The following is a 143,363-nucleotide window of genomic DNA, read 5'->3' on the forward strand; positions in this document are numbered from 1 at the left end:
TGATGGTGTCAGTGCTTCACCCACGTAGGGGTGGAGCCAGGATGTGATGTAATGGCAGGAAGAAGGTGTGTTTTTCTCTTTGCTGGTTCGAGTTTGCTGCTGGCGGCTGCCATGAACTGCAGCCCAGCCATGCCTGCCTGTCTTGGAGCTAACTGAGTGTGGACTGAAACCTCCCAAAACTGTAAGAAATAAACCTTTCCTTTCCCAACTTTGGGCTTCAGGTATTTTGTCTCAGCAACGAGCATAAAGTAACTAAGACAGACTGCTTCTCAGAGATGTCTTCTAGCCATAGCTAGCTTTTGTGCTTTGAGTCTGTTGCAAGATCCCACCTCTTCAATTTACTGGGCATGAGGAGTTGTTGCCTATTTGGCCTAGCACCTGGTTCTTTGGCACTGGCCTGAAGTATTGTTTCTATTCTTAGGTAGTCTCAGTCTTGGCACACTGATTAGAGCAATTATGTTGCCTTGGCTAAAGTATTACAAATCAGCAATAACAGTAACATCAAACACAGCCTAGAAAATGTAAATTTAGGTAACTAGTAATTTGCTACCATTAACCATATGAACTAGGTTGGTGGTTATATAACACAATCTAAAATGAACCAGAAAATTGTCCCAGTAAATGTGCCCTCCACATGGCCATTTTACTCTCAGGGGAGAAAACTTAAAAAGGATTGGGGGAAAATACTGAAATAGGAGAAGAGGAAGAGATTAGAAGCAAGACAAAGGATGGAGGACAAAGGATGATCACACAAACTGGGAAACTGGTGAAGAAGACAGCCCGGAAAGAGAGGAGGAAGAGGAAATAAGAACAAGAACAGAACAAACAACAACAACAAAAAACTAGATACCTTGTTTAACTTACATAAAAACAAGAACAATTAAGAAAAAGCAAAGCAAAACAAAATAAAACCAAGAAAAGAGAGAACAATAAAAGACAAAAATAAGAAAAAAATGCCCACTTTAAGATACATCTCTGCTGTCACTGGTAGACAGTGTGGGCAGAGAGAATCCAGATTGATTAATTCCAGCAAGCCAGCCATAACTTTATGGTGGGGTAGTGGAATATCCCAGTAAGTCTGCACCTTGGATTCCACTGAAGTTGGGGCTGGTTTCTGGCTGTGACATGTAACCAGGTTTGTTCAGCCTGCAACAGTCCCTGTGCCTCCTGTTGACTTAAACTCTGCTCCCTGCAGGATTAAACTTGGCTCCCTGACTATATTACTGGGAGCCACTAGATGGAGTTGGCCCACGGTTGTTGTGAGCTCTGAGCTCAGTTGGCCTCTCTCCAAAATGGCTGTCAATTGCCCTCTGTTAGCGGAGGTCTGAACCTGAGTGACTCACCAGCCTTTGCAGCCTGCTGTGCCCCTGCTCCATTCTCTGCTGTGTCTCTCCATGGAGGCCTCCGGGGTTACAGCAGTCACAGTGCACCTGCAGATTTGGGCTGCCCCTCCCATGCAGTGAGTCTGTGGTTAGGGAGAAAGTGCTGCCTGCCACCTGCTTCTTCTTCACTGAAATTTCTCCCTTCACCCTCCCCATGGGCTTTGATTCTCTCTGGAGATCCTTCTTGGGTCCCGAGGATCCACTTCCCTCCTTCTTTTCTTCCTCTCGTTCCTCTGTTCCATTGTCTTGACACCAAATCTTTGAGAGGCTCTTTCTCTGCTGCTCATCACTCTACCATCTTCCCAGAAAACCTCCCTCACTGTGTGCATGATTCTGGTCTACCTCAAAGAGTAGTTTGGCCCCTAAAGCAACCAGATCACTGCCATCAGTTGGATTTTTAGTGTCTTGCGTGCAAACAGCATGTGGGAATGAAGCATCTCTCCATGCCCAGGATTTAGTAAAAGCTGTCTTCTTTTTTTTTTGTCTTTTTCTTTTTATCAGTACCAGGGATCAAACTCACGACTGCCTGCTTGCAAGGCAGTTGCTTATGCCACTGAGCTAAATCCCCAGCCCCTAAAAGCTGTCTTCTAATGAGGCTAAATGGTACAATATCATCTAAATCTAAGAACCAGTCTATGCTGGCTTGAGATCATTAATCAGGGTTATTATGATAGTTCATATTACTGTGGTTATTCAGTACTATGATACTATTATGAAAATAACTCATAGCTTATGACTTATTAATAACAACCCCAGACATCTGCATCCCTCTTCTCATTTCTCAAAGCGCCATCACATCTGACCCTCCTTGCTCCACCTGCAGATGGGGACAGTTTCACTGCCTTTTGACCTCGAGGGTGAGCCAGTCGATGAGGGCTGGGGAGCAGGTAAGAGTCACAAGGAAACTTCAGAATAAAGTGTCCCTAGGCCAGAGATTGATATCAAGGATGATAAGATTATATCCCAAAGATGAGAAGTATAAAACAAAAGAGGCCTTTATTCTGAGAACATGGAGAGAGAAAACCAAAACCCCCGACCGCTGGAGTCCGCCTTTCTCTCTGGCGGACACGTGGCATGGGGTTATGTAAGTAGCCTCGGTTTGGGGTGGAACCTAAAGGGGCATCAAGGGTGCACGGGTAGCCTATTGGTCTTGGTTTGGCGCCATAGGTAAGGTCTTAGAGGGTGGGGAAGATGACGTCACAGGTAAATTCCTAGGGGTGTGGGAGATAGGAGTTCCTTGGTTCTGCCTTTAAGGCTTCACCGGCTTCAGTGTCCTGTCTGGGCCAAAACTCCTTCAAAGGACACTTTCCAAATGTTGATAATACCTTAAAAATAAGCTGGGTGGAGCTGAGGATTTAGCTCAGCATAAGGGCCTGCCTGGCAAACTCAAGGTCATGAGTTCAATCCCCAGTACCAAACAAAACAAAACAGAACAAAAAAAAAAAAAAATCAAAGGTGGGTGTGGTGGCACACAGCACTCAGGAGATATATATGTGTGTGTATATACACACTATTGAAAGAGTTTTGCCCCAGAATAAGTTACAGGATTGGCAGTGGGAGGCTGAATCAGGGAATGTTTACCCTAAGGTCACTTCCTCCTTTCCCTATTACAATTTCCTTCTTCCTTTCCCAATGCATGGGAAGGAAGTTCTAATCAGCTCCTCGTACATCATCAATGCCCGCCCTAAGCACCACCCTGGTCAGAGGTTGTATGTATGTCCCATACCCCTAGTTCTGGTCAGAGGAAGCCAGACGGCCTATGGCTGTGGGCTCCTCTCCATGTCCTTGGAATAAAGGCTCCTTTTTACTTTTATACTTTGCTCATTTATCGCGCTGAAAATGCTAACAACTATTTTAGTTGAAATTTATATTCTTGTGAAAATTTATATCAACTTGTCAAATCTAATTTTCCATTTTTCTATCAAGACTCTGACCCACAACGCAGTCATAGCTGCAGTAATCGATCAATCATCTAGAAAGCACAATTATGAGGACTAAGCTTGTCAGTCCTCTTGAATTTTCTTTTCCAGTGGGTTGACTGTCATGATTGCTAGAGTGAAGGAAAAAAATATAATATTTTGATTTTAATTAAGTATTTAAGTTTCATATTTTGAATAACAGCCACAATTATTAATTTTAAAGTTATTTTTAAAATACTATATTAAATGCCTTGGGGACATTGCTAGATACTATAATAAAGTACACAGTCCCTTGATGGTTATACATCTTGTTCTTGAGACTTCTCAGCCAATGTTTTCCCCCAGTGAGGTGACGTTTTAGAATCATACAGAATTCTGGGTATGGGGGCACATGTCTATAATCCCAGCACTTAGGAGGACCCCACAGGAGGGTCACTGTGAGTTGAGAGCAGCTTGAGCTTGATAGTGAAATCCTGTCTCAAAGAAACAAATACACAAAAAAGAGTTTTGTTTCTTATTAGTGCGTGTTTGTAGTATAGAATTGTGATGTTAGTTTTGGGGAATTCGTATGTGGATATAACGTCTTGAACCTTTTGAATTGTTTAGCTTTTTACCCCAACTCCTTCTTTTTTTTTTTTAATTTTTTTTTTTTGTCTTTTTCCTTTTTTTATCGGTACTGGGGATCGAACTCATGACTGCCTGCTTGCAAGGCAGGCGCTTATACCACTGAGCTAAATCCCCAGCCCCCAACTCCTTCTTCATCTCCAAGAGTCTACATTCTAGATAAACACTTTTTGGTAGTAATATATGATGAAATATTTGAGACTAACATGTCTGTTCAGTACCCTTCGCTGGAACCCCTGGTTCAGACCTCCTCTTGTCTTGCTCAGATTCTGAATCCCTATAGCTGGATAGAGCACTTTGGTTTTTATTTTAAAAACTTTTTTTAGAGACAGGTCTTGCTGTTTTGCCCAGGTTGGCTTTGAATCCTTGGCTTTCTGCAATCCTCCTGCCTCCTGAGTATCTGGAATTATAGACCCATCCTACTGCACTGGCTTCAGATATTTTGGTTATTGATGCCAAAATGAAATCTAGAGAACAATATAAAAATATCCTGGCTGGGGATTTAGCTCAGCGTATAAGTGCCTGCTTTGCAAGTGCGCAGCCGTGAGTTCAATTCCTGGTACCAAAATTAAAAAATAAATAAATAAAAATATCCCTTGAGAAGTTAATAGCTGAATTGATTTGTGCTTGCTAGATGCATTAGCATTATGGAGCTTCGGGTGAGAGGAACCTATTCAAATTCCTGTTCTGAGATCTTAGGCAATTCCCTAATCTCTCTGGAACTTATGTAAAATATAGATTTCCTCATATAAAATACTGATGACACCAACTTCAGCAGGGTGTTTTTCTTAGGTTCAGGCAAGGGAAACTTTAAGAACTGTGAACCAAATATCTTTTTTTTTTTTTTGGTGCCGGGGATCGAACTCACAACCTTGAATTTGCTAAGCAGGCACCTACACCACTGAGCTAAACCCTTGGCCCCTAGATATCTTTTTGAGACAGCGCCTTGGCATTGTAGTTCTTTGCCCAGCTGAACTAAACTCCTACTGCAATCTTACTATACCTTGCCACCATCCCACTTGTGGGCAGGATCCCTACAACCACTTCCTCTACACATATCCAAGGCTCCCCCTGCACAACAAAAGCAACTTTATGCCATGAATATTGGCTACTTTGACTCACTGTGGCCTCACTGGAATGCGGGCTATGTGGGAAAACAGATGAGAGGATTGGTAAGAGCTTTTGCTGATCATTTAACTTCCCCAATTCAGTGATGAGGGTATTTTTATATCCCAATGTTGTTGGTGACTAAAGGGACACTTAGGTCATGCAACTGGTCCAAGGTGACAGACCCAGCCCACGGAATGGTGCGTGTAACAGGAGACAAGGTCCTGATGAAATCTGTGCACAAGGTCAGAACTGTGCATCCTTGTAAAATGGATGTCTGCTTTCTTGAATTTCTCATGGTCTTGTGCGTTGCTCCTTAGACATCCCAGTGCCTGGTACCCTAAAAATGACATTGCAAAGCCAACAAAGAGTTAGTTGTGGGTTGTGTAGGTGGGTGTTAGTGATTGATTCTACCAGGCCATCCAATTTAGCTCGAGAACTTCCATCATTTTTCTCTTTTGTCAGCTGCAGGGAATTTCAGGGAGGACCATAAATAGAACTGCATTCCTGAGAGAAGGTGCTGCTACAGGCGGGGGGAAAATATTTTTGATGGCCGAGCTGCCTGGACATTACCTTGGGACATGCTTTTAAATATCTCCCAGTAGAGTTCTGGAGACTGAAGAGAGGAGGATGGAGCATTGCCTGAGTCTACCGTTTTGGTGAAACCAGCCCCATTCTTGCTGGATACTGCACATTTCTCAGTGCCCAGGCCATCACCAAGGCAGGGGACAAAGTGGGGGCACCACTCATGGAAGCCTGAAAAGTGCCAGACATACACACACGGTGCCTACATTGTTTAATTGTTGTACCATTGCGTTAAGCCAGACTTCTGTCCTCTGGCTTTACCGATGAGTGCGTGGGGTTTTGCAGCAATGGGCTTCCCCAGGGAAATAGCAGAAAGGTGGCATCATCAGAATTTGAACTCACTTCCCTTTGGTTTTAGGCCCTACTGCTTCTTGCTACTCACACTGCATCCCATGAGGACCCCAGTGTCATTATCATCTTGCTGCGTGTGACACATTTGGTTTCTTTCTGGAGTGTGTGATTTCAAAGTCTAGATGTTGCATTTGAATTCTGAATCCAACATTAATTTCTAAACCTGCTTCCTCTATTTATAAAGTGACAGTAATAGCCAGGCGTGGTGGTACACACCTGTAGTCCCAGCACTTGGGAGGCTGAGGCAGGAGAATCACTAAGAGTTGAGAGATCAGCCTGGGTTACATAGTGAGTTCAAGGCCAGCCTGAACTACATCGAGAGACCCTGTCTCAAAGAACCAACTAACCTGCCTGGCAAGCATGAGGTTGTGAGTTCAATCCCTGGTACCAAAAATAAATAAATAAATAAATAAAAGAACCAACCAACAAAAAAACAAACATGACACCAGTAATAGTACCACTCAGTTCTGAAAATTACATCAAATCACCCCTAAAGACACATTGAGTACAAAGATGAGTATTGTTTTCTTGTTTAGTTTTATTTATTTTTTATTTTATTTTTGTTTTTTGTCTTTTTTATTTTTATCAGTACCAGGGATCGAACTCACGACCGCCTGCTTGCAAGGCAGGTGCTTATGCCGCTGAGCTAAATACCCAGCCCCTAGTTTTATTTTTGAGACAGAGTCTCGCTATGCAGTTCAGACTAGGCTTGAACTCACTAGCTTAGACTAGCCTCCAACTCAGAGTGATCCTTCTGCCTCAGCCTCCTGAGTGCTGGGACTACTAAATGAGCTCATTTTAAATTTGATTCTTTGGGGTGGGAAGGCAGGAAGAGGCAGGGGATGGAAAAAGAATTAAGATGTGTTATCCAAATCCATACAATGGACACAATCCTTAGGTACTGCAAACATACTAAGAAAAATAAAGTACTAATACTAAAACAACAAGTAAATTTGCTTTTTTGGGCTCTGAACTTATTTATCCCATACACAGAATGTTAGACATTCTGCTTACTGCGCCCCAACTCTATTCCTGCAGTGGGGGTGCTGGGGTGACCTCATGCCACAGCTTCCTTTATAATGTGACTGACTGGATCACACATGGCCTGCCTGCCATCCTGGAAGCCAGGACTTACTTGGTGGAAAGCAGGGGGCAGTCTACCTCAGGATACTCTCCTTGGGAATTTCTGTTCTATAGGTTTTGTGCCTCAAAAATATAATGACTGTTGGGAGTGGTGGTGCACACCTGTAATCCAGGCATTCAGGAGGCTGAGGCAGGAGCAACTTGGAGGCCAGCCTGGGCTGCATAGTGAGTTCAAGGACAGCCTGTGCTACATAGTGACATCACTATCTCAAAAAAATAAAAAAAAAATTCTTGCAGTAGTCATCATTAGTCATCACTCAGTGCCTCTGGCAGTTGTCCAGACTTTCAAAAAGTAAACAACTGGGGGCTGGGGATTTAGCTCAGCGGCATAAGCACCTGCCTTGGCAGTGTGTGGTTGTGAGTTCGATCCCCGGTACCGATAAAAAAGAAAAACACACAAAAAAAATAAAATAAAATAAACAACCAAAGGGGGGGGGGGATAAAAGCAAACCATGCCTTCTCCCCCACCCTGTGTATTCTGGGTCCTGCACACCGAAAACAGCCCTTCATCTGTAACACTGTGGGCAGCCCGGGGGGACCCCTGGCCATGCCTGGAGTTGTTTATGTTTTTAAAGGTTGGGTGACACAGAAGGGACTCCGGAGTCTGTGGCGCCCGGCAGGCTAATCCCATCTCTCCTGCGGTGGTGCTGGAGGAGATGAAGCCTCCTGGCATCATAGCATCCTGCTGTGGAAGGGACTCAGGTGGACCAGTTCCACCAGACCTGTGGACGACATCTCTTGTCTGCTGGGTTCTTTTTCTCCACCACTTCTTCCCTTCTTTCACTCGCTGGCAAGTTTTGCTAAGACCCCGGATTTGGGGAGCTGTAAGAGAGGAGAGTCCCATGATACTGGGGGCTTAGGAGGTCAGAGGACAGTGCTGTGATTTTTCAGAGCCTGAAGGCTGCCTGTGCCCATGTGACATGACAAATGTATCCGGGCCGATGACGGAATGCATGGCTTAATGGATGACTAAGAGACTCAGTTGTCCAAGCCAAAACTGGGGAACGGATTCTGACAAGCACGAATACATTTATGGGGATGATGGGGCCAGATAATTGAAACTAGGTGGTGAGCCAAAGCCCCCACAGCTAACAGCCAGGCAGCGGACTGGGAAAATCCTCGCTGTGCAGTGATGAGTGGTGACACTTTGCATCTCTTGTCAGAGGAGGCAGAGGGGTGTGGCTAGACGCAGTTGGCCAGATCCCTCCAGTTGTCCCGGAGATGAGGCTGGTCCTCTTTGCGGCCGGAGCCCCAGCTCCCTGAACATTCTTCTGGGACATCCTAGAAGTCCCCTGCTGGTCATTGGCACCTTAAGTCATAGCTAAAATTAAATCAGGCCTGGGTCCTCAAGGCCTGGATTTCACCCTATGGACCATTCAGCTCCTGAGCCAGAGCTCTGTCATAACCACTGGGTATCCTTGAGCATGAGGGAGAGCTGGTAAGAGGACATGAATAATTCAACGGAGCTCATCTCCATTATGGGAGAGATGTCTCATAATTCTGAGGATGATCCATCTCAACACTTTTCACACCCTGTTCTAATCTAAGTAGCCAAAATAGAGTCCTGCAACGTGGGCCATAGAAATCTAAAATGAAGAGGATTACTAAGCATAGGAGGAGGGCCTAATCTGGGTAGCACTGATTTTGATGCTTCCCAGTTTGTGGGGCCTGATATTTTTATCAACTCAAAAACTTAGAATATCTTGCTGTCAGATAAAGAAGCTAAGCTCTGGGATGCTGAATATGATTTTGGTAAAAAAAAAAAATACTTAAGTTTCTAACGTCAGATTTGAAGAAACTTCAAAATGTGAGCTCTTCCCACATATACAATTATTTTCATACATTTTCCTTGGTGTAAATTGATATAATTAAAAATAATTGGATTCAGGATGCTGCATGAATTTTCCTTTAATGCACAGCTAGCTGGAATCCTATATATTATGAGGGATACAGCAACTGTATGGTTTTCTGCATGCCTTATTTTTTGGTGTTTTGAAACAGGATCTCACTATGTAGGTTAGGCTGTCCTTGAACTCACTGTGTAGTCTAGGCTGGCCTCAGAATCACTGTGATCCTCCTGCCTCAGCCCCTTGGATGCTGGTGTTATAGGGGAATGAAACTCTCAACAACTAGATGTCCAGTATGAGTTTGTGTTCTCTAAAATCAAAGAATAAATTTTAGGAACAATGGAGGTTAAGGGTAGAATATATTTATTGAGAGAAAGAAAGCTTCTGTCTGGGAGAAAGACAAAAGGGGTCCTGAGTGGGTTGTCAAAGACTCTGTCTTTTCTAGGGACTTTTACAGAGAAAACCACAAGGTAAGATGGGTCCAAAATGGGAAACCATGAGAACTGGCAGACAGGTGGGCATGAGGTGGGACGGAACTACGGTCAGCCAATAAGATCAATTGTTCAGGTAGAATTGATTAAATGGGGGACAAATGGGAAGTGAGTCATGTAGCAAGTATGCATGCTTAAAAATCAGTGGCTCTGTAGGGTATTGGGATGGTGACTCCTGAAGTCTTCTGGGTGACCCATACCTATATAGAGTATCAGTCCCTGATGTTTATACTTAGAGTATGACTCCATTTGTTTTGCCTTTTGTCTTGAGATCTGGCCTGAAGCAGAAATGTCAGTCTCTTTCAATGTTGCAAGGTCCTCTGCACTGGCTCCTTTCAGGCCCAGCCCCGTCTCACTGCCTGTGACACTGGGGCTACATGCGTGTGGCACCACATGTGCCTGAGTGTGCGCTGCTCCTGCTGAGCATCGACGCAGCTTGCTGAGTCAGGCAAGGCTGAGGAATGATACGATAAAACGTGGAAACCTCTTGTGATTTTCTGTGTACTCTTTATGTACACGTGGCTGCAAGTGAAGTTCAGGCTGTGTGAAAACTCAGACACAGTGACAGCAGGCTCCTTTTTCTCTCTTCCTGCCTGTTGCTGCTCAGTCATTCCTGCCAATCCTTTCATGAGAGCCTCTTTGAGTTTCCCAGCATAGTTTACGACTCCCAGGCCAACGCTCTCAGCAAAAGAGATTTTGGAAGTGATAGCACCTTTCCTCATCTATTCTACTATAATTGCATGAGTATCCCTGCCACGCTGCCTCCAGCACTGCTGCAGAGTGAGCATTGGTGCGGACAGGAGAGACCCTTGGAAGGACAGCTTGTCCCAACTGTTGACTGCTGTGGGGCCATGCAGAGAAAGCATGGCTGGGTCCAGCATTGGCAGCACACGCTGTCCCCTTGGCTCAGAGTCCAAGTACCCTGCTCAGCAGTTTCAGTTCACACTAGCAGAAAAATGGACATTTTATTGGAGGCTGCTCAGTGGCTAGAACTTACAGTGCTTGCCTGATGGGAGCTCACGGCATCTGTTACTGGAAATAGAAAACACTAATGACAAAGGGTTCCCACGTACAGAGTGTGTTTGAAATGCTAAAAGAATAGACCATGGAGACCCCTTCTGGCCTTGTCTGCTGCAAACCACAGGCTGGTTTTGCAACCCTTTAGCATTTTCCTGTTTTCTGCAGAAAGCCTATAGTAGTGTTCAGAACAAAATTCAATTTTAATCTATGCTAATTTTAAGAGCCTTGGTTTTCTTATGTGATGAAAACAGCTATTTATAATATTTATCTGGTGAGAATGTTTGAAAAATTAAATGTGCTAATGTACTGAAAATGCTTTGTAAATGCAGATACTGTAATTCGGTTCTCCATAGGAACTGGATGGGAAATTGTTACTGAGAAAGCTGCAGGGCTGCTTGGCAGAACAGAGGAACTTATTCAAACACAGATTCCAGGTTCCATTTTCTGGATTCTGACCACAGGCACAGAATCAGTGATTGATTCCGGAAGGAGGAAGAAAGGAAGACGTGGCTTACTTGTTGGCTGAATAAGTGGAGTGGATGTGAATTGGTCCCCAGAGGTCGGCTGTACTTTGAACTGTCTGGAGGACAAAGAGGTTGAGGAAGGGAAAGAAAAAGGTTCCAGTCTGAGGGCCTGCATAGCAATATAGAGGACAGTGTGTGGCTGGTATGTCTGGGCACAATGCGAGGTGGTACCAGAAAGACTCTGTGAATGCCACAATAAGCGTTTGGGCCAAATACATAGTAAAAAAGAGGCATTCAAGGTTTTGGAGAAAGCTGTAGAAACTTTCTGCAGTTTTTCCTTTGTTTGTTTTGAGACAAGTCTCCCTTTGTAGTTCAGGTTACCCTTGAATTCACTACGTGTCCTAGGCTGATTTTGGATTTGTGGCAAATCTCTTGCCTCAGCCTCTCGAGTTCTGGGATTACAGGTGTGTGCCAATGTGCCTGGCAACTTTCTGCCTTTTGTAATGAGGCCCATCATGGTGAAATAATCTACCAGAAAGATGCACTGCAGTTGCAAAAGCCTGGAAGCAGTGTGGCCAGTGAGAGGCCATCGAGGAGTTGAGCTAGCACTCAACTAGGAATTCAAAGTAGTGGTAGAGATATAAGGGAGTGCTGAATGAACAGCTCTTGGCAGCTGGGTGGTGCAGAAGCAGACCAAGTAGAAATAAAGCAGGAGTTCAATCCCTGGTACCAAAAAAAAAAAAAAAAAAAAAAAAAAAAAAAAAAAAAAAAAAAAAAAAGAAAAAGAAAAAGAAAGAGAAAAAGAGGGCCAGGACTTAGCTCAGCGGCATAAGCATCTAAGCATCTGCATTGCAAGTGTGAGGTTGTGAGTTTGATCCCCAATACAAAAAAAAAAAAAAAAAAAAAAAAAAGAAGAAGCATAGAGGATCAGGTCCCCAGATGGAGGAATTGCCATAAACAGAGACAGAAACACAGCAGAGTAAACTGGGCATGGTGGTGCATGCCTGTAATCCCAGCATTTGGGAAGCTGAGGCAGGAGGATTGCTGCGAGTCGAGGTTAGCCTGGGCTATGTGGTGACATTGTCAGGGAGACCCTGTCTCAAAACAAACAAACAAACAAACAAACAAACAAAAAAGAAACACAGCAGAGTTCATCTGAGCATGACTGGGTTTTAATCTATGCTCAACTTTAGTTACCTGTTAGAGTTTTCTGGGGCAATAGACATCCTCCTCTTTTTGGTACTAGGGATCAAACTCATGACCTCACACTTGCCGGGCAGGTGCTTATGCCACTGAACTAAACCCCCAGTCTTCTGGGGCAATAGAGAAACAACAAGAAAAAATTAAAAAAAGGACGCATTCATTGAGGACATGGAAAGGTACACACAACCCTTGGTGGCTGGGCTATCTCCTTCAACCGGACACAGAAAGCCAGAGTTATATCACCTCTGACTGGAAGTGGTACATGGGGCAGGCACTGATGATGGGTGAGGAACTGATTGGAGGTTTCTTCACATGCAAAGAGAAAGGAAGGGGGCTGGGGATTTAGCTCAGCAGCATAAGTGCCTGCCTTGCAAGTGCGAGGTTGTGAGTTCGATCCCCAGTACCACAAAAAAAAAAAAAAAAAAAAAGAAAAAAAAAAAAAAAAAAGAGAGAAAGGGAGTTACAATTAGGGCTACCCCACCCCCCCCCCCAAACGTAGTGTGCATTCCTGCTTTGGTTTCTATCATGTTAGACCACCACCATAACTGTATGGTAATTTATATGAGGGCAAGGACCTTTCATTACACTGCACACTCTGGCTTGGCCCTGGACCCTCCACTCCCGCCAAACCCTGGGAAGGTCTGCTGACAGCAGTGACAGGCCCTTCCTCTTAGTGGAGCCTGCCAGCTGCTTTCAAAGGGACGGGCTCTCAGCTTGGGGCACTCCTTTCTGCCTGCATACTCCTAGCAACAGGGAACACACAGATCGCCAACGGGGCTGAGATTTAAGATTCTTAGTGCTGCTGGGTGGGCAGTTTGTGAAGGGAGCCTTTGGTTTCAGTGTTCTTTTGCTTTCATGATCCAGCACCATGAGTTAAAGACAGGAAATGAAGATCACTTTATTCTAGGAGTCCCGGACTCTCTAGGCCCTGACTACTTTTTTTCTTTAACTCTAACCCTAACTCATGACCTCATGCTTACTAGGAAGGCGCTTTGCCATTGGGCTCTATCACTGGCCTGACTATTTTGCTTTTATACTGTCTTCATAGGCAGGAGAATCCACGATCACCAGCAATGAAAGATGCCCTGCAAAAGTCCCTTGGAGAGCAGTGGTGGCTGAGGCAGGCTCAGGAAGCAGTTTAGGAAACAATCTTGGAGCCACACAGGAGATGCTGGGTCCCACATACCCCTGGCTTCTGCCTTGCTGCTGGAGAATCGTGATGTGAGAGGCCTTTTCTCCTAGTGAAAGCTGACAAGGACTTCTCTACTATGATAAGTGAAATGTAGCATGCAAGTCAGGGAGGCAGGCAAGGTGACCCATGAAGGAAAGTGACACCTTCCTTCCTTTGTTTTTTGAGTTAGGGTCTAGGCTGGGCTTGAACTCATAGTGATCCTCCTGTCTCAGCCCTCCGTCACTGAGATCACAGGCACGTACCACCATGCCCAACTGCCTCTGGCTTTTAACTGATGAGACTTTACAATCTAAGTGGGATAACACAGAAGAATACACTGAGAATTGTCTTGGTTTGTGCAGGCTGTCATGACAAAATACCATAAACCGTGTGGCTTGTAAACAGGCCTTTTTTTCCTCAAAGTTCTGGAGGATGGAAGTCTGGGTACCAGCATGGTTGGGGTCCTATAAGGCTTCTCTTCTTATCCTGAAGACAGCTCCCTCCTCCCCTGTGTATCCTTTTTCTGGGTACCCCCAAGTGTTGGTACCTCTTCTTGCAGATCAAATCAAATTCCAGGTGGGCCCTGGCAGTCTTGTATGGCTGTGGGATCCCTCTGCAACCCGGTGGGCTTGTCTGCAATGGTCTAGGACCAAGTCCAAATGGCACTGGAGAGTGTTTTTGGCATATGTACAACAAAGTCATGTTTGGTCTTTGTAAATGTGATCAGGTTTGGAAACAAGTTATTTGCAGATGTGATGAGGTCAGGAGAAGAAGGTCAGGGGAGTGGCCCTGATCTGATTCAGCTATGTCTCAACGAGAAGAAAACATTTGGGGAAAACGCAGACAGATAGACAGATAGGCAGCGGGGAGAGGCCATGTGACTGCAGCGAGGTGGCCACCCCAGAGAGCCTGAGGCTGCCAGCAACACTAGAAGGGAGGAGAAGACTCGAAACAGATCCTCTTTCCTCTGCAGAGAGAACACAGCCCTGTCAGCAGCTTGACTTTGGCTTTCTGTCTTCCAGCACGGCAAGGGCATCATCCTGAAGCCACCGTGCTGGAAGTGCCATATGACAGTCGCCCAGGAAAGGGGCTGGTTCATGGACAAAGAAGGCTTGCAGCTAGGGTTTCTGGGAATGAGTTTCCTGCCTCTCCAGAAAGGGTCTCAGGGTGGGTCAACCTCCCACCTCCTTTGTCCATCGCAGTGCAGGGCATGGGCAGGCTTGGCCAGCTGCAGAGTCTGTTGGAACCCAGTGTGTTGTGATGGTGAGATCACTGCATTGTTGAATTTTCCTGGAGTTATTGGACTTCCTGTTATATAAGAAAACTTGGTCATGCTTTGTCACCTTTTTTAAAACTTGCCTACAGAAACACCTCTGATACCTCAAAGGTTAATGATAGGTAGAGGAAATCATCAAAGTCAGGAAAATATTATCTGTTTTTCCTTGAGACAGGGTCTCACTTTGTAGTTCAGGCTGGCCTTGAACTCACTATGGAGCCCAAGCTGGCCTCAGACTCACAGTGATCCTCCTGCCTCAGCCTCCTGAGTGCTGGGATTACAGGCATGTGCCACCACACCTAGCTATGAAGTCAGGAAGTCTTTTATCTTCCGCCAGCTCTTGTTGACCACAGGAAGTCCTATGCAGAAGGGACACTGTGAGAAGGTATATCCTTTAGTGTATGTCAGTCTCAAATTTCCCTAATGGCTTCTTTGCTGGTGATGTGAATTGGATTATAGTGAACCTGAGTTCCTCCTATTTATGTCCCTGTTTCCCACCCTAGAAGTTCTCTCCCTCCCTGCATTCTTGTTTGCCTAGCTGCTTTCTACCTATCCTTTGAGTTTTAGCTTAGACCCTGTGGCTTAGGGAAGCCTCTACTGACTCCTAAGTCGGGGTTAGGTCCCTCCAATGGCCTCCTGGGCACCTTGGTCTTGTCCTATCTTAGCATTTACTGCGTTGGATTGCCACGACCCATGTGGCTCTTGAGGTTCTTGGGGTGAAGGACCAAGACAGGATGACAAAATAAAGAGGAGACAAAGCTGGGGTCAGTTGGAGCCCTTACTCTCCTGATGGGAGCAAAAGACTTGCTCAACCACTGTGGCACCTTTACTTATACATTGCCAAGAACAATGTCAATCTCAACCCTGCTCCCAGCAACCCATTTCTTGGATTGTCTAGGGGCTTGGTGTTTTTCTGGGCTGAAGCAGCTTCTCCATGTGGTTGGCCCTGGGTGCTCTTCCTTCATGGGGCAGCCACGGCCCAGCCATGTTGCAGCCATGCACATGTGGTCAGTTTCCAGTTTCAGTGGCTCGCAGCACTGTATTACAATGAGTTGTTTATTATGGGGACCAAGAAATGGGAGGGTGGGGGATGGGAATGAAAGAGAAGAGAAGTAAATAGAATGAAGATGTGTTATGTGGAGGTACCAACTCCCCTGAGATCAAATACTCATAAAATAAAAATTAAAAAAGATGCTATCTTTAAAAAAGTTACCTCTTCCTCCTGCTACATCTCACTAGACCCTTAAATGTCGACACAGTAAGCATCCTTTTTCCTGCTGCTGCACAACTAGTCTAATGTAAAAGCAGGCTCACAGTGGGCACTTGAGAAATAAGCATTAAATACAGGAAAATGAAAGACATGACAATGCAGCCAGTCTGTAATCTGGAATTTATCTAGGATGTTTTGACCAAAGTCACCAAAAAGTGGGAACGGACCAGGGGCTCAAAGCAACACACACAAAATAGGTTTGCCTTGCATCTTGGGTTCTAACCTGGGATCCTCCATTCTCCTGCCCCTTTCCATTTTTCTCCTCTCATCTTCTATTTCTCTTTCCAGTTACCCTGAATATTTTTTCCAGATCTAGGCCTTATTTGAGCCTTATAGGCAAGTAAAAAAAATGGTGCCATGTGTAGTAAGTAGTGTATGCCTGTAATTCTAGCACTTGGGAGGCTGAGGCAGGAGGATCCCCGTGAGTTTGAGGACAGCTTGGGGTACATATTGAGTTCAAGTCCAACATGCATCACCTAAGGGAGACCCTGTCTCAATCCTTACCCCTCTGCAATGAAACAATGCATCTCTAGAAAGCTCCTAAAATACCAGTCAATAATATATTACAGGGCAAACGGTAGCAAGCACACCACACACAGTTGGTGTGCGTTAGTTCCCAGTTTCTCTATGGATTTCTGGATGATCAGCCACCTTTGGCATTAAAGATATTTTCTGGTAAGATCTTGGAGTGTGGTTGATTTAATCTAAGTTCATTCACTCCTTGGAGCTAACTAGGCATGTATTTTGTAGATTTTTTTCTCATAGGATAAATTATGTGCTCTACTGGATATGAGAATTTTCCTTAAAATGTTTTTATTATTATGTGTAGATACCATCATTCTAACAGCATTTTTCTTTATATGGTGAAATTATTCATTCAATTTATGAGTGTTTGTCATAGGTGCACCAAAAAACCAAAAAACCTGTGTTATAGTGTGGGTCAATAGTAAAACAGATTCAACAGCTGGGCGTGGTGGTGCACTCCTGTAGTCCCAGTATGCGGGAGGCTGAGGCAGAAGGGTCCTAGTGAGTCAGAAGACAGCCTGGACTACATACTACATAGACTACAAGACCACGTATCATAGGACTAACAACAAAGAAACAACAACAACAAAAAAGAGAAATTAAAGAAGAGCTCTGTTGTAGCAAAACCTACAGTCCAGTAGGAGAGACAGATTACAAATAAATATAAAATCTTTAAGTGTTAGGCATGAAACAGATTTAGAGAAAAGAGTAAGGGGAGGGGGACCTAGTTATGGTGATCAGGCACTACTTCCCTGAGAAAGTGACATTCCAGTCGACACTTAACGAACGAGAAAGAGCTAGCTCTCAAAAATGGGATTACTTTTACCCTAAGTCAGTTAAAAATAAAACCCAATCTTCCCAGCCATCAGGTTGTAAGTGCGGGGCAAGAAGCTTCGCTGCCAGCACTAAAAATGGCGGATGAGGGTGGGGAGAGCGCATGTCTTCATTGGCTGGTTTGGGCTGACGTCATGCGACGGCAGCGGAGCATCCGGGCTCCTGTCGGCGGCGCTGCGGAGGCTCGTGGGAGACTCGGCACGCGGAGCGAGAGGGTTGCAGTACGGACAGCCGCGGGACAGTTTCGGCGGTGCGCGTGCCGAGCGCCACGCGTCCGGAGCATGGCGTGCTCCTTGCCTCCCTGTGTGGTGGACTGTGGTACCGGGTAAGAGCCCAGCGGCACCCGCCCCCGCTCTCTGCGCCCCCGCGTTCCCCTCACTTGCAGGGTCCCTGCGCGTGCCGCCTCCGGGGTCCCCCGGGCAGTTGGGGCGCGGAGTCCGCGCTCCCGCACGGCGTCGGCCGCTTCTCTCCAGGTGTCACCTTGACGTCGGGAAGTCCCCCTGCTGCCGAGAGAGGAAAGAATCGAGGAGGAGGCGGCGAGGTGCCCTTCTGAGTGCGCCCTCGTGGTCACCTGTTCTCTCCCGTGGCCGCCTGTCCTCTCCCATGGCCGGGCGCGAGGGGTGGGGTGACCCGGGACCGCAGCCCCGCGTTGCTCTGCCACGAGGACGATGCCCCACTGGTGTCCAGGGTCTCGGGGGGCCGCCTCTGATGGGTGCTGCTTCTGTGGCATGGCTCATTGCAGGTCCTTCCAGGGCCATGTACCTGCTAGTTAACGTCTCCCTCCCGGCGACGTCCTCGTCACTGGCCCTCATTCTGTGCCCTCACGTGGCATTTCTCCCGACTGCTGATTTCTTTACCACCTACTCGTGGAGATATTTACACTCTTCTGCCAACTTGACACCATTTTTACTGCCCACTCTGCGCTTTTCCAGCCTGAAATGGCACACTCAGACCAAGCTCTGGGTTTTAACAGGCATAGATTCTTGACTTTTTCTCTTCAAAATGATATTTTTAAAAGACTTCATTTTGAAAAATAGCCTAAATTTGGGAAAGCGTTTTCTTTTTGGGTGTGATCACTTTCGATGTTAACGTATTCAAAGAGACCTTAGGAAATGTCCTGTACTTTTCAGTGGTCCAGCTTAGCTGGTTTTAGAAAAATAATTGCTTTATGCAGCTAGCTGGGAGTTTGGGAATGCAAGCATGCTTCTTGGTGTGAATGTAGTGCATAATAAAATAGCCAGGGAATAAATTTAAGTCCTTTAAAGATTTTTCAAGAAGGGCTTTTCATCATTTTGCCATAGAATATTCCATGGCCTGTTTGCCTTAACCTGGTGAACCTTTCTATAGAAAAGTGCAATTGGTTTGGTTTCCTTGGCAACCTTGTGGGGGTGTCTTCCAGTTTGCTACAGCCCATCTCCTACTGAGGATTCTTTGCTTTCTCCTGATGGACCAGTGCTAGTTGCAGGCTGGGAAAAATCCGCCTCTTTGCTCTTGCTGATTTTTCTTCCTGAGATGCACATGGTACCGGAAGTTTTGTGGCTTTTTCTCTTAGAAGTTACTTTGTACCCCAGTCACAAGCCCAGGTTAGTACTGAGATGCAACACTCCTCCCCCAGTTGTTGCCTCCCTTCTACATCCCCTCCCCTGAAATCCCAAAGTCACCCTACTCGCAGGTCTGGTTGTGTCAAGAGTGAAGGCAACTGGTGAGGTTATTTTTCATGTGTGTGTGTGCTTTTTGCTTTTATAATTTTGCTGTTGGCAAAATTATCGAAGTACAAAGCATCTCTTAATGCTGGCAGTAGAATCATGCTTATGGAGTTTGCCAAAGCTTTAATATTAGTCAGCTGGGGATGTTACTCATCATTCTGCCTATAAATATCTGAAATGTGCTTAGTTTGGCCTTTTTAGGTTCGTGATTAATGCAGTTGTTCACTGGGAAATTCACCTCAGTAGATCACTGCCTGTGGCCCCCTGTTGGACTTCAGGCTGGAGTAACTCTGGCGTCCAGGCTTGGAAACTGGCAGGGAATCTTCTCAGGGTTTCCTGTGGACAGGTTCTGCTGTGGAAGACATTGGTTGTCTCGAATTCCTGGCGTCCTGAGTGTGGCCAGAAGGAGCAGCCTGGAAGAGCTGACTGCCTACCTTCACACATTAGTAGTTCTTTTATTTCTCAAGGAGCTGAAGTGGTTTTTGATTGAGTTTTACATCACAGTAAAACAAAAAGTGGTAAAATGCAGATAACAGTCACCAGGAATAAGGCAGAGAACAGACACAGTCATCCTAAACTTGAGACACGCAGTTCCTGGAGTTGGTCCCTGCTTTTGGCTTTAGTCTGCCTGTCTGATGAGTATCTGAGAGCATCACTGTTTTCTAATTCCTGTCATAAGGAAGAGAAATTCCTGTTTCACAGGTGAAGAAGCATTTTGTAGTACTAAATTCTGAAATTTAGTACTGAGGAAAACTTGGTGGATACTAATGGTGTAGTAGAGATGTTCTAAACAGATTTTTTTTGGTGGTGTGGAACTTGAATGCTAGACAAGGACTCTACCACTGACCTATACCCTGACATCAGTGTTGTTGATTTGTTTTTGATTTTTTAAAAATTTAAAGTGGCACAGCGCCTGCCTTGCAAGTAGGAGGTTGTGAGTTCGAGTCCCAGTATCAAAAATAAAATAAAAAATATTTAATTAAACAAAAAATTTTTTTGAGACAGGGTTTCTCTGTGCAACGCAGAATGGCCTTGAACTCATTTTGTAGCCCAGGCTGGCGTTAAACTTGCAGTGATCCTCCTGCCTCAGCGTCCCAAGTGCTGGGATTGCTGGCATGTGCCACCATGCACTTATTTTAATTATTGTATTTTTTGGGGGGAGTACTGGGAATAAACTCAGACCTCATGCTTGCCAAGCAAGCACTGTGGCACTGAGTGGAAGAGTCCTTGGCCCCTGTTTTTATTTGTTAATAGCAAATAAATTTCATCCTGGTAGCCCTGGATTCTCTGATAAGTCCTGAGGCCAACTAAAGGAGCACAGCTGTGTGCCATGGGGCAGGGCGGGATGGACAAGCGGATCTGTTAGACCCAAAAATAAAGCCTTAGCTATTTAAAGAATGACTGCTGTGTAGCTTTCAGAAGATATGCCACAAATCCAGTCTCCCCTGTCATGACCAAACTTTGTCTACATACAAATTATTTTAAATATGTCTTACAAGGTACCTTGTAAGGATCAAGGATTTTTTATTTTTATTTTACTTTTTAAATTTTTACTTATTTGTTTATTTATGTATTTTTGGTACTGGAGATTGAACTCATGACCTTGCGCTTGCCAGGCAGGCACTTAGGAAGGTGAGCTAAACCCCTGGATCTGGTATTTTTTTTTTAAAATTACTTTTTATTGACACATTTTTATATGTGTGTGTGTGTGTGTGTGTGTGTGTGTGTGTGTGTATATATATATATATATATATATATATATATCATTCTTACTTTTTTTGGTACCGGGGATTGAACTCAGGACCTTGGCACTTGCCAGTCAGGCGCTTATACCACTGAGCTAAATCCCCAGCCCTATATAACATTCATTATAGGAGGTTTGACCAAACTTGTTTAATGATTTTTAAAAATATTTTTATGCTTATTTGGAAATATTTTAAAATGTACTGAAGACCTGAGCACTGTGTGCTCTTCTTCCAGGCTGTCAGCTGGTACCGTCTTTTGTACTGTTCTTCTGCACACACATACACACACCCCTCTTGGTGACACTAGGGAACAAACCCAGGTGTGCTGTACCGCTGGGCTGCGTCTTCATCCCTTATGTGTCTTATTTTGAGGCAGAGTCTCACTAAGTTTTCCAGACTGAGTTTGGGTTTGGGTTTCTCCTGCCTCAGTCTCCCCAAGTGGCTGGGTTTAGAGGTGTGCACTGTCACATCTGGTCGTGTCTGTGCTTACTACTATTACTTTTCTGAACTGTTTGAGAGAAGGTTGCATATATCATACACTCTTAAGCCAAATATCCACCTCTGTTTCCTAATAACAAGGACTTTCTCTTACATAGTCACAAGCCCTCCAGTTAAAATCAGAAAACTTTGCTTTTTGTGTTTTTGAGACAAGGTTTCCCTCTGTAGTTTTGGTTGGCTTTGAACTCACTTTGTAGTCCATGTTGGCCTTGAACTTTATTAATTCTCCTGCCTCAGCTTCCTGAGTGCTGGGATTAGTGGGATGCACCACCATTCCTGGCCCAGAAAACTTACTAATGCAATAGTATTCTCCATGCAGTCTGGAGTTCTGTGAGCAGATCTCTTGAGGGTCTTCTGTGGAACTTGGGCCCCTCCCACCAGAGCTATGCTTTGTGACATTAGCCGTTCTGTCTTCTAAGTTGCGTGGAAATCTGGAACACCTCCTTCACTTGCTTATTTATGTTTTTTTGAGACAGAATCTCGCTATGTAATTCAGATTGGCTTTGAAGTTGCTATGTAACCCAGGCTGGCCTCAGACTTGCAATGATTTCCTGCCTCAGCCTCCCAAGTGCTGGCATTCCAGGTGTGCACCACCATACCTGGTGTTAGCCTTGTTTTCAAGATGTTGACATTTTTTTTTTTTTTTTTTTTGTCTTTTTCGTTTTTATTGGTACCAGGGATCGAACTCACGACCGCCTTCTTGAAAGGCAGGCACTTATGCCACTGAGCTAAATCCCCAGCCCCGATGTTGACATTTTTAAATACCTCTTAGATACGTGGAATGTCCCCCGACTTAGGCCTGTCTGTGTTCTCTGGGAGGGGTGCAGGTATGCATTTTGTTGAGAATTTGAGCTTTCAGTGACCCTTATCAGAAGGCTTGGGATAATAGTTTGCCTCCTGCCTCGCATTCTCCTGGGGGAGTTCAACTTTTCTGTTTCCTCTGTGTGTGGGGAGACTTTCTGACTCTAGTGAGAACATTTTGTATGTTGTCTTTGTCTAACAAAGATCCATTTTTAGATTTTTCAAATGTATGTATTAGTAGCTTCTTGAATTTAAAAACTTTTTATATTTTCACTCAAATATGTGTATTGTATTTTTATCCTTTTTTTTTTTTTTAGTGATTTAACTAGTTTTTTTTATTTTTTATTTTTATTTTTTTTTTTTTTGGTTCTGGGGATCGAACTCACAACCACATGCTTGCAAGGTAGGCGCTTAAGTCTGCAGCCCCAACTAGTGTGTTTTTTATTTTGTGGATCTTTTCTCAAAGAACAAGCTTTGGGGTTTATTAGTTTTTTTTTTTTTTTTTTTAACTTTTTTTCCTCTTTTTGTTAGGGGGGTGTTTTTGAGACAGGGTTCAGGCTGTCCTTGAACTCCCAGTGATCCTCCTGCCTCAGCTTCCCAAGTGCTGGGATTATAGCTGTGCACTACCATGCTCAGTTTAACTCATTTCTTTGCTTGTCATCATTTCTTATTTTGTATTTATTTTTTCTTAAAATTTCTTCACCAAGATCTTTTATTTTTTAACTAAAAAAAAAAAAAATGTGGAATGCTTCACGAATCTGCGTGTCACCCTTGTGCAGGGGCCATGCTAATCTTTGTATTGGTTCAGTTTTAGTGCATGTGCTGCCAAAGCGAGCACTATTTTGCATTTCTTTTGTTTTCCAGCTTTCGTTTCTGAGTAGGATGTTAAGTTTTTACTTTTTCTTTATATTGAAAAGGTATTTTGTACTATAAAAATGAGCAGATACATTCCGTATATTAGATTTGAATTTTTTTGTTATTACTTCCAATACGTTTCTTTTCATTTTGACTTTCCTCTTTGGCTCAATTTTTTTTTGTACCAGCGATCTAAGTCATCTAAGACCCTGCACTTACCAGGCAAGTGCTTGAGCCCCTGAGCTAAATCCTTGGCCTGGCCCAATGTTCTACAAGTACTAATGTTTTAAAAATATTCAGGCAGAGCTGGACCTGGTGGCACATGCCTGTTGTCCCAGCTGGAAAGGCAGGATCACCGTGAGTTTGCGGTCAGTCTAGAGTATGTGGTGAGACCTGTCTAAACACACACACACACACACACACACATACACACACACACACACACACACACACACACAAAACAGAACTGCATCTGTCAGTAAGTATAAAAGAGTTTAAATCATCCACAGAAGGGCCTTTTCAGATTGACTAACAAAGGAAAAAATCCAACAATATATTGACTCTGGAGAGAAAGCCAAACTGTGCAGAGGGGATAACAAAAGGCCAATCAAAGACGTATTCCAGGCCCATGGTGAGAGGTGGTCTGCAGCCGGCAGCTGACAAAGTCCAGCTCAGAAGGGAACACCCAGAGATGGCCACTCCTAATGGTGAAGCCGTGACCCAAGCAAAACGCAGGCTACTTACATGTAACTTTTTAAATTTCTACTCTTAGTCCAGCCTGGATAGAAGGGTACTGTTTGTGATTTTTACTTTGAACTTCATTTCCTTGTGGTCCAAGATTGGTTTGTGGACGTGCTGTATGTTTAGGGAAAGAAAACATTACGTCTTGCATTTGGTCAGACACTGTATGAACTACCTTAGCTTTAAATTTTCCCGTTTTGTTCTTTTGGTCTGCTCACGCTATCTTCAACTGTTGTGTTGTGCTCTTTTATTACTACTGTGTTTATTTCTCCTTAGATCTGCAGTTTCTTTCTTTCTGGTACTGGAAATTGAACTCTGGACCTTGTGCTTCCCAGGCAGGTGCTTATGCTGTTGAGCTGTATCCCTGGCCCTTGCAGTTTCTGCTTTCTGGGAGTTGTTGCTGCCCTTTTTTGGGGGGGTCTTACATGTAAGTAACTTGTATCTTTGCTGAGCTGTCGCTTCAGTGTGATAGCATGTGCCCTGTGGAAGTGAACGCGGTTTCAGTGTTGTAGAGTGGCTGTCTCTCTTGTGTTTCTGAGCTGGTTTCTGTGTGCTTGCTGCTTCTCATTTGCAAGTTTGCCTGGTGCGTATCTTTGCTCATCTCTGTTACCCTCTCTGCATTGTTTGCTTTGTCAGTAAGAGCCAATAAATTGTTGAGTTTTTCTTTGTTAGCCAATAGGAAAAGGCCATTTAATGGGTGACTTAAGTGCTTTTACACTATTGACAGATGAGTTAAACATACGTGCATTCATTGATATGGCCAATATATTTGGTCTCAGTTTTGCCTTATTGGTTTATATTTATATCATGTAAGAATAGAATCTTTTGTTATAGTCATTTTTTAAATTTGAATATTTTTTGGACACTTCAGGACAGGCTATTTTTTTTAATGTAATGGTTACCGTGCTCTACAAGGGATGATTTAAAAATGTGATGAATGTTTAAATAAAAAATAACTATTATGGTAAAAGAGGCATTGTCATTAATTCCCTGTATAACTCTCCTCCCTGTTTCAAGTGCAGTTAAGCCATCATTCTTGCCACTTTCTGAAGTTGTTCTGGAAATCGGATTTTGTGAGTGTCTCTCTGTAGAGTGTCTGTCTGTACATGTGATCGAAACACTTGGTGACTGTGCTGCTGTGTGCCGTCCAGGGGGAAGAGAGCGCAGAAGAAGGGCCTTGCAGCATGCCGTCATCCAACGTATTTACGGGGTTTTGCACTGAGTGAATTAGGGCTTTTCCCCAAAGTAAAAATGACAAGAGGGAAAATCAGGACAACGAATTAGCCAAAATAGTGCAGCAAAGGCACTCATGATCGAGGACCTCCAGAACTGCTTCAGAAAGGGGCAAGAATGATGGGATAAGTGTGTTTGAAGTGAGGGGAATTTTTTTTTTTTTTTTTTTTGGTAGCAGGGATCAAACTCACAGCCTTATGCTTGCCAAGCAGGCACTGTGCTGTGAGCTATATTGCGAGCCTGAAGGGGATGATTTTGAAGGAGATTAATGGCAGTTTGTCTTTTAATGTAATTATTTTTTCTTTTAAACAGTGAATTTCAGGGCTGGGGATTTAGCTCAGCGGCATAAGCACTTGCCTTGCAAGCAGGTGGTTGTGAGTTTGATCCCTGGTACCAATAAAAAGATTTAAAAAAAAAAAAAAAAGGAAAAAAACAGTGAATTTTCAGATTATACCTTGTGTGCTCCTTTGTGTTTTCTTCTTTCCTGACTCAACTGCACAGTCATAAAACCAGCTTGTACTCTTCCTTTCCTTTTTCCTGTCCTCTGATTTGGAGGAAAAAAATTTTCCTTTTACTTTCTCTTTTTTTTTTTTGCCTTTTTCCTTTTTATCGGTACCAGGGATCGAATTCATGACTGCTTGCTTACAAGGCAGGCGCTTATGCCGCTGAGCTAAATCCCCAACCCCTTTTTTTACTTTCTTTGTTTCTTTTTTTTTTTTTCTTCTTGTGCTGGGGATTGAGCTCATGACCTTGTGCTTGCCAGGCAGGCACTTATGCCACTGAGCTAAACCCCGGCCTCCTTTTACCTTCTAATTAATAACTACAGGCAGTCAACAAGCTTGTTTTTTGTGTGCATTGTTTTTGAGTTGTGTTGAATCTATGAGATTGAAGCTGTTTATTACTACATACTTCCTGCCATGCTCCCACCTGAAAAGCTTCATTCATGAGAAGTTCTCTAAATCATTAGTAACATTGATTTTAACTTGTAATGCATGTCCTTTTCATACTGAAAGGTTTTTAATACTTTGTTGGACATATGGTAGTATGAATATATATAGTCACATAACATTTCTTTTTTGGAACTTCTCAAAATGAACAAACTAAGTCAAAAATAGAGTAGAAGCAGTGAAAATTCATATACGCTTATGGAATTTACAGTAAGATGTGAACCTATGTGTGGGTGCGCACTGAGATGTGACGTATTTGCCCCTGGCTGAGTGCATGTGTCTTAGCGTTAGTGATAGACCTTCTGGAGAGGTGGTGGTGAGGGGTGTGTGGACCGTTGGCAAGGGGGCAGATTCTGCCAGTAGAAGCTACTCATCCCTGCACCTGGCAGCGTAGCATGCAGTGCCAGAAGAGGGATCTGCCTGGATGCTGTGTGGAGGCCTTCGCTGTGGCCTCCTGAAGGAGCAGCTTATAACCTAGGCAGGAATTGTTAGTATCTCAGGTGAACCAGTTCCTCTTAAGCCCCGTCTGCATGCATTTCGATTTGGCTGTGTAGCCAGAACAGAGGAGTTAATGGGGTTCCTGGGAAAGTGTAGACCCTCAAGTCCAGGCCCTGGCTGCCTGCTCTCCCATGAATTCTGCTGCCTTTCTGCTGTAAACACTCAAAAGAGCTGAACAGAGATCACAAGCCATAGATCTTCACAAGTGGGGAGCAGGTCCAGAGAGAGCCATGTCCGTTTACCATGGAGAGTTGAGCAGAAAGGTCCTGACCTGGGACCTGTACATAGACAATAAGAAAAGGAACATGGCAAGCCAAGTAGATGAAAAATGTACTTTGCAAAAAGGAGCACTTGGGAATCAGAGTACCATTGTAGACAAAACCATCTTGCTTTCAGAAAATATAGGCAAGCCAGGCACTGTGGCACACACCTGTCAGCCCAGCACTGGGCAGGCTGAGGCAGCAGGATTGCTGTGAGTTCCAGACCAGCCAGGGTTACAAAGTGAGCTCAAGGTCAGCCTGAACTGCATGGTGTGACCCTGTCTTAAAAAGACAAAAAAATAATATGTGTGTGTGTGTGTGTGTGTGTGTGTGTATAGGCAACATGAGCTAAGTAAAGTGAGAGAGCAAAGAAATAATGCAGAAGATTAAAGGGAAAATAAAAGGAGTGTTTGCTAGTGAGCTGGCATCCTTAAGGAAGAGTGAAAAACTTTCACAAATGAAACTCGTGTCAGGCGGCAAGTTGTCACAGAGCTTCAGAAATCGGGATTCCATGGAGGCTTAGCTTTGGGACATTACATAGACCACAGTGGGAGGGAACAGAGATGCAGTGGTGATTGGAGAGATGACACTGTGCGAGGCAGCCCTAAGCATACACCTTAGGCAAGGCTGATGTTCCTAAGGATGAGAGCAGAGCAAGTGGAAAGAAAACATGGTGAATGAGTTTGCTTGGAGTAGAGTCATTAATTATAGCTGTGTAGACACAAAGGCACACTGTGACCTGGAAGAAATGCAGTCAACAGTCACTACTGTGGACACCTGTCCTGATGAATATACTGAACTTGAAAGATAAAGGTCTTGTACATGTATACGCAGGGGAATGGTGAAATCTGTTCAGTCTGGAACTTTTCAGCCTTCCTGAAGATGAGGGAGCAGTCTTAAGCATATAGGGGAAGTGGTGTGGGGAGGCAGGCATTAGATTGAAATGTCTATAAAGTGCAGCATGGTGACATTTTCAAATATGCAAAAGCATTTGTAAACCTCATTGCAAAGACTCCTTGCAGATAGAACCCAGCTAACTGAAACATGAATTGGTGAGGATTCCACAAATGGAGAGGTTGAAATAGGGAAATAACAATCTGGTAATTGAGTAAATATTGATTTAACCTTAAAACTACCAACATAGGTGATTGGAGCTGGGCATGATGGTATATACCTGTAGTTCTTCCACTCCAGAGGCTGAGGCAAGAGGATTACTGTGAGATTGAGGCCAGCTTGGGCTACATAGTTAGATTTTGTCTCCAAATGAACAATCAGCAGTCAACACAATGATAACCCGCCATAGAGAAAATTCCCAAAGTGGTTAACAAGGGGAGTTAAGAGTATGACTGGGCCTGGTGGTGGAGGCAGTGAGAGGGCAGTGCCAGTTGCTTTACCTTTCACAGTTTGCAGCGGAGGCTTTGAGAAGGCTGTTACACTTGACAGTGACTTTGTATACCTCTGGACTTCACATGTGGGGAGGAAGAAGACCATTCCACTAAGAAGAGCTCATTTAAGGTGCTGGGATGTAGCTTGGAGTAGAGGAGGTTGGTTAGCATGCGTGAAGCCTTGGGTTTGGTCCCCAGTGCTTGCTGGGGGTGGGTGAGTAACAGTCATTTAAACAGTGTTGACTGTTCAAATGTGGGATCAGGGTTCATCTTAAAATGCTCAGACTCCACCAAGAGGCAGAACTTCATGCCCTTACATTTGCTAATGGAGGTGGTGGCATTTATTTATCTTTTTGGTTTTTGAGGCAGAGCCCCGCTGTCTTGGCCTTGAACTCAGGGTGACCCTTCTGCCTCAGCCTCTTGAGTACTGAGATTATAGGCATGTGATACCATGCATAGTGGGGTAGAAGCATTTTGAAGACATAGACAAGTGTATTAGATAGTGTAAAATTTAAATAGACTGGAATATAGATTACATTTAGAAAATACATTTGAATATATCAAACTCATCTATAAGAAAACAAACTACAGTTTTCTGTGTAACAGGAACATTTAAGAAAGTGACTGTATGTTAATTTACAATGTGGGGATCAAGTGTTATTTTAACTATATTATTTAGGTGTGCGAAGAAGTTTCTGTGACAGTCTGAGGTGGGCGTTGCGCTGTTGCCATTGAAGTTTAGAGTTTGAGATGGGACCTCAAAAGTGTCTCAGTTGGGACTGGGTATTTAGCTCAGTGGCATAAGCGCCTGCCTTGCAAGCGCACAGTTGTGAGTTTGATCCCTGGTACAAAAAAAAAAAGTGTCTCAGTCAAGAGAATCCTTCCTGCAGGATATAATTTGAGAACACTATATAAAGTCATGCAATGCAAAACTGCTTAAGATGAAACTTTTCTACTTTTAAACATAAATTAATCAAGCTTACATTGTCACCTTCTGCTCAAGACACATGGTTGTGGGAGGAATTTCAGATATATATATATAAATATGTTGAACTGAGGGTAGATGAATTCTTCTGACTCTGCAGAATGAAAGAGTCTCCATGTTGTTGGGAAAGGCAGTTAGTGAGAGTGAGTCTTTGTACTAGGATGGTTTGCAGTGCTGGGCGAGTGAGGCTGTATGAACTGCAGTGGGAAGATGTGCTGGAGGGGAGGGAGGTGGTGCAGGGGTGGTGGGTGGGCACAGCAGCAGGAATGAGACTGCTATGGATGCCTTTTTCCTTGGTGGTGGTACTGGAGATTAAAGAGGTACTCTACCACCGAACCAAAACCCCAAGCCTTTTTAACAAACTTGCATTTTGAAAAAGAAAAACTTTTACTTTGAGACTTTGTCTCAAAGTAAATTGCTCAAGCTGAGTTAGGATGTGTGAGCCTCCTGCCTCAGCCTCTGGAGTAACTGGGATTAGAAGTGCATCACTATGCTTATCTGGGTGCTTTCTTGTATTGCTTCGACTCTTGAGTGGTGAGAATGTGTTGTGTAAAGGGCAGAGCAGTAACTAGTGCTGCGGTCTCAGGCAGCAGCCCGTTTTGTTTCCTGGGTTCTTCTGTCCATCTGGGTGTGCATACAAGTGAGAGTCTCAGGGCCCTGGTGCATGGGAGAGATAGTGTTGGATGATGGTGTGCCTGGCAATCTGACGCAGGTCGGTGACTGCGGATGGTGCCTCCTTCTTGCTGTCTTAGAAGACTTTTATTACATGCGTGGGTTTGTGAAAATTTGATTAGCTTTTTGGGTGAAAGATAATACATAAAACCAGCAGAAAAATAGTATGAAATTGTAGTAGATAGAAGGACTTTCTTTTTAAAGCATTTCTTTTTGTGTTTTTGAGACAGAATCTTACCCTGTAGTGCAGGCTAGCCTTGAACTTGCATATGTAGCTGAGGCTGTCGTGGAACTCTCGGCCATCTTCCTGCCACAGTTGCCAGGTGCTGGGATTACAGGCGCTGCCTTGCTTGGCATAAAAGGACTTTCAAAGGAGACACAAACAAAAAGCCCAGAAAAACAAAGTAGAAACTTAATAAAATTGCTTAGGAAAATACTTGATCGGTTTGATCACTTAGATTGTAACATTTCGCTAAATGTGCAGTCATGCATGTACAAGGCCCTTCAGTGAACTGCATGTGTGACAGTTGCACATATAAGTACATCTGGGAGGTCACAGCTGTCATAGTTAGAGTTTGTATAAGTAGTGGCAAAATCAAACGTTGCATTTCTTAAAATATATCCCCATCGTTAGGTGACAGGTGGTGTATGAGTTAAAGTCAATGACATACTGAGAAAAATTAGTGATATACTGCACAGGAGCAAGCGGTATTATCTTTAGTGTGTGAATTGTTCACACAGATTGGCAAGAAGACACTAAAACTTGAGGCATTATCCAGGGATAGTTCCTGGAAGAAATGGAGATCACTAGTGTACATCACATTATGTTCACTAGTAAGTAAGTTAGTAAGTCAAGAGGACCTGCTTTGAGTTTTGATTTAGGAAATAATTTCCCAAAAATACTAAGATTTTCACAGCAGGCAGAAGTTGCTGTGCACACTGTGCAAGTGAAGAGTATGTGCCACGGAGAGACTGGTTTACTTGTCTTCAGTCACGGAGCTGGTGCTGGGTTATGGATCCAGAGCTTCAGCCCCACAAAGCAGCTTCCTCATGCTTTTTTTTTTTTTTTTAATCTTTTTCCATTTTATCGGTACCGGGGATTGAACTCACAACTGCCTACTTACAAGGCAGGTGCTTATGCTGCTGAGCTAAATCTCCAGCCCCAGCTTCCTCATGCTTATCTACTGCTATTAAACCACAGCCATGCAGCCATTTATGCCAGTAATTGAGCTTTCTTTCCAACAGTTATGTAGCACTTCATTGAGTAGACATATTCCTTATTTTGAATGTTTCTTGGTTTTCATTTTGTTGTTTCAGCAGTTCAGTGAATGTTTTTTGTGCATGTCTCTACATACATGTAAAATGCTTCTGTGGGGTTGAATTTCTGGAAATGTGCTGTTTGGATGACAGGATATGTGCATTTGCAGTATGAATAGGTGTTTTAGTTGCTTTTCTTGTTGCAGAGATAAAACACCGCACATGCAAAAGATGAAGCAGGAAAGGTTTATTTGGTTCATAGTTTGTAGGGTTTTAGTCCGTAGTTGACTCAAAGGCAGAGCAACGTGCAGACAGAGGGGAACCAGTTCATGGGCATCCAGGATATAAGAAAGCAAATGAGGGACTCTTAACAGTGTCTTTCTGTCCCTCATATCTTACCCAGGCTACTCAGGGTAGGTAGCAGTACACCCTTCATTCTAGTGCCCAGTAAACCCCACTCTGCACCAGGAGTCAATCCCAGTGTCACACACTCTGGATCAGTCACCTCTGAAAAAGCCCCACCTGTGATGGCTTGAGGGGCCAGGCTTGAGGGGAGTCTAGCACAGCCATAGCAATAAGTAGCGTGAAATTTCCTGCCGAGTGAATCTGGAGCCGTTTACCGCCACCCTCACAGACTTCGCGAACCACAGACCTAGTGATGATATTCAGTCTTCTCTTAAAGAAATTGACTCTTTTTTTTTTTTTTTTTTGGCCTTTTCATTTTTACCGGTACCAGGGATCGAACTAATGACTGCCTGCTTGCAAGGCAGGCGCTTATGCCACTGAGCTAAATCCCCAGCCCCTAAGAAATTGACTCTTAACCAAGCCTAAGGTATGTCTCAGTTTCTTTGTCTGTCTGTATGTGGAGAGTTCTTTACACACATCATACCATTTATTTATTTATTTTTTGGTTGTTTGGAGCCAGGCTCTTGCTGTGTAGTTCAGGCTGGCCTTGGACTCACTGTGTAGCCCAGGCTGGCTTCAAACTCATGAACACCCTCCTGTCTAACCCTTCTGAGTGGTGGGATTACAGGTGTGTGCCACCATGTCCAGCCTATATAGTTTATTCCTTTTTTTGTTTTTTTTGATACTGGGAATTGAACTCAAAACCTTGTTCAGTGCCACTGTGCTGTATCTCTGGCCCTGTAGTTCATGTGCAAAGGCAGTGTTGTTCCATAGTTATTGCCATCCTATATGGGATCTTTTCACCCAGTATATATTCTTACTTGTGGATTTTTTAAAATTCCCTGGTACTGGAGAGTGAACCCAAGATCTTTTTTCTCTTTTGGTACCGGGGATAGAACTCACGACCTCATGCTTGCCAGGCAGTTGCTTATGCCTCTGAGTTAAACCCCTGGCCCGAATCCAAGATCTTTTCATCGATCTACAATCCTAGACATTTTTAAGTTTTTTATTTGAGTCAGGATCTCCTAAGTTGCCCAGGCAGGACTTGAATTTGTGATTTTCCTGCCTTAGTCTCCAAAAGTGCTGGGATTAGAAGCATGCATCACCATGTAGGCCTCCTAGTTGCTGATTTTTGTCTGTTCATGTAGTAGTTAGTCATCTTACTGAATTCCATGTTGTTTTTAGTTTTTAACGTAATTTTCTATTGTATTTTAGGTGTACAGTGATCATTTATAAATATATTTTGACTCATGTTCCACAATATTCCTTTTAATTTTTTTGTGATTTGTAATACACAGACAATGTTAAATTCCAGAACAGTGTTAAACGACGGTCGTGCTAGAAGGTTTCCTTGGGTTACTTCTGGCTTTAGTAAGGCTGCTGCTGCGTTTCATTATCGTTTGGTTTGAGAGACCCCTACACCCATCATTGTAAGGATTAGAGGTTTCTGTTTAGAACTTGGGTTCTTTTCATTAATAGTTTTCCTTAGACCTTTTTCTGGCTATACCTACTGAACTACACACATTGAATGGGAAAGTATCTTTCATGGAATACCTAAATTCACATTAGTCTAGGAGTAAGATAGAATTGATACATTTGAGTCTTTTTTTTCCTAAGCTTCTGATCAGTTTTAAGCTTCACCATTGGATGCGTTTTTTTGGTAAATGTAGTGAATGGTGGTGATTTTGTTAGGGTGTGGACATGAGGTTGGGGAGCTCCTACTCTATAGAGATGCCATGGTGGTGGCCTGGGATGTAAGTCAGGACTGTGGTACCCATTTGACCATTGGAACCATGGGGAAGGGGAGGGCTCACTAAGCCAGGTGCTTCTCCAAGCACTCCCTCTCAGGAGCCTTGCACTGGGCTGGCTGGTTCTTTCTGATCACCTACCCAAATGATCTTAATGGAGACCAGACAACTGAAAAACTCAATTGGAAGTCGTGTTCATAATAGGTGGATTTATTTTTCTTTTTTCTTCATTACTGGAGATCATACCCAGGAGCACTCCATTGAGCTATACTCCCAGTTTTTTCTTTCTTTTTTTTTATTACGGTGGACTGAACTCACCACCTTGTACTTGCCTGGCAGCCACTTGTGCCACTGAGCTAAATAACTGGCCCCAACCCTAGTTATTTCTATTTATTCATGTCTTTGTTTTCTATTATTACAGTAACCTCAGAATGAGGACAAGAAGAAGGGTTGACGGTAGGAGAGGGGGTGAGGTGAAAAGAATTAAGATATATTATGTACCGGCACAAATTCTCTGTGCTGAATATGACCAATATGTATGATAAGTGTGTATTATTGAAAAAAATTAAACAAAAAACCCCAAACTGAACAAATTAAAAATGAGTGGTGATGCTAGCTCATTGTGAAGGGCCTGGGGTTCGTTCCCAGCTCTGCACAATGAACAAAGTCTCACTTACATAGTTTACAGTTGGGGAATGGATTTGATGATTCTGGTGGCTTTTTGGCCTGCTTCTTGGAATCTATGCTTCTGCAGTCCTGAGTCAGTAATTTGGTTTTGTTGTATTTACTGTCTGGAGCATACTTCCATATTGTAAGCTCTGAAGTCCAGTCTCTGTAGAAGTCCATGCTGTGCTGTCTCCCTTCTGGAGACCAGTGTCCTCCCTCTGTTAGGAGCTTCTTCCCTGTGGCATTGAGCCCTCAGGTGGGTGACTTGTGGGTGTACTGGTCATGGGTTCTGTCCCCAGCAGTGCCCTTCATGGACTGGAGAAACTCAGATGGGGTTGGTCCAGTAAGTCTGCAGTCTCAGCCTGGGCCTGCCCTGGACCCTGAGTGCAGAGGCTGGAGGTTAGGGAGGGTGTGCGCCTAGGTGCCCACTTGAGCTTTTTGTCCCTGTTTATTTACTATGTATATAAAAATACACGGCAGATGACAAAGTACATTCACAGATCATAAAGTAACTTATTAGGATTAGAAATATCACCATGTCAAAAAATTTAGTATCACTGGGCGGGCATGCCTGTTATCCCAGCACTCGAGAGGCCAAGGCAGGATTGCGTGAGTCCAAGATCGGCGTGGGTTATGTAGTGAGTTCAGGGTTACCCTGAACTACATAGCAGTACCCTGTCTCAAAAACTAAAAAACAAAAGACAAAAAACAAACAAAAAGAAAAAAAATCAGTGTCAAACATCTTGAAAGACTGTGATGGAGGATCAGTTGTTAAAGTTACCTTGACACTGCTGGAAAATTTCTTTTCGTTGTAAGCATTATTCCAGTGTAATGGGGTAGTTGTACAAACTTACTATTCATTAGAGCAGCCCCAATGTGAACGGAAGAGCTTGAGAGTCTTTTCAGTTTGCTTACTGCCTCTCTACTTCTCATTTCAGCAGATGGTTGGAATAGTGCCGCACACACCCCTCCCCTCAATTTAAGAGATTAGCAAATGCTTCTGGAACAGATAGTAGCATGTTGGCATTTATTTTAGTAAAGACTTTTGGAATCTATCATGCAGAATATCTTGACAGAAAGTGGGCTTCTTCTGAAATGAGATGATAAAGAGATGCTTCTGTCAGATGAGTCTGAGGAGATGGCAGGAGCCATTTCTAGACATATGCCATGACATTTAAAGAAAATTATATAACCATTCCCCCAAAGTTCAGGAAGTTTGGGAAATTAGTGTACTTCCCACAGAGCCAGTGCTGGAGTTAGTCTGTATATTTAGCTGTGTCTTCTTTTTCTGTAGTTCAGTAGCAGGTTGGGCAGCTTAATTAACTTTTCAGTGACTTAGTTTTGTCATTTTCAACATAGAAATAGTATCTGCTTTCTTAGGGTTTTGTAAAGATTAAAAGAATACAAAAACAGGAACAGAATTTTCATTGTCCTTTACCAGAGTTAAGCAAGCTATTGCTTCCCATTGTTTCCATGGGGAAGCATGGGGTCTCTCAGGTCAGGCCTGACATTGGTTGAGAGAAAGAGAGCTTCTAAGAGGAACAGAAGGGGTCCCATGTGGGTGGTCTCCAAAACCACTTTTAAAATGGTTAGAGATACACAAATATAATTGATGTGTTACTATATATGTATTGCTATTGTTCTAGTTTAAATTTCATAAACTACTTTGAAATTAGTGTTTGATTTTCAGTGATCACAAGTTTACTTTTGAATTTCGAGAGAGTATGTTTTAGGACTTGGAGAGATGATTGATAAAGACATGAACGGAACCTCACGGCAGCACTGTGATCTAAACATGTGTTGATGACTTTGTGCTTTTAGGTATACCAAGCTTGGCTACGCAGGCAACACTGAGCCACAGTTCATTATCCCTTCATGTAAGTAAAGCTCTACTCTCTGATTTTTAAAGGCTTCTGTTTTTCAGCATTCTCATTTCCAAGGATTTCAATTCCATTTCTCAAGGTACACTAATTGACTCACTATCTTCTTTCAAAAGATTGTCCAAGTACTTGGGAAGGGTTATGTGTTTTGACACCCAGTTCCTGACTATCAGAAAGTGGTTCTGTAGTCATAACCTGGAAGCCCCTGATACGCTCATCCTTAGATTCCTTCTGATCGGTTCTTTGTCACTGTTATTGGAGTCTCATGCTAGCATTGGCTGGCAGGGGTTTTCATTGGATCAGAAATGCCTGAACTGCCCAAAAAATGGTATTGGTTTCTTTAAGGCCCCATTTGTAATTCTAAGTGAGTATAGTTCTGATGGCTTAACAGGTTCCTGGACTGAGTATCTACTGTACTGCTCTATTTGCTATATTGAAAGAGTTCTTAAAAACTTTGGTAGCAGTGAGAGATTTGTTGACTGCTTTTGTTTTGTTGAGAAGTTTAGAAAGTGATAAAGAAGGACCTCACATTTTGGCATGCGTTCACCCTAGGCCCACACTGTTTTCCGTAGGAGTCTTCAGGGTCAGGGAAGGTGTGTGTGTGTGTGTGATTCTCTGCAAGCATCTGATCCTGGGTTATCGTTTGGGAATACTTTGCCTGAAAGTAAGTAGGATATCTCCATTGACAGTAGAGCTGAGAGCTGGGGATACTGCTCAATGGTACAGTGCCTGCCTGGCAAGCACAAGGCCCTCAGTTTGATTCCTGGTACCAAAAAACAGAGTAAAGCTGGCAGTGGCTAGAACAGCAAGTGGTGCTGTGACACAGGCTCTGTGACCACGACAGAAGTGGTGTGGTTAGCTCCTGCTCACGAGAATGTGAGTGTTGCAGTCATGGTGAGGGGATCCAGGTTCCTGGGGGAACGCTTGCATTGCCTTGTTCCAGTTCCTTGCTTGCTGGATAACTGACTGATTTTAATTTTTCTGTCAAATACTTGAATGCCACTGAGGGGTTATTCTGGATGATAGGCTTTGATAGTCTGTTTGTCCTCGTTTTAAATTTATACATTGGAGTGTTTGTCTGCTTGTGCTGCCATAACAAAACAGCACAGGGTGAGTGACTTAAACATCATAATTTGTTGTATCCAGAACTGTTTGTGGAGATCAGGAGTTCCAGCCCAGGGGCTGTCCTGATTGGTTTCTAGGCTTGCTCGGAGGATCTCCTTTGGTCTTCTCCTTGTGTGAGAATGTAGCAGGGAGAGGTGCTCTGTAGCACATCTTCTAAGGCCACCACGTCTAGGGTTAGGGCCCCGTACCCTTATGACCGCATTTCACCTTGGTCACCTGTCTGAAAGTCCTGTCTCCAGATAGTCATGCTGGGACTTTGGGTGTCAGCAGGTGAGCCTTCCAGGGAATATGGTTCTGTCCACAATTGAGGTTTTGTAGGATGAATTGGTCTTTTGTGAATTTATTAACGTGAATGTTCAGAACTTGATCATTCCATGCTGAGTTGACAAATTGGACTTTCTAACTTTTCAGAGCAGAAAAAGAGATTTTAACCTTGTTAAGTGCATCAGCTGAGAAAGACTGACCTTATGCCTTTTTCTTTAATGTGCTGCCATTTAAACTGTCAGTAGCATTCAGTCGGCTGCACCGTTTAACCTGTCATCATATAACAGGAAAATTGAAGACAGTTAGTAGCAGGGTTTCATTCACTGTCAGAAGACAGGTAAGCTCATAGACAGGGCTGTCAGAACCTTAGTGGCAGAAGCTGGAAGACAATAAAAATGTCAGAGGTGGGAGTAAGAGAATAGTCACAGTTGCTGCAGTGCTTAAAAGACATAGAGGGATTCCAGGAGTGCAAGGTTAGAAGCTATTTTGGTAGAAGTGAGGGCTTTGATTACCTTGGATGATTGACTTGCTGCTGCTCTTGGTTCCGGGGAGTGGAACCATTTTTCTCTTTGCAGAGGTGTTACAAGATGAATTCCGGAACTTAGAACTAATGTGGTATCAAAAAAGAAAAGCTGGACTGGGGGTGTAACTCAGGGGTAGAGCATTTGTCTGGAGCATTTGTTCAGTCCCAGCAGGGACGTGGCAGGTGGAAGTGGAGGAAAAAGCCTTTGTGCATGAGTGTGGGTTGTGCTGGGCCTGACTGTGACAGGGGTGGGACAGTAGAAAGTACAGCAGGAGCCTGGTGGTAGATGTTGGAGGTCACAGCTGCCCGTGGACGGGCAGCATGGTTGGCGGGGTGGAGAAAGGCTGTGTGATGGACTTGGGGTATTTTTCCTAAAGAGTTGTGCTTTTGGTTTTCACAGTAGGATTTCAGGCTGTTTTTGAGGGCCTCCCTCTGGGGCCTGAGCCCTAGACCTGGACTGCTCCTGACCCTAGTGTGTCTAATTGGTTTGAGCAGTGTGGCATTTGCTAGTTGTTTGAAGAAGAAGGCTTTTCCTATTTTGTTTTTTTTTCTTTTTAAGTTGTTGGAGACCATTAGAAATCATTGACTGTCTGAAGGCAGAGGAGGAAGAGGATGGAGGAGTAACAGGAAGGGGCCAGGAGAGAAAGCACTGTAGACAGTGGGTACTGTAGAGTGTAGGTTTTGAAGGCCCAGTGGGCAGTGGAGTGGATGGCCTGATGCCCAGGGCAGAGGGCTAGGCTGTAGAGAAAGCATCAACCCTGATGTGTACTTGATTTTTATTAAACAGACCCTTAAAATTTCAGTGTTGGCCAAAAAAAAAAAAGCAAAGACTACAAGGTTCTGTGGCCCCACTCCTGGGATGAAATGTTGGTAGTGTGTTATCTTCAGATGAGAGTCTGTAAACACGGTTGTGTGCTGTGTGGACTGTTTGTGTCAGCAGCCCTGTGTGGTCATGTCACCTGAGGCTGGCGCAGCTGCTTTAGTCTCTGTGAGCCCCTTAGTGTTCATGCTACTGTGACATGTAGTGGTGCGTTTCCTCAGAACCGTCCTTGTCACTAGGTGACCCAACTATGCGTTGTGCCCTACAGGTGGAGCCCCAGCACTCCCTTCCTTATCCCCTCCCCCAGCTCACTTCTCCGAAGGATACTTTGTAGTAGGTTTTTGGTCCATTTTTAATCTTTAAATTATATGTACAAAGGTACAGTACAGTGTTTCATGGGCTTAAGCATTTCTCAAATGACTGTGTACTAACTTCTGCCTTAAGATTTATCAGTGCGGGAGCTGGGGATTTAGCTCAGCAGCATAAGCACCTGCCTTACAAGTGCGAAGTCGAGAGTTTGATCCCCGGTACTGATAAAAGTTAAAAAAAAAAGGGGGGGGGAAAGATTTATCAGTGTGGATATATGCAGCTCTAGGGGAAAATTCTAGGATGAATGTAAAGGGCATTTTCTAGTTTTTCTGTTGTACAAAATGTTGGTGATGAATTTCTTTTTGTGTGCATGTGCCATTTCTCTTTAACAGGGAATCATCAAGTATGAAATTGATCCATCAGAGGATATGTACCCCTCTTTCATCCTTAGGTATTGTCAGGTTGTTCTTAAATGCTTGTTCTTATCTACACTCATCAGCTGCATGTGAGAGTCCTGCTTCTACCTCCCCCTTGAAAGCAGCTGATATTGTTGCACTTCATCTTTTTTTTTGTTTGGTCTTTTTCGTTTTTATCGGTACCAGGGATCGAACTCACGACTGCCTGCTTGCAAGGCAGGCGCTTATGCCGCTGAGCTAAATCCCCAGCCCCTGAAAGATGATTTTTAGTATTTTTATTTGTCTGATTAGTGGTAAGGTTGAGTACCCTTCTTGGCCTGTTCATATCTTTGCTCATTTTTCTGTTACATTTTTATATCTTTTTGTGGTGCTTTATGAACTCTCTTTTTTTTTTTTCTTTCTATTTTTTTTCCCCTTGGCACCAGGAATCAAACCCAGGACCTTGCTTTCACCAGGCAGGTGCTGTATCTCAGAGCTGTATCCCTGATACCCTCCTCGTTTTCATAACTGCCAGTGCAGGTCTTTCCCTTGGCATTTGGGGATGTGGAGCTGAGACAGACAGACTGGTGTTAATATGGGGTGTGGTGGGAGTCAGCGTTCTGTGGCCTGCTAGCAGTAGAGTGACATAGGTCCTTCTCTGAGAGATACTGATATGTTTCCTGGACACGGTTTCCATTGTGTTCCTAAGGACCGTGTGGGCCTCATCCTGGTTTCTGTAGCCTTACACTTTGAGTGCTTTGAGTACGTCTTATCTTTTTTTTTCCGCCTCCCATGACTGAGGATGAAAACTCAGAGCCTTGCGGCTGGGGATTTAGCTCAGCGGCATAAGCGCCTGCCTTGCAAGTAGGCAGTCGTGAGTTGGTTCGATCACTGGTACCGATAAAAAGGAAAAAGACAAAACAAACAAACAAACAAACAAAAAAAAACCAACCTCAAAGTCTTCTGCAGATTCTTAACCACTGAATTCCCTCCCCAGACCAAGCTATATATCTTTACTGTCTTGCTTGGAATATATATGTATCTATGTGTATATATATATATATATATATATATATATATATATGTGTGTGTGTGTGTGTATTTTTTTGTATTTCTATATACTAATTAAAAGAAGTATCTTTTTTTAATTGTTGAGGGCTATTTAAACAGATATTAAAATTTAAGGTCATGGTAGTTCGATTAGCTTTTTGTGCAGAGAGGTAGATTTATTTTAGTATTTAAATTTTTAGTGGCGTAGTTTTCTTGCTGAGTTTATTATTTTTTTAAGGTAGTGATTTTATTTTGACTAAGTACATTACCCTCAAGTTCGTAGCATACTTGAACATTGTCATACTGTAGAATCTTTTTTTCTTTTGTCCCTTGGAAATGGTTTTGTTTTGTTTTGGAGCCAGGCTCTCACGGTCACTGTATAGTGCAGGCTGGCCTTGAACTTGCTTATGTAGCCCAGGCTGGCCTCGGCTGATGGTGATCTTCCTTACTGCCTCAGCCTCTCTGGTGCTAGGATTACAGCACCATGTGTCACCATGCCTGGCTGCTGGTAGTCTTTTCTGAGTTGTCAGTTTAACTCTAAACTTACATATAATTAAATCTGGTTTGCCCAGAGGATGAAATCTGTCCCTCACACCGGCATGTTGTATTTGAGGTCTACTGTAGGTGATCTTGTTCAGTGGTCCTTTGGGACACTTAACTCATGCATCAGATGTCTCTGTGCTAGACAGGATCCCAGGAGTTTCCAGAATGGAAACAAGGTATCTAAAGCCACTCCCCCTACAGAATAAGTTGCAAGTTGTCTAAGTCCCATCACCATGAAAAAAGGATTTCCAGACACTTCTCAGTAAAGGGCATGAAATGTGGGGCAGGTGGGATATGGGGAAGAGAAAGAGAAGAAAAGAGAGAGAGATTGATTGGCTTTGACTGAGAGAGACCCAGACCTATGGAAAAGGTGACCCCACTCCCCAGAAGGGTACCGGACCATTTTACAGTTATGAGCCCTGTCCGTCTCTCTCCTTTCTTTCTAAGAGGAATAATTTAAACATTCCTTACATTCTCTCAGGCTGTTCCTTTACCTTAAGATTAGGTCCCTGTTCTTTACTTTCTAAGCTAAGCCCCTTTCTGGACCTCGAATATCCCGAGGAAGTTTGGGTGTGATGGATCTGGAAGGAAGGAGCCTGAGTTAATCAGGGGAATACAGAATCACCTCACGTGACTTGATTGGTTGCAGAAGTTGCAGTCTATTTTTTCCTGTGGTTTTTTTCCCCCCTGAGTTTGTTTATTTATTTATTATTATTATTCTTTTGTTTCAATTTTTGAGGCAGGATCTACAGTAGACCTCAATACAGTTCTCATGTAGCTCAGGCTGGCCTTGAACGTACACTGACCTTCTGAAAGTACAGTTTTTTAGTCATGATTTTCTTGTCTCCTCTTTCTTGTGAGCCCTTTGTGGTGTCTGTGTGTCCTTAGAATTGCAGGGCCAGTTTCCTGAGTTGGGTATTGTTTCTCCAGAGTGCCCTACGTGGGCGCACCGGACTTGCCGCCACGCACCCTCATACTCCTGCCTTTAGACTCTGGGCTCCCACTTCCCCCATTCGGTAAGCTTTCTGCACCTCTGGTAACTGAAGGGCTTCAGGACTTGAATGGCAGTGTGTGAGAGAGGAAGGAGCTCACAGAGCCATTTCCACCCTAGAGCCTTTTCTTTTCATCTTGTTGCTTCCACCTGCCTTTCTGAGGAGAAGACAGTCAGTGCCAGCTTCATTGTTCGTTTGTAAAATTGGAGATTTGAGATAATTTAGTTTTAGAAATATTTGTTTGTGTTTACTTACGTTGGAGTAAACCAACAGTGGGATCAGTTGTTGGCTTTGAGAGGATTCTATAGCTGATGCACTTGGAGAGCATTTCTTTTGGAGGGGATGCTCCTGGAGGGCAGGTGATTGGAGTGGTGTAAGGTGGATTTCTTTTCCGTAGTTGACTCAAGGGTGCTGGGATTGCAGAGTGTGCTGCCACACCCAGCTGCAGCTGATTGATTACTCGAGTTTTCTTCTTGTAGCAGGTTATTAGTTAACAGTTTTAGGTTTTCCTTTCAGTGGAGAGTCACAGCTGTTTGGTATTTTCTCCTTGTAACAGAGTTATGTGTTTTGAAGTTACCTGGTACAGAATTTTATTAAAATGACTTAAGAATGTACATGCACTTTTCAGTTTCTGACCTCTTTTGTATTGTACAGAATTTTGACCCCACCTGCATTCTCTTGAAAAAATTTTGAACTAGTGTATAATCCAGAGGTGTTTCACTTACTGTCTTGAGACTTTTTTTTGAGACTTTTTTTTTTTGGTCTTCTTCCTTTTTATCGGTACCGGGGATCGAACTCATGACTGCCTGCTTGCAAGGCAGGCGCTTATGCCGCTGAGCTAAATCTCCAGCTCTGAGACATTTTTCAGATGAAACAAATTTAGTAATATAGTTCTCTCAACATTAGTAACAGACTAGTTGCCAGATGTGGTGCGTGCCTGTAATCTCAAAACACTAAAAGGCTGACAAGAGGATTGCAAATTCAAACTTAACCTGGGCAATTTAGTGATTTAACAAGACATGGCCACAAAATAAAAAAAGGCCAGTTTGTGGCCCAGTGCAAAGGCTCTCAAACTGCAACAAACAAGAGAACCAAAAAAACTGGTTAGATCAGTTTTTTTTTTGTGTTCTTTGAAAATAATACTGGAAATAGTGTTGTGATTCATACATTGTGTTAACTTGAGAAGGAAGTTTAACTGAGAGACTCAGCAGGGAGCCAGGATCCTTACTTTGTAAACATCCTCAGCCTGTACAGGAGGAGGGCAGGGAGATTTTGGGAGTGTTTCACGGACCCTGGGGTGTGGGGGTGGCCAGTGTATATAAGGGACAAAAAGAGGCTTGTTTTCCCCCTTTGCTCTGACTGCTGCCCTGAAATGCTGCCGCAGTGCTATGTGACTCTGCTTTGGAGCCAGCTGATTATGGATTGAAATCTCCACAGAATGAGCAAACAAACCTTTCCTCTCATTTTTGGGTGTTGGGTGTTTTGTCCCAGCAACAAGAGTAAAGTAAAAGAACCAAGACAAGTAGTAACTAGTTTCTGAATTATTTGCTTTTTGATACCTGGGATGGAACTCACCACCTTGTGCTTTCTGGCAGGCACTTATGCCATTAAACTAAACCTTTGATGTTTCTGAATTATTTCATGTGTTTCTCAGCAGTGTCTTTTCTGTGAGAAGTTGGGATTCCAGATAAAATTCTTAACATTGGAAACTTCCTTGTGCATATGTGGTGATTATATGAACCCTTCTTGATGATTCAGATAGTGATAGAAATCTTTGTGCCTTTTAAAAATTGTTCGATGTTTTATTTTTAAGGTATTGCCATCAGAGAGTCAGCAAAGGTAGTTGACCAAGCCCAAAGGAGAGTGTTGAGGGGAGTTGATGATCTTGACTTTTTCATAGGAGATGAAGCCATCGACAAACCTACCTATGCTACAAAGGTAAATTCTTCCAGTGGCGTGCTTGTTTACATGTAGAGGCAAGGACAGAGCAGCAGGCTGGGCTTGGTGGCGCACACCTGTAATCGCAGTGCTTAGGAGGCTGAGGCCACAGGATTACTGTGAGTTTGAGGCCAGCCTGAACTACATACCGAGACTGTCTCAAAAAGACCAAAAAATAAAACAAAAACAAAAACAAAAAAACAAAAAAAAACCCCAAGTTGTCTAGAAATTTTGTCTAAATTATGAGCTGTGGAATGTGGTTTTACCTTCTTGGATGAACAGGGGTGGCTGAATGGGTGCATTTGTGAGTGGAGACCCAAGTGAATTAACAAAGCCCTGGATTGCAGAACTGAATCAGGGAATACTACTGTCACATGTGGATGCAAGATCTCCTCTGGAAATTGAAAGTTGACTCATGATCCTGTCAGAGCTGGAAAACTGCAGGTTGACTGAGAAGCAGCACCTTCACTGTTAATTGGGGAGTTCTTACACAGAAGAGACCAACGCCTGCACCAGATAACTGGAGTGGCAGATGAGCGGCCTCCGTGCCCCCCGACAGGTGGTTCCTGTCCAGTGTAGAGGGTGTAGAGGTTGCACAGTGGGCTGTGCTCTGGGGTGCAGCCTCACTGGCTAACGCACCTGCTGGCGCTTCTTGGCAGTCATGCACGTAACGTCTGATAGGGCGCCTGTATTCCTGAGGAGCATGGGTTCCTCTGCGTCTGTGCTGTTAAGCTGTTATTCTCGCTGTTGTAAACCAGAGCCGGACATGTTTGTGTTTTTTCCCTCAGTGGCCGATACGACATGGAATTATTGAAGACTGGGATCTTATGGAAAGGTTCATGGAACAAGTAGTTTTTAAATACCTTCGAGCTGAGCCTGAGGACCATTATTTTTTAATGGTGAGTGACTGGAACTAAGAATATAACTCTGTAAATTCCAAATTGCTTAGATTTTAAGCTTACAGTAAGTACTCTTTCCTGGGGAGTTTCTTAGTTTCTTCTAAAGGGGTTTGCATGAATCACCTGCTTTTTTTGCAAGCAACAGAAAGCTCAGTAAAAATGTACTGAACTAAAAGAACAGGGAGGCCAGGTTAGGCATTCTGGGGCTCCTGGTGTCAGCTCTGGAAGGTAGAACCCCTTTTAATTGACAGCTTGTCTAGGTTCCCTTTGGGCCCCAGGATAGTTGCCTGATTTTCTCTATCACTGTTTCTGCTCACATGTAGCAGAGGTTTCCCGTGTACACTGGCTTGTGAGAGGCTTGAAACCCTTTCCTAGCAGCTTTACCCCACCTGCTTAGCCCACCCTGGTCCCTTGAGGGAGGAATAGCTTGCTTGGCCTGGTGTGGGCTAAGCAGGATTTTTTCCCCTGGCCTGAGGAGAGAAGGGGGACATGGCTGATCCCTTGTACCTGTGAGGAGGGTGCGTCCCTAACCAGGCCTCCAGCTGCAAGTAGCATAGAAGGAGCTGTAGTTTGGGACAGGAAGCCGACTTTGTAGTTTAGTGTCCTTGAGAAATATGTGAATACTGTGATTGTTACCACCTTTCATAGCAGAAGAAACTGATTAAGGTGCCCTCCTTTTAATCTAGGGTTTGACATATTATTGAAAAATAAAACTCAGTTGAGTTATGGGTTCTACTTACTCTTAATTGGTCTTACTCATTATATAAAACATTACAGAGAATGAGCAGAAATATTGTTCTGAGATCTGTTCTAATTGTTTTACTCTGCATTGTGTGTTTCCTTCCATTGAAATGTTCTTCTTAAGTAAAAATTAATTGTATGTGTAAATGCTTCCTTTGTGAAGCAATTTCATGTGATACAAGCTGTATATTAACCTTTGTAATTTAATTTTGGATTTTTTTTTTATGCAAGTACATTGTTAAATGGTCCCACAGCCAATGATAGTTTTTTTTTCTTTTCTTTTTTTTTTTTTTGTCTTTTTCCTTTTTATCGGTACCGGGGATCGAACTCACGACTGCCTGCTTGCAAGGCAGGCGCTTATGCCGCTGAGCTAAATCTCCAGACCCTATAGTTTTTTTTTTTTCTAATATTAGAATATGTAGTGTTCTTTAGCATTACTAGGTTTAAACATATGTTCGCTGTAAGGCTAATTGTTAATGGAATCTGTATTTAACGTTATTAAGGTAAGTCTTGACAGTGCCCTGGTCTTTTCCCTCCTGGGTGCTAGTGAGTGAGTGCACAGCTCACGCATGGTTGAGGCCGTTCTGTCATCTAGCTGTGCGTCCACACCTGGGATTGTCATGCATGCTGCTGTGTTTCAGGGACTGCTGTGTATGTTTCCTCTCCTGTGTATGTGTAGGGGTGTAGATAAAATAAATCTAAGAGTCAGCAGTGTGGAGGTAGCCTTGTCAGTAGGACCAAATCAAATTGCAGACACCCACCTGTCAGATTTGGGGCCTGCCTTCTCTGGCACAGTCCTAGCTACCTGTTGGATAGAATGTTAGGTTCACCCGCTTCTTTTTAGCTGCTTCCAGCTCACTGTGTCACGAGTTCTTCCCCGTCTACTTATTCTCATTTTAGGCCTGTAGAGCAGATGCAGCCCATCAAGGACACAACCATAGGACATTGTTGCTAGAGAAAATGAAGAACATTTTCTCATTTAGTTGGTGAATATAAGCTGGTAAAATGTAGTCACTTGCCAGGCACGAGTTGGAGGTCTCTGGTGTGAACATAGAAAAGTCCATTTGCTAAAAATAGGTAGCTTCATTGAATGTTCGAGAACAACCAAATTTATTATTAAAGTATAAGAAAACGGTGTATCATGTATATTGTTGCTCTGAATTCTGTGGGTGATGCGGTTGAGGAAGTGATGTAGATGGCCGTTTCCCCAGGTTCTAGTTCTTGCTCCTCAGTTGTTGGAATCAGGGAAGGGGAGGAAACAAGAGGTGTGGAGGTTGTGGCCAAGCTCTAGAAGTAGACTGAAGATACTCATTGTTGGGGTCTTCGGTTGGGCAGTACGTGGGCCGCGGTGGGATGGAAAGCGTTAGGAGAAATACCCTTGAGGGAGGCTGTAGTTTCATGTCACTCAGGTGTGAGGGGAACTGCTACACGGGTAAATGCTCAGCTGCAGGTGTTGATGAGGAAGCCGGCAGCTTTTACATGTTGGTTATTGATTAGACGTTGTTGTCTCCTAGGGGTACTGTGCCTGTATTAGTTGTAGAAGAAAGAGAAAACCGAGGAAGAAATGGGTTTATAACTGTGACTCTCAGGCACGTGAAGATACGCTGAACTTGAGCCAGGGACCAGATTGTATGGTACTTCCCTTAAATAGAAGCACCTAGATTTTAATTTGTGGAAGATAGTGAATTGTGTTGGCAAAAAGTAAAAGAGGTGCTGTTAAATAGCTGGACTGTCAAGTTGGGCACACTTGTGCTATAATAAAGAAACTATTTATAAAAGGGGATTTTGTTACTTACATAATTTTATTTGTGGCCCAAGACAGTTCCTCATCTTCTGGGCCTGGTGGCACACACGAGTAATCCTGAGCACTTGGAAGGCTGAGGCAGAAAGATCACTGAATTTGTGGTCAGCGGGGGCTACGAAGTGAGTTCAAGGCCAGCCTGAACTACATAATGAGACTCCGTCTCAAAAAGACTGATAAATAAAACACGAAAAAACCTTAGGGAGAGGCCCCTGAGCTTTTGAAAATCCAGTATCACATTAATGTAGGTATTACTCACATTTCATTTCATCTCTTCATCTGTGACCTGTATGATTTCACTGAAATACTCTGTTTTCCTAGCTTTTGTAACCATCCTTTGAACAGCTTTATAATACTCTATCCAGAAGATACTTCCTCTCTGTATGGCAGTTCCTCTGTTTTTAGACATTGACTTCTGCTTCCCATTTTTTGGTCTTAAGAGTGTAACATAATCTCTGTGTATACAGTGTTTTTTGTATTTAAAACATTTTTTGTTTAAAAAGAGCTACCAGTGTTGAATTACTGGTTCAGATGCACTAATACTCATGTCAGTCTCTGTTCCAGGGAGCATTTCACTGCCACCAGTAATGTACAGTAAGCCCACTGTATTTGTGCTTTTGGTAGTATTGTCATTTTCAGTATTTGATGGATTGAAATTTCACCTTAAGTTTCTAATTTGATTTTTTTGACTATCAGCATTTTCATATTATTATGTTCATTATGCTTTTACCCTTTTGTGAGTTGCCTGTTCATGTTCTATGCTCTTTTAATTTATTAATGTTTTATTGTGTGTGTTTTACTATGATTTCTGTGAAATTTTTTTGTTTGTTTGTTTTTAGGGTCTCACTGTGTAGTTCAAGATGGCCTTGAACTCACTGTATAGCCTAGGCTGGCCTCGCTTGTAGCAATCGTCCTGCCTCAGCCTCCCAAGTGATGGGATTACAGGTGCGTGCCACCACACCCAGTGAACATTTGCTTTTGAGACAAGGTCTTGGAATGTAGCACAGATTGGCCATGTAGTCCAGGCTGGTGTTAAACTTGATTCTCCTGCTGCATCTTCCTGAGTACTCACATGTACCACATGTGAGTACTCGCATGTACCACAATACCAGTTCTCAATATTTTTTACTAAAAAGTTTTTAGGGGCTGGGGATGTAGCTTGGGGTAGAATACTTGCCTCGTATGCATGAAGCCCTGCATCTGATAGCTAGTACAGCACCAAGAACTGAAAAGGGTTATTGTAAAATACATACCGTAAGCTTTTACCCCTCTTGAATCTGTAGTGTGATGGCCTCCAGTGTCATCATCACCGTCGTAACTATGCCAGCACCAGGACCTTTATATTCCCCACATGGAAGCTCCTCGAGCAGCAGCCTCTTGTGCTCCCCTCCAGAGTTCTAGCAGCCACACCTACGTTTTCTGCCCAGAGAGTTTGAGAGCCTAGGACCTCCTGTGAGCATTTGTCCTTTGTGGCTGATTCTCCTTCACCGGATGTCCTCAAGGTTCTTCTGTGTTGTAGTATGTCAGTATGTTAGACTTCCCTTCCTTTTTTTTTTAATTGCTTTTTTCTGGTCTCACTGCCTTTATATGCATTTTATTTTATTTTTTTTGAGGCAGGGTTTTGCTGTGTAGTTCAGCAAGGTCTTGTCCTTGAACTGACTTGGTAGCCCAGGCTGGCCTTCAAGTCATGACAATCCTCCTGCTTAAGCCTCCCAAGTGCTAGGATAATGGGCCTGTGCCACCACGCTTGGCATACTTTTAATTTTTTACTTTTTTGCATTTAAAATTTTTGGTATACAAAATGCTAACATTCATCTTAGGGGAATTGTACCTGTAGATGGTATCTCTTGCTGCTACTTTTTCCCGTTCTTCTCCCTTTCTTTCAGCTCCTCTTCCCCTCTCGTGTGACAGCTTTGTTTCCATTATTTCCCTTCTGTTCTTTTTTATCTCGTGCCTTCTTGGCTTTCCCCCTACTACTTCCCTTGTTTCCTTTCTCATGTGAAAATTTTCTTCCCATTTCACAGTATCTATTACACATTTTGGTCCTTATTTATAGTTTACGTATTTCACACCAGAGAAACAGTGCTGTATCTGATTTATTTCACTTAAGAATATGGTCTCCAGGTGTATCGATTTAGCTAAAAATGTCTCAGGTGCTTCTCTTTATGGCAGAGTAGTGCTCCATTGTATAATAAAGCCACTTCTTCTTTATACATTCATCAGTAGGTGGGCATTTGGGCTGTTTCCAAGATTTAGCTGTTACAAATTTTGCTACTATCAACATGGGCACGTGTATAATGCTGTGGTATGAGGCTTTTAATTTTTTTGAAACGTTATCAGGAAGAGAAGTAATAGCTTGGTTGACTGGAACTGCTACTTGTAGTTTTTTGAGGACTCTCCACACTGGTTTCCACCGTGGTTGCAGTATCTATACTCCCACAAAGAGGGGGAGAAGGCTCCTCAGCTATCCCAGCATTTGTTACTCATTGATTTCTTGATAGTAGCCATGCTTTCTGGGGTGAGATGGAATCTCAGTGTTGTTTTAATGTGCACCTCTCAAATGACCAGTGATGTTGAACATTTTTTCACATATACATTTGCCATTTCTGCTTCTTCATCTGTGAGTGCTCATTTCGGATGCCCACTTTGGATTGAGTATTTAATTATGGGGAGAGGGAGAGCTGATTTTTTTCTTTTTTTGAGTTCTTTATATTGTCTAGGTAGTAGCCCTTTGTCTGAGAAACAGCTGACAAAATTTTTTCCCACTCTGGGTCATCATTTCATTTTATTGGTGGTTTCTTTTGTTGAACTAAAGCTTTTTAATAAAATGAGATCCTAGTTGTTGGCTCTTTGTGATAGTTTAAATGAGGTCCCAGATGATTCTTTGTGATGAGTCTTTTGTTCTTAAAGTCTTTGCATACCCTAATGTCTTCAAGAGTTCTACCTATTTTATCTGGCAACAGATTTAATGTTTTCTGTTTTTAATATTTAGAGCTTTGATCTATTTTTATTTTAGTTTGGTGCACTGTGAAAGGTACCGGTCTAATTTTAGTCTTCTGTATGTGGAGAGCCAGTTTTTCCAGTAAAGAGGCTATTTTAGCTGAGCATGGTGTTATCCCACTCCTGTTATCCCAGCACCAGGCAGGCTGAGGCAGGAGGATCATTGCAAGTTTGAGACCAGCCTGGACTATAGTGTGAGCCCAAGGCCAGCCTGAACCACACAGCAAGACCCTGTCTTTAAAAAAAAAAAAAAAAAAAAAAATCAAACAGGCTATTTCTCTTCCAGTGAAGTGTTTGGCTCCCTTGTCAAAGATCAAGTGGCTGGGGTTGTTTCTGCATCTTCTGATCTGTTCTATTAATACTTGGATATATATATATATATATATATATATATATATTGCTAGTACCATGCTGTTTTAATCACAGTAGCTTTGTAGTATAATTTCAAGTCAGGTATTGTGATGCCCTTGCCTTGCCTTTGTTATCTAGAATTGCCTTTGCTATTCTGGGTCTTTTCTGGTTCCAAGTGAATTTAAGGATTGTTTTCTAAAATGTTGTAAGATACACCATTGGGTTTTCTATCAGGATTGCATTAAATCTGTATATCAGTTACTTAAGTATGGTCCTTTTCACTGTATTGGTTCTTTCCATTTCCGGTATCTTCTTTGATCATCTTCAAAGTACTGTAGCTTTCAGTGTAAAAGTCTCTTTCTTCATTAGATTGATTCCTAGATATTCCTTTTTTTGGGATGCTGTTGTGAAAAGTATTGTTTCTCTCAGTGAATTTGCTATTTGTTGAACTAAAGGGAAGAGAAGGGAATTCTATTGAATGCTATTCCATTGTTGACTTTGTATCTAGCTATGCTATTGAGTTTGGTGTTAACTATAGAAGTCTAGATGATGTTTTGGGGGGTCTTCTATGTAGAGCATCATGTCATTTGCAAATAATTCAACAGTAAATCTTTTAGGGCCTGGGCTTTTCTTTGTTAGTAGGTTTTATAATTATATCTTCAATTTCATTGAGTGATAGTGTTTTATTTAGAATTTTTATATGTTCTTAATTCAGCTTTGGTTATTCATATGAATCTAGAAAGCTGTCCTTTTTTTCTGTATTTTCTGTATTAGAATATAGGTTCTTGAAGTAAATGATGATGATCTTCAGGATTTCTGCAGCATCTGTTGTGATTACCTCTTTTTTCTTTCTAATTGCATGGATTTGAGTCTTTCCTTTTTTTTTGATCAGGTTGGCTAAGGGTTTGTCAATTCTGTTTAAGATTTCAAAGAACTCACTCTTCGATACATTGATTCTTTGTATTGTTTTCTTAGTTACTATTGCATTAATTTCAGCTCTGCTATTTATAATTTCCTCCTGTGTATGAGCTATGGACTTAACTTACTCTTATTTTTTTAGAAGTTTGAGGTCTATATTTATGTGGTTTATTTGATCTTGTTCTGTTTTAATTTTACTTTTCAAATTTTTTTTTTTTTTTTTTTTTTGTGGTTTTTTTGAGACAGGGTCTTGCTGTATATTTCAGACTGGCCTTGAAGTCACATGTAGCACAGGCAGGTCTAGAACTCATGTATCCTTCTGCCTCAACCCCACAAGTGCTGGGATGGCAAGCGTGCGCCACTATATCCAACATCACTCTTCTTTTCTTTCTTTCTTTGTTTCTTTTTTTTTTTTTTTGTACTGAGGATTGAACTCACGACCTCATACTTGCCAGACAGGCGCTTATGCCACTGAGCTAAATCCCCAGCCCTTGTTTTCTTTATAAGGGTTTTTACTGCTGTAAATGTTCCTAAAATTTAGGACTGCTTTCATTATGTCCCAAGAGTTCCAGTATATTGTATCTGCATTATTGTTTTAATTGTAGAAACTGTCTAGTTTCTTCTTTAATTGCATCTATGACCCATTGTTCAGGTGGGTGCTGTTTAATTTCCATCTGTTTATGAAATTTTTTTTTCTTTGGTACTGGGGATTGAACTCGTGACTTCATGCTTGCTAGGCAGGCACTTATGCTACTGAGCTATATTCCAGTCCTCAACATTGATTTGGAAAGATAGTTTTGTGTGGTATATCAGTTTGGGTTAGAAGGTGTTTTCTTTGGGTTTGCGATACTTTACACCAAGCTCTTCTTGACTGGTGGGTTTGTGTTAAGTCTGCTGTGATTCTGATGGGCTTTCCTTGGTAGGTGATTTCTTTCTTTTCTCTCAGAGCTTTTAATCCGTTCTTGTGTTGAATTTTTGGAATCTTGACTCATATACGTTGGTGTAGATTTTTTTTTTTAATCATGGCTAATTGGAGTTTTATGTGCCTCACTTACATATATGTCAAATTATTTTTCCCTGTCTATTGGGAAACTCTTGACTTTCCTTGTCTGGGGCACAGATGTTATGGCAGAGAAGTTTCCTGCCATGATATTTGTGAATAGATCTATGATGTCATTTGTGATACTCCTGTTTTTTCACTGACTCAGATCAATCTGTGTTATTGTTCTTAGTGTCATCTGGTAGGTGGCAGATTGGTTTTTCCTGGTCCCTTGTTATTTCAAAGAAATATTTTCATCATTACTAATTGCAATTCTATATCAAATTCTGTCTTCGCATTGGGCATTCTGCAACATATATTTTCAATGGAATTTTTAATTTCCTGGCTATCTGTGTGAATCTTTTCAATGGATTCCATTTCTTTCCTCTATTGGGTATTTATAGTTTCCATGATTTTCCTAAGCTCCTCTTTTTTTTCCTTCTGTATCTGCTGTAGAATCCTTAGCCATGGTCACTGTCTCTGTAGTTATTGGAGAAATTATTTCTGATTTTGTTTTTTCTTAGAGCCTCATTGATCTGTTTTGTTACTTCATTGTTGCCACTTCAGAGAGTCCAGGTTGGGTGGGTTTTGAGTTGTTCTGCCTCATTGCCCCTGGGTTGTCTTTGGTGAGCTGGAAGTATGGGGTTACATCTCTGTTGTGGTTTATTTAAATGTCCCTCCAAAGCCTTATTCAGGCATAGAGGTGACTAAATTTAGCATTTGTGATTGGTTCCTTGTCTAGTGCTCGGATTGGTGGTGTGAGTGTTTCACCCGCCCAGGGGTGGAGCCAGCGTAAGGTGGGAAGAATGGGACTCTTTCACTTGTGCTTTCGAATATGCTGTTTGCAGCAGCCATAAAGGGCTGCCCCAGCGTGTCATGCCATGCCATGCCAGGGTGCTTTGGAGACTAACACCTCCAAAACCTTCCCTAACTTTGGGCGTCAGGTATTTTGTCTCAACAAGTAAAAAGTAAGACAATCTTGTTTAAGTGGCTTCTCATTTTTTTTTTTTTTGTCTTTTTCATTTTCGTTTTTATCGGTACCAGGGATCAAACTCACAACTGCCTGCTTGCAAGGCAGGCACTTATGCCGCTGAGCTAAATCCCCAGCCCCTCTCATCTTTTTTTTATCGGTACCAGAGATCGAACTCACAACTGCATGCTTGCAAGGCAGGTGCTTATACCACTGAGCTAAATCCCCAGCTGTCATCTTTCTTTTTTTTTTTTTAAGTTGAATTCTGGTGTTGATGCTTATAAATTGCTTATGGCAGTAGGCTTTATTGCTAGTATCAGGAACCCTTAGGGGAGATGCTGCTCAGAGATGTCTTCCAGCTGTAGCTGGCTTTTGAGTGTTGAGTCTGTTGTAAGGTCCTCTGCTTTGAGTCATTGGGGTGAGAAGTTGCTGCCTATTTGGCCTACACCTGAGTCTTTGGCTCTGGCCTGTAGTATTGGTTATGACCCTCCCAGTCCTGGCATGTGTGGGGTACCACTCAGACTGCGTCCAAGCTTAGGGTATCTAAGGACACCTAAGCACATGACCCTGCTTGTCTGGTGCAGGTGCACAGTGGGATGCGGTTCTGTAACTGTGACTTAGCACAGTAAACACACATGCGCTGGTGATGGTACTGTGTGAGAGTGTGAACATGAGATAATGGCCTGTATAAGAGTTCTACAGTTCAGATGCCTGCAGCTCTGTTCTCTGCTCTGTCCATGCTGCCTGCTTTTGTTGCTGTCTGCACAAGTGGTCTTTAACTTTTGCACCTCATCCTTGGAAATCCCTGCTGGGCTCCTAAGTGGGCCGACAGCTGGTGTAGTTGGTAGGACACTGAGGTGAGTGGTCCCATCGAGGCTGTGGAAGCAACATCACAAGGCAAGGGAGAATGGCGATAAGCGACCCTGACCTTGCTGTGGCTACCGGTCTTGGCAGTTTGAAATGTCTCAGAGAACTATGTTTTGCAGTCCTTGGAAACAGTAGACAGATGGATTCTTCCTCCTCACTGTGAAACAGCAGTGCAGACTGCTTGGCTGTTTTTCACTCTTTTCTGCTGCGGAAAGGAAGAGGCAGATGGCCTTGTCCGGCAGGTTGACCTACTGCAGCAGATAGGAGGACCTTGAGCAGTGACCTGCTGCTGTGGAGCTCAGATTAGTCCCTATACAAAGGGAAAGGGGGACCCCTGGCTGACGCCTGGTGAACTCATGGGTCTGCTGTAACTCAGCTCTACAGGGGACAGTGGTCACTGTCCAGTCCAGTACATCAGGAACAGGCAGGTCAAGCCAGTGGGCAGGGTTGCAGGTAGTGTGATTGCTTGTGATGCATGAAGAGGCTGCATTTGTGTGCAGACAGCTGGGCAGTTCTGAGGGGGCTGACGCTCTGGCTGCAGGCCTGAGTAATTTGGGAGTCACAGGTGGGCGCTATCTCTTGTAGGGTGCTGACATATGGGGAGATGTATGGGAGCATGGCCAAAAGCTGACCATGTAGGCTATCATGGCTCAGGATATTAGCCCCTCTTCTCTTTGGGAAATGTTGCTAGCAATAGCATCTGATCGGGGGCAGGACCATAAACTTAGGTCTCTCAGCTGAAGCCCTTGCTTAACATATGGCCCAGACCTTGAATATTGTGTGCCAGGCTTTGATGTTGTTTATGGATGAAACAGTTCAAGTGAATAAAGTGGTTTTGCAAAAGCATGCGGTTCTTTCTTTTTTGCTACAGGGTATAACCACTTGGTTTTTGTTAACTAGGGGTCCTTGAGCCTTGTTACATATAAAATGCTACATTTGTAAACTTTTGAGGGGGTGGGATATGGGAACCACTCAGATTGCTTTGGCGCTTGGGGTATCTAAGGAAACCAGAGGCTCCTCTCATGATGGGTACTGGCCATTTGCCCCTTCTGAGTTTGGGTTGGAATAACTCGCCAGCTCCTGCAGTCTGCTGTGTGCCCTGCTGTGGTCTTCTGGTGCATTTCTCTGTGGAGGCCTCTGAGATCCCCGGTGGTTACTGAGCACCTATGAGTTTGGGCAGTAAGTCAGGGCTCGGAAAGAAAGCCTCGCTTGCTAGCTCCTCTTTCTTTGTTGAACTCTGTCTTTGCTCTCCCGTGGGCTTCAGCTCTTGCTTTAGATCCTTGGTGGGATTTGGTGGCTCACTGTCCCTCCTCTTGTGCTTCATATTGCTGCGGTCTAGTGTCTAGGACGTTGTTTCTCTGCTGTTCGCCGTTCTGCCGTTGTCCAGAAGCCTCAGCTTCCTTTTAAAGGCCGAGCAGTACTTGTTGTGTGTAGATGCTACTTGTGAATTCCTTCTGGCGATTAGGACTTTCGTTTGTTGTGTTTGTACTGGACTTCTTACCTGAACTAATGTTTGGCCTTTCTTTTTCTTTTCTTTGTTTGGATATTACAGATTTCTGTGTAGTGAAATATCTTACCTTCTAACAGTTGTGTTTAGTCTTCATCCATCTGGGATTTGGTTTGGTCATCATCATTTGACACTGAATTAAACTCAGGAGTACAGGAGCCAGGTGACCCTAATTCTGCTGATGTGTCTTCCTTTTTAAGTTTTGTTTTTTTGCTTCAGATCAGATAGGCAGTGTTTGGCTGGTGGAAAGAAATATTTCCAGATCACACTTAGCACTTTTTATTCCTTTGTAAATCTTAGGTGGTTTTTTTGGTACTAGGAATTGAACTCATGACCTCACTATTGCTAGGCAGGTGCTCAGGCCGCTGAGCTAAATCCCCAGCCCACTTTTGTAAGTCTTCTTGCTACTCAGTTTAAATGCTTTGTGTAAGAAGTCAGTGTTTTGGCTGGGGATGTGTCTCAGTGGCACAAGCACCTGCCTGGCAAGTGAAAGATTTCGAGTTTGATTCTCTCTGTCTTTGTTTTTGTCTTTTTTGAGATGGTCTTGCCAACTCAGGATGGCCTTGAGTTCACTTTGTAGCCCAGGCTGGTCTCGAACTCACAATGATCCTCTCACCTCAGCCTCCCGAGTGTTGGAATTACAGGCGTGAGCCACCATGCCTGGCTTCGAGTTTGATTCTTAGTACCAAAAAAAAAAAAAAAAAGGAGATCAGTGTATCATTGGTGCTTTGATTTCTATTTAAGGTGAAGACAAGTTTATGAATCTTTGCTTACTGTATGAATGTCTGGTATGAGGTGCATTACTGACAGGCAGAGCTGATGTTGCTTGAATACTTCCTGTGTGCTCAGTGTTCCTATCCCCTTCTGTGTATTTACAAGTACCGAGTCACACATTTCTTCCCACCAACAGCCTTCTAGGATAGGTCATGTTCTTAGATCTGTTCCTCAGGTTGATAGGCAGTACCTCAGAGGTACACAGTGCTGAGTACTCTTGTTGTCAGAGTCTGTCTTCTATAACTTGCTTCTATCTGGGTAGGCCCTGAGAACTGAATGAAGCATTCAAAGAGGTCTTCATTTTGCCACCTTGAAGCCTTTAAGACCCATAGCCAGTTTTTTTAGTCCATACTGTCAGTGTAATGTGCCTGTAAAACTAGGGAGTTGGATCACATGCTAGCTAACATATGTTTTGGTTAACCTTTTTGTAATTCTGATACAATTACATGAAATTGGGTGAACACTAACCGTAATAAATGTTTCTTACAGACAGAGCCTCCCCTGAATACACCAGAAAACAGAGAATATCTTGCAGAAATTATGTTTGAATCATTCAATGTGCCAGGACTCTACATTGCAGTTCAGGTAAAAACAAAGTTGCTTTTGTGATTTGCAAATCACAGTTTCTGACAGTAGAAGAAGTGGTAATTCCACAGGTCCTAGCTTGTAAGCCTGAAGGCTGTGGCTGTGTATTCTTCCTTTTCACTCCTGTGGCACACGTGTACATCCTCACCATTGAGGTTTGGACTGAAATACGATAGAGAACATGTCCTAGGACCTGATGCACCTGTGTTGGCCTTCAGAGTGCTGAGACTATAGGCATCTATCACCGTGCCTGGCTGTCCATGGCTTTTACAATTATATCATTTCCACAGACTCTGGCTCTGCCTTTTTCTATGCAAAGGCCAGTGTGTTTTCTGGAGGGTGCCAAGATAGAGATGTAGGTGTAGTTCTCTCTCTCTCTCTCTCTCTCTCTCTGTCTCTCTTTTAGAGGAGGGGTGTGGGATGTTGGTATGTTGCCCATGCAGGTCTGGAACTTATCTTCCTGCTTCTGCTTCAGTAACTAGGATTACAAGTATATGTCATCAAGCTCAGATCTTTCACTTTTGATCAGAAAAAGATAAACACAGCCTGTTGGAAAAGAGTGAAGGGAGGCCTCTGTGTTTATTTGGGCTCCTGTCAGTCTCAGAGTACTGTCTGACTTGTAAGAGATGCTACATTTCCAGGAGCTCATAGAAGTCCTTTGACACTTTTGTTCTTGGAATGATGTTGCTTTTGGTGGTTGTATATCTGCCACCTTATACAAAGGAATTGACCACAGTTTCGGGGAATAAATGAGATAGTGTGCCCCAATATTTTCTGCCTAATATTAAATCTGTTCCGCCATGTGTGATGATACATGTGTGTAATCCTAACTGTTCACGAGGCTGAGGCAAGAAGATTGCAAGTTTGAGGCCAGCCTGGCCGGTTTGGGGAGATCCCTTCTCAGTAAAACAAGTTAGAGATGCAGCTCAGTGCTAGACCCTTACGTTGAAGAAATCTGTTCTGGTGCTTCCAAATTTACTTAACCATGTATCTGCCTCCCCTAAGTTACTCATGTTGTATGGAATAAGGAAATACTTTATGGCCTACTGAGGTGATGGCTCTTGAAGTATTCTACGCATCACATGCTTTCTTGGAGGGTTTTGTTTTTTTTTTTTTGAGACAGTGTCTTTGTGTAGTGCAGGCTGCTCTCAAACTCACCATGTAGTCCAGGTTGGCCTTGAACTCAGCAGTTTTCCTGCCTCAGCCTCTTGAGTGCTGAGATTATAGGTATGCACCATCCATACCCAACTTGCTTTTTTTAAAGTATAAATTCTTAGCTCCGTATTTTCCTGCCTCTGGCTTTGAATGGGACACTTCCAGTTGTGGGGAGTCCTTGTCATTGTAGGGTGCTTAGTAGCAAGTCTGGCCTCTCTGCTTGCTGAACCACACCAGCCTCTTCTCTGTGCACAGGTATGACAGTGAAAAGTAACACTAGGTATTGCCAGATGTTACCTGGCCAGCAAAACTGCTCCAGGTAGGGGCCCAGAGTTGAGAGCCAGTGTCCTAAAACTGCCATTTAGAATGGCTGATGGGAGACCACGTTGTGTGTAAAACTCCATGAGGGTTTTCACCTCCAGCCATGGCTCCACACAGAATCAGAGGAAAAGAGATCAAAACTTTACTTCTACAAAGAGGATTTTTCACTGGCCTTTCTTTGTAAAACTTCAGTCTTTCTTTACTTTGTAACTTTTTGTTTTATTGCAAAGCTAGCTTCTAGAGTATAAGTTCATGAACTTTGCATGCTTGATGCCCACGTCAGAATTGAAGTTTTGAAGTGAGGTGGAGGGTCAGGCGGGCAGCGGCTCAGAGAGCCCTACCTATACCTCGGAGTCCCTGTCTCCCCAGGCAGTGCTGGCGCTTGCAGCCTCCTGGACCTCCCGGCAAGTTGGCGAGCGCACGCTCACAGGGATAGTCATCGACAGCGGAGACGGAGTCACCCATGTGATCCCGGTGGTAAGTGTGCTGGCTCATGATGACTGAGATTTTCTGCCTGCTTTGAGGTAAGAAGAAAGAAAAAAACCCACCACCTTCTGTAATTAAAAATGCCATTTAAAAAGTGATGTTTAATAAAGGTAATGGGAGTTTTAAAGACCAGCTGTTTTAGGTATTTTCTCATTGCAGAGACAAAATACCCAACACCCAAAGTTAAAGGGGGAAACATGTATTTTGGCTCACACTTGGCAGAGGTTTCAGTCCAGAGCAGTTCTGAAGCAGGGCAGCACTGCAGAGGCTTCACAGAGAGAAACAGTCTGTGGTATGGCAAGCATTAGGCATGGAGCAGGCGCAGCTGCAGCAGCAAGCCTGCCTTCTTTCTGTCCCTTTATGTTCCATCCACGCTCTTAAGTCTGTGGAGTGGTGTCATCCACTGCAGGGTGGGGCTCTGCTCCTCATCTCATTAGTGCCCGTATCACACACCCTAGATCGACTTTGAAAAGCCCCACCTATGAGTGCATGAGGTTTTGGGGGGACGTCTAGGTACAAGCCATAACACCAGGTATGTGAGAAAGTGCTAAAGATGGCCAATATTTGTGGCTTCAAAAGTTTTAAAATTACAGCAGCAAATTCTGCAGTCACTGGTGAGTGGTTGGCTAAGATTCTGGGGCCTCTGCTGGGTTCCTGATGGGTGTATCCTCACCCCCACGTGTGTTTCCTGGTTTAGAGTTCTGAGCTGTGGGGGACCCGAGAGTGTGCTGCATGCTTGTTTGATGTCTCTGTGGAAAGGGGCTGGCTTAGTCCGCTCATGCTGCAGAAAATCCTGCATTTTGATTTTCAGTTTATTTTAGAGCCAAGAAGGAGAGAGTTTATTTTGACTGTAGTATCACTTTCTGGTTTTATTTTTATTTTTATTATTGTTTGGTACCAGGGATTGAACTCACAACGTCACACTTGCCAGGCAGGCGCTTATGCCAGTGAGCTAAATCCCCGGCTATGGTTTTATTTTTTAAAATAATAGAGAAGACATTCCCAATTCAGATTTTAGGAGACGTTTGTAGTATTTGGTCCAGTGGATTGTAGGTGAATTATTTAAAATTGATTCTTTTGAGACTTGGTTATCCTTGGGCTCTTGATTTCTGATCTGATCGTTCCTGGGTCACCTCTCAGTAAGGATGATCACTTGGTTAGCTATAGGTTTTACAGATGTGCTTTGTGCGTGTTCTGTGTATTATCTCCTTTTAAAAGTGCAAATTAGGGTTAAAAACTTCATTTACTTTAATTGAAAAGGCAGTCACTATTTCCTTTCAGGAATCAGAAGGAAAGCTTTCCAAACTTCTTTCTGCTTTGATGAATGCCTTCAACATCAAAATTCCTGTAATGGAAAGGCTTGCAGGCACGTCCAGTCGGCCTATGGTCTGGACATACCTATTTTACAATAAAAACTTAAAAAAGAGAAATTGTGTAACCGTATTGTGTATTTTCTACGTGGCCAGAGAGCACTCTTCTCCGTGCAGTGCAGCCTAGGTGGGCCAGGTGTGGGCATAGGGTGGACGTGCTTCGTGGTGCTTTGCAGCAGGCGGGGGGAGCTCTTCTGGTGGGGTGACTGGTGACTGTGTGTGTGTGTGCACGCGGAGTCCGTGTCACTGCCATATCTCTCTTCTGGTGGGGTGACTGGTGACTGTGTGTGTGTGTGCACGCGGAGTCCGTGTCACTGTCATATCTGTTTCTCTCAGTGTCCTGGTTCAGAGGCTGTGAGGTGCTGCAGTGGGACACACAGGGCCTCTGTCTGATGATGGGGAACAGCCTTGGCCCTGGCCGTCAGTGCCCCTGACCCTCACAGCCCTGCAGAGTCTCAGCCCAGCGCCGAACTGCAGCTCCTATGGTACACTGTTTCTCGCTGGAAGCCGACTCTTCCTCATGAGAGTGTTTGTGGCATAGCTCGTGCTATGAAGTAGTGCCATGTGCTTGGCACAGAAGAGTTTATTTAACCTTTACTGCAAGTACCATTGGACGTTACTTGCTCTGTTATTCTGGATCAAGGTGCTGAGGTTGAAGCTGTTCACCTGGCATGGGAGTTTGCAGCCAACAAACCTGCAGCAGGATTTGAATCCAGGCTGTTAGAAGCTTAGGCTGTGGTCACCACATGGCTGGCTTCTACATATGAGTAGTTTTTAATAGTTGGGTTAGCAATTTATAAGCCTTTCCTATTGGTTAGAGAAAAGAAAGGTTGTATTTACTGTTCTAATAGATGGTGTTACCTTTTGGAAGTGAACCGCCCTGTACTTGGAGGTCTCCCTGTGCATTTCTCATGAGAACACTGTTTTGGTTGTTGATGGAGATTCTCAATCTTTGGGACAATCTTGAGTTTTAAGTATTAGGGAACTCCATGTGCAGTCACTTCAGTAGACCCCGTTCTGAGTTTGCACAGGTTGGGTCTCAGTTCTTGCAGGATCAGGCAGGGGTTGAAGTGAGACAGTGGGCCTGGACCATGGGATCACTCACCAGCTGTTTTGCTTCCTTTCTTCCCCAGGCAGAGGGTTATGTAATCGGAAGCTGCATCAAACACATCCCGATTGCAGGTAGAGATATTACGTATTTCATTCAACAGCTGCTAAGGGAGAGGGAGGTGGGAATCCCTCCTGAGCAGTCACTGGAGACCGCAAAAGCCATTAAGGTAAAAACAGCTGGGAAACCGGCCGGTTTGGGGTGAGAGAGAAGTACTGTCTGAGGCCTTCCTGAGTGCACCTTCCCCCTCCTGCCTGCCGTCCCCTCCCCTCCCGAGAGTGTGAGCCCTGACCTGTTCCCAGTGAGCTCAGTGGGCTGAGGATGAGGCTCAGCCTACCTTAAGCGCTCTGTTGAGGCTCTGGCTATGAACCAGAGCAGCTTGCTGTGTTGTGGAGCCACCGCCGGTGCAGTATAGTGTGGGTTAACTGGCGCCTAATATATAGAACTTTCATTGACTGATGTCACTTCCTTGTCTCCTCCCTGGCTGTTAGACTGAGGAGGCACAGGTCATAGCAGCTGGGGGACCACGGGCTCTGCTGGAGTCTGTGTGAGTCTGTGCCCCAGAGTTCACATCTCAACAAGGTCTTTCCAGGATCCAGAGTTACCATCCAAAGTCCATTTGTGTCAGGGAGGCTCAGGAAGCTTTATAATTCAGCCAGGAGGATTAGAAGGAAAGCAACTTGATGTGTTAGTTTGTATTTCTCTGTACATGACTTATCATGTACCCTCTGGAAGGAATTTTTCAAACTTTAGAGAAAGATCAGATTGGAAGGAGTGGCTAGCAGCCCAAAGCTAATGATTCTCTAGGTGGAGAGGGAGGATTCCTTTGTGGACCGTTGCGGGAGGGCTTGGGCCTCTCCTTTCCCATAGGACTTAGAGTTTGAGCCGTAGAGGGGCTGGAGGATGGTAGATCTCATGCCTCCTCTTCATCAGTCCCCTGCAATCTGAGCAGCGGCAACCAAGGCGGGGTAAATGAATGGAGACCTCGAGGTGGTCCTCAAGCTCTGATAGACTCTGGGTAAGGACAGAGGTGCCTTTAGGAAGGAGGATGAAGAGAGGGCAGGCTTCTGTCTGACTTCTTCGAATTGGAGTTTGCAAGGAGAGAAACTGTCAGTGCTAAACCCATGAGGTCCTGAGTAAATAGGAGTTAGTCCTTCCTCCGGTGGGGGAGGTTGCAAGGGATCACAAGACTTTATTTATTTATTTAATGTATTTTTTGGCACTGGGGCTCGAACTCATGACCTCACGCTTGCCAGGCAGGCGCTTACAGCACTGAGCTAAATCCTTGGCCCCGTCCTAGTGACTGTAATCCCACTGCCTTCCCTTTGTTGTGTGGCACTGTCACTTTACCCTGCTATTTATTCATTGAGGTTGTCTGTTGTCTCAAACTGAGGGTGTCATCTGACAAGGACTTGGGTGCTGCATTCACTTGTGTATCCCAGGTGCTGAGATACTCTGTGAGCGTGTCAGTCAAGTGAGTCAGAATACCTGTCACCAGCTCCAGCCCCAGCACAGAGGAAGTAAAAAGTGCCATACCAGGTGATCACTCCCCAGGCCCATGCAGCTGGGCAACAGGCTGTAGACACACAGCACAGTCTGTCAGACTCAGTGTGGTCTGCTGGTTCAGGGGCAGCTGACAGTGGAAGCCTGAGGAGGGCCTGGCAGGAGCCTGAGGGAAGATCAGACAAGATGGTGATACTGTCTTACCAGCACCTTTCCACGTTGCTTCAGACAGTGTGGCAGCCGGCGTTGAGACTGAAGCTGAGATTAATAGCTGAGCTGCAGAGAAAGCAGGCTGCGCTGTCCAGAGCCCCATGATTGGCACGTTTCAGGTGGCAGTTGATGGAATAGGGCATGAACTGCATCCACACAGTCATCTGGTGTGTGGCAGATCGGGTGTGTGTAATGCATGGAGTTTCTGTATGTGTGTGAGAGGGCAGAGGTGCTGGGTAGCTGTTAATGTTTGGTGACGTCTTTGTGTGTACATGCAGGAGAAATACTGTTACATCTGTCCTGACATTGTCAAGGAGTTTGCTAAGTATGATGTGGATCCCCGGAAGTGGATCAAACAGTACACAGGCATCAACGCGATCAACCAGAAGAAATTCATCATAGATGTTGGGTACGAAAGGTTCCTGGGGCCTGAAATATTCTTCCACCCAGAGGTGAGCTGTCTGCCTGGAGTGTGTGTATGGCAGTGCTGCCACCCGTGTGCACAGACAGACACCCGGTGTCTCAGCCACGTGATTTTCCCTGGATCTCAGCTGATTTTTCATTCCTTTCACCTTATAAATATTCACAAGCAATGTGTTTGTGTTTCTTGCTGAATGTCATGTGTCTTATGCATGTGGTTTTTCCTTTTCTCACTGGCATGTATCAAACACTCTTCTGTTACTAAACCCACACATTTCCCCTCTGTGGAGACTCATGGGACCATCACTGCAGAGGTGGTTTAGTGTCACATTGGAACCTCTTCCATACCTCCATCCCGATGGGAGGGTTTCAAGTTATCATTGTCTGTTTGTTAAAATTGCTTTGTGAAGAGTTTTTGTTGTGTGCTATTTAGGGAAATATAACCTTCCTTTTGTGTTTGTATACAATATAGTTTGCCAATCCGGATTTTATGGAGTCTATTTCAGACGTGGTTGATGAAGTGATCCAAAACTGCCCTATTGACGTTCGTCGCCCACTGTACAAGGTATAAGCTGCTTGGTAAGGCGTTTTGATGGCATTCTCATTCAAGGCCTCTGGTTGTTCAGTTAGTTCATTTCTATGAGTGTGTAGACATGCTCACTTCACCTGCTCTGCAGGATTTGTTGCAGGCAGTGTAGTTTAAAAGGTTTTTCTTGAAGCGGAGATGATTTACACGTTTGGAGATGGAACCCCCTTGACTGGAAAAATTGGATTTGGACACTGCAACGTCTTGTCTTCTTGCTTGGCCAGCTGTATCTGAAGCTGAGTAATCCTAGCCAGGCATACTCACTGGAAGTCGGAGGGACCCCAAGCCCCTGCTTTCTGTAAGGTTCATGATCTCATTTCAGCTGATTTGTGGCCTGTGCTGGCTGATGGGCAATGGGAATCAGAGCCTGAAGTGGAGCCACCACATAGAGTCTGCACACATTATGTCTTTTAAATGGTTCTTTGATTGTCTAGAATCCTGAAACTTGGAGTGAGAGTAGTCTAGGCCAGATAATTATTGGATGAGAGGAAGTCTTACCAATGGGCAGATATGGAGAGCAGAAAGGGGAGGCTTTGCCTGCAGTTGATCCTTGCTCGGGTGTACTGTGCCGCCAGCTCTCGGCCTAGTGGCTTCTGACTGGGTGGAATTTTACAGAGTAGAGACCTGGGCTCAGAAAAGAAGAGTCAGTAAGTTTTGTTTCTGCTCATGGTGAAATAGCATTTAACTTTTAAGGAAAGTGAGTATCTTAGTTACTTTTTTCATTGCTGAGGCAAAATACCTGACACCCAAAGTTAAAAGCAGAAAAGTTTGAAAAGGATGATCGTCTTGACCTTGGTTCTTGGTTTTTCTCATCAAGCAAGCTCTGTACGCTGCAGGGCAGGGAGGCGACTCACATGAGGCTGCCCCTTACCCATCTTAGGGCCACCTGGGACAGGACTGTGGGGAGCTGGCCCCGAGTGCCCCATTTGGCAGCAGAGCCTGTTTCTCTCATCACCTTGCGACTGCGACGGCAGGTACTGTCAGCTCTCCATGCAGGGGCCATTCATGTCACACGGCCCAGCCTCACTGCCAGGCCCTGAGGAAGGTGAAAGGTGCAGGCATGTTTAGTGGGCACCTTGGGCTCCTCCACAGCCACCAAAAAAGAACTGCGTTCAAAGCAGGGTGCTCGATGAGTAGGGGGTTTGGTGTTGAGGCCTGAAAATGCCTCCTCCTCTGCTGTCCTGACAGGTGGCTGTTACAGAGGCACTTTTCTCCATGAGGGATTGGCAGACCTTTTCTGCTACAGGGCCCGATGGTGAGGCTTCTGGGTTTGTACATCCTATGGATGAGGCTGCATTTGCACAGTTCTACCAAGGCATGCACACCATGTGTGAGCCCTGGAAGAGACTGGCTCCTGTAAAGCTTGGTTTATAACAACAGGCAGCTTGTTGTAGATATTTGAATGAAAGGCCTAATTCCAGTGCTTTGCAGATTGGGTCTGGGATAATTGTTTGCTGGCTGTCATCAGGCTGTGAATGTCAAGGTGTGTCCTTTGTTCACCAGCAAGACAGTGCTGCACTTAGCAAAGACTGAAAGAATGACTACAGGGCTCTTGTCACCTTAGGGCTTGGTGGCTTTGGCTGGCATTGCCCAGGACAGGGTGCAGTCTGCACAGCCGGTACTTCTCCTGACTTGGAGCCTGGAACTGGGCATCCCTTTTGCTGGGAGACTTACACTCTGTGGGATGTAGAAGGGTCCCTCAGAGCTGGTGTTCTGGAGCCATGAAATGTCCCTGTGAGGTGGCTCCTGTGCAAGGTGCCCCCTTCCCGCACTGCCCCCCTGCCCTGAGTGTGGACCTGAGCTCATGTGGGGCATGCCCTTTCCTTGCAGCTTCTGTTGGTGATGCGTAGATTCTAACTGTGGGCTTCTGTAGAACTGATTGTAGAACACTGTTGTGGTTAGATGCCCCACTAATACCTCTGCAGCCCCTGCACTTGGCTTCCTAGACCTCCATACAGTCCCTGTCTTCAGGTAATGGAGCACTCCTCTCCAGCCTTAGTGTGTTTTTCTGCCTGTTGGGATTGGCTCAGGCATCTGCCATGCTGAGAAAGTATTCTGTAGATCAGAGAAAACTGGAAGGCCTGGTCCAGGCCCAGAGAAACTCAGATTTCAAAAGGCACATACTGTCCCTGCCAGGCCCTGGTACCTGGCAAGATGAGATGTCCTTTCTGGGAGCAAGGACGTTGGGTTCCTTACCTTAGCTGCCAGTGCACTGTCTCCATCCCACAGCCTTATTCGGGACCCGGCAGGAGAGAGTCAGAGTAGTAGCAGGTGAGCCTAGCAGGGGCCTCTGACAAGCTAGTGTGCCTCTCGGCTTGACTGAGGTGTAGTTGGCCTGTACAGTCGTGTGTACGTGAGATATACAGCATGCGGGCTTGAAACTTTTGGGTTTTTCACTGTCAAACCTTCACCTTACTTGTGGGGGTTGAGGTGTGTGTGTGCGTGCGCGTGCATGTGCACGCGTTAAGGGCATTTAAGATCCAGTCAGTTGGCACATTTCCCGCGCTCAGTGCGTTACTATTAGGAGTTGGGTCCCATCCTGTGGAACCTGCTGCATGGTGGGGCTTGGGCTGGGTTGGAACCTTGCGCACCTGATGAAGCTATTTCATCATGCTTCGTAATCTCACTGGTTGTCTTTCAGTTTCTCAGCTCTATTCTTGAGGTATCTTGAGTGCCTGCCGGTTCAAGATGGCATTGTTAAGTTAGGGGATTTAAGTACGTATCAGGTGTGGTTCTTGTCTTGAAGAGCTTATAAAAAAGCCAAAAACACTGAAGTCCTAATGGGAACCACTACAAGCTAAATGTCATTAAAGTGAATCACGCACATTATGGTACTTGAGAGAAGGGCAGACTAGGGATAGGGAGGGCATCAGACAGGCTTGGAGAACATGTCCTCTGAGCCGAGGCCAGGCTGGTGTGCACCGGGGAGGGGAGGCCGGCAGCTCAGGGAAGGCTGGCACAGACAGAAGTAGGAACAAGGGGACCTGTGAGATTTGTTCCTGGGGTGGTACAGGGTTAGCAGGGAGGCAGACCAGCCAAGGAAGTGTCTTTCACTGTGGGCTGGAGGGTGTTAGATGTTTTTTTTCCTATGCTTGTCAGGAAGATGTGAATGCAGTTGATACAGCTCACAGATTGGTATTTCCTGTAACAGACTGCTCAACTGCATGTAGAAAAGTAAATGAGTTCCATATTGTTTGTTATTAATGTCCTGTTTTGTTTTTTGTTTGTTTGTTTGTTTTTTGCTACTGGGGATGGAACTTACAGCATCGCACTTGCCAGACAGGTGCTTATGCCACTGAGCTAAATCCTTGGCCTATTTCTTATTAATGTCAAGTCCGGTACGTGAGTAGATGGCGAGTGTCTTAGTTACTTTTTATTCATTGCTGAAACAAAATACCTGAAGCCCAAAGTTGGGAAAGGAAAGGTTTATTTCTTACAGTTTTTGGAAGTTTCAGTCCATACTCAGTTGGCTCCAAGGCATGGTGGCATGGCTGGGCTGCAGTTCATGGTGGCTGCAGACAGCAAAGAGGAAAACAGGGGAAAGAGAACAGAGACACACCTTCTTCCTGCCATTACATTACATCTTGGCTCCACCCCTAGGCCAGTATAGCACTCACACCCCCAATCCCAGTGCTAGACAGTGAACCAGTCACAAATGCGCAATGCAAATGCATGAAGCCTGGGGGCCACCAACATAAAACATGACAGTGAGGCTCTGGTAACAGCCAAGTAGGTCCCTCACCCTTAGTTCTTCCACCCTGACTCCACTATTCCATTCCCATTCCTTGGTTTTTTTTTTTTTTTTTTTTTTTTTTTTTTTTTTTTTTTTTTTTTTTTTTTTTTTTTTGTGGTACCTGGGATCACACTCCTGACCCTGCACTTGCCAGGAAGGCACTTATGCCGCTGAGCTAAATCCCCAGCCCCTCCCCTCCCTGATTTACTGGATGTTTTTGCTAGCACTGCCCGAAGAGCCTGGATTTTTATTTCTTGTGGGAAAGGGATCCTGTGTTAACTGTGGTCATAGCTCATGGCTCGTGGGGTTGAGACCTTGGGCATGTACTTCAGTGAGGTGGTGGAGGCGTGTGTGGTGGGGTCCGTGGCTTTGGCACTGTGAGATGTCTGTTGCATGCTGCAGAATGCCAGGCCCTACCACACTATGTGCTGAGCAGAGAGCTGTGGGACTCGTGCTGGAGGCTGGTGTGACTGATCTGTTTCAGAGGAGGGAAGGACCAGAGCTCTGGGCAGGAAAATAACACATTGCTGCATGGCCAGGTGAAGCTGAAGGGTTTCTGCAGTCTGGGAGGAATTCAATACCCAGACCTACACATAAGGAGTGGTGAATTTTGGAGCCATGTTGTGCAGGACCACAGAGAGAGGTCCACCTGGAGAGACGCGCACAGGGGACAGCTTTTCCTGGGCATCGATACCTTTAGGCAAGGATGTGGCCTGTCCCTTGTAGAGGAGTGATGGACTGTGGTGGCCTTGGAGGTTGGAAGGTCTGAAGCCAGGGAAAGCAGCAAGAGGCTGTCCTAGAGTTGCAAGTGAGGAGGGACAGCACTTAGGCTGGAGCATGAGGAGGGAGACAAGGGTGGAGAGGAGAGATCGGCTCAGTGGCTTGGGTGAGGGTGGACCAGCAGGAGAGGTCCGAGATTTGTAGCATACACTTGCAGGAAGAGAGATGCCACTTTTACAGCAGGGAGATGGCCACAAAGTGCTCAGAAGGTGGCATCTCTTTCTGCAGAGAGGTTACATTGTGGGCTCAGATTGAAAACTTGAGAGGGAGATCTGGGCTGTGTGGAGAGTTGAGGCGCATTCTCATGTACATGGAAATCCAGGTCTCTGTGTGGATGTTGGTGAGGGAGGTGTGCAGCTGAGAGAGTGCCCCCTGCATGTTAGGCATGCGCCTGCTTTTAGCATTAACGTCACACTGTAGTTAGGCACAGTAACCCACAGGTGGCGCTGCAGTCTGTCAGTTAAAGAAGCCTCTTAACAGAAAGTGCATTCAGTGTTACAGGAGTGAGAAGTTTTGTTTTAGATGTTGATGAAGTAAAGTTGCTTTTAGAACAGGTTTTATTTAAAACCTTTCAGACTTAAATGTTAGGAGAGCAACAGGTTTGTAGTGTTGTGTGCTGTAGCATTCTTTCTCCAGCACAGAGACAAGACCTTCTTATGTGCGGAGATAATTTGATGTTGTATGGTATTTGACATCATAAAGGATACATTTATACAGCAAGGTAAGGCAGTATTGTCACTGTTGAGGGTCATGAGGAGAGGCAACATGGTGACTCCTGACTGATGGCACCTGTGCTTCATGGGGATGCCTCTGTCAGTGAGTCGCTTGAGAACGTGTGCATGTGGGGAAAGAGCCCTTTGCCATCACTGAGTCTCAGCGTGATGAGCCCAGGCCTTGCGACCTGTGCTGAGCTAGTGATGGCGTTCTGGGCTCAGCCTGCCTGCTTAGGAGTATGCTGGGACCTGGCACCTCTGTGCTGTCTCCAGCTCACCCCCATGTGTGCCACAGCTGCCTGGACAGTGGACGTGGGTGTGTCTGCTGGCAGCAGCGGTGTTCAGAAGCCTGGGCAGGAGTGCAGCAGGTGTTGGACACCAAAGCTCCCTTTCTTCTGTGGATGGGGCGGGGACTGGGAGCAGAGGCGAGGAGGGAGGGGCACAGAGACCAGCAGGGCAGCTCCTTTGAGATCCAGTCCTGCTCTTTCTCCTCAGTACTGTTAGAATTCCTGAACCCAGGGCTGGGGATTTAGCTCAGCAGCATAAGCGCCTGCCTTCCAAGCAGGCAGTCGTGAGTTCGATCCCTGGTACCGGTAAAAAAGAAAAAGATTAAAAAAAAAAAAAAAATTCCTGAACCCAGCCAGGCATGGTGGTGTAGGTCTGTAATCCCAGCAGGAGGATCACCTTGAGTTCAAGGCCAGCACATAGTGAGACCCTGTCTCAGAAATACCACCAACAATGAAAAAATTGCCTAAATGCAGGGCAAAGCTTGGAACCAGGGTGAGAGTTGGAGGTTGATTGAGGAATGGTCCAGAAGCATGGTGCCTGTTTCCTTGTCTCTAGCAACTGCCAGAGGCTGACTGTTCAAGATTCCCAATGAATTTGGGTTGTTGCTGGCTCACAGAGGTACAGTGAGTTAGGAGGATAGGTGGAGATGTGTGCTCCAGGGTGGTGCTGCCACCCACGTGTGCCCTCTTGAGGGCTTCTCTCATCACTGAGGTCTCAGTTCAGTTGTCACTACTGCAGCAAGATTACCCTGCTGACCACTCACAGGGCCCCTTCCTGACTGCCTCCTGATGTGCTGCTCTGTTGTCCAGGTCATCCTCAAGGCATAGGTTAAACAGTGAGACGAACGTTTCTGACAGTTTGGAGAGACCTGACAAGTGTGTATACCTGAAGTCACCACTGTGGTTAAGGGTGGGACACACCGTGGCCTCAGATGCCGTACTCTTCCTGTACCCCAGTCCAGAGTGGGCAGGTTGGCTCCAGGCCCCTTTGTCGTCTCTGCAGGTGTGCTACTCCCTAGGGCTCCAAGTAAAGGGAGCCACGTGGTATGTTCTGTTTCTGCTGCTTTTGTCCAGCTAATACTGCTTTTGAGTTGATGTGTTGGAGTTTGTTCCTGCTGACTGTGGGCAGCATTCCAGCATAAGGATTGATGGGAATTTGAGTTGTTTCCAGTTTTGGCTATTACAGAAAACCTGCCATGGGCATATTTCACAAGTGTTTTGTTTCTCTTGGGTTAATACCTAGAAGTGCAATTGCTTTCTCAAATGGTAAGTGTCTCAAATGGTAAGTGGCTTATTTTATTGTTATTTTATTTATTTATTTTTGGTACCAGGGATCAAACTCACGACCTTGTGCTTGCAGGCAGGTGCTTACATCACTGAGCTAAATCCCTGGCCTAATGGTGATTTTGTTTGTTTGTTTGTTTGTTTTTGGTACTGGGAATCAAACTCAGGACCTTGTTGCCAGGCAGGAACTTATGCTGCTGAGCTATGCCCCTAGTCCCTAATGGTGATTTTTTGGAAAAAAGTGAATAGGAATTTTTTAGCACTTGGGATTAAACCCAGGGACTCAGGCTAGCTGGGTGGTTGAGCATGGAGCTGTATCCCCAGCCCATGAATAAAAATCTGTTTGAAAAATAAATGGTCATTTTAGATGTAATTTACCATTAAAAAATGTTTTGTGATGTCACATTGTGTATTGTCTCTGAAGGCCAACGCTAGATTCTGTAGGGGTAGCTGACCTATTTGAGTCTCCAGTCTCTTTGGATATCTAGTTTGAATGACGAGAGTTAAAATCACGACAAGCGGTGTGCGTGAGAACCCCTGACATGTCTCAGGTCGGGACGGTAGAATCACGGTTATGTGCAGGTGGCATTACGTGGACTCAGTAAGGACCTAAGTGAGTGTTAAGTCCTGATTGGTGTTTGACCTGTTTCTGCCATTATAAAGTCAACAAAAAAGCCTGTGGCACCACCAGATCCTGATGGTCCACTGCTAGGATGGAAATTGGAGAGGATTTAGGGGAAATCAGTACAAACAGGTCCTAGAAGAGGTGCCCCGTTGACCTAATTTCTGAGACTATCCTGTTTTTCCACTTAAACCTACAGGGGTCATTTAGACCATCTTTCCTGCCTCCCATGATCAGACAGGGCATCTTGTCTCCTTGTCATGGTCAGGTGGGCCCCACTGACTAGATGATAACCCACTTACCACCTGGAGGGTCTTTATTGGCTCAGTTCAGGGATATTTGTTTTCTTAGTCTCTGGTCATCACTGTGAAGTTAACACTTACACTATATATTTGTGCAAATGGGTCTCATTGTAACCTGCACTCACAATGCTCCCAAATTAGAGTTTTCCCTTTGGCTGTGTTACTGTCTTTCTTTCCACTTTCTTGATGTTTGCTGGATGCTTTCCAAGGCAGTGGTTACTCTGTGGTGTCTGGCTTCTCTGGAACATGGATTTTATGAGGGCTGGCCTCACTGCCAGTATTGGTGCTGGTGATCTCGCTGGCAAGATATGGCCAATGTGGTTTGACAGCTGTGTCTGACACACTACCTGTGCCGACCAAGACTGTGCAGTAGCCACGGTGCTCTCGTCCACCTGCACCCTGTGCCATGCACTGAGTGTTAGGTTTGCAGGAGAAAGTCATGATTTCCAGCAGCAGACGGGCTGTGTAATTGGAGGCAGTTTGACCCTCACCTCACAAGGCTGTGGGTTCCATGGAGTTGAGCTGCTGGACTGCTTCTGTGGCGGTTGTTGGAGAGCCTACTATGCACTTGTCACAGTGTCTTCACTAGGGATATGAGAGGGACACAGGCACAGCTGTGTTGCTGTGCAATGACTCCTGATTAGTGCCACTTACAACCAGGGGACAGGAAAGCATGCTCTCGCATCTCGGTTCTCTTTCTGTCTTTTTTTTTTTTTTTTTTTTTTTTTTTTTTTTTGAGACAGGGTCTTGCTATGTAGTTCAGGCTGACCTAGAACTTGCTGTATAGCCCAGAGGCCTCAAACTTAACAGGAATCCTCCTCAGCCTCCCAGAGTGCTAGGATTACAGGGTATACCAACATGCCCACCATGTTTTCTTGTGATGCCCACTTAACCTCACATTTGGTGAGGAGTTTACTTCTCAGATTCGGAGCTGGACAGGAGGGGCAGGGTGGGAGTGGTCCTCCTGCTCTTCCTAGGGATTTTTGGAGAACTACTGAGCTTTCAAGGAAGTGTTTTCCTTACAGTTTTCTCAATGGAATTTTCTGTAGCAAAGTTACTTGGCGATACACTTAACTTCCCTTTCATTGTGCTGAGTAGTGGTGCTGTGAAACTCAGAATGCACAGCTGCTACTTCCCCGGAGAACGTGGCCTTTGTTGCTATCAGAGTTCAGATTAAGAACCCTTCTGCTTCTTCCCTTTCTGCACAGCATCTGGGTGGTGTTGACAGAGTGACAGAGTCCCTGATGTACCGATGGGGATGGGGCCGGTGATTGGGTTGTGTTTTCTGCTTGATACCAGGATCTGAGAAGGTTCTAGCGTCAGTCAAAAGACCCTTTTCCCTCTGAGTAAGGCAGAGCAGTTGAAGGTCTGATGTTAGGGATTCAGGCTCAATCTGTGTATCAGGCTGTACTGTTGATTTTGGCTTTGTGGTCCTTAGAGGTTCTGTGTGGTCCAGAGTTCACACTGGGGAAGAGTGGCTTTTTGTTTTTATTCAGGTACAATCACAAGCTGAGAGAAACAGCTGGTGACGCAGTGTCATCACAGGAAGAAAAGGCCAGCCTGTGTTTTTTGTTAGTGTTAACATTGCTTCCAGTCTCATCTTTTCCTTGGGGGTTACTGTGTGTGTCATGCAGGGTAGGGGTTCTGTTGGGAGCAGTTACTGGGACATCGTGGACGGGTGATTTCATGGGGCAACCCTTTGCTTTGTGTCTTTTAGAATGTCGTTCTTTCAGGAGGCTCCACCATGTTCAGGGATTTTGGACGCCGATTACAGAGAGATTTAAAGAGAGTGGTGGACGCCAGATTAAAGCTCAGTGAAGAGCTCAGTGGCGGCAGAATAAAGGTAGGCACCTCAGTTTCTATGGGGATTGACCAGCTTGCTGCTCGCATGAGAAGGAGGAAAACCAGTTTGGGCAGAATGTGGCACAGCAAGCAGACTCTTCTCTACAACTGCACTCACCCCAAGCACGGGGTGAGGCCATGGCCACTGGCAGCCCTCACTGGGCTGTGCACATCAGGTGTGTAGTGAGGTGACCAGGAGCCCAGGGGAGATTCAGTAATGTCCTTTACAAATGTCCGCATTAGACTGAAAGAACTGAGATTGACAGGGAGTTACAGGGTGCCCCTCCAGTTGACAGCTCCGCATTAGTGGATGGTTTTATTTAGGTTTCTAACCAAGACTGGGCTTTGGCCAGCCTCATGGGAGCAAGGAAGAAACCTATAGAGCCGGAGTTGACTATTGGAATAGTGCAGTTTCTCCCAGTGCTTTGGGGGTGGCTTTTAGCATTTGGAACTCTCTCCAGAGGGCTATATCTCTTTACTTGGTTGGTCAGAAGTTCATTGGGTTGGTTGCTTGTCCATTGGCTTTGGACATGCTTTCCTGCCCTCATGAAGGGCTCTTGCTACACTGTGCTGGGACTGCTGTTGCTGTGTCCAGGCAGGGAATGTGGACTCGAGGGCAGGGCCTCCTGGTCAGACAGTGGGCAGAGGGTGAGGAAAGCCAGGAGTGGTCCCCCTGCAGACTGTGGAGTAAACATGCTTCCCTCTGTCCCCAGCCCAAGCCTGTGGAGGTGCAGGTGATCACGCATCACATGCAGCGCTACGCCGTGTGGTTTGGAGGCTCCATGCTGGCCTCAACCGTGAGTCCCTCCCACGCTGGCCTGCTGGCCTTGCCATCTTCCCTGTAGGTCTGAGAATGGACTCTGAATCGGGGCTCTCCACACACTTGATGCTGTCGCTTTTAGAGAGACAGTTCATGGTCATTCTCATTGCACAGCTAGTTACGGAGCCCTTACTAGTCCAAAAGTAATCCTAAAAAATCTTGCATTAATCATTAATTTCATAAATCCCAGTTTCTAAGAAAGTATCATTTTCCCCTTCGTATTTATTAACGGTTAATCCATTGTTAATTTAGGACCCGCACTTACTTGTTTTCCTTTTTAATTTAGATTTGTTGAATGTTTAGCATTTGTTAGTGCTTGTTTACAGTATGGTGATGAGTACATTCCTGGCAGGAGTCAGCACCTGTGCATAGCACCTTATAATTCTTTCAGTTCCTCTCCTTCCACCCTCCCTCATCTCTCTTCCCCACCCTTTTGTAAAAGTGCTGTCTGCCAGTTTCTGGTTATCTTTTGGTTTTGCTCTTTTCATTCACTTTTACTTTGGATTTCTAGTATAAGAGAAACCATGTGCCATATAAGCTCGGGTGTCTGATGTATGTCACTTAAACATTGTGGTCTCAGGGTGCATGTGTTTTCCTGCAGATGGCTCAGATTTACTCTTTCTGGTGGTGTGGTACTCCAATGTGTGTGAACCCTGTATTTTTTGTATCTGTTCATCTGTTACTGGCTGTATAGGCTGCTTCCAGAGTTTAGCGTGATGAGTGTGCTGCTGTGAACGTGGGTGCGCGCAGATCAGTATAATGCGATGTTTTCAACTCTTTCAAGAAGGTGCTTGGAGGGCTAGCACATATTTGGTCCTCAATAAATAGAGGATAAGTCAGAAATTGTGTGTGCACGTGTGCATGTGTGTGTGTGTGTCATAGTTACTTTTTACTTGTCACTGAGACAAAATACCTGATGCCCAAAGTTAGGGAAGGAAAGGTTTATTTCTTATAGGTCTTGGAGGTTTCAGTCCACACTCACTTGGCTCCAAGGCTGCGTAGCATGGTGGGGCAGCCATTTGTGGCTGCTGCAAACAGCAAGGCCTGAACCAGAAAGAGAGACAGACACACCTTTTTCTCGCTGACGCAGCATATCCTGGCTCGGCCCCTGGGCGGGTGAAACACCACCAATCCAAGCGCTGGGCAGTGAACCAGTTACAAACGCTAGATTTGGGCGTAATTGCCTGAGGCTTGGGGGCCACTGACACAGAGCATGACAGTGCCTATGTGCATGGTGCTGGGCTCAGTGTGCTGACCACTTCTGTCTTTGCGGAGTGGAGCCTGGACCAGGTCTCGCACACACAGCTGGCATGTGACCATGGAGCTCTCTGTCAGGCCTGCTTGGGTCATCTTTCCATGTAGGAAATAGATCTAATGCAGTCCTTCAGTGTACAGAAGAGGTAGAGGTCCCCACTTCCCAGAAGTGGCCTGGAGACAGGTGTGGGTGAGGGTCAGGAGCTGAAAATCTGCTAAGTTACTATTCCATGTGTTCTGAGGTGTTTGTGTTTCATCCCGGCTGTACCCACAGCCGGAGTTCTTCCAGGTGTGCCATACGAAGAAGGACTATGAAGAGTTCGGCCCCAGCATCTGCCGCCACAACCCCGTCTTCGGAGTCATGTCTTAGTGTCTACCGGGACCGTCACTTGGTAGCTTCTTGCTGGGAACAGGTGTCCCGTGGAGCCCAGCAGTGGTCCTGTGCGTGTGGGGACAGGTGACGTGATGTCCGGCGGTGTGCCTGTGTCACCGAGTGCATGAGGCTCCGTGTAGTCCTCCTGGTCAAAGCCATCTCTGTGTGCGACTGTTCTGGCCTGGCCCTCCTCACGCCCTGCCGCATCAGCCTCTCGTCCGAGCTTCTAGTCCACAGCACAGTTCTAAAGGGGCTCAAGGACAGCTTTAAATGTTGTTAGGGAAAAAGGCGCAAGATCGGCCCCCAGGAAAGAGTGTGGGGTGTGAACCCTGATCCTCCCAGCTTATTTTTGTAAATAAAATGTTATAAACTTGAAATACAAATCGATGTTTATATTTCCTATCATTTTGTATTTTATGGTATTTGGTACACCTGGCTGATACTGAGCACGAATCTGTATTGATGTCATGAAGTGCCGTAATAAAGTTTTCCAATTGTGAGGCATGTTACAATGTGTTTATAGGAAACAATACCATAGCAAGCCTTGTGGCCATGTTTGCTGGAAAGCGTGTAACTTTACTAGGGGGCCTCGCAGTCTGAACTTGGACAGTGCTGTGTGCGAATCCAGTCTTCTGTGTGAGATTCTGGGGTGTTTGATAGAAGATGATGGGATGTCGGGAGGGTTGGGTGAAATGCTGCCTTGCACATCACAATAAAAGCTGTTAGAATCTTTATAAATACCTTCCCGGTGTAGTGTGGTGGTCTTTTGGTCCCTTGATGCTTTTAAAAATGCTGTCATGGGTGGTTTAGGACCAGAAGTGCGTCTGCAGGAGGGAATGCCTTGCACAATGTAGACGCTTGTGCAGTGACTTGGGGTCCCCCACACGCATTCTGGCCTGGCCCGAGTGATTCCCCCTTCCCCCTGGGAACCTGAGGCTCAGGACACTGAACTTTCAGTAACTGTTTTCATGTTACTGTGGACTTGTAAGGTCTTTGCTGAATCACCAGATTCAGGTTTATCCCACTCTTCATATTAACCTTGTACTAGTTTTTAAACTGTTATTTGTGAGCCTCCTTTTCAGTAATGAGACAGGTTTTATTCTGAGATTTGCCTTTGTAACCATTCGGTGTTAGTGTTTAAATTTAGAAACATGTTTAAGCACTAGGCAAACCTCCCTTCTCCATGGTTTCTGTTCACTACCTTCACCTGAGTGAAAGCATGAAATGAAAATTCCAGAAATAAACAGATCACATTCACCTCACTTTAATTACACAGTAATAATGGTAGTTCTGTTTGATTATTCATTGCTTGTCTTCGGGTTTTACCACTCCTAGTTCATGAGTTGAATTTCACGTGGGAACATCAGTCAGTTTGTGTCCCTGTAACGCAGGTCTCCAGGCAGGCTGCTGAGGAAGAAGCAGCTTCCTCAGCTCACCACTTTGGATGTCCCAGGGTGCAGCGCCTGTTGTGGCTCAGGCCTGGAGGGTCCCCCATAGCCTCCCAGATGACATGGGTCCTGGGGGAGCAGACCCAGCACTGGGCCCAGGAGCCAGCGCCTGCTGTCAGCGATGGCACCCCTGGTGCCCTGAGGCCTGGCTTCTGGCCCAGGGAACGGCCAGCAGTGTAGCTGCACAGCAGCGGTGAGCACGGGCAGGGACGTGCAGGGCCTGCTTGCCGAGGTGTCAGGCAGTCTAGACTGGAGTGTGTCCCCTCCTTCACTGTGCCTTTGCCCTCACCGGACGACTTGACAGTAGGGTCCAGGATGACTGGATTTTGTGATGCTTGGCACATGGGAGTTGCACTGGATTAAATGCTGTCCATGGGAGGAAGGCCACACTGTTCTTCCCAGGCCACTTGTGCTCTAGTGCCGAGCTGCCGTGTGGGAACAGGGACCTCAGAGGAAAGATGGGATTGAGATAGCCTTGCCTGAAGAGTTCAGGGTTCCCTAGCCTGAGCTGGCCTTGCAGTGATCCTCCTGCCTCTGCCTCCTGAATGCTGGGAGTACAGGCCTGTACCTGTACTCATGGCTTCCTGAGGAGTGTTAGTGGCTTCATTAAAACTCGGCTTCTTAAATTTTGACTCCAGGAAGTGTTCACAGAGCTGAAGGGCTGATGGTAGGGCCAGGTGAGTCTGCAGCTTTCTTAGGGCTGCCTTCCCTTGGCTCTGCCTTGCCAGGCTGCGGTCACAGAGGCTGGCAGAAATCTGCAGACAGAGGTGTGTTTTATGGTACTGACAGTTCATCCTCCAGCCATCCTATGAGTGACTGAAGGGCTGGTCGCTCTGTGATTCATTCATTTCCTGTGACTTCCATTCTGCTTCACTTGTAAGAACTATGATTGATTGTGCCAAACAAGTTTGTGAGGTTAATCAAGTGCATGGCTTCTTTAAAACTGCAGCGGGGTCCCATTAAGAATATTTATCTGTTAAATAACTCTTTACTTAATTAAAGAATATTTCATAATGTTTCTTTTAAAAGTAACTGTCAGGCTTATTAAATAGAAATATAAATTGATTGGTAAAGTAATTGCAGGGGCTCTAATTGGCAGATACATCAATTTCACTTGGTCAGATGGAAATAAATCTTTAAAAAGAGAAGAAACTATAACTTGGTTTTTGAAAGGGTTGTTGACCCAGACCGGAGCCAGAAAAAGCCTCAGCCGAAATTAGAGAGCTCCTGTCTCCCCTACCCCTAGAGATTTACCTGTAACCCTACATCCCCCCCCCCCCACCCCTCGGAATCTGCCCCTGGCGCCAAACGTGTGCCAATGAAATAACCTGTACATCTTTAATGGCCTTAGGGCACTGCCCTAAGCTTAGGCTACTTATATTCCCCCACGCCATGTGTCCGAGAGAGAGATCACCAGATTTCCGCGGCTGGCATGCCAGTCATTTCTCTCCATGTTCTCAGAATAAAGGCCTCTTTAGTTTTATATTTTCATCTTTTGGAAATATTTTTCATCTTTTGGAAATAATCCTATCAGTTTTGACATTCTTATCAAAGGTTGTTAAACTACTATTTTTTTTAAAGTCCTGTATTTCTCAAGTGCGCATTTGTTTAATTTCAGTTGACTGCTCAGGTTTTTTTGTGGTTTTAGTTCAACGAGCCCTGCATTATTGCATGTGTGTGATGTGTGTCTGTAATTGTGTGTAAATATGTAGTTACTCAGTTAACAGTGAATTGCTACTAAGAGATTAACATTTTTAATTGAGTGGAATAAAGCTTTAAACTACTAAAAGTAATTACAAATGTAAGGGTTTATGATATCAGATTAAAATTTAATGATGTAGCATTGGCTGTATTTCCAGGATTTAGGGGTCAGATCAGATGGAGCCATTGATCAAAGCTCTATTTAATTCATCCTTAGCACTGAACTGTGAGCAAATTCCAAGCCATTTGTATGAGCCTGAGGCCGGCAGTCTTCCTGCTGCCTCTGCTGGGGCACTGGTGGTGGCAGCTGTGGCATTGGTGAGGAATGAGGCTTGGGCAATGGGTTGTGGAGCGGGGCTTCCATCTGTGTTCTTCCTTCCAGAAGAACAGAGCAGCAGATTTGCGGACCTGGGATCCCACACCAGGGGCTGCCTTGGGGAGCCGTGGAGTGGAGACACAGTCAAGGAAGGAATATGGCATGGCCTCCTTCTGGAGTCTGGGTTCTCACCAGTGAGCCTGCTGGCTGGCCTCAAGTGTTCTTTTTCTGCATTTCCTTTGCTGAGAACGGGACCCAGGGCCTTGCACTTGCTAGGCAGGGACTCTACCCCTAGGTATACCCCGGCCTTTTGCTTCTGAAGTCATGAGCATCTGCCAGCTGTCCCAAGCTGCAAGTGCACGCAGAGTGAGGAGCTGTGCCAGGGTAGGGTGCCTGGGTCAAGAGAGTCTGCTCCAGCAGAAGAGGTGGCCAGAGACCACACCGACATGCCACAGGGCCACATCCTGTGATTCCGAGGATCGCAGGGTGTGGGTCCCCAGGGGATGTGCCCAGCGGGGAGGAGTTTGGTCTAGGGGACAGAAAAGACATGTCAGGTTAGCCAGGCATGGTAGCTCATGCCTGTAATCCCAGCACTTGGGAGGCTGAGGCAGGAGGATCGTTGCAAGTTTGAGACCACCCTGGGCTACAAAGTGAGCTCAAGGCCAGCCTGAACTGCACAAAAAGACCCTGTCTCAAAAAGACAAAAAAAGAAAAAAAAAAAAAAAAAAAGTCAGGTTGAAATGGCTCTTTCTGTAAGCCAGAAATGACAGGTCTTCCATTGATTCATTAACATGAATAGCTGGAATAGAAGGAAGCTGGGATTTTTAAATTTTATTTTATTTCTTTGAGACTCAGTCTCACTGTGTAGCCCAGGCTGGACTTCAGCTTACTGTGTAGCCCAGGCTGGCCATGAACTCATGGTAATCATGCTTCAGCCTCCAAGGGGCCAGGATTACAGTGTGCACCACCCTGGCCCTGAGCTTTTTTTTTTTTAAACCTTTTTTAATGGGGAGGGAATGAGTATCTAGGGTGTTTGAGAGAAGTAGGGCTGGGCTAAGGGTTTATTTAGCCGTTATCTGGAGGAAGAGTCCCTGGACACATGGAAAGATTTTTTCCTCCTGGTACAGGGGATTGAACTCTGGGTAATTTTTATTTTAAAACAAGAGTCTTAAGTTCCCTCAACTGGGCTTAGACTGAGCCACCACAGTGCTGGGGTTATAGGCCTGCTCCACTGTGCCTAGCTGTGAAAAGATAGAGTAGGTGAGGGGGTTTGTGCTACATCGCAGACAAACCTGGATCAAGGCCTGGGGGAGGGAGGAGAAATTGGCCAAATGTGATGCTGTCTTGGGACTCTAACATAGCACTGATGCCGTGTACAGATGTGCCTGAGAACAGCGGTGTGGCTGGTGCCACAGGGCAGGGTGGGAATCCTGGCTGTGGCCCATAAAGCGGAGGGCAGAGCCTGCTGAGGTCAGCTTGGCAGACACCGCTGAACGTAGATGGACAGCAGGAAGCACCTGGTGATGAATATAATAAAATACACAGCTGATGGTTGAAGTGTTCTCAGTTTTAAGACTGAAATGACCGAGATCAATTTTTTAATTGATTTTTTTTTTTTTTTTTTTTATTTTTACCGGTACCAGGGATCGAACTCATGACCCTGGTACTTATGCCACTGAGCTAAATTGAAAAGTAGTTTATTTTTTTTTTCACACATTTTATTTTAAAGAGAACAAAAGAAAACAGAACGAAACAAAGCAAATCAGAACAGGAAAATGCTAGCAACACAGCACTTCACAACAAAACAACTGGACATCAACAGTAGCTAACATAATGTCTCTTTTCTTTGAAATAGTTGAGCATACCTTCACACAATAATATCAAACATAACAATATAGTAAAAAAACATTCAGAAGAATGAAAGCATTACAGGACTTCAAAACCAAGTAACAGGAAATGAACAATGGCTGCTATAATACCTCATTTTGCTCAAAAATTTGTCTATAACATCACATAATAAAATCAAATAAAACAGGATAGAACCAATCAATATAGAAGAACAAAAGCATGGTAGGACTTCAATACAAGATGATAGTAAATCAGCAATAGCTACCATAATGTCTTTTCTTCAAAATAGCGTTCATACCATCTCACATAATAAAATCAAACAAAACAAAATCAGACCAAATGAAGGAAAGCATTATAAGACTTCAAAACAATACAATAGGAAACCATGATTACCATAATATTTCCCATTATATTCAAAATAGCTGCCCTTACTGTCTGAAAGCATATAATCTAACAAAAAGAACAAAGCAAAACCTAATAAAATTGTGTAAACAGTGCAAGAGTTCAAGATAAGACAGTAAGAAATTGACAGTAGTTTCCACCTTTCTCTCCCTTTGCTCTTTTTTTTTTTTTTTTTAAATTTTAAGAAAGACTAAACTGGGGCTGGGGATTTAGCTCAGCGGCATAAGCACCCGCCTTGCAAGCAGGCGGTTGTGAGTTTGATCCCCGGTACCGATAAAAAAAAAAAAAAAAAAAAAAAAAAAAAGGACTAAACAAATCAAAGTGGGTAGAAATGAGACATACTTCCAAAGAAAGAATAAACAGAAATCACTTGTTGATATTTACATATTGTCCTCTTATATTCAAGATACAAAAGTGGAGCATATAAAGTGGGGTTTCAAACAGTGAGACTGCAACCAGTTCTGTTCAATAGAAAATCACTCTGAGCAAAGAATAATAGTATTGCTGGGTTTCACATTATGATACTCCTGGATCAGCACTGGGTACTGTAGTGTCTTTTTCTTCAAAGTATCTGTTCATTTCATCATGTGTCATAAGATCAGTTCTCATAAACTGTTTATTGGTTCTACGCATCCATGAGTCTTAACATGTATTTCTATCCTTTGTATATTAGAGGGAGACACAAAGCCGGACCAAACAAAACATTCCTATAAACACATGAAATGAAAAAGACATGTAAGACCATTGTACAAAGAGTTCTACCATGGTTCCTGTGTTGTCTCTTGTTATCTCCAATAGAATTGGCTATATATCAGACATAGTATAATTGAACATGTCAGTACATAACAGTATTAATAAAAACAGAACTTTGTATGTAGTATAAAACTTCAAAAACAGGTAGTAATCAAGCCAGAATGGGTATCATAGTGAGTCTTGTCATCTTCAGTGTAGTTGCCAAACTCTCAGACTTGATACTATCAATCATATAAATTTTGAATAAAATCTGTCAATACCAAACAGCAATCAAACCAGTTTTAACTAAGATCAGTCATGATAAACCAGTATAAGTCATATAGGACTCCAAATTAATAGGAAATTAAGGATGATTACTAGCTATATCCTGATGTTTTTGGGATAGCTGTCTGTGCCTTCAAATCTAATGCAAATGACAAACTAGGACAGAATAAAATCTAAGCAGAGTGGTGTGAGTAATGTGGGTTTTAAATCCTGATACACTATTAATATTAATATCTTCTGCCATCTTTTTAAAGACCATTCCTCCCCTTTCACTTCCCCAGGGTGCACTGTGAATTTTTGGGTCTCATCTAGACCCTCAGTTTTAAATTGGGGGGCAACTTGCTATTTACATAAGTGGTTCCAAACCTTCTCCCTCCTGGACTTGATCTCTACTTATATTCCTTTACCTATTAAAGTCTGTCTTTCCAACCTATCTGCAGGTGCTGGTCGAGTTGCCCCTATTACTCTGGCTCCTTGTCACATAGAGCACTGTTTTCCCATATTTGATTTTCAGCCCATATACCCTTTTTAAGGTTAATTATATTTCCTATAAAGAGCATCTCAGTGGACCCTACCTCCTGATCTACTCTATCTGTGATTCTTTTTTTTTTAATTTAGTGTATCAAGGCCATCTATATTAGAATTTATAACCAACCTTCTCTGCCTCATTTCTGTTATGCTTTTTGTTTGCCATCAGTTGTCTGCTTGTCTTCTTCATGCTACTTTCTGCTCCATTCATTGAGGGCTCTCTGCCACTGTTCCTGGAATCCTGGTACTTTTCTCTCTCTCTGGAATGCCCTGCAGTATTCTCTGTAGGGTTGGATTGGTGGTCATGAATTTCTCCAGTTCCTCTTTGTCTTGGAAGGATCTTATTTCTCCATTAATTTCTAGAGACAGTTTATCAGGGTATATCAATCTGGGCTGGAGGTTATTTTCTTTCAGGGCTTGGACTATTTCACTCCAGGCTCTTCTTGACTTGATGGTTTGTATTGAGAAGCCTGCCGTAATTCTGATGGGCCTTCCGTTATAGGTGATCTGTTTCTTATCTCTAACAGCTTTTAATATTCTGTTCTTATATTGAATTTCTGGGATCTTGATTATTACATGCCTGGGTGTAGCTCTGTTTTGGTTGTAGGTGGCTGGAGTTCTGTATGACTCATATATTTGAGTATCATTTCCTTTTCCTATGTTTGGGAAGTTTTCCTGAATTATTTTTGTAAATAGCCTTTACAGTCCCTTTGTTTGTACCCCTGCTTCTTCAGTCACATTCTTTATTCTCAAGTTATAGATCCTCTTGTCATCTTCTAGCCTTTGTATTGTTACTTCTTGTTTCCTTGTTATTTTTAAAAAGTTTTTCCTTTCATAATCCTACATTGCAAACCTGTCCTGCAGTTTGGATAATCTACCCTTAGTTTCTTTCAAGCAGTTTTGCCAGCTTTCAATGGAGTTTTTAATTTCCTGGTAATCTCTTTGAATCTGCTTCATATATTCTATATTTTCTTTATATTCTTCATCAAATGGTTCTCTGCTTTGTTTGTGTTCCTCCATTCTTCCATCTGTATCTTCTTCAGAGGTGTTTAGCATTTCTTTTATTAATCTATTTATATCTAACTTTAGTTGGTTAAATATTTCACTTTTGAACTTGCCTATGAGGTCCCGAATATATTTCTTTATGTCTATTGATGCTGTGTCTGATATTGCATGTTTGCTGTCCTCAATCTCTTTTGTATTTACCTTTCTTGGATCAGTGTTCTCAAGGTTTGGGGGCTGGAGGCTTTTCTTATTGCTTCCTCTTCTCATATTTTTTGTTTCTTCCATACAGGCCTATAAAGAAGGCCGCAGTCCCTTTTTTGTTGTTGATTCTGGTTCTTCTGAAGCCTGCTGGCTAGGTGACCCTGCCCACTCCAGTGTACTATTGAAGTGCAAATAGGGACAGTGTATGTTGGCCCCTCCCCTCTGGGTCAGCCAGCTTGCAGAGGCCTTCACCACATTAGTGTGCGCAGTGTGTAGGAAAATGGTCTGGGACACCTTACTGGTTCCCATTCAGGGGCGTGACCCAGGCTAGGCACATCTGACCAATCCCGTCTGGGAAGGGAACAACTGACTGGTCTCTGCAATACCTTGTTTCTGCCAGTCCTGCCCAGTTCCAAGATGTCTTACCATTTCCCGTGGAAAGGTTTTATTCCCAACACTCCCCGCAGGTCAATGTAGGTCCTCTACTGGCTCTGCTTTCTGTTGGTCTGGCTGATCCCTGAATTCAGTGTGCCCGCGCCCTAGTGCGACTGTGCCTCCGGGAGTCGAAGTGGTGGGAACCTGGGCAGTTTGTTGAAGCTTGGTGAGTTCGGACACGCCAGCCAGTGCAGTTCTCTGGTTTGCTGCTCCCTTCCACCCTTACATCTCCTCACCAAGGCCTTCAGGCTGGCCAGCCACCAGCTTCCCTGTGCCTGTGTATCTCCGGGTTCCAACAGTGCTTCTGGCACAATGGGACCGGCCCTAGTGAGAGCACCGCCAGCTACCGCCTTCTGTTCAAGTTTTTCTTTTTTAAAATTCTTTCTGTGGGCTTCAATTCTCATTTTAGTTTCTCCCTGGGTCAAGGGAACCTACATCATTCCTGCTTTGCCTTCTCCAGAATGCTATATTCCAGCATCTGGGCTATTTCTTTTTCCTTTTTATCGGTACCGGGGATCGAACCCACGACTGCCTGCTTGCAAGACAGGCGCTTATGCCGCTGAGCTAAATCCCCAGTCCCATGGGCTATTTCTCTCAGAGAGACTTTTTAGTTTGCTGCTTACTGTTCTGTCACCTTCAGACCCCACCTGAAAAGTACTTTAGAAGTAGTTTTTCCTCCACTGTGCTTTTCTTCGTTTGTTAAGAGAGCTGCTGTGGTTTGACAGTGATCAGTGGTATCTGAATGATATTAAAGAAGAATTTATAGCTTGGTGTGGTAGCACATGCCTATAGTCACAGCATTCAGAAGACTGAGGCAGGATGATTGTTGTGAGTTTGAGACCAGCGTGGGCTACAAAGTGAGCTCAAAGAACAGGGAATTTAGCTCAGAATCATAAGCGCCTGCCTGGCAAGTGCAAGGCTTTAAGTTTGATCACCAGTATCCCTCCCCCCCCCAAAAACCAAAATAAACAACAACAACAAAAAAAAAACAAACAAACAAAAAAACCCAAAAAAACCCCAAAAAACAAAGTGAGCTCAAAGGCTAGCCTGAACTGCATAGCAAGACCCTGTCTCAAAAACACACACATTCCACAGAGAATTTAGGATGCAGTACCATATGCTGGAACTAGGTATGTAACTAATAATTAGAAGTCATCTAGCTAGAGAAATAAATGTAAGCTGTATAGAAACAAGGGACTAATTGGTGTTCTCCATTGACATCTTTTATCTTAATTAGGATAGTGTGTTGAACCTGCAACTCTGATTGTGTGATCATTTTCTTGAACTGAATTAATATGTTTAACATTCATTCATTAGGTCTTATGTCTGTGATAAACTTTATAGGTAATCAAAACATTATTGCGTGATATAATTACAGCTCTCTGAATTAAGAGTTTAAGGAAGTTACTGCCATACTACATGTGACTTACATATTCCCTAATGGCAAGGATTAATGGTGTTATAAACTTTCTGGTTATGTGCAGTGTATGTCAGGGTTCATTTACAGCAGGATGACTTTAAAGACCTGGCAGCCCCCATGCTGGGACTTAATGAGCAGTGGTGGCATTTCTGGGTGGCTGTGTCTCCTGCTGTTGTGACCACCTCTGTGCTGAGCTTACCAGGCCAGTGCTAGGACAGGTTGTTGTGTTCTAGCTGTGGGGGGCCAGGTGCTTCATTTCATGTGGAGATGGAATAATGTTAATATTGATAGGGTTGGTAACCGTACCCCAGAACAGTGACAGTTTTCTAGTCTCTCTCTCTCTATTCCTTATTGGGGAAAGAACCCAGGGCCTTATCTTGTGTTATATTCCCTGTGAAGGCTGAGCTCAAACTTGAAATCCTCCTGTCAGGGTTATAAGCACATACCACCACACCAGCTCTTCTAAAATGGCTAGGTCTTTCTTTGGTGGTGGTACTGCAGATATGTTTGTTTTCTGATGCAAGAGAGATAAAAAGAGAAAACAGAAAAGACGAGGCCTTCATTGCAGGCACAGGAGGACTACCAGCGTGCCCTCTGGAAGGAACAAAGAAAAAGTGCTTTTATTTGGTTTTGACCGGGGGTGGAGTTGAAGGAGCGGGCAGAATGATGTATGGACAGCTGATTGGAGGAGCAGTGGCACACCATGAAAAGCAGGAGGTCTGATTTGGGTTCTCCAGAAGATTGTTGAAGGCAGTGCTGAAGGGAGGCGTGGTCCAGCGCCAGGTTAACTCACACATGCGGAAAACCCATCATTCCCATCTTTTGGTTGTTATGGATGACATGTCTCTCTCCAGCTACTTCCTGCTGTTCAGGGGTGTCGCGGTAGAAGCTATGACATGCTGTGGAATGACAGCTCATACAGAGGCTGGTGCCGAGGGTTCCGTCATGAGTAGAAGTTCTCTAGTGATGAAAGTTTATATCCTGGAATGGATAACCTTCAGCCTTCCAGAGTGTAGGGATTTAAAAGGAGTTTAAAAACACATGGTGCTATAAACAGGAGAAACCAATCGTGATTAGAGGACCTATGATAGGTACTACCTTAGGTGCCCATGAATCTAAGGAGGGCCAACAGAGGGTGTATTATACCCCTTGAATCTTTTTCTATATTTGCTGCCAACTCTCGGAGCTTGTGAATTCGGCCCTTGACTATACCTGACTGGTTTACAAAAAAACAACATTCTTCTAATGTAGCACAGGTGCCATCTCTCCCCACAATCCACATCAGGGGCTCAGTGGTTTGGGAGGACCAGTGTTGCGAGAGAGGTAATCTAGTCTTGGAGTGAGTCCATAGTTCTTGATACTTCATAAATAAAGGTTTTTAAATCGTAAGTCAACTGAGTGTAGAAGTGAGAACCATTCCAATCCCCTGGCCCCCATGCCAGTAGCTGAAAAGATGCCAATCCCTGTGAGGATTGGTGCTGTGGCCCTGGATGACCTACGGAACACTGTGTGAGAATTAATCTGTGGTCTCTGCATGACTTCAGATTATGTCTTCAGTGTCACCTGTGGGGCCACTGCTGCCAACATGCAGGAGTCCTGCCATGGGAAGGGAGACAGGTGGGTGCTCCAAGCCCACAGACAAAGAACTGTCCACAGGGAGGGCACATAGGGTTGGTAATGTTTGTTATCTCTTGTATATGGGCACAAGGCTCAAGAAACCCCACCACAGGTGTTGCACTGGTTTGGTCTGAGTGCAGGATATGGGGAGGTTTTTTGGCTATGATGGTCCTCGTGTTAAAGTTAGAGGCCTGACAATTTGTGTTTGTGCGTGAGTTTGAAGGGCTGATATCTCTCAGGTGATAGGATATGCTGTATATGAATTCTGTTGCAGGAGCAGGCAAAGCCAGTGATTGGAAAGGTGAGTTGTATTACAGCCTTGGAGGACAGATTGTAAGAACTAGTATGTGTTACTGAGGTGTGGGTAGGGGGATTGGAGAATGGTGAAAGGGAAGGAAAGAGCTTCAGTGGTATAGATTGCATTTCAGGGAATGACTTTGGTGTAGAGTTAAGAACATGTCATTTTTGTAAAAGGTCGGTACTTGGTGTAATTGAAGTCTCCATGTTTGGCTTTCTGGGAGTACTGAGGAGGTTTGCAGGTCCCTGATGGTGACATGTAACATCTGAGTCCAGGAGTACTTGTCTGTCCAAGTGATGCTAGCGAATATATGATCATCATGATTAGTCCAGAATCCACTTTCAGTTGGATTCACATCCCTAGCCAGGCTAGTGGTAGTAACGGGCATCATGACAGGATGACTCATGTGGGGTTTCTGGACGGAGATAGAACCTAGGACTACTAGTTACAAGTACATTGCTGTGTAGATCTTTAACATAGGCAGGTGAGCACCAGGGAATGTGGAATGTTGAGGTGACGTGAGGTCCAGCTGGCCTGAGCTGTGATGGTGTGGGTGTAGCCTGCTGTTCCTCCGTGTTTTGTGAGGTAGAAGTTATAGATTGAAGGTGAGTATGATTGTGATTGTGTGAGTATTAGGAGAGTGAAGATTTAGGCCAGGAAGATTTGCACGTCCATAGCAGTTAAGAACGATTAAGCCTGAGATAATCACTAGGTAGCAGAAAGGAGACCTTGTGTATGATGGGAAAATCACCTGAAAAGGCCATCTACAAAGAACTAGCAAAATATAAGGGACGAGGAACCAGACAGGGTAAGAAACCACTGGTCAGAAAGTGGTGATGGTGAGTCTTGGTAAGGCAAAGAATGGTTAGGAGCCAGGAGCTGAGATGCCCACTAAAGAGAAGTGCAGCCAGAGGAGTCCATAATCGGTGAACACTGCTTAGTCTGGGCAGTGTGGAACCAGGATGGCAATCCAGCAACCTTGACCACTGTTGGAGTTGTGAGGTAGACCAGGTAAGGTCCACTCCACTTAGGTTGTAACCCTCTGGACTGAGAAGATTTGAGGTACAGTAAGTCAGTTGTAGATATTGGGGGTTCTGGTTTGGCTCCTTCAGTGTTGTGGGAGACAATGATCTGTATATTGGTGCAGCTGATGTTGGGGAAAACTAAGGATTGGGTTATAATATGCCAAAGGAGGAAGACCTGGGGAGAGAGATAAATTACGAAGTAAGAGCAGTCAGCTATATGTGAGCTCAAAGGGGCTCAGGAAGGTGGGGGCTGGGGAAGGGCCCTGAGCTTGGTTAGCACCAGAGGAAGAAGCTGAGGCCAAGACTGGTGTAGTTCTAGAATAAGTTTTGTGAGATGTGTCTTAATGAGCCTATTCACGTTTTCCACCCTCCTCGATGACTGTGGATGGCATGGGATGTGTAAATGGCATGGGAGATGTAGATTTGTGGACACCTGCTGGCGGTAGGGAGAAAGTGAAAGAGAAACTGAGTTTTAGGAGAAAGTCCCTACCTAGCAGAGGAGTGGGGCAGCTTGGGATAATAAGAAAGCTGTATGTGAAAAATAGTTCGAGTTTCGTCGGAAGAGGTCACAATGGTTGGCCATCGGCCCCACTACAAAGACTGCACCACAAACATAGGCCTGAATATTCAAGTAAAATACTAAATGGCCTCTGTGTTGATAAGGAAAGAAAAGGTTTTACCTGAAATGTCCAGCGAGACTCGTGGCTCTGAGAGAGTCACCTTGAGGGGCTGGAGATTTAGCTCAGTGGCATAAACGCCTGCCTTGCAAGCAGGCAGTCGTGAGTTCGATCCCTGGTACCGATAAAAAGGAAAAAGACAAAAAAAAAAAAAAAAAAAAAGTAACCTTGGTGGGGCTATAAACCCTGAACCTCATCAATCATCAGAGGCAAATCTGGGCCAGTTAATCAGTGATGAATCTGGAGGTAACAGTGGCTCAGAATCCTGGGAGGGTGGGGTGGTTGATGGCATAGCCACTTTGGCGGAGAGGACAGCCAATCTTCCAGTGACCTCCAGGTTGCAGAGGGGCAGGATGAGGTGGCCTTGGATCTGGGCGTGCTTGTGCTCAACACCTTTCCTTGCTGCACCTGAAGTGTGGTTCCAGAGGGGCTCAGATCCTGGGCTTGGGGATGGCTCATGACTTGCATTGAGCCCTGAGTGCTGCAGCCCGGTATTGGCCCTGGGGTTTATCTTGGAGTTTAAGTTGTGTGTTCTGTTGTTAAAGACACAGAATGCCACATCTAACAGTTCACTAGGAGAGGTTTGAGGGCCAATGCAGACTACTGGAATCTAGTCTCAATGTCTGGGGCTGCCTGAGAGAGGTGTGAATTAAGGAGACTGTCCCCTGGTGAGTCAGATCTGGAATGAACGCCTCTGTCAGATGAGACATAAACTCTGCAAGGTTTTCATCTTGCCTTTGAATTCATTTATGAATTTTGTGATAGTTAAGTTCATTCTGGAAAATTTTGTGGAGGCCTCTCAGGATGCATTCCGACATTCAAGCTATCTGTTTAGGAACTTCTGCATTCTGCTGAAAATCCCATTGGGGATCCACATTGGGAACGACAGTTACTCCAGTGGGATGATCATGATCCAATTTGTGCTTTTTATCAGCTGCCACCGTGAAGCCTGCCAAAGTTGTACCTTTTGCATCAGAGAGAGAGTTGACATTAAAGTAATATGGATATCCTTACAGGTCAAATTATAGGGTTGAAAGACACATTTAAGCTGTTTGATAAATGCAAAAGGGTCAGCATAAAAGGAGCCTGCACGAGAGGAGATATGAGACTCATTGATCTCTAAGTAGAGTGGCACACACACATTACACAAACTTGTGTTGTAACATCATTTGGCTGGTGAGCTCATGTTGGTGTGATTTAAGCCGCCTATCACAAGCAGCTGGAACACAAGAGAAAGGCAGATGTCTGAATCTGAAAGAAGATCTATCATCATAATCCCAATTTTACATTTTAGAAGGTTTGTATGCTTGAAGGCATGAATGCATTTAATAAACCATAAGATCAACAATAAAGAATTGTCTTAGTCATATGAAACCTATGTATAAGAACATCTTTAAACCCTAAAACCTTATGTGGACATAGAATAATGTATTTTATAACTTTAGTTGGGGTGTTTCCCATAAGGCTATAGAGATCACTGGGACCTCTGATCAATGAATAAGAACTGGTAAAATGTTACTAGGTGGCCATTTCTTATTCATCAGTTGAAGACCTGTCCAATCTCTCCTCATCTCAAGGGATTTCATTGAATTATCTTAATAATTTTAGTATTTTTTGTAGATACTTAAGAAAAACACATTCGCAACATTTAGCGTATTATTTTTGAACAATGAGAGACTCTCAAGTGATAAGACAAAAATGGCAGTATATATTAAATTTACACAACCAATTACAGCAGCATTGTAACCAGCTGGCAACTCTGGGAGGGAGAAGGGGTGATGGGGAGGGGAGGAGAAGATGGCGACCGAGAAGAGCAGGAGGCCTCTCTAAGACACGGAGGGGTGGGGACTGGTGATGTGGAGCAACCCCGAGAGAGCTTGGGCTGTCCCACATGCCTGAAGGAGGGACGGATGTGCTTTGAGAGCGAAAAAGGCCTGGACCTGGGATCTCAGACCAGATGCTGTTACGGGGAGCAGAATGTGTGGTGCCCTCTGGTGGCCCGTGGTGTTTATTGCAGGCTGACCACCTGGTGTGGCAATGAAAGGAGGGGGAACCAGGGGTGGGGGCGGGGTTACTTTGGACAAATTGCAAGTTAATTAACAGGCAAAAATGCCGAGTCACACTCTCTGAAGGAGTCGTCAAGTCACCCCAGCGGGGAGCAACGCCTGCCAGAAAACTAGAGTTCCACACCCCGGCCCAGCAGTTGTCACTGGGTGGAGGGATGGGGTGGGTAGCCCCGAAGGAAGGGCAAGGCCAGGAGGATGAGAGGGGGAAAAAAAATGGGGGCTCTGCCCTGCTGCAGCGCCATGGTTTACGAGACAGGAACCCCAAAGCAAGAGAGAGTTGGCTCACCTGCGTGGACCTGCGGCTGGTGGTGGACGGAGGCTGGAAACAGCAAGGCAGGGGTGGAGAGAAGAAGAAAAGAGGGAGGAAAAGTCCGTAGGGGAGTAGGGGAAGGGGACTGGAATGGGGTAATACCTGGGAGGTGCAAAACTTTCCCACTCAAATCACAGCACCATCTGTTTGATCCTCCAATGCTAGAGAGAAAACAGAGAAAGAAAAGAGGCCTTTATTGCAGGTACAGGAGGTCTACCAAAGAGACACAAGCACCCCCTGGAAGGAACAAACGGAAAAAACTCCATGCTTTTATTTGGTTTTGATGGGGCAGAGTTGAAGGGGCGGGCAGAATGACGAACTGACAGCTGATTGGAGGAGCGTTAGCGCATGCGTGAAAAGCGGGAGGTTTGATTTGGGTTTGCAAAGCCGAAGGCAGTGCTGAAGGGAGGCGCTGTCCAGGGCCAGGTTAACTCACATGTGGGAACAACCCGCAAAGATGGAACTGAGAGCCTTGCGCGTGCTAGACAAGTGCTCTGCCCCCCAGTTACATGCCCAGCCCCAAGGGGTGTACATTGACATCTCACCAGCGTGGTGGATTGCTCTGGGCATCCTTGAGCTAGGGCCACTGGACTCATCTGCTGAGTCTCCACCCCAGGTGATCCAGAGATGGGCCTGATGTTGGCTCCCAGATATTAGAGGGAGCACTCCCCTTCACCTGCCCTCCCCATCCACCTGGGTGATGCAGTAAGAAAGACCATGCTCGGAACTCCAGGCTGTGAACTCTTGAGCTAGATGTGAAGGAGCCAGTGAGCACGGCTGTCCTTGCTCCCCAGGGCACTGGCTTCATGCAGAGCAGTTGTCCCTGGGTGGGCGGAGGACCTCCCGTGTCACTGCTCCAGGGAGACCAAGTGCCAGGCAGAACTCAGGGCCTGGAGAGAACTCTGCTTTTGACTTGGGAATTTTTTATTTTGCTGTCAACTGAAGAGATAATGGTACTTTCACTGACTGTTGGTGATAAATAATTAAGGGAAATTTAAGTTACCAAGGGTGCTTGGCAGAAACATTATAATTAGCAAAATGGGCTGCTTGGCCCTTCTTCCTGTCATTTTTATTTATTTCTCATGCTCACAGTTGTCATCGAAGATGGTTGAAAACACTAGAAACACCACTCTTCAGGCTGCACTGAGAGGCACGTTATGAGTTCTGTCCCTTGGAAGTGTTTTCCTGATGTAGGCAAAACTGCACAAAAGGGAAGGATCTCAGATGGCGGTTTAGAGAGCAATCACTGTGTGATCCTGGTAGTCGCTGTGATATCAAACTCCTGTCCTCTGAGGGGAACAAACTCCATTGATAAGTGAGGGAGTAAGGCTGTGGTGCTTTACAGACTCGCCTCTTTTCTTTCTTTCTTTTTTTCTTTCTTTCTTGTCTTTTTGAGACAGGGTCTTACTATACAATTCATGCTGCCCTTGAACTTACTTTGTAGCCCAGGCTGGTCTCAAATTTGTAGCGACCCTTCTGCATCAGCCTCCTGAGTGCTGGGATTACAGGTGTTTGCCACTACGCCCAGCAAGACTCATTTCTTTCTCAGTGAAGTCCCTGTGGTCTTTATTTTTATTCTTTATTTAAACTTTTTTTTGTGTGGTGCTGACTGATTGAACCCAGGACCACATATAAGGTATGATTATAACTTCAAACCACTTATCCTGTGATTCTTGCCACTTTCTGCAGCTGCTCTGAAGTCCACTTTCTTGAATATCTTTAGCTGCACTGTCCTGGCTGCCTCACCGTCCTGAATTGATTCAATTCCTATTTACTTTTTTTTTTTTTTTTTTTTTTTTTTTTGAGGCAGGGTCTTGTTGTGTAGTTCAAGTTGGCTTTGAACTCACTTTGGAGCCCTGGCTGGTTCAAAACTTGTGGCCTCTGCCTCAGCCTCCAGAGTGCTAGGATTACAGACATGTGCCACCTCATCCTCCTCCTGAATTGATTCCAAACATTAACTTCTCATGATCTTTTCGACCTCAGGGATGAGCCGGAAGTCACACCATTCAGATCGCTGAACGATGGATTTTGTGAGCTTGCCATTCTGTTGGGTGGCACCTGGTGGCAGCATGACCATGTTTTTATCATACATTGTACAACTGAGGGCAGAGGACTCCATACATGCTTCAAAAGTGGCAAGAACACTGGGGTGAGTGTGCTTGAAGTGAGGGAGAGTGTGGGAGAGACTACTGGCAATGCCTTTTATTGTGGCTTTCAATAATTTAGGCATTCATTGTGCATTGTGATCACACCTTGTGTTCAGTGCCCAGCTGTGTGGCTGGATCATTCTGCGCCTCTCTGTTTTTCAGCCAAGTCTTGCTGTGAAGCTGCTGTGAGTTTATCCTACGCCGCTTGTCACTGGCACCCAGTGCCCTTGCCCCCTAACTTTAGCCCTGTTGTAAAGAGGATATAGCGTGCGCCCATTGTGGCTGGGCGATGCGGAGAGGAAGGGCTGGCAAGGGCCGAGCTGGTCCCTGGGACGCAGTGGCCTCTTACTCTTCTTAGCCATGAGAAATGAGACCAGGCTGACGTGGTGGATGTGATGTGGCCTGGACACGTCCTCCGTGGCTGTCTCTGGTGATGTGCAAGGTGCAGTTCAGGTGTCGCTGGCTGCCGTCTTTCCAGGCGCACACAGAGCCAGCGTTGTCTGTGGCCTCCCTCACCCTTCCGGCCTTGTAGACCTGCTGTGCGCTGCGTCTTCATGCTGCATCTCCTGCCTGCCATTCTGTCCCCCGAGCCAGGGCCTCGTGAGAGCCCCCTCTACATAGCCAGCACCATGCCACCTCGGGGCAGGGCCTCTCAGCTGGAGCTGTGTGATGGTGTGGAGCGAAGGCCCAGAGGCTAGCCCTGCTGGGGCCACCGAGACAGTCTCCAGGGGACAGTCACTCTTGAGAAGTCTGTGGCCATCTGGTGACAGAGAAAGATGCTGCCCGCCCAGACCTCACCCAAGGCTTGGGCACCAAAGCTTGGTCACAGAGCCCAGATTTCCTCTCATCCCCACTTGACACCACCCATTGTTAGAAGTGCCACGTCCTGCTTGGAGGAGCAGGCTGCAAGAAGATGGCTGGTGGCCAAATAAGCCACAGGGAAGTATTGATTCCTGAGTCTTGTGAAGCAGAGGAGAAGGGCGATGATGAGGTGCTGAAAAACATGTTTTAATTTTTCAAGTGGCTCCATTGACCTTTCGCACTTACATAATGAGGCAGGTGGAGTGGACCTCTCAGAAGACCCTCTGCTTTTGTCTCTGCATTACAAAGATGGTCCTGTGTCAGGGTGCAGCGCCCCTGCACCCCTTTCTGGTACACCATTTGCCACGTTGCTCCATACTGATTTTCTAGCTCAGTGTATGAGACAGCATCGGCAGTTTTCTGAGTGGCTGTGTACACATGGACCGTGGTGTCACTGAGAGGGAAGTGTCGCTGTCCCCTGGAGGGTTCCATACCCCACTGCCCAGTCTTCACTGTGAAGGATCATGGGGTTCTCAATCCATGTGTGTGACCTGAGGCCGGGTCCTCGGTTTCCCTGCCGACACAGTGTGAAATCTGCTTCCTGACCCGCCAGGGATATTGCAAGAACCAAATGAGGTAACACTCCATTAAGGACCTATATCTACAAAATCACGATTGTCAGGATGGTGTTAAAATCTTGGCGTATATCTCTCCAAAGGAGCCTTTGTTGATGAAATGCTAGGATGAAAGACGTGGCTGTTGTGAGCACATGTGACTCTGATGCAGAGACGAGAGGGACTTGCCATGGGGTGCCATGATAAGGAACTCTCAGGACCCCACAGGCTGATACCACATGACCTCTAATGGCTGGAAAATATTTGTAGCAACATTTTAATTATTTTTTAATTTGAGACAGGGTCTTGCTATGTAGTTCAGTCTGGCCTCGAACTCACTATGTGGCGCATGCTGGCAATCCTCTTGCCTCAGCCTCTGGGGTGCTGGGATTGTAGGTGTGTGCCACCTACAACTGCTACTTTTGTAAACTGCAGAGACAGAGCTGAGTGAGCAGAGAGGTTACCTGCTGTGTGGCTCCCAGCTCTAGTGGGCTGGTACTGAACGTCTGTGGCCATGTCCAGGGGAAACTATTGCAGACTGGATGGAAGGCTGTGTGAGGGACCAGGCAAAGAGGCCGAGCAAGAAGATTAGAAAATGCCCAAGGAAGTGGGTATTTGATTTTTCCAATGTTGTGCTCGGAAACTGTAATTATTGGTGGCAACTGATTCCCATGATTTTTTCTTTTGTGCAGTTTAAAGAAAACCCAGAAACACTCCAGCATGCCATGGGCAGAGGCCATTTGTGAAAGGTGTGATTAGCTCAGCCATTGCCTTTTGGCTTTTAAGAAAAATCAGTTTCAGCATATTAAACCATTAGTGCCTATTAGATATTAACTTCCACGTTTTCCTTCAGATTTCTTTAGTGCATGTAGGGTGTGGTGGCTCATGCCTGTAATCCCAGCAATTGGGAGGCTGAGGCAGGAGGATCGTTGCTAATTTGAGACCAGCCTGGGCTGCAAAGTGTGCTCAAGGCCAGCCTGAACTTTACCGCAAGACCCTGTCTCAAAAAAAAAACAAAAAACAAAACTCTACATCTGCTTTCTAATTTTTCTTTTGGTGGGAGGGAGCTTTTGACTTTATCAACAGTGGATATGAGGAGGAAGAACCATGTGCTTAGGGGTGTGTCCTTGCCCCAGGGGACTTTCTGCTTGAATATGAAATTCCCCCGGGTTTCTGTATCAGTGCTCCAGCATTGAGTTTATGAGCTCAACATTTTGATAAGCAGCCGCATTGTGGAGAAGCTGCTCAATGGCATGGTTTGGAGGGCACCCAAAGACTCGACTGATGAGAGGGGGCAGTGCTCTCTCTATCCAGCAGGGACAGGGTAGTTATGCACTGGACAGCATGTGTCCACTTGGCTGTTGACTCCAGTGCTGGTCTGCATGTTGTGACTCTGTTGGGGGAGGCTTTGGGTCTGGGCGCTGACTCTCTCTGTGGGAAGGGCCTCTTCTGACCAGCCCATGGCAGTGGGAACGCGGCCTCGGGGATCCTGGGATTCTGCATCAGGACTGAGGCACTGAGTCCTGCCTCAGTTTCCAGCCTGCTGCATTGGGTACAAGGCTCAGACTTGCCAGCCTCCTCCTGTGAGTCAGTTCCTGAAGCCCCTGGCCACCTGCTGATGGGCCTCCCCAGCCCTGTTTCTCAGGGGCCCTGACAGACAGAGCCTGTGCCCTTCCCCCTGGCTCAGTCTCCGGGGACTCTGGTGTCTGTCACTGTGCCACTCTTTCCTGAGTCCAGCTGCGGCTGCTGAAGGGTCTGGAGGAGGTGGTGACCATGATTATGTAGAACCGCGCCTGCGTGCGAATCCACTTGTGCTTCTAATTGAAGGGTTATCCTTCGTGGGTGTTGACTAATGAAACAAACTGCCATGCTCATATTAAGCAGCACTAATTAATTTTTAGCAAATACTTGTGGCGCCTGGTAGCAAAGTGCTGTGTTCAGCATTTTTGGGAAACAGCGAGGGACCTGACGCCGAGGAGTGAAGAAACATGGCCTGAGTCCTTCTTTTGGCCCAGCCTGTGGGGTCAGCTGTGGGCTGAGGGGCAGTGAAACAGCTCAGGCAGGGCTCTGGTTCCCATGACCTTGTTACAGCCTTGCCATCATTTCCTGCATTTGATAAATGATAGAGATGAAGGAGGCAAGCGCAGCAGCTGGAGGGGCTGCACAGCCCGTGGACAGCCCAGAGCAGCCGGAAGTTCATGGAAAGAGGACACAGGTGCCTGCTATGTCGAATGCCGGCACTCAAAAGGTGACCTCACAAATTACAGCACCAGTGGCCATGGGGGAGAGGGGGGCAAAAAAGAAGTGTGTTTGCACCAGCAGGAGAGTGTGCAGACAGACTTGGAAATCAGTGTTGTGCAAATGTGTGTAGAGCATGTACATATATGTGTGCACATGTGTATATGACTGCTCATGCATGTGCATGACCCCATGTGCACGTGTGTCTGACTGTGAATGTGTGACTGTGTGTGTGCACACGTGTGTGAGTGTACAACAGTAGTACTGTGTGGTGGAGTGTTATAGAAATAGCAAAGGTTGCCATTAATAAATGAGGAGGAGCTCTTAAATTAGCAGCAGCCCAAGATTGGAGATTAATTTTGTAAATGTTTCCTAACAAGAAAAATGAAGCAGATAAATCCCGACAATTAGGGAGTAATGAAGACCTTGCTGAGCTAGAGAGCTGGTTGCCAGAGGCGGAGGAGGGGATTTGCCCCGGGTCTGCAGCAGGTGTAAATCAGCTCGTGCTCTCTTCTTGAACCAGAGTTGACTCTAAGATGTCTTCAAGTATGTGAGGAAAAGCACGGTGCAGCAAGGTCTGAGGCCCTGTGCCTGGGAGCCGCATCGAGCTGGGTTTCACCCTAGGGTCTCTGGCTCCCTCTCCAGCACAGGTCCTGCCTGGCTTCTGCACATCATGCTCCTTCACACGCTCACCATGCACTGCCGTGTGCCACCTTGTGCTTACCCCGGCTTTTCTTCCCAGTTTGTTCTCGTTTTGTTAAAGCCTTGAGGCCTGCAGTCACCCCATGTGTTGTGACACCACTGCTTATGGTACTGATCATCACAGGTGACAGCGCTGCCTCCAGGGAAGATGGGCACTTTGGTTTTGCAAATGAGGAGACTGAAGCACAATCAAATTAAGTGACTTATGCAAGGCCACCCAGCACAGGAGGGCTGGGCAGCATTTGGATGCTGGGGCTGCTGTGTCCCAAAGCCCTGGGTAGAGGGGCGTATGCCCCAGGCTTGGTGGATAAATGCGGAATGCAGGGATGCAGAAGCTGAGCAGGCTGGGAAGGGGAATGTTGCTCGTGACCTGGTTCCCCTTTCTCTCACACTTACTTCCGGTGGCACTCTGCACAGCACCTTCTGCTGGGCACATCATGGGGTGACCCAGCCCGGAAGCCTGTAGCTGCCTGGCAGTGAGCGCTGAGGCTTACTGGAGGTGATTGTGTGCTGGGGTTGGGGCTCGTGCCCAGCTTTGGTTGCTGGAGTGGAGTCCTCCACTCCAGTCACTGAGACTTGGATGACAAACCTCCCATCTTCCCCCCTGGTAGCTCTTGGCCCAGCAGTCAGAGGGGCTCTATCCTCTCAGGGCACTTCAGACCTCAGGATTTCAGGTCCACTGCATGGAATTTAATTGGAATATATGAGTGGCAGGGCTCTAAGATGAAGGCCTGGGCACTGGACTTTTAAAAAATTTACAAATTTACTTTAATTAACAAAATCCTATATAGATAGTACATGACATATCTGCATACACTGTGGGCTATAAACAGTTTTTGCGGTGAGAACATTTAGAATGTGTGCTCAGCAATTTTCAAGTACATAATACCTGGTTATTTTAATTAATTAATTTTTGGCTGTGGTTTTTTTGAGACAAGGTCTCGATTTGTAGTCCAAGCTGGCCTGGAACTAGCTGTGATTTTCCTGTCTCACCCTCCTGAGTGCTGGGATTACAGGCGTGCACAACTGTATCCAGTTTTTTATTTTTGATAGCCCCGTTTGTGGTGTGTCATGATCACATCCCTTGTATGGAGTTATTACACACACCTACCACATCTAGTACTTAACACACCTTTATTCTTTTTTTTCTTGATCCCCTTCTCTTCCCCTCTTTCCGTCTTTTGGTGTCCTTCCCTTTTGCAAAAGACCTGTCTCCCTGTTTCCTCTCTGCTGTTACCTGTAGCCCCCGTGACACCCACGCAGTGCTTAAACTTGCCCCTGTCTTCTCACTCATACGGTTTCCTCTCGCCAACAGCTCCCTACCTTCCTCCCCAGCCCTGTGGCTGCCATTCTGCTCTCTGCTTCCATAAATGTGGCTTTCTTGGATTCTCCTGCGTCTGTCTCATTCTGGCTAGCCTGATTCTCTCCAGATGTATCTGTGTTGTCAAAAATGACAAGATTTCCTTCTCTTTTACCAGGGCTCCAGAGTACCCCATTCTGTACCTGTACCACATTTGCTTTATTCACTGGGGGTCACTTGGATTTGTCTCTTCTTTTGGCAATTGTGACCAGAGCTGTGGTGAGCACAGTAGTACGCATGTCTCTGTGACACGCTGAGATCATTTTCCTTCCAGGAGAAGGATTGCTGGATCGTATTGTAGTTGTCTTTTTAATGTTTTTGAGGAAACTCCACACTGTCCTCCGGAAGGGTTGCACTGACCTCCTTTTCCACCAGAAGCGTGCAGGAACTCCCCTTTCTCCTCACCCTCCCCGGCCTTCTGATAGTGGCTGTTCTTACAAAGCGAGGTGGTCTCTCACTGTGGTTAATCTGTATTTCCCTGATCATTGGCCATCAGTAGGTCTTTTCTGGAGAAATATCTACTCAGATCCTTTGCCTGTTTTAACAGTGGAGTAGTTTTCTTTGTGTTGAGCCCCTTGGATGTTTCGGATACTAACCCTTGATCAGATACAGCGGTGCCTTGGTTCACAAACTTAATTTTTTCCACAATTCTGTTTGCAGACTTCATCCTACAATTTTGGTCTCAAGTGGAATTGGATGAAAACTGAGTCAAATTCAATAATTAGGTTCAATATTGACCTTATGGGGAAATTTGATTTAGTTCTGGTCCAGTTTGGTCTGCAACCAGAATCATGGAAAAATTAAGTTCATCAATGGAGATACCACTGTGTATTTGTGAATATTTTCTCTCATTCTGCAGTCTGCCTCTTTACTCTGTGGATCATTTTCTTTGCTGTGCAGAAGTTTTTTAGTTGGGTGGGCTCCAATTTGTCTATTTTTGTTTTGTTGCTTGGGCTTTTGGTGTCTTATAAAAATCATTGCCCAAATCAGTGTCATGAGACTTTTCCCTTAATATTTTCTGCTAGTATATTCAGTCTTAAAGTCTTGAGTCTACTTTGGGGTGGTTTTTATATATGGTGTGAGATAACAGTCTGACCTAGTTTTGGATGTGGATATCCAGCTTCCTAGCACCCTTTATGAGAGACACAATCTTTTCCCTGCTGTGGGTTCTGGGCATCTTTGTCTAGCACCAGTCGCTGATCGTAAATGTGTGGATCTATTTCTAGGCTCTCCTCTGCCCCACTGGACTATGTGTCTGTTCTGAGCCCTGCGCACCAGACTTCAGAAAATTGCTGATTTAAGGTGCGTCAGAACAGAGAACTGCTACCTCAGGGACCATCACTGTGAAGTTCGTGCTTCAGCCAGTTAAGGCTGTGGCAACAGGCCCAGGGCCTGGTGGGTCAGTGTTTGGCGCAGGCCCTCCAAATCTGCAGAAGGCTGAGATCTGACTTCTGTTTTGAGGAGGATACTAATGCAGCTCCACTCACATAGCTGTAATGACCTCCGCAAACACCAGTCACATGCACTTCAGGACCGGCCCTCTGGGGAGCACAGCCCTGAGCCAGTGTGTTCTCAGCAGTTCATTACCCTCTGGGAACACAAGCACAGTTCCCCTAAGCAGAAAGAGGACAGGCTTTATGTTCCTCAGACGTTTCCCGCCACTACATGGAGTGTGATTGCACAAGCCTCAGATCCACCTGGGGGCTGAGCATCTCATTCTCCACTTACAGCTGAGGACCTGAAGAGGCACTGGATTTGAATGTGCTGAGTCCACATAGACCCTGGGCCGAAGTGTGTCCCTCACAGCACTCCGTGAGCAGCTGGAACAGCACAGCATGTGGACAAAGAGACTCAACTCTGGGATCTGAGGGGCACACTATGCAAAGACACCTGTGATGGACTGAGCTGTGTCCACCAAAAATCTGGGTGTTAAGTCCTCACACCCGGACAGTGCTTGGAGAGTGTTTTCAGGAAGGTGACTTAGGGGCCAGGTAGGTGGACCCCACTCCAGATGGACTTGGGTCCTCATAAGGAGAGATTTGACTTTTGACCTCCAGAGTTACAGGGGAAAACGTGTCTCTAGCTTATGGCACGCAGGTGGTATACTTGGGTCCAACAGCCCTAACACGGGAAGACAGTGTGCACCCTCCGGCTTTCCAAAGCACACGCGTTGTCAACCAGACCCAATAGGTCTGCACAGGGACTTCCGCCACGGCAGGATCACAGCTGAGACGTTTCAAATGTCGGAGCATGGGGTCTGAGACGGTTTGTGGGTTTTCTCCCCGAAGTTTTGAGGCTGGGGGATTCCTCATAGTGATTTAAGCGGCAGCTTGGAAAGGAGGCCTGGGATAGGGGCTTTGCTGCGATTTAGAAACTGCATCTTCCCCAGAATGTTATCTTGTACAAGGGATGGCCACGGTGGGTGCATAGGGGTCGTGGTGCAGGAAGTAGGCGCGCTGGGCAGACTCCCCAGGTTCCAAGCGCCAGGTAGCGCCTCCGGGCCCGGGACCTGAGCTTGGAACTGCTGTCCCGGCTCGCCTTTCCCAGAGGCGGACGGCAGAGGGCGCGCGTCACCGCCGAGCGCGCTGTGACTCCGGAGCGCTGTATGAATTAGTGGATTCTCAGAGCTCACTTTTGAGCTGAGATCTGCAGGAGGGGAGGAAAGAGGACCTGTATTAACCCTCTCAGGTTAGTGCAAAGGTTCTCGGTGGCTAGCAGCGATGAGCAAACGGGATGTGGTTTTCCTTTGGAGGTGAAGATGCCCCTAAAAGCCTCTCAGCTCCTTGGTAACAGGGGACCCGGCACAGGGCACCGTTATTGGGCCGCATGCCCGGCAGCCTCTGCGTTGGAAATATGGTCGAGAATTGGGTCTCAAAGGCCCAGAACCCCTGCAGACGATGTTAGCTCCTGGCCCACCTCTGCTGGGGCCCAGGCGTGGGTGTCACATACGGGCCCAACAGATCGCCAGGAACCCTAGCACGAGCAAGTGGCTCACTTGCCGCACAGTGGGTGGCGCCTTCTTCGAGGGCTGCAGGGCAGCCCTGCAGCAAGGGTCAGTCAGCCTGGCCGCGCTGCTTCATGGGCTCTGATGCATTCAAGGGGCGTCCCTCAGGACAGGGTTCCACGTGCTCCTTGGGCTCTCTCCTCCATTGAAACTTCTACTAGTTCAGCTGGCAGCAAGAAAGACCTAGATTCACAATCCGGATGTTTTATAAGTTAACGAGGGAATTTGTTCAGTTTTTATAAGGGCGACTTTCTCAAGAGATTGTTAGGTGACTTCCGGGAAAACATGGCGGACAGATAACAGCAACTACCGGAGGCTCTCTGAAAGACTCGGCTCAGAAGCCAGGAATGGTGCGGACTAAGGAGACATAAGCAGGTGGAGATATGCTCCGCTGACTCAGGAACGAACTGGGCTGAGAGAAACCAACTTGGAATGCATTGCTGGTGCTAAAACAGGAACAGAAAAGCCTCGGTGTGGAGGCCAGACCCCGCGCCATTGTAAGCCGTGATTTGGGTTTCCCGCCGCACGGCGGCTGGCTGCCTCTACAGTGGCTCGGCAAGGAGAGAGACGCGCAGAAGCTCTGAGAACAGAAATCTGCGAACGGCAGGGAGGCGTGCACTGACTTGTGGTGAGGTGAGTGAGAGAAGCTGACACTCTACCACAGTTTGACTCCAGCGGAGGACTTTCTGGGTCCGAGCAGTCCTGCGGGAGCGGGGCGCGGTGGCGACTCCAGCCACACATCCCCCTCTCGGGCGGGATTGGTGAAAAGTGCCTGGCCTGCGTGACGCTGCCGGCGGACCTGGTAGACTGTCCCAACCCAGATCCCAGAGCCTGACGGTGGCCGGGAGGGGAGACGCGTAGGCTGCCTGGTCCGTAACTCCCTGGTGCGCAGCGGTGAGCGGGAACACCTAACTGGCGCAATTCGATCAGGCTGTGGCTGACTGGGAGAGAAGCTGGGCCTCTTATATAAGCTTGCATATATAAGGAACAGAGAAGAAGAGGCAGCATGGGAAGAGGCAGCAACAAGAAAGGCTCCTCGGCCCCCAATTCTGAGAAACAGGCAATAGCAGACACCGCACCAATATACATAAGGCACCATATAGAGAGCCTCATAGACCAATTCAGGAATGAAGTTATCAACGACCTGAAGCTAGAAGTATGCAGAATAGTTAGAGAAATGCTAAGTACCACCCAAGAAAAAACAGGCGGTGGAATGGAAGAACAGAAAAAAAGGGGAGAATTGTTTGATGGAGAAAACAGAGAAAGCATAGAATACGTGAAACAGGTTCAAAGGGACTACCAAGATACTAAGAAGTCTATAGAAGACTGGCATAACAGCTTGAAAGAAACTAAGGACAGACTATCTGAACTGGAGGGCAGACTTGTAATATGGGAGAATGAAATGAAAAACTTCTTAAAAATAACAAAAAAACAAACAGCAATAATACAAAGACAAGAAGATGATAAGAGGATCCATAACTTAAGGATTAAGAACATAAAAGAAGAAGTAGGGACACAAACGAGTGAACTACAAAAGCTACTCACAGAAATAATCCAGGAGAATTTTCCTAATTTAGCAAAAGGTAAAGATACTCAGATGTATGAGGCATACAGGACCCCAGCTACCTACAACCCAAACAGAGCAACACCCAGGCATATAATAATAAAAATTCCAGAAATTCAATACAAGAACAGAATATTAAAAGCTGTAAGAGACAAGAAACAGACCACTTACAAGGGAACACCCATCAGAATTACAGCAGATTTCTCTGCACAAACCATCAAATCACGAAGAGCGTGGGGGGAAATAATTCAAGCTTTGAAAGATAATAATCTCCAGCCAAGATTGAGATATCCTGCACAACTGTCCCTGGAAATTGATGGAAAAACAAGGTGCTTCCAGGATAAAGAGGAACTGGGGGAATTTGCAACCACCAATTCAACTCTACAGAGAGTATTGCAGGATATTCTAAAAAAAGAAAAATACAAAGAATCCAGAAATAATGGCAGAGAGGCCACAACGAATGGAGCAGAGAACAAAATGAAGAAGACAAACTGACAGCTACTGACAGAAAAAGAGCTCAACAGAAATGAGGCAGAGAAGATTGGATGATAGGAACAGCTATTTTGGAGAAAATGACATCTTAATAGGTAATACTGATTTAGTATCATCTTGTTTTGAAGTCTCATCTAGCTTTCGTCCTTCTGTCTCTAATGGTCTAAATAGGTTGTATCTTACTGGATTTTATTATGTACGATAGTATAAGCAAAAACCTTGTAAAGACAAGGAGATTATACAGAAACCATTATTCATTTTCTGTTAGTCGATTCTAAATACTCTGTAATGCTGTCATTCTCTTGAATGGTTCTACATTGTTTTGATATACTTAATGCTACAGTATATGAAGTTGTACTCAAGGATTTCAAAGAAAGAGACAATATGGTAACTACTTTTAGGTTAGGATTATCTGATGGTGAAACACTATTCTGCTTAAATGGTTATGTTTTGATCTGCACTGTTTCGTTGTTATGCCCTCTTTTATCTCAATCTCTACTCCATTATTTACTTTTTTATCTTTATCCTTTTAATTAAAGGAAAAAAATAGCAGGATATATTATAGTAACCCACTTTGACTTTTCATTACCTTGATTTAAAGCCCTGTATTACTCTCACCATCTGGTTTTTAACTGATGTTCTCCTATTCTGTTTTGCTGGATAGTATCAGGTTCGAAAGTTTAGGCATCAGCTGTGAAGATAATGAGATTCATTATGACGCCCATTCTTGTTGACTTTTATCTACTTTTGAAGACCTACAATGTCTCCAATGTTTTGGTTTTGTCGGTTTTATTCTTTACTGTTTTGTTCAATTGTATTATAACTAACGATATAGGCAATTCTATTAGAGATAGCGGGAGGCATTATAGTAACCATTGTTGATCACCTTGTATTATGTTTTTACATTATCTATTATGTCCACCCTTTTGACTTGACCAATTCTGTTCTGTTATGTCACATTTGGTTTTACTCTCTTCCAAAAAAGTAATAAGAACCGTGGGAGCAATGAAACCCAAAATGTGTAATAGTCATGGTACAAAAGAGAGGAAAAGAAAGTGCTCCAAACTATATAACTGCATGTATATTTAAGTGTATAAGATAGAAAATGATATCACAGAGTTTTATTGGATCAATGAACAGAACTGTTTGCAGTATCATTGATGGAATGTCCACTTTACAAGCTTTAATTTTGTGACTTGAACAATTATTTCTAAGATGACAATATGTAATCCATTAACTAGTGATTTCCTACTGTTCATTTTTTTCTGTAAATCTGTATAACTTGTACCCTTTCCCTGCTTTTTTTTTCTTTTCTCCTTAAATAAAATTAAAAAAAAAAAAAGAGATTGTTAGGTGAAAGTTACTGAGTTACTTATAACAAAGTTGGCAAGAAATTCAGTTTTCTAGGGCAAATGTCATCCATAACTCTGAAGAAAACAGGCGTGACCTTCACGGCAAGCGTCCTGCACATCCCGTTCCTGTAACAAACAGTTAAGGGGATCTTGAGCTAATGCAGGTTTAAGGTGAGGAGAGGGGTTGAGGACTGGAGCTGAAGGCTGCGTGGCTTAGCGTGTGTGAGCATATGTAGCAAACACAAGGCAATGTACATTTAATCTTGTGGGGAGCTGCTTCTTCGCAGAGAATATGTTTTGTTCCTCCAAGTGTGCGCTGAACTCCCAGAGCTGTGTTGGAGGGGCTGGTTGATTTTTAAGCATAATGCACAAATCACATTCTCTTATCTGATTTTTCCTACAAACTACAAGTAAAAGGAGAGCAAACAAAACTCTAGGTAGAAGAAGAGGAGGGCTAAAGAAGTGACAGAAATTCATGGGAAAGATGGCAGATAAATGGTAGAAAAATAAATCAGTGAAACTGACAGCTCACTCTTGGAGAGACCAATGGGATGATGAATCTTTTGTGAGACTGACTGGGGTGTAGAGAGAACGGCCCAAATCCCCACCAGCAGGAGTGGAAGAGAACATCCAACAGGTTTAGCAGTCATTAAAGAGACAAGAGACTCTTATGAGCAACTGTGCTGAAAGACCCCCAAAATTTAGACCAAATGGATAGATTTCTGTAAGGCAGCAAACACTGGAAACTTACACTGGAAGGAATACTGCGCATCTCTGCACCTGTGAAAATATTGGGTTGGTGTTTAAAAATATGCACATCAAGAAAGTATAGCTTCACCTGCAAAATGTGAGGAAGATGTGAGACCAGTGCTACATAAACTCTTTCAGAAGACAGAAGGAGGGGACACGGGTAGTTCCCTCTGAGTGGGCAGTGCACAGGACCTGCCTTGGGAAAAAGACACCACAAAAAGTAAAACCATTATAGACAACCAAAGTAGGTAGAAATATTCCAGGGAGCCAGGCAGAGCCAGGCCCCCGAGGGGGTCAGTGCACAGGAGGAGGACGCGGTGCACTGTGGCTGGAGGTGCAGCTGTGGGAGGCCAGGCCTGGAGACAGAGGCGCAGGGACAGGCCTGCCTGCCTCCTCAGGGATAAGAAACAAACTAAAGATTATACTATAATTGATGTCACCTGGTCCAATAAGACCTCAATAGACATCAGTCACCCGTGGGTGACCAGGACCTTCTGACCCTTCCCTTCCTAAAAAGCTCTGTGCTCTCTTCACGTACGCATGCTATGTGACCTGTTTGTCCATTGCATCAATATTACCTACATGGCTATATTTGTGATCTTATTAATCATAGTTTTTTTTTTCTTTTGGCAGGAATTTGCTGTGTAGTTCAGTCTGGCCTTAAACTCACTATGGCCTTGAACCTGTGGCAATCTTCCTGCCTCAGCCTCCCGAGTGCTGGGATTACTGGCCTGCACTGTCCCACTGGCCATGGTTGATCACAGTTTGGGCCCACATTACACCCACCTGTGAGTTTGTAGCTCCTTGTAATTTTGCTCTATAAAACTTCCTCTGTGAAGCAGGGTCCATGGCAGCCCACGTTTGGGTCTCCTCCTGTCTCTCCGAAGTTACCTTGCTCAATAATGTTTTGCTACTCTTTGCTCTGTTGTTCCCTAGAATTCATTCTTCACTTTGGGGAAATGAACCTACATCTCGGACATGTAGCACCTTGGGAATTACACTTACTTCCCTTATATCAAAACTGTCAATCGGGTTCTCTAACTTTCAGTAACGTGGCAACTCAAGTCTACCTGTGTGAAGATGCAGGGCAGATGACCGTTGTGGGTCATCTGAGGGTGTTGGTCTGACCAGGCCAAGGGGAGTTAGGTGCTGAAACTTGATGTCTCGAGGTGTCAGGAGTGTGCTTGGACAGCCTGGATCAGTGCCCGAGTTAAGACTGTCAGCGGGGGCCAGGCACCCCTTGTCCCACCGGGGCAGGGACAGAACAAGTCAGAGGAAGACAAGCTCACTCTGCTTTGGAGCTGGGACATTCTCCTTGTCCTGGCCTCCGCCACCGTGCTGCCTTTGCCTAGGCCTGTGGCTCGGGTGGGGCAGGTGCTGTCCTGGATCTTCAGCTGGCACCTGGTGCATGAGGGGTAACAGCCTCCAGCATGAGAGAGCTCCCATAATAAGTGTCCTTCTGTCTGTCTACCATCCATACCTACCTGTCTCTGTAATTATGTGTGTCTATATTCATCTATATCTACTTATATCTATCTATCCACCTGTCTTTTATATCACCTCTATCGTTTATGTCTGTCCATCTATATCTATCACAAATAATCTGTCTATTCATCCATCGCTCCCTATCATTTACCTGTCCTCTGTCCACTTATATCTGTCTTCTATCATCTATCCATTATCTACCTACAATCTATCACCTGCCTATCATCTATCTGTCCACCCATTTATCTTGATATGTACCTATCACCTACCTTCGTCTATCTATCTATCTATCTATCTATCTATCTATCTATCTATCTATCTATTGGTCATTTCTCTGGATAACCCTGTCTAATACTGTAATCATGAAATGGATTAAATATTAAATCAATGTAATTCAACACATTTACAAATTAGAACAGGCCAACCCTATATGGTCATGTCAACAGAGGCAGAAGGGACATTTGACAGAGTCCAGCCCTCATTTCTTTTTTTTTTTTTTTAAACTTCTTTCTTTTATTTTTTATTTTTGTCTTTTTCATTTTTATCGGTATCAGGGATTGAACTCATGACCGCCTGCTTGCAAGGCAGATGCTTATGCCGCTGAGCTAAATCCCAAGCCCAGCCCTCATTTCTGATAAGAAGGTGTTGTGATTTGTTTAAATGTCCCTTTGAAGCCTCATGTGGTCCTGGGGTTGCCCCTGTGAGGGCATCTGAGTCTAGTGCTTGTGATTGGTTTGCTTTCTAGTGCTGGACTTGGTGATGTAGAGCTGCACCTGTCCAGGTGTGGGTAGCTAACATATAATACAAAGGGGGCGGGGAAGAGCTGTGCTTTTTTTTTTTTTGCCCTTTTTGTTTTGGCCACTTGGGGCTGCCATGAACGGTTGCCTCTCAACCGCGCCATCTTGACTTAAAAGCACACAAACTGTAAGCTAAATAAAACTCTCCTTCCCTAATTTTGAGGGTCAGATATTTTGTACCAACAACAGCAAAAATTAACCGAGACGGAATGCCTGTGACTGGCAGCTGTGCCTGCTCTGGCTGGGTCTGGTGGCAGTGCCTCCCTTCCCCTTCTGACTGGCCTGGGAACTGTTTGCTGATGCTGCCTCCTGTGCCCCACCCATGGCTTTCCCAGGGTACTCTTCAGGTGCTTCCATTGCCCTCAGTGTGCTACCCATGGATGCTGGGGCCCACCTTGTGATAATTCGTAATTGCTCCACTGAGATACATCTTCGGAAGGTGCCTTGTGAATCCGTATTTCACACATTTCCAAATCATATGCACAGTCAATGCCAGCTGTTTGGTGTTTGATCAATGCTTGGCTGGTGTGTGGATTTGTAGTTTGAAATAATTTCAGATTCTCAGTAAGAATATGGAACGGTCATTTCGGGAGTCTGTTACAGGTCACTGGAATTAGCACCTATTCTTGGAATTCCTGTTTTGTTGGAAATTCCTTGGCAACTAAGTTGTGGTCCCCAACACAGCTGTTTGACAGAGTCACCACACTCTTTAAAAATGACCCTCTCTGGGCCCCACCCTGTACCTTCAGAGTTTTATCACCTCCAGTGGTCAGTGTGCTCAAGACTGACGATTTGAACCACAAAGTCCTGCCTCTGCAGGGGCCTGGAATTCCGTTCCTAAAAGGCTGACTTTATAATACAGCTCAGCAGAGTGCTTCATTTGAAGGCAGTATGCATCATGCACTCCTGGGGTTCATGATCCCCATCCTATTCCTACCCTGGCCTTATGGAAGAAGACTCTCTCAGTGCCACAGAGGTGATGGATTCTGGCCAAGGGCTGGGAGCAGAAGTGACGTGTGTCTCCCAGGGAAGGAAAGCAGGATGCCAGAGACCTGTCCCCTGGACTTTACTGCCTTTTTTTTTTTTTTTTTTTGGTACCAGGAATCGAACTCAAGGACTCTGTGCCTGTCAGGCAGGTGCTCTGCCACTGTGCTATGTCCCTGGCCTTCACCGCTTTGATTAACCTTGACCTAAGCTCTTCCCATGAGGAGAATATTCATGTTCTTTTTGCAAACCATGAACTTCAGTGAAACAGGAGCCACTGGAGATCCAGTAGAAGCCTTACAAGAGCCGGAGGCAGGCACATGCACTGCAAGGGGTACAGAGAGGTGCCCCTTTTCAGAGCACCGTTCACTTCGGCCCAAAGACTGACTTCTTCTCTTTGGGGGAGGCACCTCTGACAGCTCATTGCAGCTGGAAAAAGCCCTTTTGGTGTCGCCCGGGTTCCCTATAAGACTGGGTGCGATTCTTTGGAGCCTGCATTCGTGTTCCACCTCTTCTCGGCCCCCTCCCTGCCTGGTTCCTGCCTAACAGGTGCCTCCCTCAGGTGGGCACATCACAGCTGGGACAGGACAGTAGGGGAGTCCTTTCAGTGTCCGAGGGCTTTGGGAAGATCCTGTAATGTCAGATGGATAGAAAGAAGCCGCTAAGGAACGCAATGTCACAGAGCCTGACACAGAGCCCCGGGAAGTGCTGAGCCTGCCTGTTTGGTTAGGGCTCGTCTAAGGGTGATTATTCATATTGGGCTGTATATTTTCCTGGTGGTGCTTCCTCCGACAAGATGAAGTGCGTTCCTGACACACAGAATTTTCCAATAAAGATTTCATTGTCTTGTTCCCCTGTGAGGAGTGATAAGTGAACTTGATATTTCTCTGTTCAACTGTCATCCATAAAAAATCTCTCCGGTTGGCTTCTTCCTGTTGATTCTTAATGAAGTGGCGTTTTATGAGGTTCCATCCAGGCTTGAACTTCAGAAAGAGCCTGCGATATACGGCATGGTGAAGTGGACGCATTTAACCCAGAAATGTATATTAACGGCCGTGTGCATACATAACACAGGCAAGTAAATACCTGGTGATGGGGAATTGAGCGCCCTGCGTCCGAGGAGGATATATCATGCATTAGAGCATGATTACTGGCTGGAAGGAGGGATAGATCACCTGCTAACCAGGTTCATCAGCCTGACTGCAATCCATCACCTGCTGGATCAGACATGGCCTCCGAGGGGCCCGCACATCATCCTGCACCCTGACACAGGTGATTGAGGCCCACAGCACTAATACACCAAATCAGTGACCACCCCCTGACCAAAATGTATTGTCCCCCTGTGAAGAATGCCTTTGTTATGGATACACCGGCTGGAAAGGAAATCTCCTGTGTGTTGGGCTCTGCTCTGCTCCTTGGGGTCGACACAGGCCTAGTGTGGACTGGGGAGAGGCGATTCTCTGTCCTGTCAGCCACCAATAGTGGCTGCACCTGTGACTGAGGCAGGTCTCCTGGGATATGGAGATGCAATTTCCTAATCCTCAGGCCAATGGAGAGGTCACTAGCCCATGGATTTGCATGCGCCTTCGGACCCATTTGCTGGGTGTTGTTCACAGGTGGCAGTCGTGTGCCACAAGGCCCTGGAAGACAGGCGCCTGGGTTTTGGACCCTGAAGCCTAAAGCCACACTGAATCCCAGGCCCTGCCAGGTAGCTGTGAGGTATGCAGAAGAGACTACCAGTGGATGATGGTCACCAAGGAATGCAAACCTCAAGGTTAACATCACAAAAGACTATTTGAGCGACACTGTGCACCTTTACTGTTAGGTAGAGACTGGGAGGGCATCTGTGTTTCTGGTCCTGTCTGTGTCCCTCCCATCCTAAGACTTGAGCCCACGCAGGATTTTCCTGCAGGATGGGTGGTGCAGAGGAGGAAAGCAGGGAGGGAGGATGGGGCTGTGGGTGTCTGGCCATGCGGGTGCCCAGTGTGCTTCTTCATGCCAACCCTCAGTGCCTGTAGCAATTCACCACGTGGCTCCTGTGTCACATAGTGAGGGCCAGAGTGGAAAGCTACTGGCTCAAGGTCACACAGTCAGAGAAGGGCAGAGCCTGTGTGACCCCAGTCTGAGACAGCCTCCCTCTTCTAACCACATTGGGCGGACAGTGGACGTGGACATCTTCCCTCCCTGAGTGTCCTCTCTTGTGACCTCAGGGACTGTGACCTGCCTCTGCAGAGTTTATGGCAGAGGCCTAGGGCACCCTGGAGCTCTGGAGGCCCCTGCAGGGGTGTCTGTGAATTGAGGGGATTCATTTTCCTGTCTCCTCTGTGTTTCCTTTGAAGGTCAGAAAGGAGCATTTGTGCAGGGCTCCTTCAGCGATATTTTATTGAGCTACACTGTGGATCTTCCTCTGCGCTCTTTGTACCTTATGGTAGACAGCATATTCCAGGAAGGTCCATATATTTCTTCCCAATTGATTTCTTGTCAAGTCTAACAAGATCAATCAAATCATATGGCCAATAAAACTGATTTAGCACTCATAAAGTTCCTTGACATCTTAGGTGTAGAGGATGGATGGCAGACAGGTAGCCACTGTGTCTCCTCAGCCCCTGATCATGGGCAGATGTGGTACCTGTGTGGCCTCTGCTGGACTCCCTTCCTGCCTGGCAGAGACCCTGGGCACTCACCCTTGGGTGCTGCTAGGAAGCAGAGTCTGCTGGAGGGGTGGTGTGGCAGGCTCCATTCTGCACTGGCAGCAGGGGGAAGACAGCAATCTCAGCACTGATGGAGTCTTTGCACATATCCAGGAGAAAAGCACAGTGGAAAAGTCGACACTTTGCACTGTGATCTGTGTGGGGTCACCCTGTCCTTCCCTATCACACAGCTGTGACTGGGCCAGAACTCTTGGGCCTCTGGGCCCTTTGTGCTTGGTCAACGTGGGAACTGGATCCAAGAGAGGCCCCAGGAAGCCTCTCTCTGGAATCTGAAAGTGGGCACCTGGAGGTGGATCCTAGGGTACAGGGGCAGAGTGGAGACTGTACTGACCGCATAGCCAATTTGTTGGTGAGAAGTGACCGGGCTGAAGGTCCCCCAATTTTTCTGCTCATAAAGATCCCTGCACTGAGAAGTGTTTTAGAAATTTTACTGGCTGCGTGGCCCAAGGGTTACTGATTACTGCAGAGGTATTTCTTTTTTTTTTTAAACTTTTTTTTTGTCTTTTTCCTTTTTATCGGTACCAGGGATTGAACTCACGACTGCCTGCTTGCAAGGCAGGTGCTTATGCCACTGAGCTAAATCCCCAGCCCCTACAGAGGTATTTCTTATGGTCTGCATTTGCACAATTTTGAATATTTTAGATGTTTCTGTGGTCTCTCAAGTTGACTCCAGTCTACTCTCGAGAATGGCCAGCCTTGAATCCTGTCTGAGCCCAACTTCCAGACTTTCAGAAGTGAGATGACTTCCCAAGGCCATGTGGCCAGCTGTTACAGTGGCCAGGGTCAGAATGAAGCCTTCCCTAACTTCCAGGAAGGGAGCACATGGACTGTGAGCCCGGAGGAGCAGGCTCTGCTGAAGACACTGATGCCAGACACATTGATTTAGTCCCTGAAATGTGCATTGGTCCGCACTGGAAATGCAGGGTTCCTAAGATAAGCACCGTGCTCTGGAGGACCCCACAGTCTAGAGGAGGGAGAGGGGCATTACCTCAATATTACTCTGTTCTCATCTGTTCCATTCTATTCTGTTCATGAGTGTTTTGAAGGAAAATAAAGAAAAGCACATGTGATATCCCTTCTGTCCCAGGGCCTCAGCTGAGGGTGGACATGTGGGTGGCAGGTATAATGCCCTTCCCCAAGGGACGTGGGGCCACAGACCTGATGGGGAGCCAGCTCTGAGCTTTGAGGAGCAGCTGGATGGGTGTGGTGGCTAGAGAGGGGTGAAGGAGCTGCAGGTGGGCTCAGGGCAGCCAGAGGAGGCAGCAGCACTGCTGGCCAATTCTGGTACCACAGGGTCAGGCCAGGGAAGAAGTTCCATTTCCAAGAGGTTGGAGAGAGGCTGTGGGACAGAAACAGGAACTTGCCACTGTGGTGATGGAAAAGCCCTCTCAGCTGGTGTGGAGCCCTGAGACAGGCCCAGGAGGCTGGGAGCTGGGGTCGCCCCTGCAGGTGTGGGAGGAAACAGCAGGTGACAGAGTGGTGTGAGTGGTGTGGCCTGTGTCAAGGTCTCCTGGAGCCTCCCATCTTACAGCTCCCAGGAGCCTCTAATACGGCAACATAAATAACCGAGCCCCTGCTGTGCTCTGCTGAACCTAGCATAGCCCTGTGGAGAAAGCCTCTTTCTGAATCATCAGGCCATTGGGGAAGCTGTGGCTGAAGGGTGTAGGGGGCGCTCTAAGCTCCAGCCCTTCTTCAGTGGATGTAGCTGAGGCCATTCCTGCACACGTGACACAGGCAGCCCATCTACCCTCCTGGGTGTGCTGTGTGCCACCCCCTCCACCTCTGTCTGGGAGATAGATTTGATGTGAGGATGGCTGCTCTGTTTACTGAGGATGGAGGAGGAGGTTAACAGGCACCTCCACTCCCTCTCGCAGAAACCGACTTGTACATGTCTCACCTTCTGGCAGATCTGGGCTGGCCTGGCTGTTTTCTGGCAGCTGTGGAAGTTACTAAGTCAGAGGCTGCATTGAGAAATCTCCAGAGATTCTGGGGCCAATAAAGGTGGGGCAGAGCGGCTGCCAGTGCTGGGTGCCTGGGGACATGGGGAGACTGCTGCATTTCCGCTTCGGGTAAGACAGAGGTCACCAGTTTTGCTCCAAAGGTCTTTATGCTCCAACAGGCAGAGGGAGCAGCATCAAGTCTTTTCTCTAGCGCAGCACCTAGGTGGAGGACTGCACCTTCACAGGCATTGACGACCAGAGTCCCACAAAGGCATCCCAGCTTTCTGGGTCACTTCGAAGTGTAAATGTGGGCAGAAGCTTCACTTTTGGCCACAGCTGCCTTGCCCATGATGACGAGGCTGTCTGCAGCCTCCTGTGTCCTTTGTCAGTATGCACACTGTGCTCAGTATGCACACTGTGATCCCGCATGCCCAACTCTTTTAGGCTGTCCCCTTTGCTGGGAGTGATGTCACCTGGCTATCTCCCCTTTGATGGGTGCCTGTGAAACCTGGCAGTTGTTCCCGAGAAGTGCCTGGTCTGCCAGCTGTTTCATGCCACTCAGGGCTTGGGCATGGTTAGACCTGTGTATCTTACTGTGCTCTTTCATCTCCATTTGCCCAAGGCTTAGCTGAATCATTCAGAAGTTAGGAGAAAACCTCATACCCCAAGCAGAAAAACAGGAAATATGTATAGGCACAAGAATCCCAGTCTCCCATAAATTCCCTGTGTGGTGACAGATGCAACCTGTTCATTCATCAAATGCTTTAACTGATAAATGACGAAGAATCTTGGAAGACTAACAGCACAAAAATATGTACATAGCAACAACCTCAAGCAGTGCCCTGGAATAAGTAGGTGTTGTTTTTAGTGTCAGCAGAGTGCAGGTGACTTTCTACACCAGGCTCAGGCTAGGACATCCTCAAAGTTCTCCTTGGTGGCATCTGCTTTCTGTGGGACATGGAGCGTCTCCTGGTGACGGGGCACCTGGAGACCGAGGTCCTAGCCTGGGACCAACGAGTGTCCTTACAGGGCGGCTTTCAGCTTCTACTTCATGATTTTCCATGCAAGCCTGGCTGGGTGAGACGGAACTTGGGCTGGGGTGACAGTGCCCACCTGGTACGGGGAGTGGCATTGGACCTCCCAAAGAAAGTAACACCCAAGGAGAGTGGCCCTGGACAGAGGGAAGGAGCCCATCATACCTCCAGGCTTTGTGCAACTTGAAGGCTGTGACTTTTGGCTTTTCTGACGTATAGACACTCCACAAACATGCCTGTTGGGTGTTCAAGGTTTCCTTCCCTCTGTGATAAGATGCATTTTCACAGGTGCTGGAGTTGTCCTCTCATGGGGACTGCTTAGGGCATTAGTGGACCAGGGGAGCTGTCACCCACACCTGACAGCAGCACTGTGTGTGCCATCAGGACTGCGAAGGACTGGAGGCACCAATTCCTCCTCAGCACACAGATGCCCAGAGGCAGGGGGAGGCCTGGCCCATCTGCTGGGTTGACCTCTTAACCCTTCCCCTCACCTGACACCCCACCTGGCACTCCTGCAGGCGCCCCCAGGGAATTTTGGAGTGCACACCCTGCCTTTCCTGAGATGCTATACTGACTTTGCGCTGCTGCTGTGTTAAGTAACCTCCGGAGTTACTCAGCGGTTGGTGATTTTCCAGTGACGTACTGGCTTTCAGAGCTGGCTCTAATCAGCGGTGTTTCCCCTTCACTCCAGCCCCAGCATGTACCTTGCGCCTGACCAAGGCACTCACTCCTGCTTTGTGCAGCTCTGGGGCTGTGACACAGCTTGGTGGGGTCACATTCATGAAGAAGGAGGTGGCTAGAGAGGACTGGGCAGGGTGGGTGGGTGCCACATGAGGAGCTGGTCAGCTGCTGGACACCCCAGGACACCCAGGCATAGTGGACAGTTCCTCTGTCTGGAGATAGATGAGTGGAATGGGCTGTTGTCCTGACAGCAGGGAGACCGTCAGGACAGGGGACAGGGATAGGGTGACAGGAGGAGGGACAGTAGAGTGAGGCTTGAAGCATCTGGGCAGGTGTTTCTGGGATGCAGCAGGCTGGGGCCTCTCTGAGTGCCTGAAGTAGGAGCCTCATGAACACTTCCCATCTGCTGGACTAATGTCGTCGGTTCTGTTCCGAAGGAAAGAGCACTGTTTAGTGCTCCGAAACGCGGGAGGGAGGAGACAGAAGGGGCGTGTGAGCCTCTGATGGTCAACGTGAGGGGCGGGGTCAAAGAGGGCGGCGGTGGTGGGAGCTGGGCGTGCAGCGTGCAGAGAGGAGATCAGAGCCTGCTGAGAGGTGGGGAAGAGCAAAACGTGGGATGAATGTGATTTCTGCAGACAGGAGTCTTAGGCTGGCACTCTGAGCCCGGGATTCAGAAGCAGGTAGGAGGACAGCCCCAGCACTATGAAAGAGTTGCACCTGGCCCAGGGCACCCTTCCCTACAGAGCGGAACCTGAGATTCCCAGCCAGCGGTGCAGATCAGAGCGGGCAGCTTCTTTTCCAGTTCCTGCCTCCCTCTTTGTCCGAGCACCCCCTCCCGGTGTCATACTGGGACTTTTTCATAACCGTCACACATCAGTGAGGTGACAGGCAGCTGGACTGTGGCCTCTCCCTGGGGCCAAGTCTGCTCTGCCCACTGCCTTGTCCTCTCTGTGCCTGGGTGTCCGACTGCACCATGGTTAGGAGTCAGTGAGGACAGCTGTGCCGGGGACCAGCCAGGACCACCGGACTGGGGAGCAGGGGCCAGATATGCGAGCTGCCTGGGCAGAGGAAAGTGGGGGACGTCTCACTTGTCTCAGAGATGCCCAGCGGGGAGCCAGGCTACAACCCCAGCTTTATTTCTCTGTAGTCTCCATTGTCAGTGGTGTCAGGAAATCCAGAGGTAGGTTTTGCATCCAATTTTTTAGTAAAACCTTTTGAACATTCACAAAAGTTATTTAAACAAAGTATTCTTGACTTCCCAGTATACATGTAGTCATGTAAATATTTCTGGGTATAAAGCAATTGTTCTAGTAATATTCAAACATTTGTAGATTATACACTGTGTGATGATTTTAATGTTTTTCATAAGTCATTGATATACTTCGTGTCACTGAGATAACTATGTTATAGTTCTTATTAGTTTATATAGTTATAGTTCTTATAGTTTATATATATATAATTAATCTATTTTATTTTAGTTTTTGAGACAGGATCACTGTATGTTGCCTAGACTGGCCTTGAATTCGTGATCCTCCTGCCTCAGCCTCCCAGTAAGTGAGACTACAAGAATACGACACAGTGCTTGGCTTGTGGTTTTTATGTTTAAATTTATTTTTCTTTGTATTCTAAAAACTGTTTATATTTAAACTTTTTACAAGGTTTCAAAATTTCAGTCAGATAGAAATAAATTAAGGAGACTACTGTAAAACATGGTGGCTTCAGTTAATAAGGGTGTACTATGTATTTGATAATTGCTAGAAAGTAGACTTTACTTTTTAAAATATATTTTAAAATTATTTTAAAGATAGTAAAATCCAACAAAATAAGACAGAACAAAACCAATTGTAAAACAACAAAGTAAAACAACAAAATTGGTACAGAACTTCAAAGCTAGGAAATACTAGGAAAACAATAGCTACTATAGTATATCTTATCTTCACAATAGTTGTGTCCATTCCTTCAGGTGTAGCAAAAATCAAACCAAAAACAGAACATTATAAAACCAGACAAAACAGAATATTGAATAGAGCAAAACAATTAATTAGGACAAAGCAAAACAGCGAAAACAATATTGGCCTTCAAAGACAAAGTACAAGAGAATCCCCCATGTTTGCTATATTTCACTGTCATCCTCCCAAGAGATGCTCAGACCGCAGCCCCCAGGCCTGCAAAATCAACCAAGCAATACAAGTGTTTAGTTGCTTTATGTGCCTTAGTTGCTATCAGCTCAGCCTGTCCTCCAAAACATTGGCTTATGGGGTTGGGATGGGGATGGGTGGGTGTGAGGTTTGCTTCTTGGCCCACAGGCGGTAGGCTCATAGAAGGCGCTGGCTTTTCTCTTCCTGGAAGCTGCGCTGCTCGGCTTTCCAGAAAGGCTGGCTGCTTGGCTTCTCCTTGGATCCTCCCAGTCTCAGTGTGGTGGATTCTCAGGCAGCAGGAGGCTCTGACTTTTCTCTTCCTGGAAGCTGCCTTTTTTTTTTGAGCTGATCTCACTATGTTGTTCAGGCTGAGTTTAAATGCACTATGGAGCCCAGGCTGGCCTGGAACTCATTATAATTCTCCTGCCTCAGCTTCCTGAGTGCTTGGGTTACAAGCACGTGCCACCACAGTTGACTTAGAAAAGTGAACTTTATTTTTTATTAGTACCTGTTCCTAGAACGTAATAATTATGTAACACACACAGCTTGATTCTTTTTCCATCCTTCTTTCTTCCCTTCCCTTTCTTCCCCACTTCCCTTTTGCAAGAAACCTATCTCCCTGCTTCCTATTATCTATCTTTTGCTCTTTCATTTATTTATACTTTGGGCCTCTTATATAAGAGAGTAGTTTATTATTTTTTTGAGACAGGATATTGCTATATGGCCCAGGCTGGCCTCAGTCTCACAGTGATCTTCCTGACTCAGCCTCCAGAGTCCTGGGATTACAGGTGTGTGCCACTGCAGCCAGCAAAGAGAATAGATTTGAAATGTTCTCACCCCCAAATGGCATATGAGGTGGTGCAGATGTTAAACAGGATGTGTAGCCATTTCACAGCATGCACATATCCCTAAACGTCATAAATACAGGCAATTTTTATTTATAAATTATGATAGTTAAATCACACGTAAAACTGCTAGCTCCTCTCCCTCCCCAATTTGAGTGAAGTGTGCAAAAATGCTGCACGTCACTGATGTGTACAAGTTGTGAGCTCTGACATATGCGTATATGTTCCCATCACTGTGACTATAGCACCATTGTTTTTTAAAAATTGTTTTGGTACTGGGGATCGAACTCACAATCTTTTGCCTGCAAGGCAGGTGCTTAGGCTGTTGAGCTAAATCCCCAGATAAATACCATTTTTTTTTTTGTCTTTTTGAGTCAGGGTCTCACTGTGCAGTTCAGGCTGGGCTTGAGCTCACTTTGCAGCCCAGGCTGGTCTCGAACTTGGAATGATCCTCCTGCCTTAGCTTCCCAAGTGCTGGGATTATAGGCGTGAGCCACTATGCCCGGCTATAATACTATTCCAAACTTAGGTTTTCTGGTAAAATTATTTTTTCTTCTTTCTTCATGGAATAGCTTTGCCATTTCAGATTTTAGCAACTGCCGTGTCTAAAAGGCACTATAAATGTTTTTGTTTGGTTATCAGTGTTCTTACTGATATAGGTCTTACAATATACGTCTATATGTGGGCCCTGTTCGGAACGCTCTGATGTGAGAGCCTTCCTTTCCCTCAAATTCCTCTTCCTGTGCAGAACTTTCTGGAGACAGTAACCTGTCTTTCCTGTCTCTGGAAACTGGAGCGCTGACTCCAACCTTCCCACAGATAGCTTTGTGATCACGTTGGTTTCACGAACAATTTGCAGACTCTGAAATGTTTTCATGTTTTTCCTGCTTGTGTGCATGTGCATATGCGGGCAGGTTTTAAGTTCATGGAGGAAGAGGCTGTAATCTTCTAGAAGGATAAAGATGATGTAGGTAGAGTAGATATACCTGTAATATAGCTTTGACTCTATTCAGAGCCCCTGGGGAGAGGCTGAGAGGGATTCGCATGGAGGACCAGCTGTGTGGAGGGCCAGCTGCGTGGAGGGCCAGCTGTACCATTCATTTAAACTGTGTCTCACCTTCGGTATGCACACAATCTAGGGAGGTGAGCAAAATACTGTGTGTTCTTCATGGGGACTCCAAGACTGTGTTTTAATGAACGAATGGATCACTAACGATGATTTGCATGTGACTCTGGCTTAGTATGTGTTACCAGGACTCTCTGTGTTGTCAACAAGACCACCCTATTAAATTCAGTCATATATGCATCTTGCAATCCTGTTGACACCATTTCATAGCAAAATGACTTCTTTTGTATTTAACTATAACTTTTGGAAAATTCAGAGGAAGGTTTGTGTTTAATTTAGAAACAGATTGTAAGATTTTGTTAGCCTGCACTGTCCTTCAGTGGACACCCATTCCGAGGCGGAGGAGCTGAGAAATGAGAGCTTCGTTTTCCAAACTGGGTCCAGGAACAGGAGCCTCAGAGGAGAAGTGAGAACAGCTGGCTTCGGCGTGTCCCACCATGACAGAGCTGGCAGCTTCGTTGTTTCTATGCCCAGCGGGTCTGGTGATTGGCAGGCTTTCTTGCAGGTCTCTGAGTTTATGTAGGAAAGGGTCAAAAAGGACCTTTGAGGAGTCAGGGACTCCAACACTAGAGCTTCAAGAGCACCCACAGAGCCTGATTTGAGGTTGGTGACATGGCTTCTACGCTCAAGAGGATGCTCCCATCTTTCAGCTCACCTCGGAAGACAACGCTCATGGTCTTGTAAGATGACTTTGTCTTGTGCTCCCTGGTTCAGTCCTGTGTGCTGGAGGAGAAATGAAGATTGTTGCAGCTGACAACGGTGTAAGGTGGTAGCACTGTCACCCTGCTGGTGACATGTCCTGCACACACAACCCAAGGGACCCCCACGGGGGTGAGAGTGGGTGTCTTCCCCACCAGATGATTTGTGGCTTCTGCCTCTTTTCTTCCGAAGGGCTCTCTGATTAGTAAAATGAAAAAACAATAAATACAGGGGCTGGGGATTTAGCTCAGCGGCATAAGCGCCAGTCGTGAGTTCGATCCCTGGTACCAATAAAAAAAGAAAAAGACAAAAACAAAAAACAAAAAACAACAACAACAAAAAACAATAAATACAAATTACTGGCACTTTGAGATCTTCTTGGATATTGATTTGATTTGAGTCCTACAAGAACAAATTGTCATCCTCTTTGACTTATCTGGGGTTATATTTCACCACTAATTCAAGTTCATCTGAGGAGTGTTCTCTTGAGTATAAAGAAGCAGGGGACAGAGGGGGATTTTTTTTTGGTACCGGGGATTGAACTCACAACCTCACACTTGCCAGGCAGGTGCTTATGCCGCTAGCTAGATCCCCAGCAACAGAGGGGGATTTGAGAAGCAATTGTTTGGAGAGAAAAGCCCTGTGTAGCTGGGAGATCCGATGCTGGGGTCTGGCTGCACGCCGCTGCTTTATTTAGAATCCCAGACATCACCTGATTTAATAAAATGGACACTGTGTCCATACGCAAAGGGAGTTTTCTTAACCCAACTGCTTGAATTTGACCTCACTGTTGATAGAAAGCCAACTGCTGGATATATTTTCATTAACTGTGTTACAGTCAAAGCCAAATGGAAGTACAATCCAGCTGCAACCCGTGTTGACCACAGATCATCTTATAGTTGAGAAGACAGATTGATTCAAAGAGTGGGGACAGAGGGTGTTGCTTGGACACTGTGTCCATACGCAAAGGGAGTTTTCTTAACCCAACTGCTTGAATTTGACCTCACTGTTGATAGAAAGCCAACTGCTGGATATATTTTCATTAACTGTGTTACAGTCAAAGCCAAATGGAAGTACAATCCAGCTGCAACCCGTGTTGACCACAGATCATCTTATAGTTGAGAAGACAGATTGATTCAAAGAGTGGGGACAGAGGGTGTTGCTTTTGGCCGCATGGTTATCGGCTGTGACATTACTTTTTTCAATTAGTTTATTCCCATTTAGTTTAAATGCAAATACTAAAATAAATAACTGTTTCACTGTGGGATGTGGTGAGCAGGCTGAAAATGTCTTCCTAGGATGCACATGGAGAAGATGAACATTTCAGAGAAAAAGCTTGACACATTATTATTTCATGCAGGAGAATTAACAGAAAAAGAAATGTTGCAGTGATTTCTTTTCCAACCATGTACTGAGAGGCTGTTGCTATCTGGATCTGCAAAGCATCTTAATCTCTTCTGCAGATGGGGCTAGTGGTGTGCTTCCATTTAATGCAGTTTCTCAGGCAATGTGTGTGTGTGCATGTATGTGCATATGTATGTGCATGTAAGGCTTTCTTTCCCTTTTTCTTCTAGGTGAATTTAAGTTCTATTTCTTCCTGTAGGCAACTTCCTCTCATAGACAAGACTATCAGAGCCTCAGTGCCCACTCCATCAGGACCTTCTCCTGCGTGGTGGTATGACTGTTAATCGTGATGTGTCAACTTGAATAGAATCAGAAACCTCTAGCAGATTAGCAAAACGTTCTGGGTGTGTCTGTGGATGATTGACAGGTAGGCCAGCAAACCTGTGGGAAGACCCATCCCGGATGTGGGTGGCACCAACCAATAGCCTGGATGGGATAACAAGGGAAATAAAGGAACTGTTCTTGCTTTTGAAGAGCTCCAGTCTTTGGAGAATTTGGATATCTCTGGTCTTAATTTTTTTAACAATTAAAAATTTTTTTATTTTAAAGAAAACAAAACAAAACAGAATACAAAAGAACAAAGCAAACCAGAACAGAACAATGCAAGCAATACAAGACTTCAAAACAAGACAACAGGAAATCAACAGTGGCTACCATGATGTCTCTTGTTTTCTTCAAAATGGTTGACCATTCCTAAACAATAATGTCAACCATGACAAAATAGTATAAATCCAATCAAAAGAATGAAAGCATTACAGGACTTCAAAACCAGATAACAGGAAATTAATAATCGTTACTATATCTCATTTTCTTCAAAAAAGTTGTCCATACTATCACGTATAATAAAATTAAATAAAACACAACAGAATAGAACCAATCAAAACAAAAGAATAAAAGCATGGTAGTACTTCAAAACAAGATGATAGTAAATCAGCAGTGGCTGCCATAATGTCTTATTATCTTCAGAATAGCTGTTCATACAGATAACACAGATAACAAAAGCAAAACAAAACAGAGTTAAACCAATTAAACAAACGAAAGCATTATAAGACTTCAAAACAAGATAATAGCAAACCAGTCATGATTACCGTAATACATCCCATTGTGTTCAAGAGAGCTACTCATATTATCAGACAAAGTAAAACCTAACAAAACAAGACAGAACAAAACCAAACCTAACAAAATTGTGAAAACAATACAAGAGTTCAAGACAAGACAATAAGAAATTAACAGTAGATTCTGGGACTTGGGGGACCAACCAAGAAATCAGTGATTCAGCCTTCCTGGTAAGCAGTGCAAGCCTACTAGTGCATAAGCTGAGAATCACCTCTTACCCCCGTTAGCAACCAGATGCTTCCGAGGACAGCTTGAGTTGACAGCAACTAAGGTACATAAAACAACTAAACACTTGTACTGTTTGGTTGATTGTGCAGGCCTGGGGCCAGAGGTCTGGGCATCTCTTGGGAGGATGACAGTATGCAACATAGCAAGTATTGGGGATTTCCTTCTGTCTTGTCTTTGAAGTCCAATGCTGTTTTGCTTTGTTCTGACTAATTGTTTTGCTTTATTCAATATTCTGCTCTGATCAGTTTTATAGTGTTCTATTTTTGGTTTGATTTTGCTATACCTGATTGAATGGACAACTATTGTGAAGATAACAAGATATACTATGGTACCTATTACTGTTATCTCAGTATCCTGCTCTGAAGTTCTGCACCAGTGTCAGTGCATTGTCTTGATTGGCTTTGTTCTGTCTTGCTTTGTTGTATTTTAGTATCTTTAAAATAAATTAAAAAAAGAAATTAACAGTAGTTACTATGTTTCCCTTCCAGGTGTTTCCTCCTTTATCCCTTTTACAATCCTTTTCTGGATCCCATTAACTCCGTCTGTTTCATATGCTAGGGTTCACAGGTTCAAACTGTTTTGCTCATGAACATGATCTCCAGTTGCATCCATTTAACTACAATAGCTTTGAGATTATTCTACTTTATAGCTGCGTACTTTCCACTGCATGAAAATACCATATCTTTCTTATCTATTTGGAAGTTGATGTGCCAGTTACCCTTGATTTATTTCTGGTCTCCTGTTGCATGGAATAGTTGTTTTCTCTCCTTTGATTTTAAGACTATGAATTTCCCTTCAAGTTAAATACAGTATATTGCTGAATCTTGTTTCTTGATCCACTTTCCCTGTGTTTCTTTTTATTGCTGATCTGAGGCCATCTACATTAATGGTTACAATCAACATACTTTGGTTCATCTCTGCCCTGCTATCCTCCTGTTGTTGGCCCTCCACTTTTCCCCCTCATTCAGGTGCCTGTCTTGTTTGGCGATCCTCCTCTGTCCTGGAACTATCGTCATCTTTATCTCTTTCTAGAATATCCTTCAGCATTCTCTGTAGGATTGGTTTGGTGGTCATGAATTCATTCGGTTGTTCTTTTCATGGAAGTATCTTATTTTTCCATCAATTTTGAAAGGTAGTTTTTCAGGGTACATCAATCTGGGTTGGGAGTTGTTTTCTTTTAGGATTTAAAACATTTCACTCCAAGTCTTCTTGACTTGATGGGTTGTGTTGACAAGTCTGCCATGATTCTGATGTCTTTTCCTTTTTAGATAATCTTTTTTTTCTCTAACAGCTTTTAATATTTTGTTCTTGTGCTGAATTTCTGGGATCTTATTATACGTCTCTGTGTAGATTTAATTTAGGTACAGCTAGTTAGAGTCCTATATGCCTCACTTATCTGCATGCAAGATCCATTTCCCATGTTTGGGAAGTTTTCTGTTATTACTTATGTAAATAGCCTTTTAATTTCATTTGTGTGGACCCTTGCTTCTTCACTGATACCTATCACTCTTAGATTATGCTTCTTTGCATCATGTTGCAGCTGTTGAATTGTTATTTCCTGATTCTTTGTTATTTTTCCTTCACGATTGCTAACTGCAATCCTATTTTCAAGGTTTGAAAGTCTATCTTTAGTTTCTTTCAAGCAATTTTGCCAACTTTCAATTGACTTTTTAATTTCCTGGATATTTCTTTGAATCTGTTTCATGCATTGTAATTCTTTTCTATATTGTTCATTCATTTCCATCATTTTCCTATGCTCCTCTTTTTTTTAAATTTTATTTAAGGAGAAAAGAAAAAAAAGCAGAGAAAGGGTACAAGTTATACAGATTTGCAGAAAAAAAATGAACAGTAGGAAATCACTAGTTAATGGATTACATATTGTCATCTTAGAAATAATTGTTCGTCACAAAATTAAAGCTTGTAAAGTGGACATTCCATCAATGATACTGCAAACAGTTCTGTTCAATGATCCAATAAAACTCTGTGATATCATATTCTATCTTATACACTTAAATATACATGCAGTTATATAGTTTAGAGCACTTTCTTTTCCTCTCTTTTGTACAATGACTATTACACATTTTGGGTTTCATTGCTCTCACGGTTCTTATTACTTTTTTGGAAGAGAGTAAAACCAAATGTGACATAACAGAACAGAATCGGTCAAGTCAAAAGGGTGGACATAATAGATAATGTGAAAACATAATACAAGGTGATCAACAATGGTTACCATAATGCCTCCCACTATCTCTAATAGAATTGCCTATACCATTAGTTATAATACAATTGAACAAAACAGTAAAGAACAAAACCGACAAAACCAAAACATTGGAGACATTGTAGGTCTTCAAAAGTAGATAAAAGTCAACGAGAATGGGCGTTATAATGAATCTCATTATCTTCTCAGCTGATGCCTAAATTTTCGAACCTGATACTATCCAGCAAAACAGAATAGGGGAACATCAGTTAAAAACCAGATGGTGAGAGTAATACAGGGCTTTAAATCGAGGTAATGGTTCGAACCTGATACTATCCAGCCAAACAGAATAGGGGAACATCAGTTAAAAACCAGATGGTGAGAGTAATACAGGGCTTTAAATCGAGGTAATGGAAAGTCAAAGTGGGTTACTATAATATATCCTGCTATTTTTTTTCCTTTAATTAAAAGGATAAAAATTTTAAAAAAGTATTAAAAAAGTAAATAATGGAGTGGAGATTGAGATAAAAGAGGGCATAACAACGATACAGCACAGATCAAAACATAACAATTTAAGCAGAATAGTGTTTCACCACCAGATAATCCTGACCTAAAAGTAGTTACCATATTGTCTCTTTCCTTGAAATCCTTGAGTACAACTTCGTATACTCTAGCATTAAGTATATCAAAACAATGTAAAACCATTTAAGAGAATGACAGCATTACAGAGTATTTAGAATCGACTAACAGAAAATGAATAATGGTTTCTGTATAATCTCCTTGTCTTTAAAAGGTTTTTGCTTATTCTATCATACATAATAAAATCCAGTAAGATACAACCTATTTAGACCATTGGAGACAGAAGGACAAAAGCTAGATGAGACTTCAAAACAAGATGATACTAAATCAGTATTACCTATTAAGATGTCATTTTCTCCAAAATAGCTGTTCCTATCATCCAATCCTCTCTGCCTCATTTCTGTTGAGCTCTTATTCTGTCAGTAGCTGTCAGTTTGTCTTCTTCACTTTGTTCTCTGCTCCATTAGTTGTGGCCTCCACTATTTCTGGATTCTTTGTATTTTTCTTTTTTTAGAATATCCTGCAATACTCTCTGTAGAGTTGAATTGGTGGTTGCAAATTCCCCCAGTTCCTCTTTATCCTGGAAGCACCTTGTTTTTCCATCAATTTCCAGGGACAGTTGTGCAGGATATCTCAATCTTGGCTGGAGATTATTATCTTTCAAAGCTTGAATTATTTCTCCCCACACTCTTCGTGATTTGATGGTTTGTGCAGAGAAATCTGCTGTAATTCTGATGGGTGCTCCCTTGTAAGTGGTCTGTTTCTTGTCTCTGACAGCTTTTAATATTCTGTTCTTGTATTGAATTTCTGGGATTTTTATTATTATATGCCTGGGTGTTGCTCTGTTTGGGTTGTAGGTAGCTGGGGTCCTGTATGCCTCATACATCTGAGTATCTTTACCTTTTGCTAAATTAGGAAAATTCTCCTGGATTATTTCTGTGAGTAGCTTTTGTAGTTCATTTGTTTGTGTCCCTACTTCTTCTTTTATGTTCTTAATCCTTAAGTTATGGATCCTCTTATCATCTTCTTGTCTTTGTATTATTGCTGTTTGTTTCTTTGTTATTTTTAAGAAGTTTTTCATTTCATTCTCCCATATTACAAGTCTGCCCTCCAGTTCAGATAGTCTGTCCTTAGTTTCTTTCAAGCTGTTATGCCAGTCTTCGATAGACTTCTTAGTTTCTTGGTAGTCCCTTTGAACCTGCTTCACGTATTCTATGCTTTCCCTGTTTTCTCCATCAAACAATTCTCCCCTCTTTTTCTGTTCTTCCATTCCACCATCTGTTTTTTCTTGGGTGGGGCTTAGCATTTCTCTAACTATTTTGCATACTTCTAGCTTCAGGTCGTTGATAACTTCATTCCTGAATTGGTCTATGAGGCTCTCTATATGGTGCTTTATGTGTATCGGTGCGGTGTCCGCTATTGCCTGTTTCTCAGAATTGGGGGCCGAGGAGCCTTTCTTGTTGCTGCCTCTTCCCATGCTGCCTCTTCTTCTCTGTTCCTTATATATGCAAGCTTATATGAGAGGCCCAGCTTCTCTCCCTGTCAGCCACAGCCTGATCAAATTGCGCCGGCTAGGTGTTCCCACTCACCGCTGCGCACCAGGCAGCCTAAGCGGGGGCCCGCCCCTCCCGGCCTCTGTCGGGCTCTGGGATCTGGGTTGGGCCAGCCTACGGGGTCCGCCGGCAGCGTCAGGCAGGCCAGGCACTTTTCACCAATCCCGCCCGAGAGGGGAATGTGTGGCTGGAGTTGCCACCGCGCCCTGCTCCCGCAGGACTGCTCGGGCCCAGAAAGTCCGCTGGAGTCAAACTGTGGTGGAGTGTCAGTTTCTCTCACTCACCTCGCCACAAGTCAGAACATGCCTCCCTGCCTGTCCTGTTTTCGACTCCGTTCGCAGACTCCCGTTCTCAGAGTTTCCGCGCGTCTCTCTCCTTGCTGAGCCGATGTAGAGGCAGCCAGCCACCGCGCGGCGGGAAACCCAAATCGCGGCTTCCAATGGCGCAGGGTCCAGCCTCAGCAGCGAGACTTTTCTGTTCCTGTTTTAGCACCAGGAATGCATTCCAAGTTGGTTTCTCTCAGCTGAGTTCGTTCCTGAGTCAGCAGAGCATAACTCCACCTGCTTATGTCTTTTAGTCCGCACCATACCTGGCTTCTGAGCCTAGTTTTTCAGAGAGCCTCCGGTAGTTGCTGTTATCTGTCCGCCATGTTCTCCCGGAAGTCCGTATGCTCCTCTTTTTAAAATCTGTGTTCTTTAGATATGCTGAGCATTTCTTTCATTGTGCTTGTGATTTCTTCTTTACCTGAGACATTATTTCTAATCTGATTACTTTCACATACTCATGAAGTTTTTCCTTACTTCAGTTGGCATCATCTCAGGGATTTCAGGTATGTGACTTCCATTTTCTTCTATGACTATGTCTCCCAGACTTGTTCTGTGTGGGTTGGAGGCCTGAGATTGCCTTTTTCTCCTTTGTCTTGACATTTTTCTGGGTTCCTTCCAACAAACTGGTTGTGGGAACCTAGATACTTCCCACTTTGGCTGCCCCTCTGTGGTGTAGGGGAATGGGACAGGCACCTGGGTTCCTCTGACCTCAGATTTATAGGGAGTTAGCGGGGAGTGGGGTGAGCTTCTCCAGACCTATGCAGCTGCACTGTAGCTTACCTGATGATCAGGGGTGTGGAGGTGGGGCTGCTTCTCCGAGCCTGTGTGTCTACACTGGGAGTTCTGTGATGGTGGCAGGCACACAGGGGTGTATTTGTCTGATTCTCCCAGTGAGTGATGGTTACCCAAAGGAACCAAGGCCTCCAATGGTGGCCTGCAGGTGCATGAGGCTTACCTGGCTGTGTGTCCCTGATCCTGCTGGCTGCCCACAGGAAGGAGCCTTCTGCTGGCAGTGGTCAGCAGGCAGAGGCAGATCTGTCTGGTTCTCTTTGCCCATGTAGGCTGTCCACAAGAAGGAGACTTCTGGTGGTGTTGGCCAGCAGTTGGAGGTGGAAATGTCTGGTTCTCCTGGTCTTCTTAATTTTGGAATTATCTACTTTTGAAATGCATGTGAAGCTTGTAGGGTTTCTATAGGTGCCAAGGTGCCCAGGTAGTGATCCATACTGCAGAGGGTAAGGACCTGACTTTTGCATTATGTAGTTAGAGCACTGGGAGTGGTAACCAGGACACCCAATGAAACAGCAATTATCTCCTGACAGTGAAGCTGGGTTGTTAACTTGGTAGGCCGGAGAGCTGTGTGGAGGATTGGTGGAGCACACTTTGGTCATGTCTGGGTGGGGCCTAGATGTGTGGCCTTGGAGACTATTTCTGGTCCTTAGTTCCTCCCTCTCTGGCACTGTTTCCCTAGTCTGTTTCTTGGGCACCACGAACTGGCAGCTTTTCTCTGCCATGTCCTTCTACTATGTACTTCTACCTTGAAGCCATACAGATATGAACTGAACCCACTGAAACGTTGGGCCAAATAGATTTCTTTCCTTCTTTAAGTTGTGAGTGTTGGGCATTTTGTTCCAGTGATGGGGAAAGCTGATGTATGCAAGTTGCTTGCTCTGGCTCCGAAATGTGGCTGAGGGAGGAAGTTGGGGGGCATTGCCATTGTGGTACCTGTGGATGCCATAGATGTGAGATGTTTGAAACTATTTTCATGCAAGTTTTGGTTTGTTTGCTGTTCAACAGATTGGAAAATAATGGGGCAAGTGGGGATATTTTTAATTATGCTGCAGTCTGGTGGGAAGTAATTTATCTCATTGTAATCAATGGGTAGATTGAAGGATTACTTTTAGTGGTAGGCTTTCTTAAGTTGTGTAGAATTCTTGACAATTGAACATTCTAAGTCCTTTTATTTTCATTCTTAGATTTTTAAATCTTCTGACTGAATTGAGTCACAGACAGATGGAGGTTTTTTTTCCCTAATGATTTGGCTAATGCCTGGAAATAATACACACTCTTCTTCTCAGTAATAAAAATAAAACAAAAATGTCCTCTGTGTGTGGAATAATTTACCACATCAGGGGAAGTAAATAACTGATATTGTTAAAGAAGATCCCAGATTCATATCAGACAGCCTGGGCTTGGGGCTGTGTTGCTTCTTGGTTGTGTGATCTCATCTCTCTGTTCTTGTATTTCCTCATCTGCAAAATAAGCACTAAGATGAAACATCTTGTAAGGTTGTTGTGGAAATGAATAATAATATGTGTAACTCAGAATGATGTCCTGATACCTTGCAAACAATTAATAATCATAAAAATAATTATTATTTTGAGCATATTGTTCTATTTTTGAAAAATAGTATAAATGGTGAAAAGTCTAATCATCATTTGTAAAGCTGGATTAAAGAAGGCAGCTGGGGCTTCCGGGAGAATATGGCGGATAGATAACAGCAACTACCGGAGGCTCTCTGAAAGGCTCGGCTCAGGAATCAGGAATGATGCGGACTAAGGAGACATGAGCCGGTAGAGATATGCTCTGCTGACTCAGGAACGAACTGGGCTGAGAGAAACCAACTTGGAATGCAGTCCTGGCGCTAAAATAGGAACAGAAAAGTCTCGGTGGGTGTGGAGGCTGGACCCCGCGCCATTGGAAACCGCGGTTTGGATTTCCCGCCGCTCGGCGGCTCACTGCCTCCACAGCGGCTCGGCAAGGAGAGACTCGCAGAAGCTCTGGGAACGGGAGTCTACGAACGGAGTCGAAAACAGGACGGACAAGGAGGCGTACACTGACTGGTGGCGAGGTGAGTGAGAGAAACTGACACTCTACCACAGTTTGACTCCAGCGGAGGACTTTCTGGGCTCGGGCAGTCCTGTAAGAGCAGGGCGCGGTGGCGACTAGAGCCATACATTCCCCTCGGACGGGATTGGTGAAAAGTGCCTGGCCTGCGTGACGCTGCGGGCGGACTTGGTAGGCTGGCCTAACCCAGATCCCAGAGCTTGATGGTGGCCTGGAGGGGTGACTCCCGCGTAGGCTGCCTAGTCCATAACTCCCTGGTGCGCAGCAGTGGGCGGGAACACCTAGCCAGTGCAATTTGATCAGGCTGTGGCTGACAGGCAGGGAAGCTGGGCCTCCTATGTAAGTTTGCATTTTATAAGGAACGGAGAAAATGGGGAAGGGAAGCAATAAGAAAGGCTCCTCGGCCCCCAATTCTGAGAAACAGGCAATAGCGGACACCGCACCAATAGACATTAAGCGCCATATAGAGAGCCTCATAGACCAATTCAGAAATGAAGTTATCAACGACCTGAAGCTAGAAGTATGCAGAATAGTTAGGGAAATACTAAGCACCACCCAGGAAAAAACAGATGGTGGAATGGAAGAACAGAAAAAGAGGGGAGAATTGTTTGATGGAGAAAACAGAGAAAGCATAGAGTACGTGAAGCAGGTCCAAAGGGACTATCAAGAAATTAAGAAGTCTATCCAAGACTGGCATAACAGCTTGAAAGAAACTAAGGAGAGACTATCTGAACTGGAGGGCAGACTTGTAATATGGGAGAATGAAATGACAAACTTCTTAAAAATAACAAAGAAATAAACAGCAATAATACAAAGACAAGAAGATGATAAGAGGAGCCATAACTTAAGGATTAAGAACATAAAAGAAGAAGTAGGGACACAAACAAATGAACTACAAAAGCTACTCACAGAAATAATCCAGGAGAATTTTCCTAATTTAGCAAAAGGTAAAGATACTCAGATGTATGAGGCATACAGGACCCCAGCTACCTACAACCCTAACAGAGAAACACCCAGGCATACAATAATAAAAATTCCAGAAATTCAATACAAGAACAGAATATTAAAAGCTGTCAGAGACAAGAAACAGACCACTTACAAGGGAACACCCATCAGAATTACAGCAGATTTCTCTGCACAAACCATCAAATCACGAAGAGCATGGGGGGAAATAATTCAAGCTTTGAAAGATAATAATCTCCAGCCAAGATTGAGATATCCTGCACAACTGTCCCTGGAAATTGATGGAAAAACAAGGTGCTTTCAGGATAAAGAGGAACTGGGGGAATTTGCAACCACCAATTCAACCCTACAGAAAGTATTGCAGGATATTCTAAAAAAAGAAAAATACAAAGAACCCAGAAATGGTGGCGGGGAGGCCACAACGAATGGAGCAGAGAACAAAATGAAGAAGACAAATTGACAGCTACTGACAGAAAAAGAGCTCAACAGAAATGAGACAGAGAAGATTGGATGATAGGAACAGCTATTTTGGAGAAAATGACATCTTAATAGGTAATACTGATTTAGTATCATCTTGTTTTGAAGTCTCATCTAGCTTTTGTTCTTCTGTCTCCAATGGTCTAAACAGGTTGTATCTTATTGGATTTTGTTATGTACGATAGTATAAGCAAAAACCTTTTAAAGACAAGGAGATTATACAGAAACCATCGTTCATTTTCTGTTAGTTGATTCTAAATACTCTGTAATGCTGTCATTCTCTTAAATGGCTTTACATTGTTTTGATATACTTAATGCTAGAGTATATGAAGTTGTACTCAAGGACTTCAAGGAAAGAGTCAGTGTGGTAACTACTTTTAGGTCGGAATTATCTGGTGGTGAAACACTATTCTGCTTAAATGGTTATGTTTTGATCTGGGCTGTTTTGCTGTTATGCCCTCTTTTTTCTCAATCTCCACTCTATTATTTACTTTTTTATTTTTATCCTTTTAATTAAAAGGAAAAAATAGCAGGATATAATATAGTAACCCACTTTGACTTTCTATTATCTCGATTTGAAGCCCTGTATTACTCTCACCATCTTGTTTTTGACTGATGTTCCCCTATTCTGTTTTGCTGGATAGTATCAGGTTCAAAAGTTTAGGCATCAGCTGAGAAGATAATGAGATTCATTATAACGCCCATTCTCGTTGACTTTTATCTACTTTTGAAGACCTACAATGTCTCCAATGTTTTGGTTTTGTTGGTTTTGTTCTTTACTATTTTGTTCAATTGTATTATAACTAATGATATAGGCAATTCTATTAGAGATAGCGGGAGGCATTATGGTAACCATTGTTGATCACCTTGTATTATGTTTTTATATTATCTATTATGTCCACCCTTTTGACTTGACCGATTCTGTCCTGTTATGTCTCATTTGGTTTTACTCTCTTCCAAAAAAGCAATAAGAACCGTGGGAGCAATGAAACCCAAAATGTATAATAGTCATTGTACAACAGAGAGGAAAAGAAAGTGCTCTAAACTACATAACTGCATGTATATTTAAGTGTATAAGATAGAAAATGATATCACAGAGTTTTATTGGATCATTGAACAGAACTGTTTGCAGTATCATTGTTGGAATGTCCACTCTACAAGCTTTAATTTTGTGACTTGAACAATTATTTCTAAGATGGCAATATGTAATCCATTTTTTTCTTCTGTAAATCTGTATAACTTGTACCCTTTCACTTTTTTTTCTTTTCTCCTTAAATTAAAAAAAATGTTAAAAAAGAAGGCAGCTGGATTATAGCAAAAGCAGTTAGTTGCTCAATCATATGACACTTTTTGATAATAACTGAAGTGCACTAAACATTTTCTGCATGGCAGGTACTTTCCTAAGTGCTTATGCACCAGCCCACCCCGTCTACACACCAATCTCATGAGATGGGTCCTGCTGTGATTTGTATTCTGTGGGTGATGACACTGATGCTTAAGGGTGAAGGAGATTTCCTAAAGTGACAAATATAACACAAGGCAGAGCTGAGATCACCGTAGCTTGAATGACATCAGAATATGGCTGGTGACAATGATTGTGAACTGCCTCTTTTGTGTGGTTGATAACAAATGACAGATTGTGGACTTCAGAGATAAAACTAAAATGAGTTCCCAACTGTAACCTGTGCTCTAACCTGACTTGCTCTCCATGCTGTGCTTTCTTTTTGCACTCAGTAGGTTTTACTGAGGAAATTGCAGAGGCAGCTGACTCATTTTCACTGGACAGTGGTACAATCTGGAGGAGGTAGCAGTGTGCTGATGAAGCCTTCATGTGCCCATCTGACCAGCATCTGCTGAGTGCCAGCTCTAGCTGAGGGTTTGTAATACTGGGCAGAGAAGGGAGACAGTTGTATGGGTCACTTTTCCATTACTGGCACAAAGTGCCTGACATATACAATTTAAAAGAGAAAAGGTGTGTTTTGGCACCTGGTTTCAGAAGTTTCAGTCTGTGTTTTCAGAAATGTGACAGAAGAGAATGGCAGAGCAAAGCTGTCTACTCAGTGGCAGCGAGGAAGTAGAGAGATGGGAAAAAGTCTGAAAGGAAGAGACTAGAGACCAGACTGTGCTCTAAGGTCACACCCCCATGTCACACCCCCATGACACACCCAGACAACCCAGAACCGTGCTTTATTAATCTCCTAGGTCTCTCTTAAGCTGGCACCTTGACAACTAAGATTAATCATCAGTTTATGCCTTGTCAATTTGACACCCAAACACATCCCCTTATACCATACTTAATCTCCATATGGAGACAATGACCAGGTCATAATTCTACCTAATGTGATGTAACTGTCCTGTGTATCTGAACATATGATAGTGTGCCTTCCCTCAAAGTCTCAGGGGTTCTAAAACTGTGTAGAAGTCCAATTCAAAGTCTCCTCTGAGACAAAGGTAAACTTAACTGTGAATCTCTGTAAAATTTAAAAAGGCATGTTATATGTTTCCAAGAAATAATGGCACAGGTGAATACTGCAATTTAAAAAGGGAGGAAAAGGGGGATGAAAAGAATTGGACCAAAACAAGACCAAAACTCAGCAGGGCAAACATGCAATCTTATAGCTCCACATCCATGTGTACAATGCAGGCACATGGTGGCATGATGTGATGCCACCAAAGGGCATTCCCAAATGTTCCAAAGGGCTTGGCATTCCCAACCCTATGGACTTGCTGCCATGCACACAGCTTCTTTTTTAGGCTGGATCTGCATTCTGCTGCAGCTTTTTGGGCAGATGTTCCATGTTCCTGGCATCTCCAACTTCCCGAGTCCTCTACTGCAGTGTGGTTTCATGTTCACTGTTTCCTCCTTCACTTTCTCAGGGCTCCCAGTAGGCATTCCGACCCTTTCATACTACATTGCCTGGCTCTCCAGTCCTTCCTGAAATGTCCTTCTAACTCTTACATTCTGTATACTTGCAAAACCAGCGTCATGCAGATGATGCCAAGGTTGCTGCCTGCATGAGTAGTAGTTGACACTCCTCGGATGATGGCTGTAATGCAAACTCAGTCATTCCCACTCCTGGGGAACTGAACACCAGGTAACATTTCCTTAGGTGGCCATGAGTGAGCAGGGTGCCCTGGAACTCTCTTCTCAAAGAAAGGTCTTTAGAAGAGTTTAAGTTTTTGTATTCTTGAGCCTGAAATGGGTAGGGTCTGACCAATTCCTGAGATTCCCCCAGCCATCTTTCCTATTGTCCCAGTGCAAGGTACTTGGGATTTTTTTTAACAGCAGCAATCCCCGCAGCAACCACACCTTCTTTGGCCCCAACTTTACATATTCTTCTTTTCTGGGCAAATGGTAAATCTTTAAAATCTTCCAGCTCTGCTTTTTTTCCTTTGGTCTTTTTGAGAGAGGGTTTCACCATGCAGTTCAGGTGGGCCTTGAACTCACTTTGTAGCCCAGGCTGGTTTCACAGCAACCCTCCTCCCTCAGCCTCCCAAGTGCTGGGATTACCAGCATGTACCAGCTTGGTTCTGGTTCCTGATTCTTATTATAAATTTGGCTAACAGCATCCAGTAGTACCTGCCCTATATCCTGATATTTGTTGTTTTGTTTATATATTTTAAATTTATTTTTATTTGGTACCAGGGATTGAACTCACAACCTCATGCTTGCCAGGCAAGTGCTTATGCCACTGAGCTAAATCCCTGGCTCATTTAAAAAATTAAAAAAAAAACACAAAGCAGAAAAAACAGAGATGATACAGAATTTCTAAAAGGAGTAAGGGATTAACACTAGTTAATATATTGCATATTGTTGCTTACAAAATGTAGGCACAAAAGTGATCAGTCAAACAATGACAGCACTAACGGTTCTCTTCAGTGAACCAATAGAGATCAGTGGTATAGTTGTCTATGTAGCACATACATACATACTTCATATGTGTTTACCAACATATATATGTTTTCCTTTCCCCTATCTTGGTTGTTCTGTCTTTTGAGCACTTTCTTTCCCTTTCATTATTACAATATCTATTGTATATTTAGAATCTTATTCCTCTTTCAGATTTTTATTTACTATTTTTTATACTAGGGAGACAATATGATATTTATAAATGTGAGTTGGATTTATCTCACTTATGAGTATGATCTTGAGTTGCCTCCATTTACCCATAAAAGTCTCAAGATTATTCTTTTTATGACGGAGTTATATTCAGTTGTATAAAAATGCCACATCTTTTTTATGTATTCTGCAGTTGATGGGCATTTGGGTTGTTTCCAAGAGTTAGCTATTACAAATTGTGCTGCTATAAATGTGGATGCACATATATTGCTGTGGCATGACATTTTCAATTTTTCTGGGAAAATACCCAGAAGGGGAATAGCTGGGATTAATGGGACTTCCAACACTAGTTTTTTGAGGAATCTCCACACTGGTTTCCACACTGGTTGCACCAGTCTATGCTCCAACCAGCAGTGGAGAAGTGTTCTTTTTCCCCCACAGCCCTGCCAACGTTTGGTATCAGTTGATTTCTTGATGGCAGCTATTCTTTCTGGAGTGAGATGAAATCTCAGTATTGTTTTAATTTGCATTTCTTGAATCACCAGTGATGTTGAGTGTATTTCCATGTATTTATTTGCCATTTATATTTCTTCATCTGAGAAGTGCATGTTCATTTCAGATGACCATTTATGGACTGGGTCTTTGAATTTGGGGGGCCTGATTTTTTTCAATTCTTTACGTGTTCTAGGTATAAGTTCTTTGAGAGACTGCTGGCTTAAATTCTTTCCTATTCTGTGGGCTTTCTCTTCATTTTGTTGGTGATTTCTTTTGAAGTACAAAAGATTTTAATAAGAACATATCCCAGTTGTTGATTCTTTGAAGTACTTCCTGTGTGGTTTGTGTTTTGTTCATGAACTCATTGCCTGTTCCTATGTCTTCAACATTTCTGCCTACCTTGTCTTCTAGTAGATTTCCGTTTTGATATTCAGATCTTTGATCCATTTTGACTTTAGCTTAATGCATGGTGATAAACATGGACCTAGTTTCAGTATTTGCATTTGGAAAGCCAATTTTTCCAGCACCATTTATTAAAGAGACTATCTTTTTGCCAGTGAACATGTTTAGCTCCTTTGTCAAAGATAAGGTGGTTAAGTGTCTTTGTAGTTGTGTCTACATCTTCTAATCTGTTCCATTGATCCTCAGGTCTGTATTTTTTGCCAGTACCATGCCAATTTTATCACTGTAGCTTTGTAGTATAATTTCAAGTTAGGGATTGTGATGCCTCCTGCCTTGCCTTTGTTGCTGCCCAGGATTGCCTTTGCTATTCTAGGTCTCTTCTGTTTCCAAGTGAATTTTAGGAATGTTTTCTTTAGATCTGTAAGGTATGTTAGTGGAATTTTGATTGGAACTGCATTGTCTGTATAACAGTTTTGGGAGTATGACCATTTTCACAATGGTGACATAGTAGGGTGATGTGCAGACTATAGCCAGACCTACCTGGCTATAGTCTGCACATCACCCTACTATGTCACTGGGTGTCTTGTAGGCCCTTCTGATTCCCTCTGTGTTGGAGGAGGCCTTGTTGGCACTCTCCTCAGTCCCCCTGGTGTTCTGGAAGAAGGACTCACCTGCACTCTTGGCAGACTTGCCTAGGTTCTACTTCTGGGGCACAGTTCTCTGGTGCTCCTGTATACCCACTGGGGTCTTCTATTTGAGAGGGAAACTCACCAACTGTCACAAGTCTCTGTGTGGGTGAGGGGTTGCTCAGTTCTGAAGGTTTCTGGACCACACAGTTACAATCGCAGAAATAACTGCATTTCTGGTACCAAGTTTCTGTGTTATTCTTTTTTCCATTGATAGAACAAAACATCTGATATACAAATTAAAGAAGGAGAGATTTAGTTTGGTTTGGGTTGTCAGAGGTTTCAGTCCTTGATCATTTGGCTCTAATCTGAAGCATAACAGAAGTGTGTAGTGAAGGAAAATGGCTCCACTGAGGACACCTGGGAAACAGCAGGAGTGCTGGAGAAGGGACCAGAGATTAGATAGAGTCTTCAGGGTAACACCCCTCCAATCCACAGACATACGCATACATATGTTTGACTAATCTAGGCATCTCTCAAGCCAAGTAAGTTAGTCAGGGTTAACCATTACACTTGTCAACCCTCTGGAATTTTCTGATTTGTGGTATCTTGTGCCAAAAGGGCTAAAGTAGAGGCCAGATTCTAATAAATATGGGGCATCACCATGTTGGTAATTTCTTTCTGGAGTATCAGGTCCTGGACAGTGCTTCCCCAGAGTTCTTCTGAGCATAGCTGGCAAACTTATTTCCCAAGAGTTTCTAAGTATGTAATTTCCTTCATCTTTCTGGTTGGGGCAGTATTTCCCATAGTTGGATGTGTTCCCTAAAGAAAAGTATCTGAAGCTGTGGGAGTCATTCAGGCTTAAGCAGTCCTTTAGAGAAGGATTTGATCCCTTTGGAGAAGATACTGGGTCCCTAAGCACAGAGAAAGATCCTCTCAACTTTAACTGTGGATAGTGAAGATTCAGAGTGCTGACAGCACTCTGGTGTGTTTGGTCCCTTTGAGGAATTCTACCTTCTTTTTCCTGTGTGGGCTGCTGTGCCCAATTTCACACTCTTTAGGGTCTCAAGACCTTCAGTCCACAGGTGTCTTTTAGAGAGATTTTGCTTCCTAGAGCTTTCTTATTAAGCCTAAAAATTTCATACAATGCTAGAAAGGAGCTTGGATGATGCTTTGTGAAAGAATGTGTAGGTGATCTCCACAGGAAGTTTGCTTTGACTTCTAATCCTGATATGTAAACTTAATGCATTTAGAAGCACTTGGAAGGTTAGTAGAGTGGCTTCTAGGTGTGTATGGTGTGCCATGGAGGTGTGAATACAGTATCTGGTCCCTGCCCCTTGCTCTCTGACACTGTTCCCTGCTCTGATTGCTGGCCCCCAGACACTGGGCGGCTTTGGTCTGCCATACCCCTTTGCTGTGATGCTCCAGTCTTGGAGCCAGCTAACCATGCTTTGAATCCCTTGGAGCTATGAGTCGAATTAAATCTGCCCTTTAAACTGTGGTCAGGTGCTGTATCTCAGTGACAAGAAAGTTGATTAACGCATGGCCTCTTAAAATTCATGAAGGAAACAAAGTGACACTGGTCACATCAGACAAAGGTTCAGCTATAGGTGAACAGGTTCTGGGGAATCCAGTGTTCAGCAGAGTGACTAAGAGAAGACAGTGCTTCCATGTGAAGTGATGGAGGTGATTAGCTGGAGTATGTAGTCATTTCACAGTGTGCATCAAAACAGCACCATGTACTTGGCAAATACGTGGTTTTTATTTTTCATCCACACCTCAATAAAGCTGGAAAATAAGTAAATAAAATTCCTGTAAATTAATTGACAGAGACAAGGATGGCTCAGGAATTTTCAGGTTAAAGAAGCAGATGCTTGAATCTGACAGCAAGCATGAGGGTGAACCTGACTCATGAATTTGCTGAACCATTCCTCAGGAATGGGCTCTACCTTGAGTCGGATGCACAGAGCTGTCTTTATCTGATGCCCTGAAACTGCATTCTAGACACTGGATTCAGCGAGACACTGGATTCTAGAAAGTAAACAGAAAAAGAACCCAAGTCTGCCCCTTGGAACCATCCCAGTCAGTCTGCCTTTCTTTTTTCTCTTCCCAACTTCTCTCCTTATCTCACCCAGATGGGCTCTTCCTGTATCCCAAGCTCTCATTGATCTGTCAGCCGATTTAATGAAAAGGGGGTGGTTGGGTGGACTCTGTCCAAGGGCTTTGCAACAGCTCCTGGAATACCTTTAGATACTATACCAGCCAAGTGTGTATGTCCTGTGTATTCTAGAGACCACAGGCTAATTAGAGACATAGCTTCTTTGCTGGAAAACTGCACAGAGTCTTTAACACGTGGATGGGTGCTCTCAGTCTCTAGCAGGAGGACATGGAACACTATTATCCAATTTCATGGCGTTTTCCAGAACCACAAGGCAGGGGGATACCTTTGGGGGCACTAGGCCTCCAGCTGCGCAGAAGAGAACTGTGTGATGACACCTTTGTTTATCAGTGGTTTTTGGCTTGTTTTCATTTTACTATAGAACACCATATGTGTAATAAAGGAGACTTCACTCCTAGAATGTATGCAGTGAATTCTGTTACAATGTGACATAGACTTTCCTAAAAAAATTACAATTTCATGCAAAGCCATGCAATAAAAATCACAGCTACTTATGTGAAAAATAGGTCAGAGAACTCTGGAAAATGTCAATGATACATTAGAAAATACAGCACCTAATAAAAACAGTAGCTCTGTTGCACACATGCTAATGGTTAAGAAAGACATAAGTGCCACAGTCGATGTGACACTTGACCTTGAAAAGGTTTGAATTCTGCTGTGGATGTACATATCTGAAAGGTCTCAGCTGTGCATGATTGTGGGGGCAGTGGCGAAGGCGGCATTAACTGCTGTGACAGCAGGTGCAGATGGGTGGCACTTCAGCATGTGAGGAGCACAAAAATCACAACGTAAGCAAACAAAAAAATTCTCATTATGTTCAAAATGTTCCCTAATACATCAAACACATTGGAGCAATGGTGTGTTCTTAAGACAAGCATTATACGGCAGGAAGGAACGGAGTGCTACTATTTCTGAATATTTCTTAATAGATGTTCTCCTATACACATAACAAATTGACCAACCTGCACACAAACACAGCATTCTTCTTTTCCTTGAACAGGATTATCCACACTCACTGTGTGCTGTTTTCTTGTTATTATTCAGCATGGCTTCTTTCCTCTGCCAGTTCACGGAGTTCTATCTTCATCTTTTCTATGGCTTAGCTTTCCAGTGTGCAGATGCTCACTTAGCTTTTCCCCTTTTGATAGCCACCTAAGTTTATGTACTGTTTTTTACTATTATAACTTTGATGAAGACTACTGTTTCTCCAGTGGTAATTTTTCATGGAGGCTGTCACAGCTTTTCCTTAGGATATAGAAAGTGGGGAAAGAACATTCCTCCCACCTTTTCAACAGCAAAGTTAATTGATCTTTTTTTTAAATTTTATTTTGAAAGTAGTAAAAATACAACAAAACAAGACAGAACAAAGCTAATCAAGACAATGCGGTAAAATTGGTACAGAACTTCACAGCAGGATATTGGGATGGTAGTAATAGGCACTATGGTATTATCTTATTATCTTCACAATAGTTGTCCAGTCAATTAGGTATAATGAGATCAAACCAAAAACAGGACATTATAAAACCAATTAAGAGTACTGAATAGAGCAAAAGAAACAAAGCAAAACAGTGAAAACAACCTTTACCTTCAAACAGAAGATAGAAGGAAATGCCCCATATTTGCTACACTGCATATGGCCATCCTCCCAAGAGATGCTGAGGCATCTATCTCCAGTAGCTATGGTGCAGGGAAGGTGTTTGATTCTCGCCCATGTGCAGGTGGGCTCACAGGCACGCTGGTTCTCCTCCTGGCCCATCCCGTGAGCATTTACCAAGAGGGTGGAAGAATAAACAGTTAATTGATCTTAATCTTCAGTGTCCCTTGAATTTATTAAAAAGCTGAGGTCACAGGGCAACCCACAGCCTGAAGGTTCAGTAAAGTTAGGGGTATCTAAGAAGAGATGGCTGCACTGGGTTGCCTTGGGCAGTGTTACCAGACACCAAACAGGAGCTGATTTAAATCAGGAAATCTAACATCCCTGGGGCTTCAGGGTCTTGCACCCTCTTTTGGACTCTGCTCCGCTACCCCATGGGAGTGCCCACAAACAAAACAGGGATGGGAG

The 143,363-nt window shown here is 44.7% G+C and overlaps 1 protein-coding gene, 1 long non-coding RNA gene and 1 other non-coding gene across 12 annotated transcripts; 1 reads left to right on the plus strand and 2 right to left on the minus strand.

Moving 5' to 3' along the window:
• Nucleotides 1–17,367: 17,367 nt before the first annotated feature.
• Actr3b (actin related protein 3B) lies at nucleotides 17,368–76,815 on the plus strand. 9 transcript variants are annotated; one of them, XM_063250808.1, is made up of 12 exons: nucleotides 17,369–17,537; nucleotides 35,436–35,491; nucleotides 43,329–43,453; nucleotides 44,242–44,352; nucleotides 56,810–56,905; nucleotides 58,751–58,858; nucleotides 61,371–61,514; nucleotides 63,337–63,510; nucleotides 63,951–64,043; nucleotides 73,503–73,628; nucleotides 74,341–74,468; nucleotides 75,976–76,815. In XM_063250808.1, the coding sequence occupies exons 1-12, from the start codon at nucleotides 17,494–17,496 to the stop codon at nucleotides 76,160–76,162; spliced, it is 1,392 nt and encodes a 463-aa protein (XP_063106878.1). In that variant the 5' UTR covers nucleotides 17,369–17,493; the 3' UTR covers nucleotides 76,163–76,815. The 9 variants fall into 9 exon arrangements, with proteins under 9 accessions (XP_063106887.1, XP_063106878.1, XP_063106886.1 ...); XM_063250809.1 differs by having other exon boundaries at nucleotides 17,371–17,537; nucleotides 74,341–74,424; XM_063250810.1 differs by lacking the exon at nucleotides 17,369–17,537 and adding an exon at nucleotides 23,894–23,985.
• On the minus strand, nucleotides 22,697–22,800 carry LOC111756830 (U6 spliceosomal RNA). Its single transcript, XR_002791238.1, has one exon. It is a non-coding gene; the product is annotated as a U6 spliceosomal RNA (small nuclear RNA).
• Nucleotides 76,816–79,330: 2,515 nt separating the features above from the next.
• Nucleotides 79,331–92,676, minus strand: LOC134476458 (uncharacterized). Of its 2 annotated transcripts, none has more exons than XR_010048133.1 (2): nucleotides 92,365–92,676; nucleotides 79,331–90,127 (listed from the first exon to the last, which is right to left on the minus strand). It is a non-coding gene; the product is annotated as an uncharacterized LOC134476458 (long non-coding RNA). The 2 variants fall into 2 exon arrangements; XR_010048132.1 differs by having other exon boundaries at nucleotides 79,331–90,976.
• Between the last annotated feature and the right edge of the window lie 50,687 nt (nucleotides 92,677–143,363).

Source organism: Cavia porcellus, unplaced genomic scaffold (genome assembly GCF_034190915.1).
Source record: "Cavia porcellus strain 051 isolate PalLab524CR breed Dunkin Hartley unplaced genomic scaffold, mCavPor4.1 scaffold_6, whole genome shotgun sequence".
NCBI classification, from domain to species: domain Eukaryota; kingdom Metazoa; phylum Chordata; class Mammalia; order Rodentia; family Caviidae; genus Cavia; species Cavia porcellus.

What these genes read in the sequence shown, in the direction of transcription:
- Actr3b (XM_063250808.1), top strand. Translation starts at nt 17,494, where the DNA reads ATGGCGTGCTCCTTGCCTCCCTGTGTGGTGGACTGTGGTACCGG. An exon ending in GACTCTACATTGCAGTTCAG is followed by an intron (nt 56,906 to 58,750) that starts GTAAAAACAAAG and finishes CTGTCTCCCCAG; the next exon opens with GCAGTGCTGGCGCTTGCAGC. An exon ending in AGACCGCAAAAGCCATTAAG is followed by an intron (nt 61,515 to 63,336) that starts GTAAAAACAGCT and finishes GTGTACATGCAG; the next exon opens with GAGAAATACTGTTACATCTG.